The 144,179-nt window shown below is 38.1% G+C and overlaps 2 pseudogenes across 1 annotated transcript; one reads left to right on the top strand and one right to left on the bottom strand.

The window, feature by feature from the left end:
• Window positions 1–40,131: 40,131 nt before the first annotated feature.
• LOC149214592 (conserved oligomeric Golgi complex subunit 5-like) lies at window positions 40,132–110,022 on the top strand (annotated as a pseudogene). Its single transcript, XR_016250064.1, has 6 exons — window positions 40,132–41,833; window positions 97,309–97,781; window positions 104,960–105,130; window positions 105,525–105,695; window positions 109,742–109,857; window positions 109,965–110,022. The product of XR_016250064.1 is annotated as a conserved oligomeric Golgi complex subunit 5-like (transcript).
• Window positions 110,023–132,765: 22,743 nt separating this feature from the next.
• LOC149214591 (uncharacterized) lies at window positions 132,766–133,403 on the bottom strand (annotated as a pseudogene).
• Window positions 133,404–144,179: the final 10,776 nt, after the last annotated feature.

Here is a 144,179-nt window from a genome sequence, read left to right as displayed (position 1 = left end):
CAAGGAAAACTTGGATAATTGGTCTCAGGAATGCATACAAGACATGTTCTTGGGCCTGCTAAAAGTTCTTTGATCTCAGGTTCAGTTGGATGCTCCCCATCGGATTTGGTACATAATTTCTCGATCTCCTTGGTAGATAGGCAAGAGGAATCAAGGGAAACTTCCAAATCCTTTTCTGGTTATGGAGAGATAGATAATTTCCTGAATGTGGTCAGGATGAACTCTTCCTGAGAGGAAAATATCCCAGCTACTGCTAGGATTTGAGAAAGTACTTCGAGGGACATTCTTCAAGCTCTCAATCGTTCTTTGAATTTCTCCTGCTGGTTGATGATCCTTGTCTCGCAACATGGATTAGTACCTGGGGGTTCTTACAACACCCCAAAAAATGTTTTATCTTTAAAGAGCTTGAATTTTTAATCTAAATGAACTAAAACTAATTACAATAAAACTCACCAAACTTGCTTACTTGGACAACCAAACTTTGGAGCAACCCCACCATAGTGGATGCATGGCTCTTCACTCACATATTACCATACACTCTCTACCCTCTAGTTGCCCTGCAACTAAGATCACACTAAAAGCTTGTGAAATAAAATATTCTCTAATCCCTTTAGCACTGTTGTGGGGAAAAATGCCTATGCAGGACGATCCTATCCACCTAACGTGTGATAGCGCCTTAGCAACAAACGAATACAGCTATTATGATTTCTTCCTTTATGAAATGTGAAAGAGGGGAGATTGGCAGACTTACCGTTGTCTTCCGGTTGTCCCTTGATCTAGATCCTCTTCTCTTTGTGTGTCCACAGCTACTTGTCTCCTCGTTTGCTCAAGAGAACAGCTACTTGAATCCCACGAGATCACAAGAGAACAGCTACCTGTGACAAGAGAACAACTACTTGCGACAAGAGAAGGACACAATGCAAAGGCAAATATACATATTCATAAATGATTCAGGATTAGAAGTAAATCAAATACACTAATGCAATCATACAAAAATACACCAGCATATAGGAAAGAATCAAGATAGCTTTATTGATAAGTAACAGGGTTCAGGAAGAGATACAACCCATAGGGCTCCAATCCAGCATCTCCTTCCCAGCAGAATGGAATTCCTTCTTCAGCTCCCTTCAAAGCATTAAGCACCCAATGTTTCCAGCCAAAAACCAACAGCAATTCTTTGCAATCACCAAATTCCAGCCTCCAGATCCCATGGAGGAGAGATCTATATATAGATATTTGGAGAGAGGATGAGTCAGCTTGAGATCTGACTAGTGTCCTCTCCCTCTGTCAGTTCTTGAGTCCACTTGGAGGTTCTTGCTTCCACTTGGAGATTTGGAACCTCTTACTCATTACCAGTCGAATTCCTTGATGCAAGTGTCATTTTGGAAGCTTCCTGGGCATTGACACCTTGAGGAATGACTCTGCCACATGTCCAAACTCGCTTAACGCAGGTAGCTAGTGTTGGAGTTGACATTCAACGCAGGTAGCTAGTGTAGCAGTTGACATTCAGCGCAGATGCTTAGTGGATCAGTTGACATGATCCAGAATTGGCTTGTTTTTGAGTGTTTTCAGGTGGAGAACTTCTCTGAATTGCTGTGGTTAGTTGGCCTCGTTCCTCTAGGGGTAGGAACAACATGTTTAGGGACTTTGGATCCCTTAGATTATGGACATTTCATGCTCAATGCAGTAAGGCACAAAAATGTCTATAACAGTTGCCCCCTAAAGTATGAGGCCGTTTATCGGGTGAAATGCTTTATCCAGGAGGGTCCGAAGTTCATCCATCTGCTGGGAGGAGACCTGTAATAAAATACAATAAAATACATTATGATTCATTCTGCTTTCATGATCTAGCTGAGGCGGGCATTCCCATGCTCAGCTTTATAAATTCATTTTCGTACATAGAACAGACGATCGTCTGATGGTAGACTGATAATTTTGGCGAAATTATCATCCTTTGAGTAGGATGATCATCTGATGCAATGATGTACATGTCAAATGTCTTTATCTTTCCTGAATATATATCGAAGCTCGAATGGATGAAACTAGATCCGGGGTCTTCAAACTCGTTCGATCTTCACTCTAAGTACAAGTCGATCCATGTGAGAATTGCGCTGAAGTCGAACATGGAAAGGCATCGCTTGATTACCGGTCAATGATTTAAACCGTTAACAAGCGCGAGAGGAATCACCGATAATGATAATGACCCTCAAGGTACTGCAGTATAATTCACGTGGTGTGAATAAAGGACTTGGCGTCGAACACCACGCAAAATCTTCTGGTCGAAGGTCATTGATGTATACCTGTCGCCGGAAGTGAGAAACTTGCCATTGAGGCATGCAAGCTTCAAAGTACTGAAGGGGTTGTTCCTAGATCAACTTCTTGGATAATGAGCTGATGTCGACAAGAAGCGATCCGTCAAAGGAGGGCCTTAATGAATCCCACATCAGTGACATGGAATGGAGCTAATGATTTTAATGGAGGTGAAAACGATCTGTGACATATGATTCAGGGTGGCGGTCATGGATGGATGAAGGATAATGTATGGCAGTGGATGGGACCCGGTTGACTCTTTCTGAACGACTTCTCTTGAACATATGGCGACACTAATGTGATGGATTGGTAGCATTACCCCAAATATGGATGGTATTGCGAGACCATGGTGATGTGACCGGTGAATGAAACAACCCAACCCGAATGTGGTACGGAGGAAAAGTGTCATGTTCAAGAGCGACCTGCTACCATCAAAGTTTTCTTGATTTTTCCCAATTTTTCCCCAGTCATTGCTGACCAATACCTCTTTATTTTTGTCAAGCTTGAGGAGGATAACATATGCTTGTTCTATAACCTGCCCTTCGGCAAGCCCATCGCTATGTTTTAACGAGCTTAGCGATAGTGAAACTCGTTCTCGTCTAAAGACAAGTTTGTCGCTATTTAATAATTTTAACGAGTCTAACGACAAGGATAACTCGGTCCTTTTCATTTTTAGAGAGTCTGAAAAGGTACATAAAGTTAACTCCAAAATTCCTTTTTCGTCATCTAATCCCTTAAGTCCGAAAAAGTATAAAACAATACAGAAGGGATGAGTTTTCGATAATTTTAACGAGCCGAATAAAACAAGCGCTCGACCTTTTTGTGCAATAATCCCTCAGGTCCAAAAAGATTAAAATCTAGAGGAGGGATAGCTCTTCCGGTCACTTTAATGAGCTGGAAGGCCAAAACTCGGCAATCTTTTCATATTTTACGAGTCAATTGAAAAGAGCTTAAAGAAGACTCGTCTTTTGAGGAACGAGTGATAAACAGGGATAGCAACTGATTCCAGGTACAGGTTGGAATTTTCCAATCACGGCAGTGTCACAAGGATGGCTAGGTGAAATCACTCTTCGCAGCTGTTCCTCAAAATGGGTAAACAATCATATGGAGGTGAACGATCAGCCAAATGAAAAGTGGAGGTGGCAGGTGCAAACACGACCAAGGCTTTAACGGCTGATAAATTTACGATCACAGTGGTTATTTACCGGGATAGGTTCATTTTTTAGTTAAAAATGAGCTTAAACACTGGAGGAAACTCTGCTCACTGCTTATATTTATTTTTTAACGAGAATGAAGACCGCGTTAAAACTGCTCGGATCTTGCGTTTATTTTTTAACGAGCATGAACTTTATGCTAAAACTGCTCGATTACCCAGTCATAAGATAAGAGTGTCTCATGAAAGATCCCATTTTTTATAGAGCTTGTGCCTTACCAAAGCTATGCTCCCTCTCCTTTCTTTATGCAAGTTCGGAAACGACTAATCCTACGAGTTTAAAGGGTTAGAGGTCCTAAAAATTTAAAAAATAAATAGTTGCCCCTTGCTTGCACTCCAAAAGGTTTACATGCCCCCAGCTATAAAACAGAGTTTCAAGGTTACCTCTACTTACCCTCTTCCAAAACATTTGTTTTAATCGAGAGAGGCTTACCTCTTTCAGGTTACCCAAAGATTGTCTCGTTACTCTTTCAAACAAGACACTTCCTCGGCAATGTCTACCGAAATAGACAAGGGTGAATGACTGGTGCCAAACACGTAGCTTTGACAAAAGAATCTTATTCTAGAACAACCCCTCTTCCATCCACGGACGGGGTACAGACTAGTCATATTCTCCCGCGGAAACCTACCCTATACCCAAAGTTTCCCTGCCGAAGCAGGCCAGGATGCATGCCCCCTGGGTTCCGGTCATATCCTCCTGGATTACTCGCGCTCATCAGGAGGACGGACTGTGGGTTGAGACACTTCTTGCGTGAATAGACCATTTAGGGATGGTACATGACTATTTGCGATGTGTGATCCGGGAAACGAAAGTTGGTCCACGAGCTTGACCATTCTTCCTTCATGCGGAAAACACATTACTCTAAAGAGTGAAGAGACTACAGCTCCCATGCAATATATATAGTCCCGTCTAAGGAGTAGGTTACAATCCAAGGGTCCTTGAACGACCATCACGTTCATTTGAACGGTCTTCCCTTTCAATGTTACAGGCACATTGGGGAGGATCCCTAAAGGTCGACTGGTTCCTTTATCAAAACCTGATAGATTTCTCATCTCAGGTAAGAGTGCTAGCGAACCAAGCGCTCTCCAAGCAATAGAGGAAAGGATACTCACAGATGCCCCCTCATCAATGATAGTGCCAGCCATTACCATTCTGTATATTTGACAAATAATTCTGAATGGTATACTGGCTGGCAACCGGGGTCTGCCTAGTTGGTTCCAATCAAAGGACACAACTAGGTTGCTTGGTGGTGGGACCGAATATACGGCCGGATAGCGCTCTGATGAACTTCCTTCCTGCGATAAAGGGATGGTGGCATTGCCCCCTTGATCATCAGAGTTAGTGATGATGAAGATAATCTGGACGGTGTCGTCTTGATTCTCCTCTGTGATGGTGTCATTCGAAGATGGAGCCTCTGAAGGAAAAACCAGGCCAACTGCCGTATCAACCTTTTGACTTTCGTCAGGCATGGATCCAGACGGTTCATCTTCAATGACAGGTGCTTCGGCTGACCACCTAAGTGGCTCAGCCGGATTCTCAACTAGTGAGGGACTTGGCAGGAGTCTTTGATATCCAGGAGGGAGATGCGCTCGTAAAATCGGGCGATCTTCCAGAACTCTTTTTGCCTCGTCTAAGAAGGGACAACGGTGGATGGCATGATCGCCTTCACACAGTCTACAGGGAATTTTAGCTCTCCCGCTCTGTCCTGGAGCTTCACTCCCACTAGTTGACGGTGAGCAGTCGACATGGCTATCAGAGGTCGACGCTACCGAATTGTGCAAACGAGGGAACCAGTCTCTTAGTATCCGCGGGATACAGGGACAATCTCTATGGAAGTGGTCTCCCCTGCATATGACGCATGGCGATTTAGGCCTTATGAGTGCGATGTGTGGATTTTTGTTAGATGACACTTGTTTGCCCCCAGTCGCCTTAGGCTCCTTCTTCTTCTTCTCTTTCTTCTTCTTCTCCTTCTTCTCCTTAGGAACCTGGTTTTTAATTCAACCAGTTCCGTCAAGCGAAGAGGAAGGAGGGGAGGAAGATGAAGTTGAAGGCTAGGAGGCAACTCTTGTCTGATCTAACTGTTGACTCGACTGTTCAGGAATGGTGGTATTCTGAACGACATTGGTTGAAAAGAGCCAAACTGGTAGGCCAATTGTCAGTCCCGGAAGCGACAATGTGGCCATGTGGGGCGCACCAACATCTCCCCAAGAGGAGAAGGGACTAGGATTTCCTCCCAAGGGAACTCCTTGGTTGGTGTGCTCCATCTTTTCAACCTAAAGATCAACGTAGGATTAAAGGGTGATTGTTCCATTTAAAATAAATTGTTAATGACGCTTTAGACACAACTTGCTTTTTCAGTTTTAAAGAGTCGAGAAAAAGCTAAAGATGACTCTAGTCTCCTTCGATGTTTTAACGAGCCCTAAGTGACAAATGCTCGAATGGACTTTTTCTGTTATAGAGTCTGAAAAATGCCAAAAGAAACTGCTCTGGAGATCTAGGCAGAGGGTGTGCCAAACTTTTCGCAAAACCACAGAATACTTTTTACGGTGCGGGTGGTCGATCTTCGTGAATGTTGTGTTCACTGCATTTCGATCAGTAGGGCGGCCGACACGGCTTCGTAAGGATAAAAGATATATGCCTATAGGGGTCTCCCAATATATACGCGACGGTACGTGGGAGCACAAATCTGTACTAGCGCTACCGTCTTCTTCGAGATCGACAGTCACTAGGCTTAACGACGCCGGAACACGTCTCTAGCCTAGACCTATATGTTGTGCGTTATGTTACAAATCGTTGTTAGGTTCATTCAGTTTATTTTAGGTTGATCTTTTTAAAGTTTGCCTTTCAAGGTTCACCACGTGATGTATGATACAAATTCCTAAATGCAGTCTAAGATGATAAGCAAGCTTTATTATCTTTCAACTTTGAAAATCCTAGCTACTAAGGGAAAAGAATAACACTATCTTTTCTCAAAGAGCAATCAGCACACTCTAATGCACTTTCCCTAAATCCAACATGCAAACTATCAAATGCAAAATGCACAATGCAGGTGTTTGTTTTCCTCTTTCTTAGTATAAATGCCTACAAAGAAAGTTTTTTGCACAACTTTGAATTTTCTTTTAAAATGATCAATACAAACAAGTTCACTTTCTTCGAAATCAACAAGGGTAGAAGAGATTACAATCACTTTGCGATTTTCGAAATAAAGACTTGTTTTGACACTTTGAAAGAGACAAATTCAAACCAATAAGCAAAAGTAAATCTATAATCAATCTGAAAACAACCAATGAACTCTCTTCTAAGATTATAATCAAATCTGAATCAAAGGCTACAGGATGACTACTTTACTCATGCAAAGGAAGACTGTAAATGACGCCACAAACACATAAAAACATTCACAATCTTTTTGTACAAAAAAGAGGCGGAATCTAAGCAAAGAAAAGGCTTATCAGACTGGTACCTATGCTGGTTAAAGGCTGCAAAAACAGAGATCAAAACAGGGCAATAGAGGACAAAGAACCCCAGCTGCACAAGGCCAAACTGGTTCAGCGCAACCTCAACACTAAGGACTTGACATTCAGCGTAGGTAGCCCCTTCGGGACCTGCATTGAAATGCAGGCTTCCTTCACAGCAGTTGCGCTGAAAGAGAAACTCTCGTTTCCCTTGGGTTCTGGGTCGTAAAATGCTCAAAAATCAATTGTTTCAGGCCAAATCAGAAACACAAGCAAGGTATAAATAGAGGGATGCTTTGATAGGGTACTAAAGACTATCACAAGGATCATCAAATCATTTGTGGATCTAGTTTAGATCATAGACAAGTCCAACAGCTGGATCAAAGCAGCAACTTTTTACTTTGCATCCGGGAAAGATGCAGTTCAATAGTTGCTGTCAAGTCTGTTAGCGCTTGAAATTTCACCTCAGGCTGAGAAAGGTAAACCTCAAGGCTACATCAAACCATTCAGCCTCGTAGCTAGCCCTACGGGGCAGGAGAAGGCTCTCTCCGGTCAATCTCGGTAGATATTCAATGGGATGAGATGACCAACAAGGTAACACTGATATTAGGCTAGTAAACTGATTAAAAAGGTTGATTTGGGGTTTTTTGGGTTTTTGGTGGCAATTTGAGGAATTGCAATTTTGGGTGCGGGGATTGGACACAGTTTTTGCAGGGGGTTCCTTGGGGCGAGGTAGGAAACATTATTGATGCCTTATCTTGAGATGGATGATCAGGAATGAAAGATGAGGAGCTAAAGAGAGCAAACAATGACTTTGAATTCCCTTTAGACAGTAGAAAACATGGAAATTAAACAAATTTAAAAGCAGAGCATGGCTAGCATGAATTCATACTTTAACACTTCATTTGTTTAATGTGCAGCAATAAAGAAAGGAAATGAATCACATAACAAAGCTTACAAGAACATGAAGAAACACACCATCAACACATGAGTCCACAAGAATCCCAAAGATGACTGCAAAACCCTGGTCTTCCTTAGCCAAAAATTGCAGAGATACAAGTGAAATAATACAATGATAGCTTCTCCCTCAAGAGTCCAACCATGAAAATGAGCAAGAAAGTACATAATATAGATGATCTAACCTCTTTCCCTGCCTCCATGGGTCGAGCTCACTATCCTAGGAGCTGTTTCAACCACCTCTAAACTAAGCACTACAAAATAGGCAGTCAAAACAACTTGCCTCTATAAACTTGGAAACCAGTTCATACATCACATATTTACCCATTACATAAATGAATCTTCTAGAAGTGTTAAACAAGAGTAAAAGTATCTAAAAAGTGTCACAATTACATCCAAGAGGACCATCATTAACCTTAAAAAGTCAAAAAGAGTCAAATCTGCGTTTTCTGGGCTGAACAAGTCAATTCTGGCAAAATCTGCTCAACGGGTCGCGCCCCCCTGCTCAACGGGTCGCGCACCTTTGGAGCTCTGTTTGAGGCACTTGCAGGTGTCAGAATTGGGTGTAGGATAGCTCGTTGGAAAGGTCTATGAGTCTACTTTCTAACCCAACTAGAATTTTTGGATTTAGAGATCATTTTCCCTATCAAAACGTAATTCGCCCAAGACTAGTTTCTGCAACTCAAAAAAGGGGCAGAAAGTCAAATTTTGCATGTATTTTGACCTTTTGGAGGCCCAAAACTCCATAAAAACTCAAGTCCATCCATAGACATATGTAACTTTGCATGAAAAATCTAGAAATGCTGAGTTTTTGCAAAAAGGAGCTGCCATGACAAAGGGTCTCACCGGGGGTGAGACCCGTTGAGGAGCCAAAACCTGTAAATTTCCAAAAATTGCCAAAATTACCCAAAATTTTCAGAATTTTTTGGGATTTGAGCTGTGGCTAGGCTAATGAGTGCCATGATCTTTGAGTGAAGCCTCAGCCAAGATATGGAGGGGATTTGGCTTCTTTCTCCGTTTTTGGGCCTCGGTCAACCTCCTTGGATCCAGCGATTGTAATTTTGGTATTTCTCTAAAACCATGACACCTGTGCAAAAAGTGAAGGAGGTTTTTCTTCTTTGGGATGTTATGGACAAAAACCTCTCTCAGTTTTCCAAAATTCATCTTTTATTTCTCTGAAACATCATTTGAGTGAAACTTGTCCCGATGTGTGAAACAAGGGATTTTGTCGAAATGGAGTGAAATGAAGGGGATAGGGGGCTTCTAAATTCTTGGGGAAATTTTTGGGAGTGGGGAGGGATGTTAGGGAGTAGAGGAAAGTGGAATATCAGAGATTGAGCAAGGGGAAGGGGTCCAAAAGGGCAAAACACAGGCCAAACCTAGAAAATTGCCAGGTTGTAGCTAGAAACTAGGGTTTGCGCAAAAATGAGGAATTTGGCGGATCTAAGGGATGGGAAGTGTTTAATAAGGTATTTTAAGGATAGGGGAAGGTGTATGAACATCAGGAAACAAGTTTTTTCAGTGATTTAACGATCCAAGAGAAATTGCCTTCAAAACCCTAGGAGAGGGAAATGAGCTTGCCTAGGCACAACTGAAGCATGAATAAGGTGTAAAATGACTCATTAGACACTGACATGATAATGAAAACCCTCTGAATGATGATAGGCTCAGCTGAATGATGACATGGACTAACATTTGGGCAAGCCCTAGACCTAATGCCTAGTGACCAAATTTTGCTTGAAGACTCACTGAAATGACAAAATTTGACCTTGACACTCTGAGACCACTTTGTAAGAGCATATTTGATCACTGTAGGAAGGCTGGAAAGACTGACACTAACAAAGTCTATGAAGTAAAAAAATGACCGAAACACAAATGAAATGAATAAACAAGTTCTCCCCAGCGGAGTCGCCAATTTGTTGTGGGGAAAAATGCCTATGCAGGACGATCCTATCCACCTAAGGTGTGATAGCACCTTAGCAACAAACGAATACAGCTATTATGATTTCTTCCTTTATGAAATGTGAAAGAGGGGAGATTGGCATACTTACCGTTGTCTTCCGGTTGTCCCTCGATCTAGATCCTCTTCTCTTTGTGTGTCCACAGCTACTTGTCTCCTCGTTTGCTCAAGAGAACAGCTACTTGAATCCCACGAGATCACAAGAGAACAGCTACCTGTGACAAGAGAACAACTACTTGCGACAAGAGAAGGACACAATGCAAAGGCAAATATACATATTCATAAATGATTCAGGATTAGAAGTAAATCAAATACACTAATGCAATCATACAAAAATACACCAGCATATAGGAAAGAATCAAGATAGCTTTATTGATAAGTAACAGGGTTCAGGAAGAGATACAACCCATAGGGCTCCAATCCAGCATCTCCTTCCCAGCAGAATGGAATTCCTTCTTCAGCTCCCTTCAAAGCATTAAGCACCCAATGTTTCCAGCCAAAAACCAACAACAATTCTTTGCAATCACCAAATTCCAGCCTCTAGATCTCATGGAGGAGAGATCTATATATAGATATTTGGAGAGAGGATGAGTCAGCTTGAGATCTGACTAGTGTCCTCTCCCTCTGTCAGTTCTTGAGTCCACTTGGAGGTTCTTGCTTCCACTTGGAGATTTGGAACCTCTTACTCATCACCAGTCGAATTCCTTGATGCAAGTGTCATTTTGGAAGCTTCCTGGGCATTGACACCTTGAGGAATGACTCTGCCACATGTCCAAACTCGCTCAGCGCAGGTAGCTAGTGTTGGAGTTGACATTCAACGCAGGTAGCCAGTGTAGCAGTTGACATTCAGCGCAGATGCTCAGTGGAGCAATTGACATGATCCAGAATTGGCTTGTTTTTGAGTGTTTTCAGGTTGAGAACTTCTGTGAATTGCTGTGGTTAGTTGGCCTCGTTCCTCTAGGGGTAGGAACAACATGTTTAGGGACTTTGGATCCCTTAGATTATGGACATTTCATGCTCAATGCTGTAAGGCACAAAAATGTCTATAACAAGCACCTCCTCGAAAATGACGTCAAAATTGTTGGGGAAATTATATGTGATATAATTCCAGCATAAAATTATCAATCTAGGACTCGTAAGCTTCGAGGCACAAGCTAGAGGTAACATAAGATCATAGTGTCTAACCTAAAATAACATCATGAAATATTAAATCTATTCCTAAATTAACTATCGAATTTCTATTCCTAGTTTGAAACTAATTTATTGATAAAAACATGCTCAAACAAAGGAATAACTCTAATCAAATGATGAACTAATTAAAAATTATTGAGAACTAATGAGCAATCTATTTAAATGAGTTCTATTTTATTCAAAACAACTCAACATGTAAAAGCCTAAAGCTAATTTCTCACACAACGCAATTTATTAACAAACTGTCTTTAATTCCATAAACTGCAAAATTAACAAATGATTAACTATGATAATTACTCTATTCAACTTAAGAAATCATGACAAGCTTAATTGAAATCACACAACTCAAGCTTCCAAACTAAATTCTACCAATCAACTAAAACAAAGAAATTTTGAGTAACAAACGCAACTACAGGAATCCTGAGTACAGAATGCAGCTACAAGAATCCTGAGTATAGAATGCAGTTTGAGTGCAGAATGCGGCATGAGTACAGAATGTGGCTTGAGTATAGAATGTGGCCTGAGCACAAAATGTGCCTGAGTACAGAATATGACTATGTGTGTACTCCATTACCTGCAAAGAGAAACCAACAACAATGCACTCACTGCCCTTTACTCAGATTGTTGCCCTCTACTCAAATCTAAAAAACACAAATAAATCTAGAATACGAAATGAAGTGTTGGAATTTTGAAAACTATTTAGAAAACAACTTGGAAATGAAATGTAAATCTATTGACTAAAGCAAAAAACACTTCCTACATAAAATTATTCCCGGGATCACACCATAAATTAGAAAGCAATTACATAATCTAGAATGTAGAGATAAATTGATAGAGAAATTAAATCTACTTCAAACCATTAGCAAAAAAAAAAATATAAAAAGAAAATAAACACACTTACATAATCTATATTAACCCTGCAAACATGGTGGGTTCATATGACCTTTCATGTCCATGTGTTGCAGGTCTAAGCTCAATTCATAAAATGGGAACCAAGGCTACATCAATTTCAACACCTTTTATTAATTCATCAAAAAACAGAGTTCAATGTACAGCAGTTGTGCTTCCTCTCCTACATAACTCCTCTATATGTAACCTGTAACTCCCTCTCTAGTACTAAGTGACTAAAATATATACTATGCTTTTATAGTTTGAGATCCCAAACTCAAGGATTTGATCTTAGCCATATGCTAACAAAATTACAAAATACATTTCAATTGATTTTTATGGAATTTGGTTATGTCAAATTTGTAGGTTTTAACCCCATATAGAAATTACCTGCATACGAATTCTAAAAACAAAAATAAACAATGGCGAGAGCATAACACATAAAACAAAATTACACAAATATTTTCCCCTGGATCCCAAAACTGGGACTACTAGATTGGTTTTTCATTATGTTCCTTTCAATGTTACAATACATATATATACATGTTGAAGCATCCATAAAACCCAATCCATTAACCCTAGATTAGAACATAATCATAGTTCCCTTGACCGTATCTACAAAATACCATGGACCAAAAACCATCACGCCCAAAACCATGTGCGAAATCCATGCACAAAACCATAGGTAAGTCCACCCACCTAATATAGGGTCCAAAAAAAATTCCCGAGGGCGTCTCCCTAGACCCCATAGAGGGGGGCTATCGCCCTCCTCAAAGCTCTCGACAGGCCCCCCCCCTGCTGCACCCGACACAACGAAGGGAGGAATCTAACCCCCCAGTTTCACTTCTGGGGCTAGTTGTGGGAAGAATATAACACGACCCAACATTCTCCCACTTGTTGTTTTCTCTCCACAGGGGGCCACATGAGAGCTTAGTCATTGATCCAGCCCTACAACACCCATTTTTCTATACACCAAGAGAACTTCTCAATGCTCACAGACTTTTTCAATGCATCTGTAGTATTCTTCAAAGTGTGCACCTTTACTAGCAACACCTTTTTGTCTTCTACCATATCCCTCACAAAGTGATACTAAACATCAATGTGCTTTGTCTTTGAATGATAGGCAGGGTTATTTTCAAAGAAAATTGCAGTTTGGCTATCACAGTCTATTCTTATAGCTCATTGTACTAACCCCATACTTGAACACAATATTTGTAAGAAAACTACTTCCTTGCTTGCATGAGTGGCTGCCATGTATTCTGCCTTTGTAGTTGACAATGTCACTATAGATTGTCTCTTACTCATCCAACTGACTGCACCTCCAAATAGGTTAAACACATACCCACTTGTAGATCTTCTTTGATCCAGATCTCCAACCCAGTATACATCAACAAAGCCACTAATGTCCAAAACTCTATCCAATCATGGTCTTCCTTGGTAGCACAAGCCATAATCACTAGTGCCATGCAAATACCTGAAAATCCGCTTCACTATTGTCCAATGCTCCTTCCCTGGTTTTGACATAAACCTGCTCAATACTCCCACTGCATGTGCAATGTCTAGTCTAGTACAGACCATTGCATACACCAGGATACCGACTACACTTGCATATGGAACACATGACATGTCCTCTTCCTCTTCTTTTGTCTTGGGACACTGTTCAACAGATAAATTTACACCTACAGGAATAGGAACCTTCGTCGGTTTACTATCTTGCATATTAAACCTTTGTAGTATTGCCTCAACATAATTCCTCTAGTTTAACTAGAGCTTCCTCTTTGCCCGATCTCGTTTAATTTCCATGCCCAAAATATCATTTGGAGCACCAACATCTTTCATGTTGAATTTGGCGGACAATTGGGTCTTTAAATCCTGGATAATTTCTTTGTCATTTCCAATGAGCAATATATCATCCACATACAAGACCAAATAAATAACATGGTCACCAATTAATTTAAAATACACACAATGATCTTCTTTGCTTCTGGTGAAGCCAAGTCCCCGTATAAATGTATCAAATTTCTAATACCACATCCTTGGTGACTGTTTTAACCCATACAAAGACTTTTTTAACTTGCATACCAGTTCTTTCTTACCCTTCATCGCAAAGCTTTTAGGTTGATTCATGTAGATCTCTTCTTCCAGATCCCCGTGAAGAAATGTTGTCTTCACATCCATCTATACCTCAAAATCAAAAGCAATAGCAACATATAAGAGTAATCTAATAGAAGCTACCTTGGCAATAGGAGAACAAATATCACCAAAATCAATTCTTGACACCTGGGAATAACCTTTTGCTACCAATGGAGCTTTGTATTTCTCCACCTTTTCCTCTGCATTCATATTCTTCTTGAACACCCATTTTCTACTAATGGGTTCCCTTATAGCCAACAACTACACCAGATCCCAAGCCTCATTTTTGTGAAAAGATGCCATTTCACCAACCATGGCCTCTTTCCAGAGTTTTCCATCCTCTGAATCTACTGCTTCCTTCATAGTTCTAGGATCATCATCAGTAATAGATAAAGAAAAAATTGAACATAAAGCAGATGGAATATACCATTCCGGTTGCCTTCTTTCTCGAAATGATCTTCTCACAACCAAAGTTTGTGGCTCTTCATCTTCTAATTCCTCTTATGTTGTAGAGTCTGATTCTTCCTCCTTTAGCTTAAAATCTATCTTCTTAGGTTCCTTTGGTAGGACTTCATGTTTAATAACATCTTTCACCTCTCTAAACACCACATCTAGGTTGTACACAATCTTCCTTGTTACTGGGTTCCAAAGCTTATAGCCTCTTAAACCATCCTTATACCCAATAAAGATGCACTTTTCAGATTTACTATCCAACTTTGTTCTTTTCTCCTTTGGAACATGTACATATGCATCACATCCAAATACCCTTAGATGTGAAAGAGAAGGTTTCTTACCAGTCCATACCTCTTATGGAGTCTTATCCTCCAACGCTGATGAAGGTGATCTGTTGACCAGGTAACATGCAGTCTCCATCGCCTCTACCCAGAATTCCTATCCTAACTCGGCACCACTGAGCATACTTCTTGCCCTTTCCATCAATGTCTTGTTCATTCTTTCTACAACTCCATTTTTCTCAGGTGTGTATGGAGTAGTCTTCTGCCATGCTATACCACACTTCTTATAGAACTCTTCAAATTCCTTCTTGCAAAAATCTCCACCGTTATCTGTCCTCAGCACCTTTATCTTCTTCTCTGTCTGGTTTTCCACCAGAGCCTTAAATTCTTTAAACCTGTCAAATAATTCAGATTTCTTATTGAGGAAATATATCCATGTATTCCTTGAGAAGTCATCTATAAATGATACATAGTACACAGACTTACCCAATGATGGAACCGACACAGGTCTAAACACATCACTGTGCACAAACTCTAATATTTGTTTCACCATCTTACCACCAGAGGGGAAACTCACCCGATTTTGCTTCCCATATACATAATTTTCACAGAAATCAAAATCCAGAGAGATATTAGACATAATTTTACCATGAAGTATTCAAAGGCCCTTCTCTCCAATATATCCAAACCTTTGATTCCATAGCATGGTATTTGCTCCAGAGACCACTAGATTTTCTGCTGCACTTTCAAGAACCACGGAACGGTTGCACCCATCAATAACAGTGCTACCTTGCTGCTTGTACAGAGTTCCAATCTGAACTCCCCACATCAATACCAATGCTCCCTCAACCATCTTATAGGTATCTTTCTCGAACACTATTTTTACACCTGCATCATCCATCTTACTTGCAAAAATCAAATTTCTGGCTAATGTAGGAATATGCAAAACACCCGGAAGTGTTCTAATCCTTCCACCTTGCAACTTCAATTTGAATTTTCAGTGACCAATGATTCTAGCCTTCTTTTCATCCCCTAAGAAGACATCACCACCATCATATTTTTCATACTCACAGAACCACTCTCAATGGGAAGTGAAGTGAAAGGATGCACCTGAGTCAATAAACCATGCCTCATGATCTACATGTGTACTTGAAGAAGAAGCCAAGTACACATCCCCACCTTCATCTAAAGTGGTTTTCACCTGTGTAGAAGGAGCATCATCAAATCCCTTTCCTTTCTCAGGAGCTTTAGATTTACAGTCCCTTTTGTAGGGCCCTTCCTTTCCGCATTTCCAGCACACCTTTACAGGTTTTCCTAGAGATTTATATCTCCCTCTAGATTTAGATCTCCCACTCGAGGACTTATTTTTGTTTCTATTTTGGGACCGTCCTCGTACAGACAAGGCATCGCCATTCTGGCTCTCCATATTTTTCGTGTCATCTCCTCCGTTAGCAAGGATGAGACTATTTCATCAAACTGCAAGGCAATTGCATTGCTACCTATTACAACAACCAAACTATCCCACAAATCTAGTAGAGAACACAACAAACGGGTGCACTTATCTTCATCTAAAATTTTAATATCAACAGATAATAACTAGCTTACCATAGTATTAAATGCGTTCAGATGCTCTATCACCGAGTCTCCATCTTTCATCCTCAAGTTATACAACTTTTTCATTAGGAACAGTTTATTCACAAGAGAATTATATTGGTACAAAGTCCCTAACTTGTCCCACAAAGCCTTCGTCGTAGATTCCCCTAATACATTCAACAATACTGAATCTAAGACGCATAATCATATTGTTCTTTCTTCCTTCCGATCCAACTTCTTCCAGTCTTCATCGGACATTTTCGTTAGTTTAGTACCCAGATCTACTACGATCCATTGATATTTATCCACCAAAAAATCCTCCATCTTGAGTTTCCACAACTCAAAACTCTAACCATTAAATTTCTCGATCTCTATCTTTCCACTGCTCGCCATATTCTTTCACCACAAGAATCGATCCCGCAGATCTCCCACTGAACTAGGTCTACCACAGGCCCAAGAAAAACCACTCAGCAACAAAGGCATCCCCTTGAAGCCAAAACAAATATGATACCAAATGTATGTTTTAACCCCGTACATAAATAACATGCATACAAATCCTAAAAACAAAAAATAAACAATGGCGAGAGCATAACACATAAATAAAATATATACAGAGGTTTTCCCCTGGATCCCAAAACCAAGACTACCAGATTCATTATGTTGCTTTCAATGTTACAATGCATATATATACATGTTGAAGCATCCATAAACCCAAATCCATTAACCCTAGAATAGAACATAACCGTACTTCCCTTGACCAGATCTATAAAATGCCATGTATTGAAAACCATTGTGCCCAAAACCACTGTTCCCAAAACCATGTGCAAAAACCATTGGGAAATCTCATGATCCATGCATAGCTTGATTGAGATCTAGAATATCTTATTGCAGATCATATAGCTTGAAAAATAAATGAATAAGTCTTCAACCCGAAATATCTAAAACCGTGTCTGATCCGAAACCATCAAGCCCAGAATTTGTGTACTTAACCTGAAAATTTTGTACTTAACCCAGAATTCTGTTGACCATAACTTCTTCATGATGACAAATTTTGGCAAATGGTTTGTGGGTTACCTGAATGAGGGTACTTTGAACAAATTCCATGTCTCATAATCCAAATGTTCCTCTTCATTTGATCACAAAATGAGATTTTAATATACAGGAATTTAGCCATTACGTACTTAACCTACAACAACTAGTTTAATTGACTTATGAAGAATTTCTACAATGGATCCCTGCAATAAATAAAATTGGAAAAAACATCATTAGAAAAGTCACAACAAAGTCATCTCTAATCATTAAAAAGTTAATAAAACTAATGATAATCAACCATGAAGTGTAAGATATGAATTGGCAGCAAGTTGTGGAATTATGGTATGAAATGAGTTAAAAATATAGGAATTTAGGTTATGAATAGTGGTATTGTACAGTGGAAAAAATTGACATATTTGAGTCCCAACATGCCTAAAAGTATATAATGATAACCATTTGAAGAAAAATTATAATATATAAGTTACACACTAGGGCTGGTGGAAATAATACTGAGAGGGGGGGGGGGGGGGAATCAGTATTATCACATCAATAAAACTTTTTCATTTCCATATTCAGATTCATATATGCTACTTCCACAACTTCTTATGATTCAGTTAGTTGATCCTTGATGAGTGCATTAGAACATTATCGACCATATTAACAGCAAACAGGTGCAGTAAAATAGAAAAAATCATCACACATAAGCCACGCACATGAACACCATGATATAAGGTGGAAACCCAATGTGGGAGAAAACCACCTGCTGCAAGTCATCTCAATCTTCTTCTTAATAAGAAAATCCTTTTACAATATTTTTGTACTGGTGCAGTCTTATACCAGTACGCAGGCTTCTACCTGCAGAGAGCTACAACCCCCATAGTTCTTGTACTAGCCGATCCATTTACTAGTACACAGGCTGCTACTTGCTACAATGCTCCAAAGTTTTCAACTGCTACTGGAAGGGAGCTGCCACCCCCGTAGCTCTTGTACTAGCTAAGATACTAGTACGTAGGCGCCGGCCTACAATCTTCTCTCCTTCGGGTACCACGTTTCATACATTTTCAGACTGGATACACCTGAAGCACAACACATAATCTGAAAGGCCACATTTCATCCAATTTTTATACTGGAACCATAAATATCATTGAAGCACATAATCAATCAATCTTCTAAATCACCCAATCACCAGATCAATACATATACAAGGATAATATGAGTGTTAGCAACCTGATCTAGTCCATTAGATCCATTACTAGATCTCATCCATCAACACAATCAATCAAACTGAATATGTAGAATACTGACACCATTAAACAGTCATCAGAACACATCAACAACCTGAACCACCTGTAACTTTAAACATCATATCTCAAATGGTATATGCTACTACAATGAACCAAACCTGCGTACATACGTGCTTTCACCAAAGCCAACCCGCGTACAGATCTATAAATATTCAATCATGACTTGCAGCGATTTCAAACTTAAGTTATACCCAGTTCAGATCATTACAAGCGTCAGTATACAGATCTAGAATAAGAATAATCAACTATATAGAGATAGTTCATTTCAAACCATTTGATCCCGATCTATCCTTAGATCTTGTTCTCCATCAACCGGTGAGATCCCTCTTTAGCTCAGATCCAGATCTGCACTATAACCCAATCACAATATTCCAGATCTAGATATTCAATAATTCAGATGATGCTTTGCCAAATGATCTCCTTCCTCTTTTATAGCCTTAGTCCTTTCACAATACCACGGTTCAAAACCATAATAACACAATACCACGGACCCAATACTTGGGATCAACAATTTTGGATGCAATACCACGGACCAAAACCATAGGATCAAAAACTGTCGGAATAATACCATGAACCAACCTCGAAAGTGTGTGAGATCAACACTTTTGGATGCAATACCACGGACCAAAACCATAGGATCAAAAACTGTCGAACTAATACCATGAACCAACCATGAAAGTGCATGAACTTTTCTCTTGCATGAAGGGAACTTTTCTCTGCATGAAAGTGCGTGAACATTTCTCTACATGAAATAAACTCTTCTCTGCATAAAAGTGCATGAACTTTTCTCTACATGGAATAAACTTTTCTCTGCATAAAAGTGTGTGAACATTTCTCTACATGAAATAAACTCTTCTCTGCATAAAAGTGCGTGAACGTTTCTCTACATGAAATAAACTTTTCTCTGCATAAAAGTGCGTGAACTTTTCTCTACATGGAATAAACTTTGTTGCACTATAATTTATCAAATAAATTTGCTGCACTATAATTTATCATTTGTGTGATTTGCCATCAAGGACAACACTTGTCTCATAATGCCAAAAATCTCCCCCTTTGGACTTGATGGCAAAGCTAACTTGTCATACTGAGAACTGTCATCTGATTCCTTTGAGTTTTCCAGCATCCCATGCATTCTGTCACATCTAATATCTCTTCCGTAGATTCATCTAGATATATATAAGTGAGTTGATCTTCTACAAGTTGGTGCCATCAAGTACAACACATGCATCATAATGCCAACAAGGGCCTTAACATGGTGGTTGCATATGTATATGTCTCATTTTGCAAATGTTAAAAAAGGTGGAAATATATACTGTTGAGTCACTTTTTTGCCTCGTTTTCATTATATAGAGTACCCTATCCTACTTTAATAGGGAAATAATATTATCTCTTTTTGTATGAAAGACCTATCCACTATTGCTCTTAAATATCATGTTATTTGTTGGGTAATTTAATTGTTACCTAAATTACTTATAATTAAATTATCAATCCAAGTTCCTATACTTGTGAAGCACACTTGCATGATATAGGCTAGGAAATTAAATTTCAATTTCAAAATGAAAATCTAATATATTGGAATAAATTGCAAGAATAAAATCCTAATCATGAAGATATCTAACATGAACATACACATTCCTAGGAAAAAAAGACACATACTTCAATAAGGTTTAATTTATAGAAAGCATTTGAAATTAATCTAGGAAAGCAGGTAAATCTAATCTATAAAATCATGTAAACTTAATCTATGAAAGCATGAAAACTTGGTCTATGAAAGCATGGAATCTTAGTGTAGAAAAGTGAGTAAATTTAATCAATGAAAGCTTGTAAATTTAATTTAGAAAGCATTTTAAATCTATTTCTATGAAAACTCAATTGACAATTCTATTCTAGAAAACAATAAAAACTATGTTTCTAAGGAAGCAAATGAATGCTAAGGAAAGTAAAGGCAACTTATTTTATGACAATAAGAAAATGATATTATGAGAAATTGAATTGAAATTGCATCTATCTATGAGATCAAAGAAAATTAAGATTACTAGTGTGCATGTTCAAAGTTTAGAATCATTCATGTCTGAGACTACTTAAATGCAGAGATAAAAGACTTAAATCAAGAAACAAAAAATAAATATTTTTGTTGTTTTCAAAGGTTTATTCAAGTACTTGATATCTTAAAGAACAAGATTGAAATGAGAATAAATAGTATCTAAATATAATCCATACAACATATATCATTTAAAAAATATATTTGAAAGAAATCTTGCAGAAATTGAGCATAAAATAAACTAATCTATTTTATAGAATTGAAACATAAAATACACTCGTACTCATTATGGGGGCCTCCCGAAGTGCACGAGAGGTGGAAAGTTCAGGAAAATGTTTATAAAATACTAGATATCATCATGAAGGCATAACCATATCAAAGGATTGTATTAACTGAACAATGTGTGAACTTCAATAATATTCATAATTAACATCAAGCATAAGCATAGGCAGTCTTCATCATTCAGAACTTAACACCCCTTTGAATGGAGAAGGCACTCCTATTTATACAAAAACTAAGATAACTAATTAATAAATGTAGATCCATAAATCTCTCCTAGATCCATAAATATCTCATGTGGTTACAACCATGTGTTAACATCTAGCAAGTAACATCTCTTCATATGCTCCCACAAATATCTAAAATATTTGATAGGAGACACTTATGAAAACTTCCATGATCCTTCTCCATGTAATGTGCTTGATCAATGGTCGCAAATTTTCCTCAAATATTCAAGAATTTGAATATGAAATTCGAATTTGAGACTTAGAGGCCAAATATGACTTCGCTGGTTTCTTCAAATATGCCTACAAACATCACAAAACTCATCCAACTTTTAGATATAAGTGAATACATGTTAATTTTCTAATATTTAACCATATATGATCGCGAAAATGGTCTTAGTGTAAGGTGATGGGGCTGTGGAATAAGGTAAATACCAAAGGAAAGTGAAAGAAAATATAGTGAAAAAGGATGACATTTGGAGACCAACACTATTCCCTTTGATTTCTTTTATGGTTAAAAGGTAGGTATGTATTGAATAGAGCTCCATGTTATTTACTATTGTGTTTTATATGTCTTGATACTGCTACCTCTAATGTTGGATGATGAATAGCCTTGCATGACCTTAGTTTTGATGATAAAGAATACTATGGACGTCGTGCAATCATGAAGGCGTTGACATAACAAGACAACTATGCCAACATAGTGCTAGACAAGGTTCTTAGCCCTGACCATTCCACTGGCTAAGTTATCTGAGATTCCTGAAACAAGTTGTCCATGAGGAATTTCTCTGAACTAGTATCAATGCATAGGGGGTATAATTTGAACTAAATTGGCACTCACTCAATAAGGGATAACAAGCTCCCTGCAAGTTAAATGAATATTAATAGGTCAGTTTTCCTCATGCGTGTCTATAGAGCACATGCTAAAAGAGGAGAGGGGTCTCTAATTGTGTGATTTTCCTTATGAATAGATAAGAAATGGAAGCCACCAATAGAGTTTGGCTCAACCAATTTCATTATAGGACTATCAAACTATCACATCAACCTAGATCTTAACTAGGTGTAATTTATTCAAGCAATCATTTTGTGGGATGTTTATTGTTATGTAAATATTTAAATCACTAATTTCTTTTCATGTAACTATTTCTAAATTTCATATGAATTGATCTAGGGATTGTGGGATCCTAACATTTCCTCTATGAGGTTTGTATGCCTCTCCTATCACATGTATATATGTAATTTCTCCTTCTGAGAGGCATTAAGTGTTAGAGTACTAGTTTGAAGTGTAACCGACTTATTTTAATACATAATTTGCTATAAGTGTTCCTATTTTTAATTGATGAGTGGTCTGTAACAACTGCTTTTGTGTTGGTGAACTCATAAGCACTTTACATAGATTGGGCCTTAGTTATGGGCCCACTTAAGGCAAGGTAATGGGATATATATATATATATATATATATATATATATATATATATATATAGATATAAATATATATATATATATATATAGATAGTTTAGTTTCATAATTATGAAGTGAATATTTATAGTTACTTTACCTTTTGAAGCATTATGTGTACTTCTTACTTTTGGATTTGCATAGAATTTGTGTGCTACCAAATTGTTTTGAGTTTTTTGGGGAATATGTGTGCTATTAAACCACCTCACTCTTCCATTCTACTTGAGAACAACATTGAGTGATGAAGATCCATGAGCTAATTTTAAGGGTTCCATCATGTGGGGTGCCAATAACCAAGTATCAAATCTAAGACTTCATTGATTCGTTTTATTTACACTCAAGTGTGTGATTTGAAGTTGTTATATTATTTCCCCTATTTACCATAATGTAGATTTCATGGAGCGTGTCTTGAGTAGGTTCTCCTTTTGTGTGTACTGTACCAAGTGCCTCAAAATTTCTCTAAATAATCCAGGTTGAAAATTAAATGATGAAAGGACTGTGAATAGGCCTAACCTTTATTAGTAACCATATATTCACAGTCATTTTTGGTGTCATTGTCGAGGATGCACTTAAAGAATTAAAATCCTAATCTAGAATAATTAAAAGGTACTAGGATTAAGGAATCCCTAGGGCAATGTTGATTACCCATTTGATTGACCTTGTCTAGAGTATCTTGTATTAGTTCATGAGTAGATGCATGAGACAAAATTAGACCAAAAATCATCCTGTGAGGCCACAGGAGTCACCCATAATAATGATACCCTAGTAGGTAAGCAAGCTAATCCTCCAGGTGGTCCCAAAACTTTACATAGGAATCCAAAATAATAAGAATATTTTTTGTCATCTAACAAAGAAGGCCTAAAGACACAACCTAAAATCCAAAGGAGCAAGTAGCATTTAACATCCTCCTCCAAAATTAGATTCAACAAATAACACAACTATTAGTACCCCGACTGGAATATCTCCTAGGACCAAAATAAAAAATCCTATAAGAAAACTATAATTCTTAGATAACTCTATTGAATCAAACTTATGGGAAAAATTACACACTAAAATGATACAAGAAGTCAAGGGACAAAGACAAAGGGAACATGTTACCTTTGAATTTACTATTCAAGATCCTAATGGTTTGGTCCAAATGAAAAACATTCTATGTTTTCCCTTCCTAACTTTCACGGATTGGATAGTGAGGATAAAGACACTTTTCTTTTATAATTTGATGTACATGAGAAAGACCTAACATTCCTCAACACTCCTAGCACACCTTGACATGATTTGGCACACACTAACATTCCTTGACACCTCGCATGTCTTGGAACATCTTTGTAACTAGAACATCTTGCCATGATTAGGACACCCAAGCACATGTTGGCATGCCCTAGCACAACATAGCACTCTCGTAGCATGTGTTGGCATGCCCTGTAGTCCCTAGCATGCCCCGGAACACCTTTGCATGCACAAGCATACAATAGTACTTGGCATGCATTGAAAATTGGCATGTATTGGAACTTATTGTTAGTGTGCCTAACATGCCCCTTTTGAGAAAGGTAAAGTCCTGACTTATTAACCCTCTTATGTGTTCATTTCCTTTCATTTTAGCTTGGTTATCCATTTTGTTTCCTTGACACTCCTTAACGCATGTTGGCACACACTGGCACCCTGCACATCATGGCATGTCTTGGCACTATTTAGCACATGTTAACACACCCGAGAACTCCCTAGCACACTCTAGCACTTCTTGACATGCCCTTGTATTCTCTAACATGCCTTACCACTACCTAGCATACCTTGTCACTCCCTCCTTGCCACGCTTATCACTCATTGGCACACCCTCATATTTATTCAATTCCATGCATTTTGACCTAGTGCTCCCTTGTGTTGCCCTAATACTCCCTAACATTCCTTGGTATGCATTGGCACTCACTGGCACACCCTAACAGTCTTGAACATTCCCTGGCACTCATAGCATCCGTAACAATACCTAACACACATTGGCACTTGGCACTTGGAAATTATTAGCGTGTGTTGAGATGCCTTGATTGCTTTGGCATGTGTTGGAATGGTTTAGCATGGTTTAAATTTAAAGTTATTTGAGATCAAATATTGGAAAGTGGAAGAGAAGTAACAAAGGAAGATTTGGCACTTAGAATGCATTAACACGTGGCTCTTGACATGTATTGGCACCTACACTACTACAAAAAAGGCCTTTAGGGGCAGCTTGGCTTGCGGCGGTCTTGCCAAAACTGCCTCTAAAAGTGTTTTTAGGGATTTAGGGGCATTTTTTGAAAACCCCTCTAAAGTCATGAAAAATTGAGCTTTTTTTGGGAGGCTTTCTAACAATCGCCTCTAAAAGTGTTTTATCATGACTTTTGGAGGAGGTTTTTAAATTATCACCCCTAAATATATTTTTCATGGCGACTTTTTGAAAACCCCCCAAAAAGTCATGAAAATTGAACTTTGTTGGCAGTGGCGGGGGGTGGGGGGGTTCTAAACCGCCTCTAAAAGTGTTTTCTCATGACATTTTTTTTTTTTTTGGGGGGGTGGGGGTGTGGAAGGGGTTTTAAATGACTTCCCCTAAATATATTTTCATGGCATTTTTTAACCCTCGCCGCCTCAAAAGTAATGAATTTATTTATTTATTTTTAATTTTCTTTTGCGGGGGGTTTCTAACAACCACCTCTAAAATTGTTTTCTCATGACTTTTGTGAGGGGGGTAGGGGTCAAATGAGTACCACAAAATACATTTTTCATGGCAGCTTTATGAAAACCCATCTAAAATTCATGAGAATTTAACTTTTGGAGGTGGTTTTTGAAACTCCTCCTCCCCCCCCTCCCGGCCACCAAAAAAAAGTCATGAGAATTGAACATTTGGAGGAGGTCATTTAACAACCACCTCTAAAAGTTCAATTCTCATGACTTTTTTTTGGGGGGAGGGTGTCCAAAACAACCTCCAAAAGTTCAATTATTGTGACTTTTAAGGGGGGGTGTTTGACAAACAACCCCCCTTAAAAGTCATGACAACGTAACTTTTTGAGGCAGTTTTTGACAACCCCCTCACCCCCCACCCAAAAAAAAAAAGAAGTCATTAGAATTAAACTTTTAAAGGTGGTTGTTAAATGAATGCCTCCAAATGTTCAATTTTCATGAATTTTGGGGGAGGGGGATCTTTTGGTGTATTGAACGGGGTAAGGGGACATAAAGGTAAGATGGATTGGTAGAAGTGAGAGGTTTGAGCATGGTTTATTGAGATCTATAATCCTAACATTAGAGAATGAGAAGGGACCTTGGGACTCATGGCATAGGGGCTAGGGGGCCTAGAGGAAAGGAAACGAGAGCAATTGATAGGGAAACCCCAAAAGTTGTGATAAGGGGATCATGGGCCTCATTATCACAACCCATAAGCCCTTAACCCATAACCACTAAATTCCCTGTTTCCTTAACCCCCAAGCCATAATCCCTTAACCCCTTCACTCATAACTCATAACTCATTAACCCCTTGATCCATTAAACCCTAAGAGAATAATCCCTTAACCTCTAACTAAGAATCCCTAAACCACCCTTAAAAGTCATGAAAATGTAACTTTTGGAGGCAGTTTTGGACCACCCCCCACCCGCCACAAAAAAAAGAAGAGGTCATTAGAATTAAACTTTTAGAGGCAGTTGTTAAATGACTGCCTCCAAATGTTCAATTCTCATGAATTTTGGGGGAGGGGGGTCTTTTGGTGTATTGAACAAGGCAAGGAGACATAAGGGTAGCATGAATGGGTAGAAGTGAAAGGTTTGAGCATGGTTTACTAAGATATATAATCCTAGAATTAGAGAATGAGAAGGGGCCTTAAGACCTCATGGAATAGGGGCTAGGGGGCCTTGAGGGAAGACAATGAGAGAAATTGATAGGGTTACCCTCAATAGTTGTGATAAGGGGATTAGGGGCCCCATTATCACAACCCATAAGCCTTCAACTTATAACCACTAATTCCCTATCCCCTTAACTCCAAAGCCATAATCCCTTAACCCATACACTCATAACTCATGACCCACTAACCCCTTAATCCCTTAAACCCTAAGCCACTAACCCCTTAACCCCCAACCCCTAACCTAGAACCCTTGAACCCCCTAAGCTCTAACCCCCTATCCTCTTAAACCCTTACCCTTAACCCCTAAACCCCTAACCCCTTAACCTGCTAACACCTAAATCCCATGACCCTTAACCACTTAACCCTTAAATCCCCTAAACCCTAAGCCTTTGGTGCTTAACCCTTAACCCTTGAAGCCCTTAACCACTAAGCCATTAACATCTAACCCCTAAGGGTGCCTAGACCTCAACCCCCTAACCCTTAAACCCTAACCCTTTATCCTTTACCCTTAACCCTTGACTTCTAAACCCCTACACCCCTTAACTCCTAGAACCCCTAATCCTTTCTCCCAAACCATAGGTGCTCCAACACTAATCTTCTTGGTCATATTATGTTTTTGTTTACTAATCCCTCCAAATATAACCTCGAAGCACTACTAGGGTCCATAGAAAAAAGCCACAAGGTCCCCAAATCTGATCTACATTTTATGGATAGTCACATTCCCCTAAATATCCTCCACATATTTTATTTCAAAGGGAAACAATATGGTCTTCTAATGTCCACAAACACTTCTAAGTTCATAGGAATAAAGTAAGGTTCATCTCCATGCACGACCCAAATGTAATTCATGTCCACTCAAAAGAAAAACGAGGATATAAGGATGTCCCTTTAGTTGTCATCATCCTTTAACACTGGTCCATTCTCTTACCAAATGTATGGGTAACAACCCCATACAAGTCTAAAATCTTTCTCAAAGGTTTTATCCACAACATTCTAAAAAAAACATTGAAATTCCCTTATTTTCCTCCAAGTCTATTCGAAACTGACACAAGCAATCCTCAACTACATGAATGGTGCAATATTCAAGCTATCCATATCTAGGTTCATCCAATTTTGACCCCCTTTTTTTGCCTTAAATACAAAGTGGACCAAGGTCATCTTACAATTATATCTCCCTTTTTCATTTGGTGAGAATATTGCCTTGTTCTTTAGGAATGGTTTACTTCTAAACATAATTACACCAATACTCTCAACATATGTGGGGCTAGAAGATATATTAGGAGGAGAAAACATCAGTCAAACTCAACCTTATTGTCAAACATAAGTCAAACATACATAAAAAATTAAATACTCTACACATGTAATTCTTACATTGTTGGATGGTTTTGGATTATCTCCAACATTTTATTTCGACACCTCCATGGTAGTTTTTCATTCCATTAATTCTTCAACAATTTCTTTCAATTTTCTAAGTTCCTTGTCTTTTTCTCTCAATTTCTCTTTTGTATCATGCAATCAATGTGTATTGGGGAATCCCCAATAGTTGTGATAAGGGGGTTAGGAACTTCCTTGTCACAACACATAAACCCTAATGCATTTAATCCCTTAGCCAAGGGTTCCCAAGGGTGTAGTTGTAGGGGCATTGGGACCAAATTTGGGGGTTCATAAAATTAGGACAATTTTAATGGTATGAACAAAAAGGTGGGAGGGCTATATTGTTGTGTATGGAATGGGGCAAGGGGAGGTCCAAGCATGCTTTAGTAAGATCTATAATCCTAGCATTAGAGAATAATAAGGGGACTTATGACCTAATGTCATATGGGATAAGGGGCTTAGAGGGAAGGAAACAAGAGAAATTGGTAGGGGAACCCCCAATAGTGGTGATAAGGGGCCCCATTATCACAAACCACAATCCCTTAACCCATAACCACTAAATTCCTTATCCCCTTAACCCCCAAGCCATAATTTCTTAACTTGTACACTCATAACTCATAACCCATTAACCCCTTGACCATTAAACCTTAAGCCACTAACCCCTAACCTAAAATCCAAGAACCCCTAAGCCCTAACCCCTTATCCTCTTAACCCATGACCCCTAACCCCCACTAGTACATATGGGTAGATAATCCGACGTAGTACTCCAATATTTTGGTCATACTCTCAAATTTTACTTGCAAATATTTTTTGTATTTTTTTTAAAAGCCCCAAAATTTTTCAAATGTCTAACAAACACACTTATCATCAAATATCTGATGATATGTTAGTCATATATCCAACAATAATTTTGTTTGTCAAATATGCAATGACAATTCAATGTTCGTCAGATATCTGACATTTGACTAGGTCAATTATCTATCTATCAGAATATCGATGTTTGACAAAGTCAATAATTTTCCAGTTAGACAACATCTCTATGATCAACAACCTTCGAAAGTCCAATAAAATTGTTATTTTTTTGTCATAATACAAAAATATTTTATTTTGTTAATTGCATTACAAATAGTTAAACACTATTCAAGTTTATTTTTTAAAATAATTATCACTGAAAGTTTGGTAATGAAAATTGTCACATAACATTCCTCCAAGAGGATAAGGAGATGTGATATCTTCATTGGAGGCTTTGGGTTATTTAATTCCCTTGTTTCATCCATGTTTATCATCCTTAAGCCCTCACAACATTCAAAATTACTCAAAAGAGAATTTCAATCTCTAAAGTTTGAACATGCAAAAAATTGATTTATTTCCAACCCATTTATTTACAGTTAAACATCACACATCATTGAGTGCACCCATCATGCTTCCTATGGGATGTGACCTAGGTATGAACACCTTGAAAAACATAAAGTAAAACTATGTACTAAGGCTTGGTTGTACCAACATATATCACAACAATTTTCATCTCAATTTGGCAATTACAAAACAAAAATTGAATTTTCCCACTAGTGACATGTGTCTTGGCATTCCTAGCTAACAAATAAAACGTCCTCACATGCTAGCTAGATAATAGTGAGTAAATGAGTTGCACTTATAAATTCATTAAGCATAGAAGCAACAAAAAAATCAACTAAGAGTCTTTGTAACAACCCCTGGTTCATTTTTCATGTAAATAAAATAAAAACAAGGTCACGGGACATGTATTCCAAGCTAAATGATGGGAAAACATTATTATGGGCATCACTTGTGGTTTATTAATGTCTATGGAAATTGGAAAAGGTATTGGCAAAGGAAAAGAGGCAATAAATGACAATTTAATATAAGAAATAAAGGAAAATAGGAGAAAAGGAAGATGGAGAGACACAAATATGCATGTAAGGGAAATTAGAGGAAAATTAAGAAAAAGGAGACATCAATGATAAGAAGGCATCATAGAAACAATTCACAATTTTTTGTTAGTTTTGGATTTGGATGAATTTCAAATAGAGAGAGAGAGCTCCAAGAGGAGAGAGAAATGAAAGCAAAGCAAAGCAAGGGAGCGCAAGGAGAAGGTTGGATCAACAACTACAACATGAATATTTTGTAGGTACCAAGTTGCATATGTAATTCCCTTGCTGGGATGTTAATGCATGGTACATGAATTTGATTATTTGGTTCATTTGTTGTCACTAGCATGGGTTTTTCCTAGATTGACAGTGGTTCAATCTTGCCCTGCCATTTCCTAGATAGCCATGGTGTGATGGGACTCATTCTTGTTTTAGCTTTGGATTTCCAAAAGGTTTTAGATCCAGTTGAGGTGGTCTCAGGAAAATCCCAAGGGTTGGGGTTGGAGATGGTTTTCTCTGGGAAGCCCGTGACAGGTGGGTGGAGACACGAAAATTCCTCTAGGTATGGTAAATGAATTTTGAGGCATCCAAGCATGTTTTGGTTTTGTGAAATTGGGACTCATTTAAGTGAGATCATGGTAGCTTGATGGTGGAGGTGGTTTAAGCTCTGGATTCCATGTTTGGTTATGTCTTGGTTTATCATATGAGATCCCACATTCATGCTTGTAATATGGCACGAGGATGATTGGCTAAAAGAGATATTTTGTTCAACCCAATCTATGGTAGGGTAGTACATGGAAGTCCCTGACTTGGTTGGCTTTTGTATATGTTAATATGAGTTATTTTCTGTATTGTGATTAAGAGCATAGGTACTAGTTATTATGTGATCTTATGGCTGAATTGTCATGGTTTCTATTCTAGTTATATGTTGGTAATAGGCATGGATATATGACGTGCTCTTACTATGGCTCTTGTTCATGATTTGATAAGTTATGGAATGGTTGATGAATGCATGGGATAACAAGTGTTGTTGCATCTACTTGAGAGGGCATTGGACCTTCTTGATGATTCTTTGATGAAGTTCAGAAGTTTATGATCAGATATGCATTCATGACCTGTAGCTTCTATGTTCATCATATGTTTGGCGAAATGAGTATCATGTATTAGGCATATCTAGGTCAATATCTTGCTCAAGTTATGAATGGTTGGCATTGTTATCATTGTAGTTATGTTTATGGAAATTTATAGGCAGTTCTGGGTAGTGGTCTAGAGGCTAGCTTGAAAAAGTGGCATAAATATGATAACCATTGGCACAAAACTGAGGAATTTGGGTCATAACCACATGCAAGAAGGCTTATGGATGCGGTTGGAGCCTCATAACCACATGCACAATGTGTCAAGGGTGCGGTTGGGGTTTTAGGCTTTTGAAAAAATAGTTCTAGCTCAGGATCTAATCATCAGAGGTTGTGTACTAACTTTTGGGTGATCTAGTGCTCCTAAGAGGTATAAATAAGTTTATGGATTGTAGGCCCCACTCCCATAACTGGAACCTGGAGGTTGGGTCATATCATAGTGACACTTAGCTCATGTTTACCCTAGAGATCTTGTAAACGTGGGTAAATGTAGGAGGGGTGCTTATAGGGTGGAATCAGAGCGAGGTTGCAACATTGTACCTTGGGGTAAAAGCATATCACCATGCAATTTTATATGTTTGGCATGCATGCTTGATGGTTAATGATTGATATATACATCACGGTTATATGCGTGCCTATCATTTTTATCGTTGTTGTGGTTACATGCATGATAGTTAGCTTGTTGTTATATGCATTGTGGTCATATGCATGATGATTATTGTCATTGCGGTTAAGTTCTTGATACTATCATGTATCATGGTAATTTGGACTGGCCTATGTAGATGTGATAGCCTCCCCTGAGATACACCGAGGTATGATTTTGATTATGTTTCTATTTGGTTTATCAAACATGGTATTTTTGCAGGATATAGAGGAGAAAAGATGAAGAGCAGAATGGTGGACTACAGTTCACATGACTACCCTTACATGTTTGATGTGAAATCAATGGAATGGGAAAATTTAGTTGGGTAGCAAGGAGAAGAGTATTCTCCTGATCTAGCAGATATGCTAAGGAGTCTAAGGGAAAAGATTAGAAGTTGTAGGTAGATAACAACAGGTTGATTGAGACATAGGAAAGTCTTGGAAGGGCTCAAGAAAAACAGGAAAAAGTCAATGCAATAATTCTTCAAAGCCTTTCAGATTCACAGAAGTAGGGATAGATGGGGATCATTCATGGAGATAGGAAAGAGGAAAATATTAATGTGGCATATAGTAGCAGGTCTTAGAGAAGACATAGGATGGACAAAGATGATACAGTCAGAGGTGGAAGATCTTTGGATACACCTAACAGGAGGGGTAGTACCTATGGATTTCATTCTAGTTTCAGTTATGAGAGACATCGTCACCATTATCGCCAACATCCTTATAGGAGGAGTGAGAAGCAGTATTTTCCAAAATATTTCAAGAAATCCGAACCTCCCACATTTGATGGAGAGATGAGGAAATCAAAAGATGTAGAAGCATGGCTGCTTGGGATGAATAAGTTCTTCAGATTGCATGAGTATTCAAAGAACATGAAAGCCGAGATAACTATCTTTAGTCTTAAAGGAAAATAAAATATCTGGTGGGAAGATGTGAAGCATGTTAGAGGCATTAGAAAAGAGGAGCTGATTTGGGATGAGTTTGAGAGATTCTTCAAGAAGAAGTACCTACCTGAAAGATACTATAATGAAAGGGCCAAGGAATTCTATGAGCTCAAGATCGGTTCCAAGATAGATGAAGGGTACACAACCAAATTTCTAGATTTGTTGAGATATGTGCCTTATCTCAAGGATGAGAAGGCAAAAATTCAAAAGTTTAGTAGTTGGTTGCCAATAACATTCAAGGATCATATTGATTTTGATGAGCCTCGATCATTGGAGGAAGCCATCGAAAAGTTGAAGCATGGTTATGAGCAATCAAAGTGAAAGCCTGAGTTCAAGGGTGACTGGAAAGGAAATGAGAATACTAAAGGAAAATGGCCTACGAATCGAGGAAATATCTTGGATGCAGGTGACAAGGAAAATGTAGCGCCTTACAAGAAGCTCAATGAAGTTGAGAGAGGACATGAGTCTCAGCCTATGGAGCAACAAAGTAAAGGTAATGGTAGAGAACCATTATAGTGTCGAGCCTGTGGTAGAGATCATTGTAGGAAGAATTTGTCTTTGTATCAGAGTGGTGTAGCGAAGGGTGGCAGGACTTAGATCTACAATGTGCAGGAGGTGTAGACACTTGGGTATGTAGGTTAGAGCATTCCCCATATTTATGCAGCAGTGGATAATAGGCAAGCAGATCATTAGGCATCCATTATTGAGATGGAAGGTGGAATTAGAGGGAGAGTCCAGGAAAAGCCTCAATGCATCTTGCAACGGAAGGAGCTCATGCTCTGATACCAAGAAATAGAGCAAGTTAAATTGCGTGGAAGCACTTTGGGGCCGAGGAATCTACTTGGAGGATGGTTGATCAAATGCAAGCATAATAGTTGGTTTCTAGATATAGGTGGATTTGTCAAGAGAATTGGAATCACTTGAGATATGATATGTGAAAGTGTTCAGTTGTAGGGTAGCGTGATGGGTATAACAGGGTATGGTAACCAGTTTATTGTGATATTTATTTATGCATTGACAATTATGTGTTTATGGAAGTATGATGTAGGGAATTGCATGGAAAAATAGGTTGTCATAGATCTTGAAGAAAGCTCAGGTTTAGCTTCCCTTGGAAGTATTGGGAACCATGGGGGTTGAGTCATGGTGTATGTTGAGAATTTTGTGCTTTTGATGTTTTTTGATTTGTTTGTGCTTGATTTATAGTTTTGATTGTGACTGGTGCATGGCCATGCCACTTTGTTTGTGGTGTTGTATTGTTGTTTTGTTTTCCTTGTTTTCTTTATATTTCCTTCTTGTTATTTCCTTTTATGTTTTGAGGGTCTTGGGAATTGGTTGGGGAAAGAGGAAGGTTAATGGAGCTTGGGGAGAGCTGAGTGAAACCCAACAGGTCATGTAAGACCCAAATGAATCCTGGTGCATGAATAAAGGGCAACTGAAGACAAGAATATGACAGTTAGCTGGGCTGGTTGGGTCCATTTGGGTAAATGGATAGTGTCAGGACAATCATGAGAAAGGTAACAGGAAAGGTAAATTAAATGGATTTGAGGCATCAAATGCCTTGGCTATGTTGGGAATTGTTGTTCTCAATGTTGTGCATGTTGTGCACGGATAAAGGAAGTTTTCTTAACCTTGGCCTTATGAACACTAGTAATTGTGTAGTGATCATGATTATGATAATATGTGTGTGTGTGTGTGTGTACGTGCCATTGTTTGATAGGGTTTCCAGGGATAATTATTGTAGAAGAATGATTGTTTTATGCAAGTGAATGGCATGAAAAGGTTCTTGGTTTTATAAGGAATCAAGTGGGAAGGGTAGCCCTGAAATATCTATGAGGTCGGTATCATGTGGATATGATTTTAATACTATGTGCTTATAACTATGACTATGTTTATGTTATGGACAGGAAATGCTGAAAGATATATCAATGGAATAAAAGAAGACTAATTTGTGGCATATTGGGACACTCATGGACAATGGAAAGAGACACAGACCCAGGACTTGGATTGTGGATGCACACAATAAGGCATGGGAAAAGACACTAGAGGAAATATTGCTTGGAAGAGAGCGTGCGGTCTCTCTAGGTGCAATACTTTTGTTATGTACATGTTGTACATGTTGTGTTGTGTACATGTGGTATTGTCTCATGTGTATTGTGTAGTCATTGTATTGTGACGTGTATTCACTATGTTGTATTGTATGTATATATATGTATTGTGATGTACATTGTGTATGTGTATGTGTTGTGAAAGGGATTAGTTCCTAGGATCCCTGGAGGTAGTGGATTGGGACATGAACTTTATAGCCTTGGAACAACATGGGTTCCCTGGAGGCTATGGATTGGAGCCCTGTAAAAACTTGGGTTCCATGGAGGTTGTGGGTTGGTGCCCTATAACAGCTTGGGTTCCCTGGAGGTTATGGGTTGGAGCCCTGTAACAACTTGGGTTCCCTGGAGGCTATGGGTTGGTTCTCTATAACAGCTTGGGTCCCTTGGAGGCTATGGGTTGAGTTAGTAATCCTTGGATCCTTGGATAGCTTAGGAAGAGACCAATCTTGAGTTGCTAATATTGAGGGTGGAGGCAGTATAGTCTCTGGATGCACTTGTTACTAATACTAAAGAGAGGAGAAGAGAAGGCACTAGGTGCTTCCTGGGTTGGCAACTGATCCAGTGTGTGTATGTGGTCAAAGAAAAAAGAAGGCATTTGGTGCTTTCCGAGTTTGGAAACCGATTCAGTGTGTGTATGGAAAAGACAAAGAACAAACACAAAAGTAAAGAAGGATTTGAAACATAAGTATCAATATTTTATTTCAGTTTTAATTATGCACATACTCTAGTATTTTGATTTATGATGGTTGAGTTTTGAGCTAACTGAATGTGATATGTTTATATATGATGATTTAATCAAAGTGCTAATTTGACTTGTTGTGACAAGAAGTAAACATAACTACAAGTGTACCTTATTGACGAGCTACCAATGAAGTATGATTTCAATTTATTACAATTCCTTTTGAGTCTAATGGAAATTATGTGCTTGGTATTAAAAACATGGAAAATGCCCAGTTGGGTGGTTGGAATTGGCTATAAGAATGTTAGTAGCAGTAGAAAAACGAAATGGAACATGCAACAATATGTTGGTAAAGCACTTCAGGAGCAAGGCCATTATGGGACACTGGTACCAAATAATGTGCATTGAATTCCATGAGCATGTTATCATTGGTACGGTGGATGTGAGGCATGGATATGCCTTGGTTTTTGGACCTTCCAATGCAAGGAAACCTTGCCAAGGAATGGATCGTCTGAGGGATTGGAAAGCAGAGAAGGGGATGTTGGGAACTTGGAAGGTGAGTGACTACATGGAATGGGGTGACTAGATTGCTCGTGGGACTAAGAAGTAGGTAACTAAAACTCCCAATTGTGCTACTCCTAATATTCAAACTTGCAGTATTGTTAAGACTACTTCCTCTAATTCTTATTGTTCCTCCATAAGTAAGTTGACTATTAGGTGGATTTGAACCATTATTAACAAGCGAGTGTAGTTTTACCTAATCATATTTAAGAATCATAAGGGATGGGGTTGGTATGAGGCCAACTTTGCTATTTTCTAGTGCCATGCTCACAACTAGGTTCTCATCCTCCTTAAATAGTTGGGACACATATGTTGGCCTTAGGATATGGTTTCCCATTAGTTCATTTGATTCTTTCCCATCCACAATCTCATTCTACATTGCATCCAACATGTCACTTTGTAATCACATATCTCTCATAACCCCACTCTAGTGTGTTCATCAAACCTCATTGAGGTGCCTTGATTAATACTCCTTATTGAGCTATATTTTATCATCAACCCTTTGTTTCACAACTATTTGTTGGCCAACTCACCTTTCCCATTCAAATTTTCCAACTCTCTCATCCTCACTTCACTACTCCCTTCCCCTTAATCTCCTTTTGCAACTCCTCATTACCTTCGTCATTTTCTCACATCTAGTTCAACCACCACTCGTTAGTTATCTCTACTTCCCCAAAGCTTGTTCGACTTCCTCTCTAGTTGTTGTGCCCTCCATGGTCATTTGATCCTTTGAGCTCTTATCTTTGCCAATCCCATTGTAACCCGTTCATAATGCAAGGCTTTACACTGTTATGATCTGTGGGTTAATATGAAACATTTTTTCCTTCACCAACAACATTTTTATCCTTGTATGGTTTGTGTTCACTAATATCTCTCAAAACCCCTTCTGAAATTGGTCCTTAGATTTTGAGTATGACTAGTACAATTCTACTACAAACTAGATACAATGTATCTTTTCATTGTTTGCTCCCCTTGAAAGTTTATTGCTCAATTAACTAAGTGATTGCAACGCTCCAAATTTCCTAGATTTAAGATTTGACTTGTCTTCTTGTCTCCTTAATGGTGATGTGCGGCTTCATCAAGCATATGAAAGCATTCACACAAACTCACTAGAAAAATCTATCCATAAAATTTCAAATATGTCTTTATACATTAGTGTCTCCTTGAATTTTTCCATTCTCTCACAAAGTAGTGGGGCTTCCTTGCGAGCAAATATTTCGTTCTGTCATCAAAACAATCTTCCACTTATGGTTTAGCCAATTGTTTCTTCATTTTTCTAAGGCCCCATAATCATGTTGTAGTCCCAAAAACATAACCATTTCTTGGCTCTAATTGGTAAACTAAGGTCCACTTAAGTGTCCAACAAACATTTTACTAGTCTAGCATTGACATTATCAATTCCTAAAGGAAGGTCTCACTTGAGGAGTGTTACCAAGGCGTTGGATAGGTGGGGAGATCTCAATAGTGAAGTTATCATGTTGTGATGTGGTGCTTTCAAGTAACATTCCTATACATTCATTTAACACTATGCAATCCAACAAAAACCATAATTTGTCATCTAGCTATGCTATGAGATTAAATTAGGCTGTTGTAATTTATATTAATAATGGAGAGAGATCCAAGCATTAATCTAAATATAAAGCATAGAAACATAACACACTCACACACATACACACACATATATCATTGTGGAGATTATCAATCCAAATTTGAATAAGCTACTTAGACTATGATTTAGACTTGGCTAGTTGTTAGGCTCAACAAGAAAAGCTTAAGTGTAGGAAGTGAGTTTAGGGTTAGGATTTGATATGTGATTATGACTAGGATCATCTCTGAGCTCATGATAAAGAACATTTTTTTAAAATAAAAGTTTCAACCTATGCCTCCTATTAAAATTTCAAAATAAATTTCTACCTCATTTATAATATTTCTGTAATAAATGGTGACCATCAAATCATTTTTCAATCACATTTGTAACATCCATTTTCAACATATTTTTTTGAATCTAAAATTATGATTTTTATAAATAATTTTGACCTAGATTTTGATGGGTGTTTTGACATGTATTATATTGGCTTTTTTGGACTAAATACTTTTCAACCTTATTATCAACCTAATTTGCAACCCCTATTTAAAATATGGGTGGATATTAAAGTCACACAATAGGTTGAAAATACCTTTTTGTAAGTAATTTCAAGGTGCATTTGAGGCACAAAAAAAGGGCTTATGGAGTGCTTGCTACATTCTCTTCTACTACTAATTAACCATAAATATGAAGATGATCAAAATCAAGACCATGAAAGGGGAATTGGTTGTCTTTAGTGAAGAGATAGAGATGTTGTATATGAGCATAGAGGTTGGGCAACTAAGGAAGCTTTCACCCACTGGTTATAATTGTTCATTGGTTTTTTGAGAGACACATTTTAATCTTCCAAGTTATTCCTAGAAAACATTCAACAAATTAGACTCTTTTTGCCTACATCAAAGAGCATTGGAGGGAAGAAAACCCCTAAGGCACTCTTAAGTATAGTAGGGGAAGATCTTCCTTATGTTGTGTAGGGAAGTGGAAGAGAGTGCCATTGATATTTCCAGGTTAGATTATGTGTGCAATGCTTTGTAATGAGTGGATTAGCCATTCCATCAGAGAAATGGTTTCAACTGAGTGAGTGAGAACCTATATCTTACAATGGTTTTCCCTAGTGACATCATAATCCAACTTGGGGATGGCATCTACAGTGGATGCCTATGATTGGGAGGAAAATTGCTCATATGCAACTACTTTCCTTGGACAATTCTTAGTTGAAAAATAAGTGTCTATGAAATGTGATTGAATATTATTTATTGTAATAAATTTACATGGATTATGCATGTTATGTGTGATCAAGTTTAATTTAATCATAGATTCTTGGTTTCTATGAAATGTTAGTGAATGATTGTTTAATCCCATTGCATTTTTATTACTACACCTTATGTGTGCATTTAAATGAATTACAAACCTCCCTAAGAAAACCATATTTATGTTATAATGGCGAAATGGTCCCTCAAGGGTCAAAATTTTAATGGCCTATAAGTGGCTATCCATCCATGGCTGAAAATGCATGGGATGGAGATGCCACATCACTTTTGCTAACCCTTAAAAGTTTTGACTTCTTACTAATGTCTAACTTTCACTTTAACTAGTGCAACCAATTTCTTAAGTAGGCTTACCATTTCGTTTTTGAATTTATCTTTCATTTTTGCATTCCATTCATCCCATCATAGAGTCATCTCCAAATGCACAAACAACATAAATATGACATATCCACAATATTGAGTTTTCCTAGTCATTTAAGATCCAATATTAGATGAATTGGCATAATTTCGTTGTAGCTCCATGGATAATTGAAATTATTCCTTTGACACAAACATGTTATTAGGTTTAGCTTCAAATACTACAATTACTATTGTTCAATGCCTGATTAATTGTTCTACCATATTTGATTGTGATTACATTGGATTAAGAGGCGGAGAATGAAATTATAGCAATTAAAACCATGATTTTTTTCATCCTTCCAACATAAATAGAAGCTACTTTGTTTAATGAGAAAAGAGTGCATTGGAAGATGGTGAGATAATCTATGTGCCTGTTTAGGTGATCCCATTACCAATCCAATATATTCCATTAAAGCACACCCCCTTTTAATGCTAAGTAAATCTCCCATCTATATTGTAAAAAAAATGGAGGAGAAAAAGTTAATATAATTCAAAAAATTTAGACAAATCAACCTTCCCCTCTTTTTTGATAAAAATGAGTAAGGAGCATGCATAGAGAGAAACATATTAATTTTAAAAAATATAACTTAAATCTACAAAATGTAACAACCTTATTCACTAATATACTCTTTATTTTTTATTTTTTTTAAATATTAATAGTTTGTCAAATCATTTGAAAAATACAATGCTTCAACAAAATTTAAATTGAAATAGCCTAACAAAATATAAAAAATACAAAAAATTAACGAGTATCCATGCTAATATTAAAAATTAAACCTATATAAAAATAGGTCGACCTATATAATAATAAGCCTAGGAAATTTATTCACATGGTGATTTTCCATCAGGGCCAAGCGAGACTCCCTTCACTCTGTCGAAGCACTTAATCCTTCCTTTCTTTAGCTACTCTCCATCCCTTCCCTCAATAAGGGTAATTTATTCGTTTTTGGTTCTGACTTCAGGCCTCCTTCCTACTGTCGAAGAATTGCTCTCTACTTCAAGAGTTGGAACACACTCTTTCTACTTTAATGATTCAACAAACCTTCCTTCTCTTACCCAAAGAAATTCTCAATTCCTTCCTTCGAGGAGCGGAATTGTACTCTCAATGACTCCTTACAAATTAGGAAAGTCTGGATTGCCCACCTCGAAAACACTTTTGCCCAGATTCAAAGAGGGGAAGTACTAATTATCAACAGATTTGGAAGGTAAAATTTTATGAGTCAAAGTCAACAAGAAATCCTAAGCACTATTAAACATCAACCTGCACACATTCGCACCTCTCTGAATTTGAATCTTGTTCCCTTTCTCTTCCCACATTTCCATTTTCTAAATTCTCACAAGATCTACATTGGTGCATTCCTCAATCCATTTCAGACCTACGGGCTTCTAGATCTACACATTAGCGCCTCGAATTCATATTCCCATTGACTAGGTATTTATGCTTGCTTATCACTACAATTCTACAATGTCGATTTTCTAGAATAAAAGGACAAATAAAATGGTGAGGTCCATCAATACATTTCACAGAGGAGGCTAAATATTATCACCTGCAAAAAACACTCTATCATCCCCCTTGCACTGCATCACCTCACTTAAACCCTATTCGACCCCTGATAACCCACTATGAATGATCCATGGTGTTATTTGAATGATGAACCCCTCAAAAAAGAATTCACGAACGATCCCATCTTTGCAAAATTTCTTTCTGATGATTTCAACTCGATGAAATTTGCTAGCAAGGCCCTCAATAGTGGATCTACGGTCTCGTGCACAGATAACTAGTTCAAGGGATTATTTTTCTCGAGAAGCAGCTAAGAAATGAAGCCTATTCACACCATGATGCACTGATTCAACAGCTCTTGAGCTCAAAGGATGTCGAGGGGGTTTTGAATATAGTTAAATTTCAGGTTAGCAGTCTGTAGTGGTTGGTGCAGAGAGTTAGGTTTGAGATTGCAAAGCCCTACAAACAGATCAAGTTAAATTCCCAGCAACTTTCACACCTCCATGAGGCTATTGAGATTTTGCATAACACTATTAGGGTTATAAAATAGGTGAGAAAGCTGAGAGAATTGATGGATTCTAAAGGTGATAGTAGCAAGTTGGACCTCATTAAAGTTGCTCAAATGTATAATGAAATCGAAACCCAGAGAAAGGAAGCGGATGTGTTGGGCATCAAGGTTGTCGATGAGGAGATCCCCTGGTTAATGGAAGCGGGGAACTGGTTGTGATCAGAGGAAATGAAGGTCCTTGAGAGAGGAATTGAGGATTTGAACCAGGATAAAGTAGGAAGTGCCTTACAACTGTATTACAACATGGAGGAATTGAGGTCCGCTGTGGAGGCCATGATTAGTAAATACAGGTCCCAAGCTGGTAAGCGTGTGAGTTGGGTATTGGACATGAAGGCCATATCGGTTAGTTTTGGTTCGGGCTTTGGATTGTGTGGGATTCAAAATAGTGGCACACCACATATCAGAGGCAGTCTGAAGGCAAATGAGATATTGTGGCAGAGGACGGGATCTTGTATGGACCAGTTGCATTTGACTGTCCTTACAGTGTGGCATTTTCAAAGGGTGTCATCAAAGAAAAGGGATCCTTTCATTATTCTTTGTTTCTTGAAGAAGTAATGCAGGTATGTACTTGTAAGTAAATGCTACCATTGATTCCTTGATATGCAATTTACAATCTTTATAACTAGCACTTTCTTTGGTGAATACAAATACATTATTTTAATACATTTGCATGGGATGCCACTGGGATTTTAATACGAAATATCACTTGAGGCATATAACCTAATTACAAATTTCCTTCCAAATATTCAATTTTTTGATAAAATATACTTGATACCATTATTGGTTGTGCCTTCTATTCAAACTTTTCATAACAAATCCCTTCATATGATCAACCCTATAATTTAGAATTTCTTTGTTCAACAAACATAACAGAAACATTCTCCTAATTTTCACTACACAAACTATGATCTCTATTGCCAACATATGATAAAATGAGATCAATTTTCAACTTCTACATACTACCTGGTTGTCTTCTAGCAGATTGTATATGATATTAATAGTAGAAGGCCCCCAAAAAATACAACATAGGACTAAGCATTCTAGTTTTCTACTTGGAGATGTTTTCCACATGAGATTTCTAGCCTACAAACTACGAACATCCTTCATACTCCATGCCTATGCCTTTCAGTCAATTGATGCCCAACTTGAAGATAAGGCACTATATCATGTTCATCTGCAACTGTATGTTCCCATGCTTGTGTTGGATGTGATTGCTGGTTCCTCCTCTTGCGCAGGTTATGAGTCAAGAGTTTTTGTTCACATTGATCAATTGGATGAGCTTACTATTCAGCTTGCACATCTTGATCATGGTAGAGTTCATATTTCCATCTGTATGAAACTACATATTCCTTTTCATCTTTTCCTTTTTGAATTTCTTCTTGATGATATGAGCCATAATATCTATAAGGAAAAATTCATTGCACAAGTATGAAATTGTTCAGACTACATAAATCTATTAATACATGGAAAACAGATCAGTGTGAATGTAAATGAGAAAATATGTTTTGTTGATGATCCATCGATGTTCCAACCAATTTATCTCCAATGGGATGTACTTGTAATCAAGAAAGAAACTAGTGTGGGACATGAGTAGACTCCCAAATTATAATGAAATAAAGTAGTTATGGATTTTCATATTTAGAGAGATATATAAATTGTTTGAATTGATAAAACATAAATTATAAAATGGAATTGCAAAGATAACATTACTAGGTGATTTTTGGATGCCATGAGAACATCCTTTGAGAAGGTATCACCTCACTTGGTTATGCAATTGTTTTTGCCCTGTCGGTGCCTCTTATAGGATTTTATTCAAACCCATCTCTGTGTATTCAAATTGTGTTAAAATTGGAAACTAGGGCCAAACTCCATGTGGGTCATCTTATTTATGGTAGATGATATTTTTCTTAGATTCCTCTCATCAAAAGGTGTAGGATTGATCTAAAGATCATCCGATTCCGACATGTATTCATGGAGATATGACTTTATTTGTGTTATGCGACAATTCGTCAAGGTCGGCCAGCAACTAGATTACCCCCATCTATCCTCAACGTTTTACTATAAAAAGAGGTGGCTTGCAAGTCATTTGACACACACCTCTTGTGATCTCTTCCTCTCCACTTGTCTTTGGGTTTGGTGGGAGGTGAGATCTTAAGATGATACGCTGCCCTAAGAGGAGATGTCCTAGATGTTGTCATGGGAAAGAAGGATCTACGTAGTCCTAAAGAAGATTCCCTAGCTCCTAACGCTAGCATGGAGATGAAGGCATAACATAGTTATGAAGATAGGCTCTATGTTGCCCTAATGTAAAATTCCTAACGCAGTCAATGAAGTAACCTTAAGACGATCAGAAAGGAAGCCTCTATACACTGCCAAAGGATGCTCCAAAAGAGCCCTTGCTACACACACAGCTATGTCAAGGAGGATAGTGAAGTATAAGCCCTCATAAAAGAGGCTTACATTCAGCTGAAGGATAATAGTAAATTCCCTAGTCGCTAGTCACAATTTTTTGTTACAAGGGATCCTCAAAATGTAGTTAAAGAGAGCCTTAATCCGATGTCTGAACAACTCCTAATGTTTATTGTCATAATGGAGATTCTATCCACTGTATTGAGATCTATAGACTAGCCTAATGATAGGGAATACAAAGTCGCCCTAGCGCTATCCTTGAGTGCCCTAAACACTGTGGTCATAGTCAAGTAGGATGCATATACTTAGCTAAGACAGGCCTTCTATATGCTACTGATGAACTGCCCTAAGCCGCAAGAAGGAGGCCTAGAAGAGGCCCTAATCTCAAACCTGAAGAAGACTTAATTGACTGTCACAAATAAATCCTACATACTACATACTACCTGGTTGTTTTCTAGTAGATTGTATATGATATCAATAGCAGAAGGCCCAAAACAAATACAACATAGGACTAAGCATTCTGGTTTTCTACTTGGAGATGTTTTCCACCTAAGATTTTTGGCCTACAAACTGCGAAAATCCTTCATACTCGTTTCCTATGCCTTTCAGTCACTTGATGTTGAACTTGAAGATAAGGCAATATATCAAGTTCATCTACAATTGTATGTTTCCATGCTTGTGTTGGATGTGATTGTTGGTTCCTCCTCTTGCGCAGGTTATAAGTCAAGACTTTTTGTTCACATTGATCAATTGGATGAGCTTACTATTCAGCTTGCACATCTTGATCATGGTAGAGTTCCTATTTCCATGTGTATGCAAAAAAATATTCCTCTCCATGTTTTCCTTGTTGAATTTCTTCTTGATGATATGAGCCATAATATCTATAAGGAAAAATTCATTGCATAAGTATGAAATTTTTCAGACTACATAAATCTATTAATACATGGAAAAACGATCAGTGTGAATGTAAATGAGAAAATATGTTTTATTGATGATTCATCGATGTTGCAACCAATTTATCTCCAATGGGATGTACTTGTAATCAATAAAGAAATGTAATATTCCTAACCCAGAATATTCCTCAATCCCCAGCAAAAAATCCAACCAAATATGTGCAAATGATATAATAACCCAGAAGTGATAAAATAACAGTGGAACAGCATATAATAATGTAAACCGGAAATATAAGCAGATACACAAGAAATGCAGCGAGAAATGCTAAGCCATTTTATTATGTTGAGCAATAAATGAGTACAAGAAGTGATTAGACAGATGACACCTCGACTTGCACAAGGCAAGTGAAGAAATACTCTCAGAATGACAAGCATGGCCTCTCTGCGTGGATGTTGTTGTTGTGCTGCTACTGCTGCTAGAAAACAAATGATGATTTGGGGCTGCTCCCCTCCTCGGAAAAAGCTGAAACTCTGGAATTGGAATCTACTCAAGAAACCCAGAAAGCTTTTTTGAAATGGCCAACCCCCGAAAATCACCCCCTTGGGGTTCTGCGCAGTTCCTCAAAGACGTTGATGAAACTGCTGCTGAAATGTTGATGAAACTGCTGCTAAAATTTTAATGAAACTATTGTTGGAATGCCAATGGAAATACCTTTCCTGAGCTGGCACTCGAAGTCCCCCAAGGCTAAGGGTGAGATCTCCGAATGGAGACACTCAATGCACTAAACAGTACTGCAGACTAGCTAAACAGTCAGCGTGCTCTAAGTCGAAATGACTATCACAAATGCTCATAACCAGAATGCTCAAAATGAGGGGGCTCTTCTCTCCTTTATAGCCTTTGCGTCTCTCAATCCTAAGGCTCACCTCCTCCTGTGTGATTCCTCTCTTGCCACACGTTTCTTCCCTCCTACATAGTCCCTCCATGTGTCTATGTGGGCTCCATTTCTGCTTCCCCTTTTCGCCCCCTTGGCTCCCCTCTAAGTCACAACGTTGTGCTACTAGGAAGTGACTTTTTATTCTAAAAGTGAATTATGTCCCTCATCCTCAACCTTTTTTATTTACAAATAACTATAGAAGGCAAAAATTGAACAAAATCTAGTATTCCAATTAGCCATGGCTAATTAGGAATATTACAGTCTCCCCTGGAAAAATGTTTCTTGTCCTCAAGAAACTGAAGTGATGGATGTTGTAAGATCTGCTCACTCTCCCAAGTGGCATCCTCATCCGGAAAATTCTTCCACCTCACCAAGAATTTCCGGACTGTCCTGCTCCATAGCTGCCTCTCCCTGGTATCAATGGTAGCCTCTGGCTGTAATACCAAATGCCCCTCATCATCCATGGGTGGTAGCTCATCTGTCACTGTCACCTGCTGCCCCAATGCCTTCTTCAGGCATGATACATGAAAAATGTTATGAATCTTGCTGCCTTGGGGCAGCTCCAACTCATATGCAACCTGTCTAATCCTGCGTATCACCCTGTATGGCCCATAAAAGCAGGGCTTAAGCTTCTCAGCCCCCTTCTGCTTTAGTGATGACTGTTGGTATGGCTGTAACCGTAGGTAGAACATGTCCCCTACCTCGAACTGTCTCTCCACCCGACCCCTGTCGGCATACAGCTTCTGCTGCTTCTGTGTTGTAGCCATGTTAGCCTTGAGAGCTCGGAGAATATCCTGACTCTCTTGGATCCATATCTTGGCTCTAGGAGCCCTACTATCACCAAACATCATGTCAACAAAAGATAAAGGATGATACCCATATAAGGCATAGAATGGTGACATACCAATGGACATGTGATGTGAAGTATTGTAGCAGTACTCCCCCAGATGCAGCCATTCCATTCATGCTCTCTACTGCCCACTGACATAGTTACGCAAGTAGCCCTCCAGCCACTTGTTAACTACCTCTGTCTACCCATCTGTTTGTGGGTGATAACTGGTACTTGATGTCAACTCCGTCCCCACCAACCAAAAAAGCTTCTGCCAAAACCCACCCATGAAACGGCTGTCCCTGTCACTAACAATGGTCTTAGGAAGACCGTGTAGCCTGAAGATCTCTCTGAAGAATAGCTCGGCCACCTGTGTTGTTGTATAGTGTGCAGATATGGCAAAAAAATGTGTGTACTTTTTCATTCAATCAACGGTGACAAAGATACAATCCTTGCCCTGTACCATGGGCAACCTTGGGATGAAGTCCATTGAAATACTCTCCCATTTCCCCTCCGGAATGGGAAGAGGCTGGAATAAACCCGCGGGATGGCTCATCTCTCCCTTGTTCCTCTGGAAAACATCACACTCCCGGATGTGCTGGAGTACGTCCTCCTTGAGGCCCTTCCATGAGAACTGTCGCACGGAATGAGTCGATCTTGCGGACAAGATAGACCTTCCTAGAATCTAACGATATCTAGTGACAAGCAAGCCAATCAAAAACTATCTTTCTCTAAATATGCATTTATAAACAAAGGAAAACAAGTGTTTAGGCCTACCTTAGTTTTAATGCAAGTTTGTGGAAGCCTCGCTCCTTTGATCCAAATGAGCTCCCTTGTTTCGAATCTGCAAACACAAACAAGCACACAAATTAAATAGCACCTGAAAATCCAATATCATAAAGCATACTTAACATGATGATCAAGGAATTCATGAAACAAATGACATAAGACAATTTGTTGAGAAAAATGAATCTGATTGTATTAATTCAAATCAAAGAAGAACTTTACAACATGTGCCTTGATGTTGTACAAGCTCCTCCCAGGGTCCAACAAGAAGTCTCCTCTACTTTGACAAGTTCCACTCTCTTCCCTATGAAGCCAAAAAGGTATGTGATCTCTCCTCTCAAGCTTAACTAGGAAGTCTCAATTCCACCAGCATTTACCCTAAAAAATGTTCAGCTTCTAACCTCCTTAGCAACCAGCCCAATGCCTTAATTTATAGTGCAATGGAGGGAAGTTACTAGGTCATCCTTCAAAGGGATAGCTCCTCTCATCAAGGGATTAGCTCCTTCTCTTTTGGGATGCATGAACCACCTAAGAGCGACCAATCCACGTCAAAATTCCTTCTAGAATCATCTAGAATTAACCCAAAGTGAGTTTTTTAGAATAAACTTACACCTTTTTGGCTTTCATAGGGGTCCGCACCCACTCCTTTAGGGACAGAGGGGGCAGGTCCGCAGTTTTTATGAACATGGGGTGCGGGACCGCATGCAATGTGAGAGAAAGTGCGGAACCAGAACTTTGTTGATTTTCAATGTCTTTCTCTCATTTTCAAAGCTTGACTTGAAGAGATGAGGTCTGAGACTTGCTTAGGAGGACAGTACAAGTGATGATAGACCCATACTGAATGCAAATAATCATGGTGACGATATTTTTGTGTAACAGATTGCCCTCTAAAGTGCGAAGTCTGTAGTAGATGAGGATTTCATTTATCATTTAGGAAGAGTGAAGTACTTTATCATTTCGAGGATCATCTTGTGGAGAGCCCAGTCGGAACCTATAAAAAACATTCAATGCAAAATATATATATGAGATCATATCATCGCTGAGGTAGGCATTCCCATTCTCAGATCAAAAATGACTTAGAAAACTAACTACTGCTCTGATATAGGGATGATCTTGTAATACATCACAAGTATAGACTCATGTAGACACAGTATGGATGCAACCACCTATTTATGTATAGTCCACCATATAATGAATACAAAATCCTCGCAGCCTGGATTGCGGAAACTAGATCCAGGGTCTTCATTTCTACTTCCCGAAACAGGACGATTCTATCCATGCGAATGATTGTGCTGAAGTCGAACATGGTAGAAACCACTTGATTGCCAGTCAATGATGTAAACTGTTAACAAGTGTGAGAGAAACCACCAGTGATGTCAATGGCTCTCAAAGTACCCAGTACAATCCATGAGATGTGAATAGATGTGTTGATGTCGAACATGTCATGGAATCCTTTGATCAAAGGTCAATGATGTAACCTATCTTCAAAGGCAAGAAACCTGCGATTGAGGCATGCAGATCCCAAGGTACTGACGATTTCTAGATCATCTTTCTAGGTAATGAGCTGAAGTCAATAGAAAGCGATCAGTCGCAGGCGAGCCCACAACACGAAATCATAGATCTAATTGAAGAAATTTAGTTGCAAGGACTGACTCAGGGATGGTCAACATGGATGACAGATATTTTGTAGATGAATGGCTTATTGGTAGTGACCTCTTGAACACATAACGACACAACAGATGGTTTGGTGACAATTGACCCAAAGTTAATACCCAAAAACCGGTTGAAGACTTTCATATGTGGTTTGATCAACTGTTAGGCAAAGGATTTCCCAACCCAGGTGAATAAAAGTGTCGTGTTCAAGAGTGGTTACAAAGCATGACAAACAGGCTCACTTTTCTCTTTTTTCCCCCACCATTTATGGCAAGTACCTCTTTATTTTTGACAAGCTTAAGGAGGATAACATTTGCTTGATTATAAGCTCATCCTTCGAATGAGTCCAACATAGTTTAAATTCGAACCCTAAGAAGGAGTAGTTCGTTCCTGTTTGTAATTGAACAGGTCCTTTACTGTGGAATTTTAACGAGTCCAGTATAGGAAAAACTCAGCGTTTTTCAATTTTAGAGAGTCTGAAAAAACTTAAGAAGACTACAGGGTTAACCTTTTTCGTAAATTTGTGTCTCCCAAGCTCGAAAAAGTATAAAATAATACTTGAGAGAACCGCTTGATCTTTATGACCAAGGAGTACTTTTTGTAAATAGTGCCCCTGATCCAAAAAAGTAAAAAAGCGATCAACGACACGTTGTTTTATAACCAATATCGAATTTGAAATGAAAAAAATCTGGCAATCTTTTCATGTTTTCACGATCAGAAAAGAGTTGTAAGTGGACCGTCTTTTTAGTTATTTTTTAACGAGTTAAAAAGAAAAACTCGGCGATATTTTCATGTTTTAGGAGTTAGAAAAGAGCTTAAAGGTGACTCTAAATGTTTTTGCGTCGAAAATGATCGATTTCGCCTGAACAATCTGTTATCCTGAACAAAAATTGCAAACATTACTCATACCTATTTGAGATGGATAAAAATGCTGCCAAAATTACCTTTCTAAAGTGAAACATAAACAAATTTACAATTCATTTATTCAAAAAACTTATAAAAAGGGCTTTCGTCAATTCATTTTTACCGTTGAAGATTTGGGTGAGAAAATAGTGCTTTTTTTCAGAAACTTCCCGTGAAGATTGCTGAAAATCCATCTGTCGGAATCGAACGTCGTCTCCTCCTGGTAATCCACATCATCCTACTCTTCAATTTCAACCGTTTCAATTTGTGTTTTAGGGTTTTATTTCATTTTTTAGAGGGTTTTTAGGCTAGAAACCCGCGCGCGAGGGCCCGCAAGCATAACACTGGCAGCTCGCAGACCCCGATTTTTTCTCAATGGGGAAAAAGTCAGGGGTCCACACCTTACATGAAGGCAAGGTGCGGACCCACGCACTATCTCTAATAGAGAGGGTGTGGTCCCCGCGGCAAGGCTTTTTAACCCAAAAATTCTCAAAATTGACCCAAACAATTTAATTTCTTGCATTCTAAATTGCCTTTTTGTTGGATGTAGAGTGTACATCATGCTAGATTGGTGAGAACGGGAGCATGAGGACGTGGATCTTGCCACTTTAAATCACCAACCTTTGATCGATGCATTGAAGGCATGCGGCTTGTACAAATTCTGGGCCATACCTGGCATGAGGGCCTAGGTGGACTTCTTGCAGTGGCTGGTAGACAGGTGGAGCATACAAGACGAGTGCTTCTTCATTAGTGGCCACCAGCTCGAAATTGAGCCGACAGATATATACTTTTTGACTGGTTTGCCTAAGAGAGGCGAATACTTAACTCTATTGGGGACTAGGCCAGGTGGCCAGTCTGTTGATAGCCTCTGGCTAGAGTTCTGCAACAACCAGGCTAGAGACAAAGGGATAGACATTAAAACCATATCTTGTCCTGAACTCATGGTGATCGCGTTTACCGTTACCAGACTTTGCGAGAGTTTCACACTACATATTGCCACCGGATCCCAGATGCAAATGGCAGTTGACTGATTTTGAGGCACCATCTTCAACTGGTGTGATGCTGTGTTGGCTAATGTAAAAGGCCAACTGACCAGAGCCAAGAACGGACAATTGAAGACCTTTGGTTATGGGGCTTTGGTTGTAAGCTTTGGTCTGGAGAGGGTCCCAATGTTGGTCCCACAGCACCTTACTGTCGGAGCTGGGCTTCCTTGAGAGCCCAAACTGATGCGATGGGTTGCAGTTATGGCCCGTCATCCGGACGAGGGGACAGAGGTCGTTCGATTCAAACCTGAGTATTTCCATTGGTTGGAAAACCAGGTTTTTTCTATTCAGGACTTCCCTTACGCTGGGGTAGATTTTCGCTGTGACCCAGACATGGCTCTTCCACCAAGAGAGCAATGGGATGATTCAGGTAAAATCATTTTCAACATTTTCCTATTTTAATTTTTTTTTGTTTTTAAGTCGTCCCAAAACTGATAATAAAATTTTCAATGCAGATGTGGGTCCACAGTGACCAGCCGATCTCCGGCCTTACGAGAGGAAACAACCAGCTGCAGTGGCACCAGCCCCACAGGACGAATCAGTAGAGACCTTGGCCGAGTTGGAGAGTCATCTAGAGCGCTTGACAGGGGACATTCTAGAGACCAGAATAGATGACATTCCTCGTCGACTATAGCGCTATGTGATTGGGGTCCCAGGACCGTTTAGGAGGTTCCTTTGTAATGTGGCCCATACAGTGGTTTTTTATCGAGATCATCACCAGTGATAGGATGATCGCCTATTGTAGACACATATGACATTTTTGCTTTTTGTACTTATCATTTTTGCCGATCATAAGGTGTTTTTCAACCTATGATTGAGGACGATGTATATTTTGACACACTCCTATATATATCACTATTACCAGCTTATCTTGTAAATCATGTTATGGAATGCTTTTAAATTTACATGTATGATTATTGCAAATGTCTACTTAACATTCGAGAAGCAATTGCATCTGCTAATGTATTTAAAGATCTTGGAATATGCTAATATTCAATATAATCAAATTCACGTTCCAAGAGACACACTCTCAAAAATAATCTCAATAACACTGGATTTCTAATGGCATACACTCTATTAAGCTGTAATACAACGAGTTCAGAATCTAACCTCACTATCAAACTCTGAATCCCAAATGAAATAGATTTAGATAATAACTCGATCACTGCACTATACTTGGCAATGTTGTTCGCTGTTTGATCGAGGCTTACCCCATGCATAGATACCAACTTGTCAGAGGGCGAATAGATAACCCAAGCTACAGAAGAAATGTTTCGTGTATTACGACAAGCACCATCAGCGAAACCAATGTATGTTTGGAGAGGCATCGACATCAGCAATATCAAGAGTAAAACCAAGATAAGCAGGAATAATGACAAAAAACACTCTCTAAGCTAAGCACACTTTTTTAAACTAAAACACACCAGCTAGAAAGAAAACTATCCTAACTAAAAATCTCCATACCCATTCCTTAAGCATAATACCTCTTCAGGTAAAAACCATTTATGGGTTTACCCAAAGAGTCCCCGTCAAAGTCTACCAATTCATAGGCCCCTTTTGCTAGCTTTCGCTTGAAAACTTAGGGACCATGCCACATAGGAACGAATTTTCCAGCGCCTAATTTATCATTAGCTTGATCGTACAATAAGACTAGGTCTCCTTCCGAAAAATTTCGAGGGGTCACATTTAGATCATACTGAGCTTTAATACATTTTGCGTGAGTTTCGATCACCAATGCAGCATCACGTCGATTCTCATCTAATTGAGCCAAGTATAACAAACGTTTTTCCTCTTCGGAAGTGGCTGGAAGTAACTCGATGGCCATTTGCAATGACGGGATTTCACATTCAATGGGTAACACAGCTTCCAGACCATAAACTAGTTGGAAAGGAGTGAACCCTGTTGACGTTTTTACTGAGGTTCAATATGCCCAAAGCGTTGAAAATAGCATGTTATGCCAATTTGATCGATGAATCCCAATGATTCGTCGGATCATGATGACTAAAACTTTGTTGATGGATTCAACCAGACCATTAGCTTGTGGATAATAAGGGGTTGAACTATCGTGACACAAGCCAAGCTGTCCTGTAAGTTCGGTCATCATAACGTTTCAAAAATGACGCCCATGATCAGTGATAATTTCTTGTGGAACACCAAACCTAGCAATTATATGATTGAACATGAAAATTCCAGCTGTTTTGCCGTCTGCCTCAAATGTAGGCATCGCCTCGGCCCACTTGGTAAAATAATCTACCGCAATGATGATATACGCATGCCCCCCGGCCGAGTGAGGGTTAAATGTAATAAAATTGATACCCCATTTGGCAAAAGGACCAATGGCAATTATAGGGTGGAGAGGAGCAGGTGTAGCGCGCATCTTTCGATCAAAAATTTGGTAGTTGTGGCATTTTCGGACCGCGTTAATACAATCTTTAAACAAAGACGGCCAGAAGTAGCCAGCGCGCAATATCTTTTGGGCTGTGGCATACCCAGACATATGACCGCCACACGCTCCAAAGTGACAGTCATTTAGAACCCTTTCAGCTTCCTCGTGAGTTAAACAACGTCGAAAAACAGAGTCCGCCCCACGGCGATAAAGAGTATCTCCAATAATTCAGAATTGTTGGGACTGGAATCGTATTTTTCGATGTTCTGACCTTCAAATTTCTGGCCAAAAGGATTAGGTCTGGAGATAAATGATGATATCCCCATACCACGGATCTAAAATGCTGATTAGAAACAAGGATTCGTCCACAATGGACTCCTCCGCCACAGTTTCCATGTCAGCACGCAAGAATTCACACATTAACTCCGCAAAAGCTAAAGATTTCTTAGACTTAGATTTTTCAAATTCCAAGTCGAACTCCTGCAGGATGACAATCCATTTGGAGTACTTGCTCCCTAGCAATTGCTTGGTCAAAATGTAGATCATAGGGTTGCAATCAGAAATTACTGTAGTTTTACGTAGTAAAATGTAGTGACGAAAACATTGTACAGCTTGAACAGCTGCCAATGCCAATTTCTCCACATGTGAGTATTTTAGCTCAGTTGGATTTAAAGTTCGACTAAGGTAATATATCACATGTTCAGTACCGAATTCATCTTCCTGAACTAAGACCATTCCAATGGTGTAATGAGAGGCGGCGAGATACAAGAAGTAGTCCTAGTTGTAGTTGGGCAGATGCAATAACGGTGCATGGGTCAACGCGTGTTTTAGTGCATCAAAAGATTTCTGAGCTATCTCATCCCAATAGAATGGAGTATTCTGTTTCAACAACCGGGTAAAACCCTTTGTAACCTCGGCGTACTTAGGAATGAATCGTCGTAAAAAGTTTGCTTTCCCTTGCAAACTTTGGAGTTGGTGAAGACTCGAAGGAGGAGGCAATTTGACAATAGCTTCAACCTTCGAGGGATCGACGCGAATGCCGGCTTTCGAAACAACAAACCCTAGAAATCAACCCGTTTCTATATAGAAAACACACTTGTGTGGATCAACCTAATCCGATAATGCTTACACCTCATAAAGATTGCTCGTAAATGGATGAGATGATCAGCTCGATGTAATGAATGAGCAGCCAAATCATCAAGATAGGGTTGCACAATGTGCTTGATGTCATGAAACACATAAGACATGGCCCTTTGAAAAGTTGCTCCGGCGTTCTTAAGCCCAAAGGGTAATTTTCAATAAGAAAATGTCCCCCATGGACAAATGAAAGCCATTTTTGGTTGATCGGCAGGTAGAATATTGATTTGATTGTATCTGGAAAAACCATCCATGAAGAAGAATATTTCATTGTCCGCACAATCATCGATGATTTGATCGATATAGGGAGTTGGGTAATTGTCCTTTGGACGGGCTCGATTAATGTCCCTATAATCGATACATATTCTTATTGTCCCTTGCCTTTTGTTAACCAGAACAATATTCAATACCCAATCCGTTAACGGAATCGGATAAATGAAACCTGCTTTGAGTAATTTTTCAACTTCTGCTTTAATAGCAGCAACTTTTCTTGGGTGGATTTGACGCAAACGTTGCCGGACGGGTTTAGTGTCCGGGTAAGTATTGATTTCATGAAAAACAATTGCGGGGTCAATTCCTGGCATTTCCTCATATGATCAGGCAAACACGTCGCAAAATTCTTGAAATAGGGCCTTATATATTTGAATTTCATCTTCTGTACACGAGGCACCTATATGAATGTTTTCAACAATTCCAGGCTTAACCGAAATGTCAATAGGAATAGTTCAAGAGATTTTTCCCAAATTAAACTCTGAGTCAGGATTTTTCATTGGATTCTGAGGTTCCTTGACATATTCAGTCGTAAAAATTGATGAAAATCATTTTCAAAACGATCATTCTCGGGTAAGAGTGAAGATCTGTGATGGAGACCTTCCCATGGTAAATCATCTACACATAGGATTTCATGAATTTTCTCATCAGAGTGAACAAGTTCGGAAAACGTTGTTGAATCCGAGTTTGATGTGAAAAGTGATTCCTCATGGAACACATTCATTAAGTCAATTTTGGTTGAAGATGGGTCGGTAAACGATTGCACGGCCTCATACACAATTTCATATGGACTCAAAGGCATAACATCACCAAATGAGTCTATCTCAGATTCAGTAGGTACGATCCAAGGATCATCATAAACAATGGTGTCTGACGAAATCATATGAATGGTTGCAAAAGAAGATGATTCGTTGATTGGAGGAAAAGGAAAAAGTTCCCAGTAAATCGACATCTTTAACTAGTCCTACTCCATCATCCTTATACGGGATAGTCGTTTTACCGACATGCTGAATGCTTTCAGAAGAGGTTGGTTCGGATGGAAAGTAAGCCAGCTGGTCTATTGTTATGATCTTTCCATTATGAGGAAACCTTATAACCCAAAAGACTGATGAAACGACAGCTGTCATAGCGTAAGACCAACTACGACCTAAGAGAAGGTTGTAATCTAGAGGGGCATCAACCACCTCCACATCTAGATTAACAGTTTTTCCTTCAACCCCTGTAGGTAAATCCTGTAGAATGCCAAAAGGATGAAACCCACAGCCATCAAAGGCTTTTAGAATCATTGGGGATTGATTTAGTGAAGGAGAACCAAGCGATCTCCAACACTGTATCGACATAATACACGTTGAGGCTCCCTCATCAATCACAGTCCTATGAATAGGCCTATTTTTGACTATCACTGGGATCTGGAAAGCCATTTGATGAGGTAAGCATGGTGTATTATTTTCTAGATTGAAAATTATTAGGTTCGAGTCCTGAACGTCAACAACTCCTATAGCCGACAAAAGTAATTTACGTTGTGTTGGACATCATTGCAACACTTCCAAAGCCGACATTGCTAAAGGTGAAATAGCTAAATCCTCAACAATGTTATAGTTCTGAGCCACTCTCGCATGTGGATTGAAAGCTAACTTTCGAAGTATACCCTTGGCGGGCAGTTGGATTACTAAGTTCGGATTAGGTTTCTCAATCTGTAGTGGATCGGAACTGGGAGTTGAGGTTGATGGGTTAGAATGAGAAGATTCTGCTTCTTTACCATCAACAGGACTTTTACTACCATAATCATGCGATCGAGTCGCAATCCTAACATGGGAAATCATCAGTATGGGTTCTTCATTGGCACTCAAGGAAGAACCTATCATCTTACTGTCTTGACTTGGAAAAGGATCCTTCAAAACAGCAGGCGTTTGGGAACCTTTGACAATCTTCACAACCTTTGCACGATGAGGGCAGTCTCTTGTAAAATTCTCTTCGTCACAAATGAGACAAGGATAACGAGGTTTGCGTTTCTCATCTTTTTCTGGTTTCTCTTTTGAATTTTTGTCTATTTTATTTTTCTTCTTACCACCGGATTTTGATTTGGATGTATATGACTCTACAACATGAATATCGGCGGAAATCTCTGCGGAAGAGTCTCCTGTCGGGGAATCTGGCAAGGTTATGATAGGAGAAGAATCCTTGGAAGACTTATTCTTACTTTTGTTGTTAACCGTACCAATCATACCATCTACGGCATGAGATCTTGAAGGAGTTGCAGCGATTTGATTTTGCTTAGGAAGATCAGGGATTTTCTCGTGTAACGTACCTGACTTAGTATAAACTAAGTCAAGGTACTGTGCTTGCGCAATTACTTGCTCCTCAGTAACGACTCTGGCCTTAGCTACATCCTCAGTGATCTTTGGCAATAAAGATTTTACAAACCATTCAGCTAAGATCTGATCCGGAATAAAAACCTTCACTAAACGTCGTCAACGTCTCCATTCATGAATGTGATCTGAAATGTAAGTGGACGTCGACTGCTTTAATGAAGTTAGTAATTCCGTGCTATTGTCATATCTGACTGGCAATTAAAAATGAGTTAAAAACGAGGTAGCTAACTGACTAAAGTTATAAAAAGTGGCTCGCGGTAACTCAATGTACCACTTGGCCGCAAGACCAATTAGAGTGCACTGGAAAAGCCTTAGACAGATTGAATCATCTGAAATGGAGTTAGATGCACACCAGAGGTGATAAGTCATCACATGGTTCGATGGGTCCTCTAATGATTTTCCTTCAAACATAGGAATATCACTAGGAAACTTATTCGGCATTGGCGGCCAAAACGGAAGATAGTTAATGGGATTGTTCATTAGGCGCGACAAGTCAGGAAAGTCCAAAGTTGCAATAAACAGTAACTGACAATTAGGGTCCCTAAAACTCTGGGTCATGAGACCAGCCCCAGGAGGAGGATATCCAGGATAACTAGGAATAGGAATTGCATTTGGGATATTGTATCCTCCCGGAAAACCAGCATTAACCGGACCGTATTGGGGTTGTTGAGGTTGTTGATATGTATACCTAGGGTATGGTTGATACTGATAGACTGGCTGTTGCACAGCAGGCCCGAATTGGTATTGTCCCTGGTACGGTTGATAAGTAAATTGTGGTTGACTTGTGACAACCGTACTTGAACCAGGTTGTCCTACAGGCATCTGAACTGAAGTTTGAATTGTGGATCCAGACTGAGGTAAAGATGTCTGAGGAGTAGATACAGGAACAGTAGAAACCAGAGCTGTTGATACTCAAAAAGTAGGTTGGGGAGATTGAACAGATGTTGCAGTAGTTGCAGCAGCCGTTTGAGGTGGAGTACGAGGCGTACTAGGCCCAGGTTGAGAAACTATCGAAGGTACAGAAGTTTGAATAGTAGACTAGACAGGTTGCTGGGGTGAACCAGAAACTAAGGGTTGTCCAGTTTGAGATGACAACCATACATTTGGTTGCAAGACCTGTTTAGTTTGTGATGGATCCCACACTAAATTCATTCTGGGGTACGGACCCATAATAGGTTGAGAATATTGAGGACCATAACCGGGTTGAGGGTAGGGTTGATAATTCAAAGGTACATTTCTCGTTCCTTGAACATATGATTGACCAGAGGGTGGTTGGAAACCTGGGTTCGAGTACTGACCTTGGGGTTGATACCCTTGAGGCACGTATTGATACTGGGGTTGACCTTGAGGTACATATTGATACTGGGGTTGACCTTGAGGTACATATTGAGTCTGGGGTTAACCTTGAGGAACGTACTGTCCCGTAGGTATGTACTGTCCTTGAGGTTGCCCCCCAGGCGCAGATTGGGTACCTTGAGGTTGCCCCCCAGGCATTAATTGAGAATTTTGAGGCTGCCCCCCAGGTGGTAACTGGCCACCTTGAGGTTGAGGATTAGGAATAGTACCTGACATCATGAGAATATCTTCTACACTAAACGGCTTAGTACCATCGTTTCCAGTTAATAACCCTTGTTCAATGGGTTGAGGAGATGCTCCCGCAAAAGTACCAGAAAGTGACTGATACCCAGAGGGAACAGAAGGACCGTCGTACAAAAATGATTCTGGCGATTGAGTAAACATGGACGACTGTCTTGACATATTTAACAAAGGATAGTAACCTCTAGGTGTTGGGTGATAAGGAACACGCGATGGTGAAAAACTTAGCCCTGGTTTTTCCAAAAAATTAGTCAATGAAAGATACCAAGCACTGCTCCTAGGTGGACTGTAAAAAATTGATTCACGCTCCCTTAGTTCAATAACAAGTTGATTTTCAGGGATAGGGATGCCTACTTCTTCTTCCGGAGTAGCAAGTTCTTCGATAGCTATAAGTCCATAAGGAAGATTTTGGGTAATTATTCTTTCTACCCTGGGTGAACCAGGACCACTAGAAGTTGGGGAGGTAAACCCCGATGTTGGAGTAGCAGCAAATTCACTTTCAGGTTCAGATATTTCAGGTTCCTCACCTATATCACTAGTAGATGAAAAGCTACCAGTAACTTCGGAAACAGACACTTATTGTGGATTATAATATGCTACTAAAGCTTGAAAAGCAGGATGTACCACCAAAGAAGACTCTCCTTCTTCAGGTGACCCAACTCTACTGTCTCTAGGAGTTACGAGGGCTCTTAACCCTTTAGGCTAGCTCGGTGAAAACTCAGGAGGTTGGCCTCGAAGTCTACGGGACTTCCTCGGTAATTCAGCCACGATTAAAAAATTTAACTACTTCACACGCAAACAAAGTAAAATCTCAATGAAAACCCCCTAAAGCCTCTAAAGAACCAAACAAATTTGAATCACACGCCTAAAGAATCTAAGAGATCAAACACACACAAACAGTAACTTTTCGTACTGAAAACACTAGTTGGTGATGAAGCCCAACGTCGCAGAGGTCAATACAGAAATGGCGGTTGGAATAGTTACCCCGGAAACCTGCTTAATGAATAGACTGGCACAAGTTTCTCCACTAACCGTCTCAAGTGAAGAGAACCCCCCAGAAAATCCAAGTGAGTCTAGCTAACGTCTGCTCTAGGTACAGTGGGATCTTCCCACTACTGTCACCTAAGGAAGAATCCTATAGAATATGGTCACTAAGGTTACCAGCAGAAACAAATATACCTGGGGGAACAGTCTACGATCCGATATGCACGCAAGGGCAGAGTAACAAGCTCAATCCCCTTGAAGGCTCCTTGACATAATCCAAGGTTTACCAACAAGTGACCCCAGGCTCCTCGACAATGGTTAATCCGAGGTTTACCGTTTTTAATACGTGAATATCTGGCATCATTCCCAATGAGGAAGGATTGATTCCTACACTAGTTCGGACACGATCTCGTGCTTCTCCTTTGAGAGGATCTTTCCCAGAGCATAAATGCAACAATTGGATTTCTCTCCTACTACAAGATACAGCTACTTGTTTGTTTTACTGTCTTGGACAGTTAATTACTCCCTACTCCAAGACACTAACCTACGCTATGTTGGTGTATCAGAGCCCTAGAAATAAAAATATTACTAGATAGATTTTACTTTAAGCGTTATTTTTATTGGTTTTTGTTTAAGTCAAGAGGTGCAGAGATGAAACTCATGATGTGAAGACTCGACTCAAAATCACTTAAAAATGCACTTAAGATGATTAAGCAATCTTTTCCCTTCAATGAACTTCTAGCTAGGAAAGAGTTTGAGAATGCAAATACTTGTAAACACAAATCTTTCTTAACAAACAAATTAAAAGAAGAGCTTTTTTCTTTTCCAATGCACTCAAAACGAGACAACTAGTTATTTTCACAAAAATTTTCCTTTTCTTTCAAAATACTCAAACACTACAAAAACAAACTTTTTTCCAAAAGAGATTTTTTTCTTTTTTATAAAACACTCAAAACTATGGAAATGACTAATCTTGAGTTCTATAAACTATAAAAACCTATTTGAAGTCAAAGATTACAAGATGTCTTTTTCAAGGATGTTTTACTTAGCTACAAGCAAACTAAGGACTAATTTGTCCAGAATCACAAATCAGTCAAAAAACAACCAATTTTTGTTTTCTTTTCTAAAAATGAAATCCAAACTTTTAACACAAGATTTTTCGATGTTTTGTAAAGAGAAAACACAAGGTGGATTCCTCAACAAAGGTAGATTTTGCAAATGGTCAGACTCATAAGAAGGCTAGTAAAAACCAAGGTGATTAGAGGTTTCTACAGCTTCTAAGCTCAGAGCTACTACAAGACCAAAATGAAAACCAAACCCAACAATCAAAACTTCTAGGAATTTCACCTAAAACCCTAACACTAATGGAATTAACCTAAGAAAAGCTTCTGACAAGTTATATGCAGGTCTTGGCAGGGGATAATAACATCTAAACAAAAACTAAGCTGACTAACAAAGAAAATCTTAGGTTTTCCAAAATTTTGACAGGGTCCGCAGGTCCACAGTTAACACAGGTGCGGTACCGCTCTGTGCTAAAAGAAAAAGTGCGGATAGGTCCACACTGTGTCCCAAGCCGAGGGTGCGGTCCTCTCCCAAAATTATGAAAAACAAAAACTAATCCTAGATCTACTAAATCTACCCAATTCCACACACAACAAGCCAAAAACAGAAGAAAAAAAACACAGATTCTCAGGTCAAAGTAAAAACAAGGAAAAAATCAAGTCCCCAGTATGGTCGCCATTTTGTCACACGGAATGAGTCGATCTTGCGGACAAGATAGACCTTCCTAGAATCTAATGATATCTAGTGACACGCAGGCCAATCAAAAACTATCTTTCTCTAAATATGCATTTATAAACAAAGGCAAACAAGTGTTTAGGCCTACCTTAGGTCCAATGCAAGTTTGTGGAAGCCTTGCTCCTTTGATCCAAATGAGCTCCCTTGTTGCGAATCTGCAAACAAAAACAAGCAAACAAATTAAATAGCACCTGAAAAGCCAATATCATAAAGCATACTTAACATGATGATCAAGGAATTCATGAAACAAATAACATAAGACAATTTGTTGAAAAAAATGAATCTGATTGTATTAATTCAAATCAAAGGAGAACTTTACAACATGTGCCTTGATGTTGTACAAGCTCCTCCCAGGGTCCAAAAAGAAGTCTCCTCTACTTTGACAAGTTTCACTCTCTTCCCAATGAAGCCAAAAAGGTATGTGATCTCTCCTCTCAAGCTTAACTAGGAAGTCTCAATTCCACCAGCATTTACCCTAAAAAATGTTTAGCTTCTAACCTCCTTAGCAACCAGCCCAATGCCTTAATTTATAGTGCAATGGAGGGAAGTTACTAGGTCCTCCTTCAAAGGGATATCTCCTCTCATCAAGGGATCAGCTCCTTCTCTTTTGGGATGCATGAACCACCTAAGAGCGACCAATCCACGTCAAAATTCCTTCTAGAATCATCTAGAATTAACCCAAAGTGAGTTTTTTAGAATAAACTTGCGCCTTTTTGACTTTCACAGGGGTCCGCACCCACTCCTTTAGGGATAGAGCGGGCAGGTCCGCAGTTTTTATGAAGAGGGGGTGCGGGACCGCAGGCAACAGTGAGAGAAAGTGTGGAACCAGAGCTTTGTTGATTTTCAATGTCTTTCTCTCATTTTCAAAGCTTGACTTGAATAGCTGAGGTCTGAGACTTGCTTAGGAGGACATAAGTGATGATTGACCCATACTGACTGTAAATAATCATGGTGATGATATTTTTGCGTAACAAGAACCTCTCTCTAATGGCCCTGTATGTTTTGGTAAACCCCTGATGTCCTGCCAAAGGTGAATCATGTGATGCTTGGAGTATCTTCTTCTTGAGCTGAGACCCCTCAGTCAAAAAGATATGATCCCTTTAATAGATGATCTAATCGACCACCCTATACCTGTCATCTGCCACTTGCCCATCCAGAACCTCACATGCAAACCTATCCTTGGAGTACTCTACTAAGAGTCGAGCCCTCCAATCTGTATCCAAGCTCATAAGAGACAACGTGGCTGGTCTACGTGAAAGGGAATCTGCTACCACATTGTTCTTACCCTTGACATACTCAATGTCAAAGTCATATGCTTGGATCTTACTGATCCACTTCCACTGCCTCTCCTGTAGCTGCTTCTTCTCCAAAATGAACTCAAGGTTGTTATGATTAGTCCTCACCCTATAGTCGATGCACATCCTCAATGTACCATCCTTCTTCTTAACCAACACCACAGAAGAAGCAAAAGGACTCGTGCTCGGTCGAATATGCCCAAGAGCCAACAACTCCTGGATAGCCTGCTCAATATCATCTCGATAGGCCTTGGGGTGCCTATAGGGGGTGGTGATCACTGCCTGGATGCCCTGCTCAAGCTCGATAATGTGCTCAAACCCCCAGTCCAATGGCTTTTCTGGCGGAATGTCCCCAAACACTATGGCATACCAGTCAAGGATGGACTGTATCTTCGGATGTACCATTCGCCCTGTAGTCCCTACCTCTGATGCACGCAGCTCTACTACCCACTCTATGTCTCCCTTTCGGAAGACTGCCTCCATCCAATGAGCTGAAACATTCTGAGGCGGATATGTGTGATGTCCCCGTATCTTCTCATGCCTCCATATCTTCTCATCATCCCACTCCACCTCTAGGGTTTTCCAATCTGTCGTGACCTTCCCCAGAGTGATAAGCCACTGAACACCCAGTATCATGTTGGTGTACAAAATATCTACCACGAAAAAGTGGTTAGTCAATGTGTAGGTGCCCATCATCACTGAAAGCTCTGGAACATAACGAACACACGTCATGGTCTGATCTCCTGGGACCAAGACTGAAAACCCATCGAAGCTCTCTGTCTGTATATGTTAAGATATGGTATGTTCTATGCTTATAACAGTTTACTTCTTTTTCTTATTATATTCCACCGATTAGCAATCACATGTACATAAAGTAAAGTGCAGATAGAACATTAAATGATCAACAGAAAACAAGCCAAGACAAAAGACACAAGATGTGGCGGCTAGCCAGGGACAAACCCCACAATGTGTGGGGAAACCCTTTGATAAAATCGTCTTTTATCTTCAATAATTCAGCAAAGAGAAATAGTACAATAAATCTGATTCATATCAGCAGTAGCAAACCCTAGATCAGTAGCATCTGCATTAGCGGCTTCATTATCAAACTAGGGCAGACCATATCTCACAAACCGACAATCGGATTGACTTCATTCCACCACCAAAAGTTTCGGCTTCCAGAGGAGGTTCAGATGAACCTACATCACAGTTCAGATGAGGAGATCTTCTAGGCCACGCAAGTCAATTGTTACTTCTGCAGTTGCAGCTTCAGTTTCAGCAGTTTCCGGCTTCAAACTAGGGCAGTCGATATCTTGCAAACTGTTCGTCGGATTGACTTCATTCCACCACCAAAATTTGTGGCTTTCAAAGGAGGTTCAGATGAACCTACAGCGCAGTTCCAAAGAGGAGATCTTCTAGGCCACACAAGTCAATCTTTACTTCTACATTTGCAGCTTCAAATTCAACAGCTTCCGGCTTCACATGTGTGAGAGAGAGAGACCCATTTCAGCGCAATAGAGAAGAGACTCATATCTGCGCAGTAGAGAGAGATATGTGATGAGATGAGTGAGTCCAAATGAGGAGAAGTCCTCTTATATTTATACACAACGTTGGTGAGTGAATAGATGCGACTGTTGGGCTTCTGAGCCTACATGAGTTGTAGGTTGGCTTGATAATAATTCCATAATCAAAATAAATTCATATCTCCTTGAATACTTATCGGAATTGGATGATATTTATATCAATCCTACACCTCTTGATGAGAGGAATCTAATAAAAATATTATTAGCCATGAATAAGATGACCCACATGAAGTTTTTCCCTGGTTGCCAATTTTAACACTCCCTCTCAATCATGGAGAACTTCATCTGCAATCTGTCTATCGGTCATTACTATTCATCCATCAAATGCACTGCCTTGTATAGCCTGACCCTTGCCCTGCTCTGCTCTATTTTGCCTGTTCTGCCCTGCACTGATCTGTACTGTTTTGTTCTATTCTGCTCTGCTCTTGCATTGTTCTGTTCTACTCTGCTTTTGCCTGAATTATGAAGAAGAAGAAATGATCGAGGATGTATCATACTGACTCAAAGTCAGTCTCAGAGTATGTACCACTGGTCCCAGACCAATCTCAACCAACCCAAAGTCAGCGTCATAGTGAGTACAACTCCAATGGTCCCAGACCAATATCATCCTCCACTGACTCAAAGTCAGTCTCAGAGTATGTACCAGTGATCCCAGACCAGTCTCAATCGACCCGAAGTCAGCGTCATAGTATGGTACAACTCCTACCACTGGTCCTAGACCAGTATCATTGATCCTAGATCAATGGAGGTCATCCTAGCGTAGGGAGTATGGTAGTTACAACGATGCGTCCATCAGTACTACTATGGTCCCTAACTTCATTTCCCTGCTCATTGATCAGATGAGAGGTACTTCCCATGAGTCCCAGACTGCATGGGTAGGATGCCTCGACAGGAGAACTAATCAATCCTGTCCTCACAGGAGAACACATCAATCCTACTACAATTTCCATGGAGAACACATCAATCCAGGCCTCACAGGAGAACACATCAATCCTGCTACAATTTCCATGGAGAACACATCAATCCAGGCTGCGATGGAGAACACATCAATCCAGGCCTCACAGGAGAACACATCAATCCTGCTACAATGTCGCCACGGGGTGTACATGTATACCACCAGGGGATAGTGAATAATCCTGTGGTCATATGCTGCTCCAAGAAGCACCCCGCACCCCCTCGGAGCTCTCAGAGCTCAATGCATCATACATGACCCTCATTAGAGGGTATTTGAACAACTCCAAGTTGTTCACAGAAAGTCAGAAATTTTACTTTCCCAAGGGGTTTTGTCAGAATGTCGGCGACCTGTTCATCTGTACCGATATGATGGAGCCTTATAACTCCCCATTGCACCATATCTCGAATATAATGGTATCTGATATCAATATTCTTGGAGCGATCATGGAATATGGGATTCTCTGACAAACGAATCCCACTTTGGTTGTCACAAAGGATCACAGTGGTATCCAATGTGAATCCAAACAACTCACTGAAGAGCTTTCGCAACCAAACTGCCTCACAAGAAGCCATGCTAGCAGCAATATACTCTGCTTCGGTGGTGCTCAAAGCCACCAACTTTTGTTTCCTGCTTATCCAGGATATCGAAGCAGATCCCAAGGAGAAACAACACCCGGAAGTGCTCTTACGGTCCTCCACATTGCCTGCCCAGTTAGCATCTGTGTATCCAAATAGTCTCACATCTCTGGCAATGTATCTTAACCCATAAGTGATAGTGCCACGAAGATATCTCAATAGATTCTTGGCACCAATCCAGTGTATGTGGTGGGGTTCAACGATATGCTAGCTCAACGTGTTGACTGCAAAGCATATATCTGGACGGGAGTTCACTAAGAACATTAATGCTCCGACGAGTTGCCGATACTCGGTAGCATTTCGTAAAACAGGTCCAGCAGCACTACCGCTTAACTTCTTGAAGTCAAGCTCCATCGGAGTAGTTACAGGCTTGTAGTCCACCATTCCGAATCTTTCCAATACCTTCACCACATATCTTCCTTGAGATAGGAAAATTTCTCCTGGCTTTTGCCACACTTCAAGTCCTAGGAAGTAGTGCATCAGTCCTAGGTCTTTCATTTCAAATTCAGAGGCCAGATCCCTCTTACATTTGTGAATGAGAGGGTCTGCACCTGTTAGAAAGAGGTCATCCACATACAACACCAGTATGAGAGGCTTGTCATCTTCAACCTTAAAGTAAAGGTTAGGATCGGCTTCACTCCTAGTGAATCCCAGCTTCATCAAGTAGCTATCGATCCTCTCATACCATGCTCGGGGTGCTTGCTTCAGCCCATAGAGAGCTTTCTTCAACCTGCATACATGAGATTTTTGATCATAAATCTCAAATCCTTCGGGTTGCTCCATGTAGACCTCTTCTTTGATCGAGCCATGCAAGAATGCAGTCTTGACATCCATCTAATGTAGGTTCCATTCTTGTGAAGCGGCAAGGGCTATGATCGAGCGGATGGTCGTATATCTGACAACATGTGAAAATATCTCATCATAGTCTATACCTTCCTTTTGGGAGAAACCTCGAGCAACAAAACGAGCCTTATACTTTTCCGTGCTTCCATCTGCTGCATGCTTTATCTTGTAAAGCCATTTGGAAGTAACAACAGTCTTGTCCTGGGGTTTGAGAACTACTTCCCAAACATCATTCTTTATGATAGACTCATATTCTTCGGTCATAGCATCCTTCCATACTTGATGCTTGATGGCATCTGAGAATGACAAAGGCTCATTTTGTATGATCGTGCTCATGATGGTCAGGTATCCTTGATACCTATTAGGTTTCTTACTTTCACGAAAGGTTCCTCGGGGTGTAGCATGTCCTTCATCATCATCAAGTAACCCCTTAAGCCATGAAGGCCTCTTCCTAGAAGAGGAAGGTTCATATGGAGGAGGATCAATCGGATCCATGGGTTCTTCTAAATCAGGCATTGATTCATCATCCTTTTCTTTCGGTTCCCTTGTGTCGGCTTCTTGAGAGCTCCTCAAAGTCGGAAGATTGATCACCTTGCTGAGAGCCATATCTTCGTCAAAGGTGACATCATGACTAATTATGACTTCCCATTGACCGGCTACATAGATTCTATAGCCTTTAGTATTTTCACCATAGCCCACGAAAATTCCCTTCTTTCCAGATGCTCCCAATTTATTTCTTTTCTCTTTCGGCACATGAAAGTATACAGGGCTTCCAAAAATTTTTAAATGAGAAACATCAGGTTTCTTACCGGTGAATTTTTCTTCAGGAGTCTTGGAACCCAATGCTTGATGAGGGCATCGATTTTGTACATATACGGCAGTGTTTGCAGCTTCAGCCCATAGAAACTTAGGAAGACTTTGATCATGTAGCATGGCCCGGACAGCTTCCATAATTGTGCGGTTCTTCCTTTCTACCACATCATTTTGTTCAGGAGTATATGGTGTAGTAGTCTCCCTCTTGATGCCAGCTTCTTTACAAAAAAATCATGGAACTCATTAGATTCATATTCAGTCCCATTGTCAGTTCGTAAGATCTTGATCTTCTTTTCGGTTTGATTCTCGATTAGGGCTTTGAAGTGTCGGAACCAAGGGAACACTTCATCCTTCTTTTTCAAGAAGTATATCCAGGTCTTTCGAGAATGGTCATATCTGATATGTCTGAGTGAACTAGTTGTAATATATCGAAGGTCTTGCTTTGACTTGAAGGGAATGGTCCCCTTTTGAGCTTTCCTTCGGCACATCCCAGACATACACCTTCTTTCTCTACCTGGAATTCAGGCATCCCTGTTACCATCTGTCTTACATCAGGTAGAGCTTTGTAATGAAGGTGGGCAAACCTCTGATGCCAAAGTTCGGACTGAAACGTTGTGTCACAAGACATGACACCTAGCGGACTTCCACCGACTTGATATAAAGAATCAACTCGAAACCCAAGAGTGAAAGCATCTTTAACATTATTTTTCCATATGCGTACCTTACCATCGCTGAAGGTTACCTTATAGCCTTTTTCTTCCATTGCCGAGATGGATACCAGGTTCTTTTTGAGATCAGGTACATATAATACATCTTGTAAGTGAATCGTATTACCTTGATTCAGTTTAAGAGAAACATTTCCTACACCTTTCACTGGGTATTTCATGTCATCTCCAAGGACAATTTCCAGGTTGGATTCTTTCTCTACCAGATTATAGAGTACTTCTTTGTAACCAATGAAGTGTCTTGAGGCACCACTATCAATGAGCCAAATTCTCATTGAGTCCGAAGGAGCAGAGATCGATAGAGCAGCTGGTAGATAATATTCAGCCTGTTTATCATCAACAGTGTTAGATTCATACCTGGAATTTCTAGCCTTCTTGAATGGTTGCCCTCTTCCTTGATTTCCCGCATTCCTTTTTCCTTTGATATTGAATTTTCCATTCCTTCGATTACGATGAGAGGGATTTTGATCATTGTCACGGTGAGAGTCCTTTCTATCAGGGCATTCCCTTGCATAGTGACCTGCTTTATTGCAAATGAAACATCGTCCTTTTCTTCCACCCTTAAATCCAGCCTTTCTTTTCGATTTAGACCCAGAATTATTTATTTTCTTAGCATGAGAAGAAAAAGCAGTAGGAGGACCTTTAGGCAAGGGCATTTCCTGCTCTTCTACCCTTGTTTGTTCTTGAATGCATCTAGCCATTAATTCCTCGAAACTAGGAATTACATTATTGTTCAGAAGAGTAGTCCTGAACACATACCATTCAGATGGTAATCCTCTGAGAGTTGTGAGTGCCATTTCTCTGTCAGTAATGGTTTCCCCAATAGATAGGAGATCGTTCTTGATCTCGGTGATTCTTACGAAGTATGCTTGCATACTTTCATCTTTACCCTTCTTGATTTCCCTCAACTTATTTCTAAGAAACAAAACTTGATTTTCATCATTAACTTTAAATAAACTCACCAGTCTGTCGTAGATTTCTTTGGAGGTGTCTAGATCAGAGATGTAGGCCACCAAGCGCTTGTCGATAGAGTCCCGGATGATCTTCTTTGTTTTGACTTCTCCTTTTTTCCATTTGTTCCAGGCAGCAGCAGATGCATTTGATGAAGGCTCAACAATATTGCCTCTTACATGGTCCAACACTCCTTGATCTTCAAGGGTTAGATCGATAGACATCTTCCATCCGTGATAGTCAGCTTTCTCACGGAGCTTGTCTTCGGCAGGAAAGAGTGTTGAGGACCCCATAGTTCTTTTAGAATAGCCTTGGCAATCTTCTCTTCAATGATTGCTATTGCTCTTGCTCGGGCTTTGTCTTCACCTCAGCTCTGATACCATGTTAAGATATGGTATGTTCTATGCTTATAACAGTTTACTTCTTTTTCTTATTATATTCCACCGATTAGCAATCACATGTACATAAAGTAAAGTGCAGATAGAACATTAAACGATCGACAGAAAACAAGCCAAGACAAAAGACACAAGATGTGGCGGCTAGCCAGGGACAAACCCCACAATGTGTGGGGAAACCCTTTGATCAAATCTTCTTTTATCTTCAATAATTCAGCAGAGAGAAATAGTACAATAAATCCGATTCATATCAGCAGTAGCAAACCCTAGATCAGTAGCATCATCATTAGCGGCTTCATTATCAAACTAGGGCAGACCATATCTCACAAACCGACAATCGGATTGACTTCATTCCACCACCAAAAGTTTCAGCTTCCAGAGGAGGTTCAGATGAACCTACAGCACAGTTCAGATGAGGAGATCTTCTAGGCCACGCAAGTCAATCTTTACTTCTGCGGTTGCAGCTTCAGTTTCAGCAGTTTCCGGCTTCAAACTAGGGCAGTCGATATCTTGCAAACTGTTCGTCGGATTGACTTCATTCAACCACCAAAAGTTGCGGCTTTCAAAGGAGGTTCAGATGAACCTACAGCACAGTTCCAAAGAGGAGATCTTCTAGGCCACACAAGTCAATCTTTACTTCTGCAGTTGCAGCTTCAAATTCAATAGCTTTCGGCTTCACATGTGTGAGAGAGAGAGACCCATTTCAACGCAGTAGAGAAGAGACTCATATCTGCGCAGTAGAGAGAGAGGGAGATGTGATGAGATGAGTGAGTCCAAATGAGGAAAAGTCCTCTTATATTTATACACAACGTTGGTGGGTGAATAGATGCGACTGTTGGGCTTCTGAGCCTACATGAGTTGTAGGTCGGCTTGATAATAATTCCATAATCAAAATAAATTCATATCTCCATGAATACTTATCGGAATTGGATGATCTTTATATCAATCCTACACCTCTCGACGAGAGGAATCTAATAAAAATATTATTAGCCATGAATAATATGACCCACATGAAGTTTTGCCCTGGTTGCCAATTTTAACAGTATACCTCTCCACTCAACCATTTGTGCATCGATGAAGTTGTGGGTGGCCCCACTGTCAACCAAAACTGATACGCGTTGGCCACGTACTATCCCTCGTACATGTAGCATCAGATACTTGGGAACTCCTCGCAACGCTGCAAGGGCCCCTCCAGTGGGTGCAAAAGATGCACCACCTGTTGCTGGTGGTGGAGGTGGCAAAGGTCCTTGTATGGCATGGCTATCTCCTGCCTCCACATCCTCCTCGTCATCTTCTTCTCCACTGCTCTCGGAGAAGACCTCAATAAAATGTGCTTTGCTAGCAGCACATCTATGTCCTGGTGCCCATGGCTCCTAACAGGTGAAGCACAACCGCTTCTTCTTCACCTCCCTCCTGGCATCATCTTCAAGCTGTACTCATCCTAGATTCCCCTTTGGAGGAGGAATCCTCACATCCTTCCCCTTAGACTGAAAAGTCTATCTCTGGGGGTAAGGTGTCCGGGTCCTAGGTACATCCTGTAAGTCCCAAGTCCTGCTGATAGCATCCTGGAGTGTGGCTAGTTTAGTGGATCGGACTAAACCCCGAAGTGGCTTTGCTAACCCCTCAACATACATATAGGCCCTCCATACCGTGGATAGGTCTAGCACCATCACAGAGATCCTCAAGAAATCAGCAATGTAGGTCTCTGGGCTCCCTGTCTGCTTGAGCCTCGTCAGCTCAACAAAATGCTACTCTTGATCCCTCCGATCAAAATGCTCCATCAGTCTCCTGGTAAACTCGGCATAGGTCATCACTGTGGAGTGCCCTAGTGTGACCATCCTATGAAACCACCAATCCTGGGCCTCGTCATCCAAATGCAATGTTGCCACCTTGGTGGCCTCTGCCTCCGGCATCTGGTTAAGCTGGAAATAAATGTCCAGCTTCTCTACACAAGACTTTGCTAAACTGTTTGATGAGCCATCAAACGTAGGCAAGTGGAATCTACTCACAGCTTGGTGAGTATCGCCATCATGGTAATGTCGGTACCCTCTGTGATGGTCGTGGGGTCTGCTATCCTGTTGGAGCTGAACAAAGTCTCTGAATGAGAGGGCTTCCCTGAAATCCTGCCCATAGGCCTGGTACTATGCGAAATAATCACCCATATGTCCGGGCTCTGCCTCCTGCTGGGCTACGGCCCCAGTGTCTGCTCCTAAGAAAGTGGGCATGGTAGAGCATGTAGGGGCATGTGAGGCCACCTGCTGCGCAGTATCATGTTGCTCTGGCAAGTGATTGGATGCACCTGATCCCTCACCAATCTGAAAAACTCGTGGGCTCTCACGTTGTTTGGCCTCTACTGCTGTGAATCTCTGCCCCATCACCTCAATCTGTATCGACATATCCTGCACTGATTTGAGGAGCATATCTACAAATCTCTTCCCGTCCTCATCTACCATTTGCTCTGCATCCACTACTGGCTCTCTTTGCTCTGATTCTACCATAGGTTCCTCTCGCTCTGTGTCTTCCACAGGAACACAATCTCCCTCTCCGTAGGTATTCTCCAACCTACGTCCAGTATCTCTGTACCTCCTACCTCTGTAACAAATGTATGGTTTTCCCCCGGTGTCATAGATTGCCAGCTCCACAGGCTGAGCCAGATCTATGCTCTAATACCACTGTAATAATCCTAACCCAGAATATTAGTTAAACCCCAGCAAAAACTCCAACCAAATATGTGTAAATGATATAATAACCCAGAAGTGATAAAATAACAGTGGAACAACATATAATAATGTAAACCAGAAATATAAGCAGATACACAAGAAATGCAGCGAGAAATGCTAAGCCATTTTATACTAAGAAATAAATGAGTACAAGAGGTGATTAGACAGATGGCACCTCGACTTGCATAAAGCAAGTGAAGAAATATTCTCAGAATGACAAGAATGGCCTCTCTGCATGGATGTTGCTGCTACTGCTAGAAAACAAATGATGATTTGGGGCTGCTCCCCTCCTCAAAAAAAGCTAAAACTCTGGAATCAGACTCTACTCAAGAAACCCAGAAAAAACCCAGAAAGCTTTTCTGAAATGGCCGACCCCCGAAAATCACCCCCTTGGGGTTCTGCGTAGTTCCTCAAAGACGTTGATGAAACTGCTATTGAAATGTTGATAAAGCTGCTGCTGAAATGCTAATGAAACTACTATTGAAATGCCAATGGAAATACCTTGCCCGAGCAGGCACTCGAAGTCCCCCAGGGCTAAGGGTGAGATCTCCAAACGGAGACACTCAATGCACTAAACAGTGCTGCAGACTAGCTAAACAACCAGCGTGCTCTAAGTTGAAATGACTATCACAAATTCTCATAACCAGAATGCTCAAAATGAGGGGGCTCCTCTCTCCTTTATAGCCTTTGCCTATCTCAATCCCAAGGCTCACCTCCTCCTATGTGATTCCTCTTTTGCCACATGTTTCTTCCCTCCTTCGCAGTCCCTCCATGTGTCTGCGTGGGCTCCATTTCTATTTCCCCCTTTGGCCCCCTTGGCTCCCCTCTAAGTCACAACATTGTGCTACTAGGAAGTGACCTTTTATTGTAAAAGTGAGTTATGTCCCCCTTCCTCACTTTTTTTTTATTTACAAATAACTATAGAAGGCAAAAATTGAACAAAATCTAATATTCCAATTAGCCATGGCTAATTGGGAATATTACAAGAAACTAGTGTGGGACATCAGTAGACTCCCAAATTATAATGAGATAAAGTAGTTATGGATTTTCATATTTACAGAAAAATATAAACTATTTGAATTGATAAAAAATAAATTATAAAATTGAATTTCAAAGATAACATTACTAGGTGATTTTTGGATGCCATGAGAACATCCTTTGAGAAGCTATCACCTCACTTGATTATGCAATTGTTTTTGGCCTGTCAGTGCCTCTTATAGGATTTTATTCAAACCCGTCTCTGTGTATTCAAATTGTGTTAAAATTTGAAACTAGGGACAAAATCCATGTGGGTCATATTATTTATGGCAGCTGATATTTTTCTTGGGTTCCTCTCATCGAGAGGTGTAGGATTGATCTAAAGATCATCCGATTCGGACATGTATTCATGGAGATGTGACTTTATTTGTGTTATGCGACAATTCATGAAGGTCGTCTAGCAACCAGATTGCCCCCATCTATCCTAAATGTTTTACTATAAAAAGAGGTGGCTTGCAAGTCATTTGACACACACCTCTTCTGATATCTTCCTCTCCACTTGTCTTTGGATTTTGGTGGGAGGTGATATCTTAAGATGATACACTGCCCTAAGAGGAGATGCCCTAGATGATTACATGGGAAAGAAGTATCTACACAACCCTAAAGAAGATGCTATAGCTCCTAACGCTGGCATGGAGATGAAGGCATAACATAGTTATGAAGATAGGCCCTACGCTGCCCTAATGTAAAAGTCCTAATGCAGTCAATGAAGTAACCTTAACACGGTTAGAAAGCAAGCCTCTATATACTGCCAAAGGATGCTCCAAAAGAGCCCTAGCTGCACACACAGCTATGTCAAGGAGGGAAGTGAAGTGTAATCCCTCATAAAAGAGGCTTACACTCAGCTGAAGGATAAGCCTAAATGCCCTAGTCACTAGTTTGTTGTTACAAGATACCCTCAAAACGTAGTTAAAGAGAGCCTTAATCCGATGTCTGAATAGCTCCGGATGCCCGCTGTCATAATGGACATTCTATCCACTATATTGAGATCTATACGTTGGCCTAATGATAGCGAATACACAGTCACCCTAGCGCTATCCTTGAGTGCCCTAAACATTATGGCCGTAGTCAAGGAGGATGCATATACTTATCTAGGACAGGGCTTCTATATGCTACTCATGCACTGCCCTAAGCTGCAAGAAGGAGGCCTAGAAGAGGCCTTCATCTCAGGCCTGAAGAAGCCTTAATTGGTTATCACAAATACATCCTACATACTACATACTACTTGGTTGTTTTCTAGCAAATTGTAATGATATCAATAGCAGAAGGCCCAAAAAAATACAAGATAGGACTAAGCATCTGGTTTTCTACTTGGAGATGTTTTCCATCTGAGAATTATGGCCTACAAACTGTGAAAATTCTTCATACTCCTTGCCTATGCCTTTCAGTCACTTGATGCCCAACTTGAAGATATGGCAATATATCATGTTCATCTGCAACTGAATGTTCCCATGCTTGTGTTGGATGTGATTGTTGGTTCCTCCTCTTAGATCAGGTTATGAGTCAAGAGTTTTTGTTCACATTGATCAATTGGATGAGCTTACTATTCAGCTTGCACATCTTGATCATAGTAGAGTTCATATTTCCATCCGTATGCAACAAAATTTTCCTCTTCATGTTCTCCTTGTTGAATTTCTTCTTGATGATATGAGCCATAATATCTATAAGGAAAAATTCATTACACAAGTATGAAATTGTTTAGACTACATAAATCTATTAATAATTGGAGAACAGATCAGAGTGAATGTAAATGAGAAAATATGTTCTGTTGATGATCCATCTATGTTCCAACCAATTTATCTCCAATGGGATGTACTTGTAATCAATAAAGAAACTAGTGTGGGACATGAGTAGACTCCCAAATTATAATGAAATAAAGTAGTTATGGATTTTCATATTTACATAAATATATAAACTATTTGAATTGATAAAACATAAATTATAAAACGAAATTGCAAAGATAACATTACTAGGTGATTTTTGGATGTCGTGAGAACATCCTTTGAGAAGCTATCACCTCACTTGATTATGCAATTATTTTTGGTCTACTAGTGCCTCTAATAGGATTTTATTCAAACCCGTCTATGTGTATTCAAATTGTGTTAAAATTGGCAACTAGGGCCAAAATCCATGTGGGTTATCTTATTTATGGCAGCTGATATGTTTCTTGGATTCCTCTCATTGAAAGGTGTAGGATTGATCTAAAGATCATCTGATTCCAACATGTATTCATGGAGATATGACTTTATTTGTGTTATGCGACAATTCGTCAAGGTCAACTAGCAACTAGATTGCCCCCATCTATTCTCAACGTTTTACTATAAAAAGAGGTGTCTTGCAAGTCATTTGACACGCATCCCTTGTGATCTCTTCCTTTACACTTGACTTTGGGTTTTGGTGGGAGGTGAGATCTTAAGATGATACGCTGCCCTAAGAGGAGATGCCCTAGATGTTGTCATGGGAAAGTAGGATCTATGCAGCCCTAAAGAAGATGCCCTAGCTCCTAAAGTTGGCATGGAGATGAAGGAATAACATAGTTATGAAGATAGGCTCTACTCTGCCCTAATGTAAAAGTCCTAATGCAGTCAATGGAGTAACTTTAACACAGTTAGAAAGGAAGCCTCTATACGCTGCCAAAGGATGCTCCAAAAGAGCCCTAGCTGCAAACACAGTTGTGTCAAGGAGGGCAGTGAAGTGTAAGCCCTAATAAAAGAGGCTTACACTCAGCTGAATAATAAGCCTAAATTCCCTAATCGTCAGTCACAATTTTTTGTTACAATAGACCCTCAAACCATAGTTAAAGAGAGCCTTAATATGATGTTTTAACAACTCCTAATGTTTGTTGTCATAATGGAGATTCTATCCACTGTATTGAGATCTATATGCTGGCCTAATAATAGGGAATACACAGTCACCCTCGTGCTATCCTTGAGTGCCCTGAACATTGTGGCCACAGTGAAGGAGGATGCATATACTTAACTAGGACAGGACTTCTATATTCTAATCATGCGCTGCCCTAAGCCGCAAGAAGGAGGCCTAGAAGAGGCCCTAATCTTGGGCCTAAAGAAGCCTTAATTGGTTGTCACAAATACATCCTACATATTACATACTACTTGGTTGTTTTCTAGCAGATTGTATATGATATCAATAGCAGAAGGCCCAAAAAAAATATAAGATAAGACTAAGCATTCTGGTTTTCTACTTGGAGATGTTTTCCACCTGAGATTTTTGGCCTACAAACTGCGGAAATCCTTCATACTCCTTGCCTATGCCTTTCAATCACTTAATGCCCAACTTGAAGATAAGGCAATATATCATGTTCATCTGCAACTATATGCTCCCATGCTTGTGTTGGATGTGATTGCTGGTTCCTCCTCTTGAGCATGTTATGAGTCAAGAGTTTTTGTTCACATTGATCAATTGGATGAGCTTACTATTCAGCTTGCACATCTTGATCATGGTAGAGTTCATATTTCCATCCGTATGCAAAAACATATTCCTCTTCATGTTCTCCTTGTTGAATTTCTTCTAGATGATATGAGCCATAATATCTATAAGGAAAAATTCATTGCACAAGTATGAAATTGTTTAGACTACATAAATCTATTAGTACATGGATAACAGATCAGAGTGAATGTAAATGAGAAAATATGTTTTGTTGATGATCCATCGATGTTCCAACCAATTTATCTCGAATGGGATGTACTTGTAATCAATAAAGAAACTAATGTGGGACATGAGTAGACTCCCAAATTATAATGAAATAAAATAGTTATGTATTTTCATATTTACAAAAATATATAAACTATTTGAATTGATAAAACATAAATTATAAAACAGAATTGCAAATATAGCATTACTAGGTGATTTTTGGATGCCATGAGAACATCCTTTGAGAAGCTATCACCTCACTTGATTATGTAATTATTTTTGGTCTGTCAGTGCCTCTTATAGGATTTTATTCAAACCCATCTATGTGTATTCAAATTGTGTTAAAATTGGCAACTATGGCCAAAATCCATGTGGGTCATCTTATTTATGGTAGCTAATATTTTTCTTGGATTCATGTCATTGAAAGCTGTGGGATTGATCGAAAGATCATCCGATTCTGACATGTATTCATGGAGATATGACTTTATTTGTGTTATGCGACAATTGGTCAAGGTCGGCTAGCAACCAAATTCCCCCCATCTATGCTCAACATTTTACTATAAAAAGAGGTGTCTTGTAAGCCATTTTACACACACCCCTTGTGATCTCTTCCTTTCCACTTATCTTTGGGTTTTGGTGGGAGGTGAGATCTTAAGATGATACGCTACCCTAAGAGGAGATGCCCTAGATGTTGTCATGGGAAAGAAGGATCTACGCAGCCCTAAAGAAGATGCCCTAGCTCCTAAAGCTAGAATGGAGATGAAGGCATAACACAGTTATGAAGATAGGCTCTACGCTTCCCTAATGTAAAAGTCCTAACGCAGTCAATGAAGTAACCTTAACACAGTCAGAAAGGAAGCCTCTATACGCTGCCAAAGGATGCTCCAAAAGAGCCCTAGCTGCAGACACAGCTATGTCAAGGAGGGTAGTGAAGTGTAAGCCCTCATAAAAGAGGCTTACACTCAGTTGAAGAATAAGCCTAAATGCCCTAGCTGTTGGTCACAATTTGTTGTTACAATAGACCCTCAAAACGTAGTTAAAGAGAGCCTTAATCTGATGTCTGAACAACTCCTAATGTCCACTATCATAATGCAGATTCTATCCATTGTATTGAGATCTATACGCTGGCCTAATGATAGGGAATACAAAGTCACCCTAGCGTTGTCCTTGAGTACCCTGAACACTGTGGCCGCAGTCAAGGGGGATGCATATACTTAGCTAGGACAGTCCTTCTATATTCTAATCATGTGCTACCCTAAGCCACAAGAAGAAGGCCTAGAAGAGGCCCTAATCTCAGGCTTGAAGGAGCCTTAATTGGTTGTCACAAATACATCCTACATACTACATACTACCTGGTTATTTTCTAGCATATTATATATGATATCAATAGCAGAAGGCTAGAGAGAAATACAAGATAGGACTAAGAATTCTGGTTTTCTACTTTGAGACGTTTTCCACTTGAGATTTCTGGCCTACAAACTGTGAAAATCCTTCATACTCCTTGCCTATGCCTTTCAGTCACTTGATGCCCAACTTGAATATAAGGCAATATATCATGTTCATCTGCAACTGTATGTTCCCATGCTTGTGTTGGATGTGATTGCTGGTTCCTCTTCTTGAGCAAGTTATGAGTCAAGAGTTTTTGTTCACATTGATCAATTGGATGAGCTTACTATTCAGCTTGCACATCTTGATCATGGTAGAGTTCATATTTCCATCCGTATGCAACAACATATTCCTCTTCATGTTCTCCTTGTTGAATTTCTTCTTGATGATATGAGCCATAATATCTATAAGGAAAAATTCATTGCACAAGTATGAAATTGTTCAGACTACATAAATCTATTAGTACATTGAAAACAGATTAGAGTGAATGAAAATGAGAAAATATGTTTTGTTGATGATCCCTTGATGTTCCAACCAATTTACCTCCAATGGGATGTACTTGTAATCAATAAAGAAACTAGTGTGGGACATGAGTAGACTCCCAAATTATAATGAAATAAAGTAGTTATGGATTTTCATATTTACATAAATATATAAATTGTTTGAATTGATAAAACATAAATTATAAAACAGAATTGCAAAGATAGCATTACTAGGTGATTTTTGGATGCCATGAGAACATCCTTGGAGAAGCTATCACCTCACTTGATTATGCAATTATTTTTGGCCTGTTAGTGCCTCTTATAGAATTTTATTCAAACCCATCTCTGTGTATTCAAATTGTGTTAAAATTGGCAACTAGTGCCAAAATCCATGTGGGTCATCTTATTTATGGCATCTGATATTTTTCTTGGATTCCTCTCATCGAAAGGTGTAGGATTGATCTAAAGATGATCTGATTCCGACATGTATTCATGGATATATGACTTTATTTGTGTTATGAAACAATTCTTCAAGGTCGGCCAGCAACCAGATTGCCCCCATCTATCCTCAACGTTTTACTATAAAAGGAGGTGTCTTGCAAGTCATTTGACACACACCCCTTGTGATCTCTTCCTTTCCACTTGTCTTTGGGTTTTTGTGGGAGGTGAGATCTTAAGATGATATGCTGCCCTAAGAGGAGATGCCCTAGATGTTGTCATGGGAAAGAAGGATCTACGCAGCCCTAAAGAAGATGCCCTAGCTCCTAAAGATGGCATGAATATGAAGGCATAACAAAGTTATGAAGATAGGCTCTACACTGCCCTAATGTAAAAGTCCTAACGCATTTAGTGAAGTAACCTTAACACAGTCAGAAAGGAATTCTCTATACGCTACCAAAGGATGCTCCAAAAGAGCCCTAGCTGCAGACATAGCTATGTCAAGGAGTGTAGTGAAGTGTAAGCCTTGATAAAAGAGGCTTACACTTAGCTGAAGAATAAGCCTAAATGCCCTAGCCATTGGTCAAAATTTGTTGTTACAATAGACCCTCAAAACGTAGTTAAAGAGAGCTTTAATATGATGTCTAAACAACTCCTAATGTCCGCTGTCATAATGGAGATTCTATCCACCGTATTGAGATCTATACGCTGGCCTAATAATAGGGAATACACAGGCACCCTAGTGCTATCCTTGAGTGCCCTGAACACTGTGGCCGCAGTTAAGGAGGATGCATATACTTAGCTAGGATAGGCCTTCTATATTCTAATCATGTGCTACCCTAAGCCGCAAGGAGACCTAGAAGAGGCCCTAATCTCAAGCCTGAAGAAGCCTTAATTCATTGTCCCAAATACAACTAACGTTGAAAAGGAAGCCTAGTAGCAGAAATGTTAATTACAATTGTTCTAAGGCATAAGTACGTTGCGGGCAGTTGTCTCTATATTAGAATTCTGAGGGTATCACTGCCATTTAAGAACTTGGTATCTAGTTGCTTTGCTAGGCTGCAAGACATAGCAAGAAGGTAAGGCTTTTCCATGACAATATTGATGTATGCAGCATAGTGATGATGAATGGTGCAGCATAGTGCAGCATGACAGTGGTGCAACATAGTGATGATGAATGGTGCACCATTGTGCAACATGACAGTGGCATAGCATATTGATGATGAATGGTGCAACATAGTGCAACATGAATGGTGCAGCATAGTGATGATGAAGTGCAGCATGATGGGTGCAACACAGTGATGATTGGATGCAGTATGATAAGTGCAGCATAGTGTAATGAAGTGCAACACAGTGATGGGTTCAACACAGTGATGGGTCCAACATGGTGATGGAATCCTCTGTGTTCAGATCTGGTACCTCATGTGTCATCTTGCTAGAGAAGATCTCTGCTCTTATTTTGACAAGTCAAAATGTTAACTTCTAATGTATATGTACTATCTATATCTATGTTGAACTATTGAAGAACATAAGAAGAATTGATCAAGGGTTTCCCCACATTGGGGTTTGTCCCTGGCTGGCACCACATCTTGTGTCCTCTTGTCTTGGCTTACCTTTTGTGATTTATGTTTATGTTCTATCTACATTTTACTATCATGCAAAATGTGATTACTAATTTGGAATTGATATTAAGCTAATATGAAAATTGAAGTAAATTTGCTCTCAACATAGAACATACCTAAAATTAACATGGTATTAGAGGTGAGGTGAACACAAAGCCTAACCAAGGGTGAAAGAGCAATCACCTAAGACAGTTGGACAAGGTCAAAAGACTCAATGGGTTCCTCATCCCACTTCAAATTCACCAAGGGTGAAGTCGAATCAAAGAATATTATCAGAGCGCCGCAACAAAAGCATCTGTGTTGAAATTTCTAAGTATTACCCATTAGAAATTTCACCTGTATTCGTTTGGTTTATTTCTCCTACTTGTTAATTGCGAAGAAGTTATTTAACCATATAAACATCGAAATAAACACAATACAGTCTCAACCATCTACAGATCAACAGCTGAAAGAAATAGCAAACACACAAGTGACACCGTTATTTTTGGAGAACTCATCACCGTAAAAAACCAATTTGGGAAAACCAGTGAAAAAATTATGAGGGTTATTTATTATGTAGTATATCCTTGAGTACAATTGGGTGACAAAACTGGCTCACCCGATAGAGAAAATAATCTAGCAGTAATACCTCTCTATTCGTAAGTATATATTTATAAAATCTACCCCACGAAACCCTCTTCAACAACCTTTGAAGCTCATCGTTAACCCAACTAGCCTCAACATCAACCTAGAACACTTTGTGTCAGCCCTATCAGGCACTGCATAGCCTCTACGTCCCTCTACATCACTCCTGCAACCTCTGCATGGATGACACAGACCCTTTTGGCCTCTGCGTTGTCTCTGTTGGGCTCTGTGTGTTCCCTCTGGCTCAACATCTGCCTCTCTCTGCTTTTGCGCTGGTCTCTCAGTACTATCTCTACCTCTTTGTCTCATACTCAATACCCGTCACTGCAACTGATCATTGATTCGACTTTTCTTAGCAAACCCTGCTCTAGAAAATCGAATGAATGATCACTCTGGTGTGTTCTCCAACTGACTCTCAAGCCTCCTCTTATACTTTTCCTATTGGTCCTTCAATAATCGAGATTACATCTTTAATCAATGACTAAGATTATATTTGGCTTGATCCATGTCATTTGGAACCTTCTAACCCATTTTTATATTAATATCCATTAATATTTTATTTTTGCTAAGTTTAGACTTAGGAACTCCATTAAAAATAATAATTATTTTAATATCTCCTTAACTCGGTAGAATCTACCCAAACCATTTCTGGGTCTTGGAGATTCATGTACTTTAGTCTCTCCACCAATTTTCATGGTTAGAGCACATCCGATGCAATCCAAAATCAACACTTCCTCTTAGCGAGGACTATGCTCTAGTAATACCCCACACTCAACATCACTCTGATTATATGGCATCGGTACCTGTGATAATGCTAGGCCTCCCCACCCAACATAATTTATATTGTTGCATCCTGTACTATTTTCCATGGCCCTACCACTGCCACTGTTGCATCCGTACGAAAGCTCCCCCTGCATCCATGTTGTTTTTGGTCCTTCCTCCCAACACTGCAACCCCCTTCTCATCATGTTGCATCGTGCTACTACTACTGCTACTGCACTGCAACTCAGTTATTGAGAAGTAAGTAACTAATCCACCCAACTACAGACATCCTATCAGGCTTAGAAACACTCCCGATGTTGAAGCTCTCTCCGCCGCTATCACATGCTCCCTCTATAGCCTCTGCATTGTTGCAACAACTCCCTGCCTCTTACACCACTGCAAACCTCTCTGTGCCATCCTGCACTGTTGCAACCTCCTATGTTCCTCTCTCACTGCTGCATCCTGCTAGCTCTGCGCTGCCTGGGACGACTGCACTGTGGCACTCTCTACCGCTTCATCTGCATCTGTTTCTACTGACATCCGCTAGGCCTGCTACTCTCTCTTCGGGGCTCCCGTAACAAGGATCTGATCCAAGAGTTTGGGTACCTCAAGGATCCTTCCCCTTATCGTCTGTAGTCTTCCTGACTACAGCTCAATGTCTCCTCACCTCTTCTCTAGAGGTACATGAGCACTCATGGCATAATCGTCATCCTCCTCTACCTCCTTTTCTACCTTCACTGGCACTGCCTTGGAGTCAGACGCATCTCTCTTGTTCTTTTTCCTCGAACACTGGTTCGCATAATGCCCCAGTTCCCAATAGTTGAAGCACTTTGCCTTGGAGAGGTCGATTTTCTTCCTCTTCTCCTGCTTCCCCGCATATGCCAAAGGTGCATCCTCTTCCTCTTCCTTCTTGATCCAAGCTCCTTTGCTGCTACTTCCCATCTTGGACAACCATCTGATCTCTTCTTGGCGAGGAGCTGCCCACAATTCTTCCCAATATGGAAGATTCACCCTACCCAAAATGCTCTGGAAAAATGTCTCCCACTCCTCGGAGACTGCGTTTAGGGTGGTCCTCACTATCATTTCCTGATTCAGCATGGCCCCTATGGAAGTCAGTTGGTCCCGGATCTCTTTCAATCTACCAGGAAGTGATCTATATGCTCCCCTTTCTGCATCTGGTATGACCGCAACTGATTCTCAAGTAACATATTCCTCTACACGGAAATATGTTGGTACAATGTGTTCAAGGTGTCCCACATTTCCTTTGTCGTCTCCTTCTCGGCAATATTTTGGACCACATGATCCTTGACCTCATAAAGGATGATGCATTTCTCGTGGGCCATTCCCTCCTCGTACATTTCATTATCAGTTGGGTCAACTGAGATAGCAACATTTTTCAAGGCGAAGGCCTTGATGTGATGTCTACCTAGAATGGATAGGATCCTGGTCTTCCAGACCACAAAGTTGGATGCCCCATCCAGCCTATCCTGATCCCTCAATCAATTCATGGTCATCTCTCTCCTCTTCCTTCCGACTCCTCCAAGTCTCTACTTCCCTCTGGAAGTTCTCTATTCATCTCCCTATGAGTCGCTACTTCCCTTTTGGAATTTCTCTGCTAGACTCCCTCTGAATCTCGATTTCCCTCCTAGAAATTTTCTTGCCAACCATCGAGTCGCAACTCTCCGATCTCCTATGCACCTATAACATTGATCTAGATTCCTTGGCTATAAATCTGCCTCAGTAGCGACTCCATCTACCTTAGTTTTTCCCCATTAGGTACTATTCTGTCTCGACAGCAACAACACCCCACCAACTTCACTTCTCGCAAACTACCCATAGCTTCCTAAGCCCAAAAAACTGAAGGACTGAACCTCTAAGCTCTGCGCAATCCCAACACTGGATGAAATGCTCCCCAAGCCAACTTTTCCAACCCTCCTGGTCTCTGCGTGGCTCTTTGTGAGCCTTTTTCTGCCATCCTCAGCCTCTGCGCTGACCTCTCTCTGTCCTGGACTGATGACGTAGTCCCTCTGTGTCAACCCTTCTTTTGTCACTTTCTACAAGGATCACCTTCTGTCACTCCGGGCAGCTGCTTCTGCTGCAAATTCTGTGCTTCAACTTATGCCTTCAGCTCTCATGTGATCTGCAACCACGCTCTTATACCATGTTGAAATTTCTAAGTATTACCCGTTAGAAATTTTATTTGTATTCTTCTGGTTTATTTCTCCTACTTGTTAATTACGAACAAGTTATTTAACCATATAAACATTGAAATAAACACAATACAGTCTCAACCATCTATAGATCAACAACTGAAAGAAATAGCAAACACACAAGTGATACCGTTATTTTTGGACAACTCGTCCCCATAAAAAACCCAATTTGGGAAAACCGGTGCAACAATTAAGAGGGTTATTTATTATGCAATATATCCTTGAGTATAACTAGGTGCCAAACTGGCTCACCCTATAGAGAAAATAATCTGACATTAATACCTCTTTATTCGGAAGCAGATATTTAGAAAATTTGCCCCACGAAACCCTCTCTAGCAACCTTTGAAGCTCAGCGTCAACCCATAACCCTTCTTGTCAACCCTCTGAGGCACTGCGCAATCTCTATGGCCCTTAGTGTCACTCATACAGCCTCTGTGTGGATGACGCAAGCCATTCTAGCCTCTATGTTGTCTCTGTTGGGATCTATGTGTTCCCTCTGGCTCAGCGTCTACCTCTCTATGCTTATGTGTTTTTCTCTCGGCACTATCTCTGCCTCTTTGTCTCGTACCCACTGCTCCTCATTACAACTGATCACTGATTCGACTTTTCTTAGCAAACCCCTCTCTAGAAAATCGAATGACTGATCACTCTGGTGTGTCCTCCAACTGACCCTCAAGCCTCCTCTTATACTTTTCATGTTGGTCCTTCGACAGCCAAGATTACGTCTCTAATCAATGGCTAAGATTAGATTTGGCTTGATCCATGTCATTTGGAACCTTCTAACCCAATATTATATTAATACCCATTAATATTTTATTTTTCCTAAGTTTAGACTTAGGAAGTCCACTAAAAATATTAATTATTTTAATATCTCCTTAACCGGGTAGAATCTACCCAAACCATTTCTGGGTCTTGGAAATCTCATGTGCTTTAGCATCTCCACCAATTTTCATGGCTAGAGCATGTCCGATGCTACCCAAAATCAACTTATCATGCTAAATGTGATTGCTAATTTGGAATTGATATGAAGTTAATATGGAAAATTGAAGTAAATTTTCTCTTAGCATAGAACATACCTAAAATTAACATGGTATCAGAGGTGAGGTGAAGACAAAGCCCAATCAAGAGTGAAAGAACAATCACCGAAGACAGTTGGACAGGGTCAAAAGACTCAATGGGTTCCTCATCCCACTTCAAATTCACCAAGGGTGAAGTTGAATCAAAGAAGATTATCAGAGTTGCGCAGCGGAAGCATCTGGTGACCTACCTACATGTCACTTCAATGGAAAGTTCGGATCTAAGAATGGAAGGAAAGGAAGATGCCTTTCTTGCAATAAGTTTGGCCATTATACGAGGAAGTGTCCAAATAGAAGGGACACATCACTTGATGATGATAACAATCATTCCATGGGCATCTTCAATGATCAGAGGAATGACAAGTATAATGGAAAAGGAAAAAGGAATGCAGGTCATCAAGGAAATGGTCGTCTCTTCAAGAAAGCAAGGATATCCAGGTATGAAGAATCTAATGTTGTTTTATTTAAGCAAAAGGAGATCAGCCCTCTTCACTACCTCTCCTCCGGACACTTTGAAAAAGTGGTATATTGATAGTGGTGCTTCAAGGAACTTCATCGGATACAAGGAAGCTCCCTCTAATTTGATTAAGAATGATACAATCATGGAGTTTATTCTTGGAGATGATGCCACCTATCCCGAAAAGGGTGTAGGGAATGCTGCCCTTCAATTGAATGAGAGTAGCACTGTTAATTTACCTTATCTCAAGAAGAACCTGGTGTCCATTTAAGCAATGGAAGTCAAAGGTTTCAAGGTGGCATTCATCGATGGAAAGGTATGTGTTTGAAAAATGATTTTTTCAAGATGATTTTACTCTTGGGTTCAGGGTTGGCAATTTGTATCAAATCGCTAGAAGTCCATTGGGGACCATGTCGTGTGACACGTCTCTTCTATGGCACTGGAGGTATGCCCATATTCATTATGGGGCCCTACCCGATGTGAGACAGATGGTGATAATGATGCCTGAATTCAAGAAGAGCATTAAGGTACATGCCTGAGATGTACCAAAGGAAAACTTACAAGGGGACCATTCCCCTCATGTAATATCAAGACCATGGATGTGGAATAACGTAAGGGGTTTGAGATTCATGATCAAGAAATCTCATGTATGCAGGTAGAAGAAATCCCTCTATGGCTTGAAGCAAGCACCCTTAGCTTGGTATGAAAGGATAGACAACTATATGATGAAGCTTAGATTCACTAGGAGTGAAGCCGATCCAAACCGTTGCTTGAAGGTTATGGATGATAGACCTCTCATAGTGACACCTTAATAGGATGACCTCTTTCTAGAAGGTACAAACCCTTTCATTTACAAAAGTAAGAGGGAGTTGTATTCCAGATTTGGAATGGTGAACTGCAAGCTCATGACTACCTCGATGGAGCTTAACTTTAAGAATTTATGAGGTAGTGCTTCCAAACTTGATTTGGGAAATGCCTCTAAGTTTCATAAACTCATACTAACATTGATGTTCTTGGTGAACTCCTGTCTAGATATATGTTTTGCAGTTAGCATGTTGAGGTCATATATGGTTGAGCCTCACTGGATTGGTGCTAAGAATCATTTGAGATATCTTCTGGGCACAATCTCTGATGGACTGAGATACACTGCTAGAAATGTGAAGCTGCATGATTATTCTGATGCTGATTAGGCAGGCAGTGTGGAGGATCGCAAGACCACTTCTGGGTGTTGGTTCTCTTTAGGTTCTACTTTGATATCCTAGATGAGCAGGAAGCAGAATTCGGTTTCTTTGAGCACCATTGAGGCCGAATACATAGCTACAAGTATGACATTGTGTGAAGCTGTCTGGTTGAGGAAGCTCTTCAGTGATTTGTTTGGACACGTGTTGGATACCACTGTGATCTTCTATGACAACCAGTGTTGGATTCGATTGTTGAGGAATCCCATGTTCTATGTTTGCTCCAAGCATATAGACATCAAGTACCACTTTATCTGGGATATGGTACAACGGGGAACAAGAAGGCTCCAACACTCTAGGACTGATGTGCAAGTCGTCGATATTCAAATGAAGCCCCTGGGAAAGATCAAATTCTTGACTTTCCAAGAACAACTAGGAGTCGTGGAGAGAATCTATTATGAAGGTCCAGTATAATATGGACATTGAGCTTTGGGAGCTCCGGGGGGCTTGGGAGTACTTATTGGAGCAATAAGAAATCATAGGGTGAGTGGTTCAGCCTTCCCCTAGTGGTATTCTATGTAGGCAGGATGAGTGGTTCATCCTTCTCCTGCTAAGATGTAATCATATGGTGAGTGGTTCAGCCTTCCCCTCATGATTTGTTGTGTAAAGGGTGAGTGGTTCAACATTCCCCAGGGACACCCCATGGAGACATGTAGGCATGATGAGTGGATCATCCTTCTCCTACTGAGATATCCTACCCATGCAGTTTGGGACTCATGGGAAGTACCTCTCATCTGGCCAATGAGTAGGGAAATGAGGATAGGGACAATAGTAGTATCAATGGATGCATCGTCTATCTACTGTACTCCCAATAATATGATGATATTGATCTGGGATCAATTGGAACTGACTTTGGGTCAGTAAGAGTGATATAACTCACTCTCTTTTGGAACTGATTTCAGATCAGTAAGAGTGGTATGATATACTCTCTTTATTTGGAACTGATTTCGGATCAGTAAGAGTGGTATGAGACACTCTCTTTTATATTGGAATGACTTCGAGTTAGTAGAGGATGGTATGATACATTATCAATCACTTCTTCTTCTTCATAGTTCAACAGAGCAGAGCAGTGCAGGGCGATAATAGCTGAGATAGTACGAACTGGCAGGTGGATTAGCCGATGGAGTTCTCCCTAGTTGAGAGGGAGTGTTAAAATTGGCAACTAGGGCCAAAATCCATGTGGGTCATCTTATTTATGGCGGCTGGTATTTTTCTTGGATTCCACTAGTCGAGAGGTGTAGGATTGATCTAAAGATCATCCAATTCCAACATGTATTCATGGAGATAAGACTTTATTTGCATTATGCGACAATTCGTCAAGGTTGGCTAAAAACTGAATTGCCCCCATCTATCCTCAACGTTTTACTCTAAAAATAGGTGGCTTGCAAGTCATTTGACACACACCTCTTGTGATCTCTTCCTCTCCACTTGTCTTTGGGTTTTGGTGGGAGGTGAGATCTTAAACACTGCCCTAAGAGGAGATGCCCTAGATGCTGTCATGGGAAAGAAGGATCTACGTAGCCCTAAAGAAGATGCCCTAGCTCCTAACGCTGGCATGGAGATGAAGGCTTAACACAACTATGAATATAGGTTCTATGCTACCCTAATGTAAAATTCCTAACACAATCAATAAAGTAACCTTAACACGGTCAGAAAGGAAGCCTCTATACGCTGCCAAAGGATGCTCCAAAAGAGCCTTAGCTACACACACAGCTATGTCAAGGAGGGCAGTGAAGTGTAAGCCCTCATAAAAGAGTCTTACACTCAGCTAAATGATAAGCCTAAATTACCTAGCTTCTGGTCACAATTTGCTCTTACAAGAGACCCTCAAAATGCGGTTAAAAAGCGCCTTAATCTGATGTCTGAACAACTCCTAATGTATGTTGTCATAATAGAGATTCTATCCACTGTATTGAGATCCGTGCGCTGGCCTAATGATAGGGAATACACAGTCAACCTAACACTGTCCTTGAGTGCCATAAATACTCTAGCCTAGAGTTGCGGGGGAGTGCTCCCCCCCCCCCTCGAACCCGCTCCCAATCCGCGCTCCAGGCAGGAGCGGCTCGAGAGCGGGTCGGCAGCGCACTCCTGATAAAAAAAATTGCACTCCCTACCAAAATCGGGAGCTTTGCTCCCATCACTCCCAGAGCGAAAATTATAGCTCGCGAGAAATCAGGGAATGATCGCTTCCGAGCATTAAAATTTTGCTCCGGGAACAATTCGAGCGATGTCGGAGCGTTCCGTGCGGAAAAAAATTTGCGGACACGAAAAAAAATTTAATTTAAAAAAAAATATATGTTTTAAAATCACGTTGGGGCAAAAAAAATTTCATTATCACTTGAATGAGTTGAGTTTAGCTGGAGAGCAAGAGCAAAGAAGCGAGGAGCAAGCGCTGAGGAGCAAGGAGCAAGCTTGCAAAGAGGTTAGTAACTTTGTAATTTAGTATTTTAAACCTTAGTTAGGTAGTAATTTAGTTTAGTTAGTTTAGTTTAGTTTAGTTTAGTTTATTAACTTTATTTAGTAAAAAGATCATGAATCTAAATTAAATTAAATTAATTTTCTCATTCATATTCCCATTCCCATTCCCATTAAATTTTGCAGATTCAGAAGCCTACAAATATCAAACATCATGGACCTGGCTATATTTCTTGGAATTTTCTTCTTCTTGGTACCTTTTATGGTTATTATGGTGCTGGAGAGTAGGAAACGGAGGGGCCAAAATGAAGAAGGGGATGAAGAAGCTAGAGAAAGTGGATTTGATGAAAACCCCGATTAGGAGGAGCTGGAGGAGGGTGAACATGACTCTCAAAAAACTAAACAAGACCAAACCCCATAGTGGAAATATGTTAACAACCCTGAAGCAGGGAGAGGGGGTGGAACCACTAAATTTCATTGCTCCCATTGCAACAATAATTATACAGGTTCATACACCCGTGTCAGAAAACACCTCTGTGGGAAAAGGCCATGGGATGGAGATAAACAAATAGGAATCAAAACTTGTCCAGCGGTGTCAGAAGCGGATAGAGCCAAATACATAAGGGAAGAGGAGGAAGCCCAATAGAAATCTAAAAAATCAAGGGGTTTCTTTGAACCAAGCTCACAATCACAAGCACAAAGAACTCCTTCAGCATCCTCCCAACGCAGTGGATATGGAGGCACAGGGTCATCAACTTTAAGGCATAGAACCATATCAGATTTCCTTGATGAGGGGTGTAGGAATGATGTGGATTCAAAGGTTTATAGGTTTCTCTATGCACGTGGGATACCATTCAATTTCCTTCGCTCACCTTATTGGCACGTAATGGTTTCTGCCATAAATGATGCCCCTAAAGGATACAAGAGCCCTGGGTATGACAAGGCAAGAACCGTTGGACTTGATTATGAAAAAGCAAAAATATCACATTCTTTGAATAGAATGACAAGTTCTTGGACTGACCATGGGTTGTCCATTGTATCTGATGGATGGACAAATGTAAAAGGCAAGCCATTGATAAGTGTTCTTGCTGTGTCTGTTAGTGGTGCCATCTTTCTAACTACACATGATTACTCAGACAAGTTCAAGATTGCCATCAACATTGTAGAAGCATTACTTGAAACAATTGACCGTATTGGGCCATACAATGTCATCCAAGTCATCACTGATAATGCTCCTAATTGTAAGGCAGCGGGAGCAATTATTGAGGATAAATACCCCAACATATTTTGGTCTAGACGTTTGGTTCACACATTGAACCTTCTGATGCATGATGTTGTCAAGAACAAAAATGCACAATACAAATGGATTGGTGATTTTTATAAGAAAGGCAAACAAATGATAAAATTTATTACAAATCATAGCAATACCCATGGCCTTTTTCGATGTCACTCGAGATTGGAGTTGTTGAAGATTGCCAAGACCAGATTTGGTAGCTATTACCTCACCTTCAGGCGCCTTTTGAAGGTAAGAGAGTCATTGGCTAGCATGGTATCAAGTCCACATTGGCAGGTATTAAAGGAAAGGGCTACAAATGCAGCTGACAGGCGAGGTTTTCAACTGGTGGAGGAGGCTGCTCTTGATGGTTAGTTTTGGACAAGTGTGAGGCAAGTATTGGATTGCACCAAGCCCATTTATCACATGATTCGGTTTGCAGATACAGACAAACTAATGATTGGTGAGGTGTACGAGTAGATGGATACCATGTTGGGGCAAATAAAAGATATTGTTCACAACAGAGATCCCGACTTGTACAAATTGATTCACGATTGTGTGTGTGAACGGTGGAATAGACTTAATCTTCCACTACATTGCTTGGTGTATATCCTTACACCAAAATACTACTCTACATCTTGGTTGGGCCAACCTGAACCAAGGGGTGGGATTAGGACCAAACCCCATTTAGATGCAGAGGTAACTAGTGGATATTTGCAAGCATTAGAAAAGTTGATACCTGAAAGGGAGGAATGTGCAACTGTGCACCTTGAAATAGGCAAATACTTCAGTGGCACTGGTTTGTTTGGTAACTTCCATGCAATGGAAGATAGAGATAGATTTGATTCTCTCACATGGTGGGAAATATATGGTGGCCAAGGAATTTTGCCAAAATTGGCAAAAAAAGTTCTTTCACAGGTTGTAAATACTTCTTCTGCAGAGAGGTGTTGGAGCACCTACAGCTTCATACATAATGTGAAAAGAAACAGACTTAATGAAAACCGATCAGAAAGCTTGGTTTATGTGCACTACAACTTGAGGTTGTTGAGTCATTACTGTGATTGGGCTTATGAGGATCCCACATATAAAATTTGGGACAATCACCCAAAGGATGAAAATTTGGAGGATGGCACTATACATCTTGAAGAACTAGAAGAGGAAATTATAAGGGATGAATATGAAGCAGCTACAGAAGCCATGCCACCTCCACCATCCAGTAGCAGTGCTCGAGTTCTGAGTCTTGTTCCTTTGTTGTCGCCACCTCCATCTACACCTTCATGTGGAGGGCATGTGCCTTCTAGTTCTGGTTGTCGGTCTGTGCAGGGGACTCCTAGAAGACCACCACGACCTGCTTATACTCCTGGAGACTCTCGTGGCAAGGGCCACATGTAAATTTATAGTTTACTTGTCTTTTCTAGTTTCTATTAGTTTTCATAACTGCTGAGTCTTGAGTCCTTGACTCTTGACTCTTGACTCTTTCATATCATAATGATATTTTTTGTAAACAATATATGACTGCGACAATGAAAATTTGAAGTTTGAAGTTGGAAATTATAACTCATTGGTAATGATTGTGAATTATGAATATGATGCTTCGTGAAAGACTAAAGTTTTTTCATTTCATTTCATTACTCATGTTTCATTTTATAACATTTCATTTCATGTTAACAGTTAGAAGTTAGGACTTACAAGAAATAATATTTCTTGTAATGGTTAAACTTAGCTTACAAGTACAACTTTGGTGATCAATGTTGATAAATGCTATATATTGAATTTTCAATTTTGAAAGCTTGAAGTTGAAACTTTAAGATTGAATTTGATGAATCATGATTCACGAGACTCAATATGTTGCAGTTGTAATATGTATTTTACTAACTTGTGGACATGGTTGATGAAGATTATAACTTCTAGATGATTGATGTGATATGGTTCAATGATCAATCTATGTTTTTTATGTTTTTTATATCTAATTCATCATTCTACATGTTTTTGTTGACATATATGTATCAAAAATTAAAAAATATATATTTTTAAAAAATCGCTTCGAGATTCGCTCCAAAACTGGGAGTTTCTGAAAATGTCACTCTCGCTCCCGTTTTCACTTCCACTCCCCGCTTTCGCTCCCGCTCCCATTTTCACTTCCACTCCCCGCTTTCGCTCCCGCTCCCAAGTAACATTGCTCTAACCGTAGTCAAGGATGATGCATATACTTAGCTAGGACAAGCCTTCTATATGCTACTCATGCGCTGCCCTAAGCTATAAGAAGGAGGCCTAGAGGAGGCCCTAATCTCAGGCCTGAAGAAGCCTTAATTCGTTGTCACAAATACAGCTAACGTTGCAAAGGAAGCCTAGCAACAACAGTGTTAATTACAACTGTTCTAAGGCATAGGTACGTTGGGGGCAGCTGTCTCTATATTAGAAGTCTGAGGGTATCGTTGCCATTTAGGAACTTAGTAGCTAGCTTCTTTGCTAAGCTGCAAGCCATAGAAAGCAGCTAAGGTTGTTCCATGATAGTATTGATGTATGCAACATAGTGATGATGAATGGTGCAACATAGTGCAGCATGATAGTGGTGCAACATAGTGATGATGAATGGTGCAACATAGTGCAGCATGACAGTGGTGCAACATAGTGATGATAAAGTGCAGCAGGATGGGTGCAGCACAATGATGATTGGATGCAGTATGATGAGTGCATCATAGTGTAAAGTGTAGCATAGTGATGGATGCAGCACAGTGATGGGTACAAATTGGTGATGGAATCATCTGTGTTCAGATCTACTACCTCATGTGCCATCTTACTAGAGAAAATATCTGCTCTTATTTTGAAAAGTCAAAATGTTGACTTCTGATGTATATGTACTATCTCTCTCTACTAAACTATTGAAGAAAACAAGAAGAATTGATCAAGGGTTTCCCCACGTTAGGGTTTGTCCTTGGCTGGCACCACATCTTGTGTCCTCTTGTCTTGGCTTGTCTTCTACGATTTATGTTTATGTTCTATATGCATTTTACTATCATGCTAAATTTGATTGCTAATCTGGAATTGATATTAAGCTAATATGGAAAATTGAAGTAAATTTTCTCTCAGCATAGAACATACCTAATATTAACAAATTGGTTGGCCTCTCCTATATGTATTCAAAAAGAAAAGATGTTTCAAGTTTCCTTCAATACAGAGAACAACCAACAATATTACAGATGTAGCAAATGTCTTTGCAGCAAAACCATGAATGCCCATGAAATGCACAATTATAGTTTTAAGCACAAGAATAAGGTCTCATAGTTATTCACCATCTCACCATGTGCCTGTGCCATGTAGCAGAATGAAATGAGTCAACAACATACTAAAATTGCAATTCCACTGATTACAAGGAACAAATAAAACCTCATATTAAAGAAAGGAAAAGTTGCTACATTCTGTTTTAACTTTGAAAACAATGGAGAGAAAGACTCAATGAATGTTTACAACACAAAGTCATATACATCAATCCATATGTACCACGTTAAGGATGCTTATATTATGAAAATAAAATTCTAAACGATTGCAAGAGGGAGAAAAGGAGAGCCCCATCTAAAGACGAAGGCCAAAAAAGGCACTGAGTTCGTTCCATTGCAGTTTTTTCTTAATTCAACATGCTTTCCTGATCCAAGAAAGTTGAAATGCAAATCCATTATTGTAACATATTTGTCAGCATTAACTTGAGACTGCAGCTATCATGTGAGGTAAAAATAGTTATTCCAAGCAATTTGTTTACTGATTGAGCTTGGATTATCAATTTATCACCAAGTTTGTTTTACCACTAAACAGTGTTAATATTTTATAATCCATGGGATTAAGAGACATCTTTGACATTTCATCTCATTCAAACATTGAATTAGCCTTTTTCCTTTCTTGGTTCTCAAGAAGTCTGTAAAAGGGTTCAATCTAAGCCTACATTAGACACACATCATGCTTTGCCAACAGTGTCTTGTGAGCAAAGAGTGGTATTCAAGGATTGTACATAGTAAATTGGTACTTCCTACAGAATTTCTTGGCCAGTTGCAAGTCTAGGAGGGCAGAATTCAGTTGAAAAGTCCCTAGATGCAATGGGATGCTTGAGTATGGCCACCTCTGAACATAATCTTAATCTTGAATGTACTATACATCTATGGAAAACTTTAAAACCACCACTCTCAGTTCTATCCGCTAGGCATACAGGTATGTGTAATTAATCTAGCTTCTAAATATTTTGAGGAAATCCATATTTTCCCTCTCTTCTCGATGTTATTTCTCAATTTTAAATATGGTCCTTCTAAATTTGGCTGCTGCCAAAATAGGCCATGATATTTGTTGCCTTCTAAACTAGATAAAATGGAATATTTCCTCTTGTGTTAATTTCAAGCAATTGATTGTTCTTGTAGAGATAAAAAATTAATACAATAGCAATACAGTCTCAGAAATGATGCAAACTCAAAAGGAGGTTTGAATTATTTTCATATTGAAACCTGGATTCTTCAGATTTGTATCTAAGTGCTTGACCAATTAGCTTGCCAAACAAAAATTGATGTGTCATAATCAACCATAAGAACTTATGTTGAATAAATGTATCTCTGAAGAAGGATTCTCCTCGCCAAAATACAAAGATTAAAAACATCGAATATCATTACAAGTTGAAGGTAACCAAATACATAGCATATCTATTTAGCAAAGTGTGACTCCCAAGAGGCAATGTGATCTAGAGTAGGAGCAAAGAAGCACATAAAATTCACTGTTCAAGAGGCATTCGAAGGAAAAATCAACAGCAGGACAAGGGAGCCTAGATGCTGAAGGAGAAATTTACACCTTGAAGGATACATTCAAAAAGGCTCTCCACCAAGCACAATGCCAGCTTGTAAATGGATGATAATTTTCACTACTGACTGGTCATCTGTAAAAGGCTATATAATTTTTTGAATAATGCTTCCTTATTACCATAGTGGTGGTGAGCATGCACCACCTATTAAGAGGAGAGGTGCTACTTACACTGAACAACCATGTAGCCTGACTTAGCAGCCCCTGGGTGGCTCAGTGGCTTCCTTGCAGGTAGCACGTTGGCCACTTCTTGTGAGGAATCAAATGTAGGTAAGGGCTATACTAATAAGAGAAACACTCTGTTTGAATTATACCAACTTCAAAATGTTTCTCCTGAGTATGTCTGATGTCATAAGAAGGATGCATGCTCAAAATGAAATTTATTAGATAACTGCTACAACATTGAAATTTAATGGATTATTTTATGTTCAATTATGGGAAGGCTAACATGAAAAATAAAAGAACAATATTTCATGTTAAATCTAATTGGAAACTTATAACACTAGATTGGTTGATTCTAACCTTTAGGCTTCAGGGCATGGCAGTTTTGTCACTACATTGTAATAAACAATACAAGGAATCATTCTGTATATATATAGGCTGTCGAGAGTTTGATATAATGAACACATCCTTGCTACATATAGTGAATGCATCCTATTATGACTATTTATGAAATATTGTCAAAGGTGCATTATAATTTCTTTGAGTAGTGTTCTATCTTTTCTGTAGTCTAGCAGAAGTTTGCAAATATATTTGTGCTCTTGAAATTGTTTAAACTTTAAATTGATTTGTTGTTGGCATTCTAGAACCTTGTAGTTGATCAAAACACTCATTCTCAAGTTGACCTAGGTAAATTTGTTCCTCCTTTTCTAGGAAGGGCCGGTTTGATATTATTATTTTATTTTATTGATTATGTTTATATGAATAAAATAAAAGACACATGTCAATTGGGTATATCTCAAGCAATTGGGGGAATGATTGTTATCATCCCCACTCAGGTTCAATTCCCGCAAGTTACTTGATGAGCTTTCTTGAGTCTGAGTATTCTCTTGAGGACTGAAAAATGAATATTACTCATACAGAATATAAAGATATTTCTCACGAAAGAAAATAACATACCCATATTTTTGTTGCTTAGCTGTCATTTATTTATACTTATTATCTTCTAGTTCTTAAATACTTATTTCTGAACTGCATTATCCCTTTTAATTCCTCTCTATAAATTTTTCCTTTAAATATCTAATTTATACAATTCCATAAGTTTGTGGATTTATTAAGAAATCCTACATCTAATGTTGTAACTTGTCATTAACACGTTGCATAACTTATCAACTAATTTAGCATTGAAGTAAGCAATGCCCCCTGATTCTGTTTGCAATTTTTTTCCCTCTAAAGCATTGAATGCTACATGACCTTTTCCTTTATGTGTTGTAGTATATAGTCATGTGATTATTATTCTCACAATTTTAGCTTGGACAATCTATTTATATAAATATTTTCATGGCTATACAGGAAGGTGATCCAATGTTGACAGATCGAGTTTGGGATGCACAGTCATGTGATGATTATTCTCACAATTTTAGCTTGGTCAATATATTTACATAAAGCTTGTCATGACTATACAGGAAGGTGATCCAATGTTGACAGATCGAGTTTGGGATGCGCTTGTCAAGGCTTTCACAAGTCAAATGAAACCTACATTCACAACATCAAGTTTTGTAAAAGAGATACTTGTCTTGGGTTATCAAAAAAATTTGTCCATGGTAGAGAATCTGATTGAGAGAATTTTGCGAGACATCAATGTTAAGGGTGTCCTTCCAGCTGTCAAGACAGAAGGGAAAAATCAAATGCTAGCTACTATAGAATCTTTCCAAATAGCTTATTCGGCACATTGTTTGAGCAACCTTTCAGATCTTGTCAATAATTTGTTCCAATGTCCAGTCGAGGGAGTATCCCATCACAAGAGAAAATATCAAGGTTTATTTCTTGCATTCAAGAAGAAATTGAAGCAGTTAAATTGGACAAACATCTAACACTCCTTGTTTTATGTGAGATCGGTAAAGTCTTGCAGTTGCTAGTAGAAAAAGTTGAGTATCAGGTACCACATTTTTTCCCATGTTTAGTTTGTTGTTTGTTACATTAACCTTAAGTTGATTTTCAGATATGCATAACATTTTCCTTTGTAATGTTTCTTGGATGCACATTTATCATTTCACCCTTTTGGATTCACTTCTTTATATTGATATGTTTTTTTTTGGGGGTCTGTTCTTGTATTCCAAATTTCTATGTAATGCTATAATTTGCAATTGTTAATATCATGTAACAAACAAATAGACATGGTTACTGGACTCCACCCTCAAGCCCACAAACTAGAACTATTTTCATCTAGGATTGAGTTGATGTTTACATGGGACCAACCCACTAAATGAATTTTGGTTCAGTATCTTGGGACTACTCTGTTTCATTTATTCTGCATAAAAATTCATTATAACTTTAGCTCTATAAGAAAGGACACAAAATAACTACCATAATGTAATTCCTAAAAAGTTAAAACAAGAATCCCCCTTGTACTGTAACAAACCCCCCTTGTTGACCAGAGGTGGTTATTATGTCATCCGGCTCTCGTGGTGTGGTTACAAGAATGGGGTACGTACAATACATTTTTTTTTGTCGTTTTAAAGTTTCCTTATGTCATGCCACATGGAACCCACGTGGCCTACCATCACAATATGTATATTCCCATAACCAGAACTCTGAGACTGGCAGGCACTCCTCTCAACATATTGGAACACAATGATTACAGTCTTCTAGATGGCCCACACCAAGTATGTAATGTGTTTTTCTACATGCTCACAGCCCGATATCAATACTAATATTCAAGCATAAGAGCATACATGAGGAAAACTTCCAATATGGTCACTATCCCTCCAATCACCTATCCCCACTTTTCTTAACTCTGTCTGGCTTCCCATAGCTAGCTTGCTTGAACTGTAGTTGTGGAAAATCTCCAACAAACTTCTCTAGTCTTAACACCTAAAGGGATGACCTTCTTGGACCCTACAAAGCATAGCTATTTCCAAGTTGAACCTTGGAGTACAAGGTATGTATTTGGCCCATTACAAGATATAACTCAAGAAGGGTTTCAGGACATCTCAACTCCCTTGGCTTTCAAACCATGCCAAGTACACCTCAAGCTCTTCAATAATTGATCACAAGATTCCAGAAGAAGGAAAACCAGTCACTATCTACATGAGATCTTATTATCACATTTCTCTCCTTTTAGGATCTAATATGCTTGTCCATAGACTTCATATTATCTAGGAAGGAAGCTTCAGTGAGACTCTATTCACTTCTAATTGCACACATCTCGTCTACTTTGTGACCTATCAGCTAAGAATACAAAGTTGCACATGTACCCGTACACACATGCTTATATCCATCTCTATAAAACGTTAAGACTTAAGAGAAGAAATATCATTAAATAAGTGGTTGGGTAAGTCGGGTAAGTCCTCATCTAGCCTATCAATTCTTCTTACATACTTCATAGTTCATGTCATGATCACATAATCATCACATACTAGAAACAATGTATGAAGAATAAATTCTTAGCAGTCGTTAGTATACACTTGGACTTAGAGGTCTCACTTGGGTTCATACTCCATATCATGTCTACCCCTGGCTGACATTTTGTTTATGAATTACCAAAATAAGAAGCATGGATTTATTCTTCCCTCGTACTCCTTGGGGAATTGAGGTTACTTAAGGATCCATGCATGTATCTCATGGTATATATCAGCCCTACACACCCCTTAGCAAGCTTGAATATGCAAGCTGGAAGTGCTTTTCAAGCTCACTCAAAAGGGAGGTTTAATACTACCATGATCAAGATCATAAAATTTTGTTTATATTACATAGGGATTTAATCACAATTTCATAGTTTTTTGTGTTTCATGTAAATCTTCCTTATGCCCACAGTTTAAGCAAGTGCCACATGTATACATGCCACTTCCACGCATCTGTAAGCTCTTTACATAGCTGCCATTTTTTTTTCATTTGCATGTGGTTACGCTAGGTCAAAAGACTATACATAACTTGTGAAAACAATTAGAAACTAAGTTGCCATACATGATGTACATATTGATTTATTGAATGCATCCAACACTTAAAACTCTAGAAGATGTATGAAGGTCAAAATGCTATACATAACTTCTACAAACAATTAGAAACTGAATTTCCATACATGATGTACATATTGATTTATTGAACGCATCCAAGAATTAAAACTCTACAAACAATTAGAAACTGAATTTCCATACATGATGTACATATTGATTTATTGAACGCATCCAAGAATTAAAACTCTAGAAGACATCTGAAATCCAAGGTTGGGTGTCGTAAATTCTACAATCCTTTCTCAGTTATCATAGTGAGATGACCTTGGCTGGCTAAAATAGGAAGGCTTCTATGTGACAAGTTTTCTGTTTGATAATATAGAGAAGGGTCAGTTGATAATATTTTTAAATACTAGAAGCTAACTGATTGATAGATTTGTTGAACATATAGCACGACAAAACTCTACTGCAAAACTATGTTTTCTGCTATTATGAAGGACTTGTTCCTATATATATATATATATGAAAATCATGAAGCATAAATGTTTTTATGGCCATGTCTTCTTTAATTAACAAACTGGGGTCTAAAGTTAAATTCAGATCCATTGTTTTCATGATATACATGTAATCCTTGTATTTCTTCAGCTAATGCCTGTGCATTAACCCTAGTACTGGCACAGTCTAGATTGATACTTGCACTTCTTAGGAATATATATATATATATAGGTACATATTTGAGAGCATAATGGTTGGTTGGTATGGTCATCCCCTGCCCAATCTAGTATTACAAGTTGGAACCCAAATCTCCAGGGTCAGTCTAATACAGGTCTCATATTATGGTCAGTTATGTGACATCACCAGAACAAGAGGGTTACAATTTTACATGTTATGGTTCCCACAACACTTTCCTCCACTTCTTAAAGGTAGTGTCACTTTGATGTACCCATTAAGCTTCATAAACAATTATGTGATCCTATACTAAATAGAGTATTGTCCTACCTTATGCAGAGTGTTGTAGATTTCAGCAAGGAAATTCATCTGGTCTTACATAAGAAATGTAGAGCTACTACAACATATTATATATATATATATATATATATATATATATATATTCTACACAACATACTAATAATTACACACAGTACTTAGAGAGAATTTCATGTGACCCTTACACACTCGGTTCACTATATGTTGCAGCTAACCTAGTGCATTAAGAATAGTCCAAGCATAGGGTTCATTGTGTGTTGTGGCTAACACTTAACATGTTAAGAACAGGTCAAGCCTTCCATACAAAGTTCATCATAACCTTTCATAACCTTAAGCAATGATTCCATTTCAAACTTAGATGGACCAGGTACTCAACATGTTAACAATAGCAGTAAAATTGTTGTGTGATTAACATAAGTGAGTCATAACTTTCAAGAGGATAGGTACCAGGACAAGGACAATAACTCACCTCCCAACCACTGATAGGCTACAATTAGTCCCCTCATGCAGCTATCACCCCTGAGCCTAATTCCAGGGCCTGAGAAGACTGTTCTAGGACCAAGCTGCTAGATACACCAGGGGTTCTAGGGGTGGCTAGTCCAGGGACTCCAGAGGTATGCAACCTCCACCCACCGGCCAATGAGGGAATCTAGAGGTATAATCATCCACCCTCAATCCATACCAGGCACTCTAGAGATTTAACCTCCAAGCCTACTTTGAATTGATATACGAGCAAGGAAGGCTAGTCCAAATGTTTTTATACTAGAACTAAGCACAGTCACAACGACTTACCAAAAGGACGTGACTAGCCTGTTAGAAAATTATATATTATAGAGCAATGGAACACTTAAAATATTGTAGAAATATAAACACAAAAAGGCATAAAAAAAGAGAGACAAAACAAGAGAGACACAGATATACATGATTCACCCAATTTTGGATACGTCCACGGAGAAACAGCCAATCCTTCCTTTTATATTATCTAGCTAAATGAAGAGATACAACCTACAGTGGATCCGTTGTAATTCCCTCTTCGCTCTCACACAATATCCTCTCTTTTTCTCTTTCAGACTACACATCTACATAGACGCAATACAATTCCATCATATATAGCGAGGGGTTTCTTTTTAGGGCAAAAAACCCTAAATTAAACATAACTTCTACCTTCAAATTTCTTCTGAATGAACGCCCCCCCTGGCAGCGCGCATAAACAGGCGGTGTTGCCGCCACATTACGAAATGGGGTCTAATGCGAGTATACCACTGAATAAAGAAGATAATCAGGATCCACACCCAACATGACCTCAATGACCTTAGTTCTCTAAATTGGACTTTCACCATTAGTCACAACTCACAAGTTGGAACGCTAATCTTCTAGACCATCGATTGTTGTTCCGCCAACCTAGCAAGTGCCAATGGGTAAAACATCCACCTCAGTGCTGGTGTCTCAGATCTAATCTGCGCTCATCCTTTTTACAACACAAGGGTTCTCTTGTAGTTTCCTAAGTCTATGCTAATGTTACTGCTAGCCTTCTGTGTTTCCTGTCCTATGTAGGTCTTCCCTGCTTTCTCCAATGTACAGGTCACCTATTTAGATTCAGAAGTACCTCCCTCTATTCTCTGATTTTAAATCCCTAGTCACCTCCATAGATATAAGATTTATAGGTGGTTGCCCTGAAATGTACCAGAGTCCCACTATCCAATGCCATGCTCCAAAACGAGGCATACCTTACCTTAGCAACATTCCCATGGTTATAGACCAAATTTGTTGCTTCATAGTAGGTACTAGGAGGTTGGAACAGATTGAGGATATGCACATTTTCTTCTTCTTCTTAATACCCCCCAGAGATCTCAGTGTTTTTTAGTAATCAAACTACAACTGCTTGAATTGACGACTTCAGGTTGTTTTGGGCCTGTCTAGACAGAATCTCCTAGGCCAACAGGGTAATGCCACATACCTCCCTGTTTCATATATTTTTTATTGTCTGTTATTTGTTGTTACAGTGGGTGGCCTATTCACCTCAACGTGCTTCCAACCATCGATGGATTTCTCATTGAATGGCCATATCACTATATATTCTTTTGTTGTGTCTGTTTTCTTGCATGGTGTTGCAAAGAGTGTTTTCTTGTCCTACATCCTTGTTGGCAATTAAATACACCAATCCCTTGCTTGCTCACCTATCAGCCTCCATGGCTTGTGACAAAACATAAAAATATGTCCATGAAGAGCAATCTTCTTAGCCTTGGAACAAATTGTCCCTTTTTCCCTCATTACATGTGTCTCTCTCTCTCTCTCTCTCTCTCTCTCTCTCTCTCTAGATATAGATATATATATATATATATATATATATATATATTTCCAAAATATTCCCAATATCTAAAAAGTAACAGGGGCTATCACATGTACCTCCTCTCAATTGATTCGGTTCAACTCCTAACAAACAAGGAACTCTATTGTACAGAACACCAGCAGCTGGATACTGAGACCCAATTCAGTGAATGGGTGGAGGTGAACCAAGTCCACTGTGTATTCCTTTGGTTAGTTTCTCTAGACTAAGAATAGAAGGCATGAACTAGAGGCCCAATCGAGGGTCGAGGCTCTTTGGGTTTCCATTGGCGGTCTCAAAATTTAGAAAGAGGTGAAAAAATGTTGTAGTGTATATTGCTTCTCACTGCAATGGTTGTGTTTTAATGATAGACTTTCCCACGGGAAGATGAGGAAGGAATAGGGAAGAGCTAGTGGCAAGCTAGTTTCGGGTATGAATTGCTTTCTTAACTGAGTCATATATGCTAGCATGATGCAACATTTAAGTGGCATGGTTAGGACTTGCATGCTATGTTATAGAGACAGAGGGAGTGGTGAGGCACGTGGCCCTCATGTGAGGGCCCACATGGTCCACTGAGGAAATTTTTTTTTTTATTCCACACATTATGTTTAAAAATCACTAGCCTTTCTTCTCACGATCATGTAAATTGGTTGACAAATATCATACCAACCTTTGTTAGGAGGTGCAGAGGAACCTTGAGGAACAAAATAAGGGCAAGCACAACTATGGCTCACCCCCTTCTTTAACAAGGTATTTTGGGGCTGTTAAAAGTGCAAGACTCTATTTCAAGCCCTCTGCTATGGAATTTACATGAATGATCTCTGGTCCCGGATCCGTGTAACCTACAACTCAGTAATGGCCCTCTCTAACTCTATTTAAATCTACTGTAAACACCCATATCAACATCAAATCTATTGAAAACACCCATATCACCACCATCATTATCATCTTCAAACATTGATAAATGCAGAGACAGTATGTGTCTATCCTGAAGTCAGAACAACTATTATTCCTACTATGCATGTGCATGTTGTAATAGACCAAATGCAGTTGGTCTCTTCTTCAACCCATCTGGGAAGAACTCATGGTTCTTCATCAAGCAATGCTTAATCACCACAACAACAACAAATTGTGTAGACTCCTACTATTATTCATCCCGTTGCTCAACATGTTTATCCTCCACCTCTTGCTAGCCATGAAGAAGTTTTGGCCAAAAGGACTTGTTTATGAACACACTCACAAAGCTTCACGTGACACTTGGAACCAGGTTCATGTAAGTTTCTATCTTCTCCTTTCTTCAACACCATGCAATCTTCATTTTAGGTTCCTTAAGGCTCCAAGATTACAAATTTTTCGGGTTGATAAATGGCTAATATTACATTTTTAGGCCAATAGGCCTTTCCTATGCATCAACTTTTCGTCAACACTTCTACCCTGCTCCGTTGGATCAGGTGAGACACTTTCAACCGTTGATTTTAAGTGTGACTGCTTTTTCCAAATATCGGTTGAGTTGCCTTATTTTCACCAAGATATTTTTACTGCTTTTTCCATTCTTTTATGTCACTCTTAAAGATATTTTTCTGCTTTTTCCCATCCTTTCTATTGCTTTTCCTCCTCTTCATCGTACCTCAACCTTTCGTTTTGTTTGTCATAATTCGGACGTTACTCGCCATTTTCTTCAAGTCGCCCTGACGCCTTTTAGCTATTATGTTCATTCTTCCTGAGAAGCAAAACTTTGACTGCACGTACCAACGAAAGGTAAGTTACATTATTTAGTAATAGTAATTCTTTCAGATGGTAAGAACTCGTAACACAACACATTTCGTGTCTGGATTTATTTTTTTTTTGCAGATCATGAGCCAAGTTTGCAAGGCAGAAACTGCTTGCGCTGCCTGCAAATTCGAGAAAAAGAAATGCTCGGAGAAATGCGTTCTCGCACCATATTTCCTGCAGAACGATCCAGACAAGTTCATGTTGGTGCACAGATTATTCAGAACTGGCCATGTCATCAAACTACTACAGGTTCGTTGGAAAAATTATTTAGTACCACTCAAAACATTATTTTGTTGAAATGAAAGAATTATTAGCTTGGTTTATTTAATCAGCTTTTTACCGCTTTTTCCCATTTTTTCTATTACTTTTCTTTACTGCTTTTTCCCATTCTTTCTATTACTTTTCCTCCTCTTCATCGTACCTCAACCTTTCGTTTCGTTTGTCATAATTCGGACGTTACTCGCCATTTGCTTCAAGTCACCCTGACGCCTTTTAGCGATTATGTTCATTCTTCTTGAGAAGCAAAACTTTGACTGCACGTACCAACGAAAGGTAAGTTACATTATTTAGTAATAGTAATTCTTTCAGATGGTAAGAACTCGTAACACAACACATTTCGTGTCTGGAATTTTTGTTTTTGCAGATCATGAGCCAAGTTTGCAAGGCAGAAACTGCTTGCGCTGCCTGCAAATTCGAGAAAAAGAAATGCTCGGAGAAATGCGTTCTCGCGCCATATTTCCCACAGAACGATCCAGACAAGTTCATGTTGGTGCACAGATTATTCGGAAATGGACATGTCGTCAAATTACTACAGGTTCGTTGGAAAAATTATTTAGTACCACGCAAAACATTATTTTGTTGAAATGAAAGAATTATTAGATTGGTTTATTTAATCAGCTTTCATAATAATAATATAGATTACTTAATTAGTTTAGACAATTACTCTTATTAATGTAGGGTATTTAGGTGCTTTTAATTTTTTGTAGAGTAGAGTATTTGGTTAATTGAGTTAGCGTCCCTGATGTCTATGGGACACTAATTTCACATGTTTGTAAAAGTTTTCTGATAAATTGTTGATGGCTAATGTTTAGAATTTACTATTGAGGTTTATTTTCAAGATTAAGATGAATTTTATTAGTAAGTTCATCTTAATCATGAAAATGATTAGTAGGTTCTAAATTTTAATTATTTTTAAGATTAAGATGAATTTCATTAGTAGGTTCATCTTAATCTTGAAAATAATTAGTAAGTTCTAAATTTTAATCATTAATTTTTGTTTATGTAATTTAGCTAAATTATTTTTTTAAAATAATTATATATCACAAAAATCTTAAATCAAATAATTTCAAATTTATCATTTATCAAACATGCCATCCATAAATGAATTTGTTGCAATTCCATAGAAATTTTATTTTAAAACTATTATATCCGATGGCCTTTATGGTGATCTGTGATAATTACAGGATCTACCAGCCGAGCAGAGAGGTGATGCAGTAAGCACCCTGGTGTACGAAGCAAAATGCTCTAGCATTACAGGGCTGGGTTTTGTTTTTTGTGGTTCTGTTATGGCTCATGAATGGATGTGTTTATGGATTGAAATTTAAGGAAAGTATGGGTTTACTGTAGCATATGAATGGGATGCATCCAAGCATTGAAATTTCAAAAGTTGGGTTTATTGTGCATATGAAATGGCATGTGTTCATGCTTTTGAAATTTTACTCAGAGAAAAGAAAAGATGGATTTGGTACTGCATATGAATGAGATGTATTCTTTGTATATGCTTGGCCATCTATAGAGGTTTCTTGATTTTGGGTAATTAACTTAACCTCTTGATTTTGGGTAATTAACTTACTTTAAAATGAAATAAGACATTCAATGTGTTCCTTGTAATATAGATATAAACAAAACATCTAAAGGAAAGTAATTGCACAATGATCCAGTCCAAGAAAACAAGGTTTTCCAAAAACCAATTAACTCTTCTAGAAAAATTCAACAATTCCAATTTAATAATCCTATCGACCTCTCTTTGTACCTTTTGGGACAATTGCTAGTTTATATGCTTCACATCTTTTTGTGGGTTCCTTGTAGCGTTATAAACACATGCATTTCTATATGGGTTCTTAGGTATCTACACTTGCATGAGTTGGTCCTCACAAAGTTTCACGTGACACTACACTAACCCATGCACTTAGTTCACGAGAGCGTGTTGAGGACATGCTCTCTGAACACTGCAATGAAATAGTTTCTCTACTTTCAAGGTAATTCTCGCTACTCTTTCCTGATGAGTGATATATCAGAATGCCTCTAGCCATGAGATTGTATAACTTATAATTGTTTAGTACCTGCATTTTCTTGCATTAATGCAAATGTGTAGTCTGAGTGGTATTAAGAGTTCAAGGGTGTATACAGTATTGGGTATTTTATGTGCATTGTAGGTTTTTGAGAATATGATTTGGGTTGTCTATTGAGTTTGTAAGTGATTGGTATTCCTTGTGGGTTTTGTGACTTCTGTTGGGCATTGAAGATTCAAGGCTTTGTGAGAGAGTGTTGCAGAGAGAAGTTCAGGGTTGTATGGTGTATCTTTAGTGGGTATAATATGTTGGATTTGGTTTAAGAATTTTTGTTTGACATGCCCCCCATACAGGAAAAAGGTATGATCAGTCACCTTGCTAACCTTGGTTGCAGCTAGTTAACATGGCTATACCCAAACTGCTCAATAATGGTTATCATCAATTTTAGGCTGGCTGCAATTGCTAGGTGTAACTGGTGGTCAAGTTACAAGGGTTGTCTTGTTGTACTTACGAAACCTTTCAAAGTATTACCTCTTGGGTGGTAATTATTTTAGCTTATTTCTCTTCTTACAATAGGTATTCAAGCCTCAAACATTCCAATATTTTTTATTTTGGAGAGATCTCTTTGTAGATACTACTAAACCAAACCGATGTAAACTTAGGCCTGATACTCATCGAATAGGGATTGTTGTCGCACAGAATGACCAGGCACCATGACAACATTTCAGATCGGGGGCTATCACCCTGATCCCAAATCTCTTCATTTAAGTTGTCTCCCTACAACAGGCTAAGTGGGGTAGACCCTATGGAAAAATGGAATGAAGAAGAACTAGTTGAGAACCAACCAGTTCGGTAGACACAGTGAAGCGATCAAGTACTTGATTAATATTTAACAAGAATTAGAGGATTTGATTAGATTTTAAACGATTGATACTAGTGCCTTATGGATTCAACGATCTTCTAGGGAAATTAAGACCAAGTAATCGATTAAAAATAGTTGCTTAGATGAATGACTATGAAATGTAGATCCTAAAGGTAATGTAAAATGCAAGAATATTGATTAATTTTAGTTAAATTCCTGCTTAAACGTGAATTCTTCAATCCTTTCCGTGTTGAACCTGATTTCGTAGTAATTGGAAGAGAGAAGATAACGTGAAGCACACTAAGATGTGATTAACGATACCTCTCTTGAAAATCTAACATACCCAGTGCCTTCGACACTGGAGAGAGTTGTGGCTCTGATGACTGCAGGGTCACCATTTTATGTACTATTAAAAGTGGGCTTCTCAAGCAAAGATGGATAGATATCTATGTCTCTATCGACCAAGCTTATGCTTGGAAGTAAATTTTATTGTGCAAAGCTAACTTATATGCAAATGCACCAGAAGATGAGATGAAGTTAGACTCGAGGATGAGAAAACACTTGTGTCGCAGAAGCCCTCAATCACCAAAATTAAATGTTCGCTTTATGGATGAAGACTTAAAAGTAAACTCCTAAAAATATTACATTTAAACCACAAGATTATTTCAAATCTTTCTGATACAATTATAGCTTGAAGAGAACAAAAACTTCTTTGCAATTAATATCAATGTCAGCAGATGTTCAAAAGTGTACTCAGCTTTGGAAACAAAGATATTCAATCTATTATAATTCCACGACAAAGCACTTTAACAATTACTTGAAAACATTCACAATATATCTAACATGTAACACACATCAAATAATTCATATAATGATGATCAATTTCAAAGATGCAAGATATTCTAGGAGTTAAATTTCTAGAGATCCAAATACTTTAAAACACCATGAAATTTAAATGTTAATCAATTCCAACCCTAGAATTAAAATGATTTATGCTTAGTGACCCAAATCTAGGAAAATTTACCACTTTCTTATAGTTAATCTTTAGATATAAAAAAATTTAAGCACGTTTAACTATGTCAATGCCGCAAAAGTTTTCTTTAGATTTTGCCCTTAGTAAAAAAAGACACCAAAAGGAAATTTAAATTGACAACTTAATTAGTCCTTAGGAAGATTTTTTCAATATGCTAAACAAGACTTAATGTGGTGAATGATTAATCAAGATCGTTTTTAAATGTGACCAAAATAAATCAAAAAAGATTTAAATTTTTTCAAATGGGCCAAAGCCCACATAAAAATTTTAAAATCTTCTAACGCGAAAAATCACCTTTGATTTAAGTTTTTTTTTTAGATGGTCTCAAAGTCACAATAAAAATGAAGCCATTTCTTTTGTTTTTTTTTAGTTTTTTTAGAATTTTTAAATTTTTTGAATTTTAAATAAAAATCAAAGTCAAAAGAAAAACTGTAAAATAATAAATAATAAATAATGAAAATAAAAATAAAAATAAAACTGAAATCGAATTTAAAATCTTTTATTTGTTTATTTATGTTCTACACCTAAAAAGGAAATAGAAAAATAAATCAAAACTAAAAAATCTGTAAATCGAACATACGTAAAACCTAGGCTATCTTATCTAACACCACCAACATAAACAAAAGACAATAAAAAAATATCGAAGTGTATGATTTGTAAGTCCGATAGGTTAGCCGGACAGCGGCAGCGAGAGGATGACGGAGGACGAGGAAACTCGACGGCGGAAGGGAGGTCTGATGCGGGTTAAGATGGATGGGAAGCACACTGAGGCTGGTAGCTTGGTGGAGCTGTGGGAAGGGACACGTAGGGTTTGCAGCTGCGAAGACAACAAAAACATGTAGGAGAAGAATGGAGCTATGATGCAGATAGAGTGAAGTTTTAGTGTGTGGTTTGCAGGTATCAGAAAACGAAGCTATGGCAGCAAGAAAGAGAGCTAGATAAAGACGTGTTGTAGGAGCTGTAGGCAGAAAGAACGAGGAGCAAGGAGGGAGCTTGCAGATTTGGACATATAGATTAAATGAAGACTTACGCGGATAGAGAGGAGGATGAGCTGAGGGCTCAGGCAGCGTGATGGTTGTGGATTGAATGAGAACAATGAGAAATAGACAACAACGAGGAAGGGTTGGCCAGTACGCAGAGTATGGAGGGTCGTGGATTTAGGAAGAAAGCAGCAAATGGGAAGATGCAGAGCTGTCGCTGCCGGTCTCTAAAAGAAATTGAAATTTTTTTCAACAAAATTGCAAAACGAAAACCCCAAGCAACAGGCAAAATGGAAGGTCATGGCCCAATAAAACCTAGAAATTTCCAGATTAAGTTGATATGTTTTGATTCAGATTTATAATCTGTAAAATTGTCTCCAAATTTAAAAAATTTAAGAAACCCTTGTACTGCAAAAATATCTAGATATTCTCCCTACAAAAATAATTTTAAGGCCAGATCTTACCTTCCAGGGCCTAGATCTGGCTTTCAAATCAAACTTCACCTTCAGATCTGCAGCTTGTACCTGAAAACAAAAACACCCAGAACCCGAATATACAAAAATAAATAAAACCCCAGGAACCCAAGTCAGAAAACCCAAAAACTTTATATATCTATGCACAGGAATAACAGATCTATCAGATCTGGCGAGTGTGAGTCCAACTCTGCTCCAAGATCTGATAATCTAAGTCTCTTAAAAGCCAGATTTATCAATTTAGCACAGAGAAAATTAAAAGGAGGTGCTTAGCCCAAAACCCTTCATGCATCACCAATAAAAAAAATCTTATGATAAGTCCAGGATCAAATCAATTTTGGCTCTTCGGAAAATACGAATCGGGAGTTGGCTAGTACAACTAAAAACTTTCCCCAATGCCCGATGATCCAAAAAATCAATAATTTCTTGCAAAACTCAATCCAACCATTAAAATAGAGCAAGAAAATAATAATAAAATTCCAAATAAATAGAGATACCTGCTATTACATTCAAAATTTAGATTATCACTTAAACCGTAGCGAATGATCAAGATACATGTACTCAAATCACTCTTCAGAAAACTATCGTCAAGAGATAAAAATAAATCTATGCACGAAAATGACACATCTTATAGTATTTCCATGAAGAGTAACACCAGCGAAAATTAACCCCAATGTCTTTCTTTATTGCTCATAAAAATATTACAAGAGATCTTTTCACTTAGCACACGACTCAAAGATTGGATGGATCAACTGACAAATGACCTCTTATTTAAAGATAAATATTCCAACGACTAGTTCGAGTGATCCTTGTCAAAGCAATCTCGACCATCAATGAGGATTAAAATTTCTTTTAATCTCATCCGTCAAAATATTAAATTCTTGAGGAAAATCGAATTTATCAATTAAATGCATTTTAATTAACTCAAAAAAAAAATTGAGTTAATTTCCTCAAAAATTTGACTTTGACTTAACCCCAGGGACCAAAGGCTTAAAATTTAGCAAAATAATTAATTTACCTTAGTCCCGGGGCCTTTTAAAATTTGAATTTTAAGGACCAACGAATTTTGCTTTTAAAAAATTTAAATTTACCTAGGACTTAGAATTAATTAAATTTTTGCCTTAATATTTTAATTAATTTTTGGCGAGAAAATTTAATTAATTAACCTATGAGGGGATAAATTATTTTTCCAACCCTTAAGACACTTTACATGATAATTTTCATATATTTTACATCATAAGGGGGAAAACCCATCTGAAATAGACCCTCACAGACTACCCATTTCTACAACACAAATATAATCCAGTAGACCAAACAATTTGTAATAAAATAACCTAACCACATGGTTAGGATTATTCTCAAATTACTTTTACATAGTATCGATCTATAAAACTAGGACTTGCCTAAGATCTCAGTGACAAAATACATTCCGGCTCTGGGGTAAGACTTAAGGAAAACTCTGCCGACTATCCAAGAATGGATCGGTGAGACAAAAAACCTCCGAGAATGTAGGTCGTCACCAGAAAAGTAGGTTTCCCTAGGCAATTACATACATGACATGGATCTGCTGAGATTATTTACATCATATACATGCAAAATGAGTTTACATTATAACATGATTATCAGGCTGATGATGATAGCTGAATGAGATGGATACATCGATGAGGCGCTATCCCTTTTGCGAAAAAATGGGGTGTACTGCTATGGGTCGTTGACACGTAGTGGTCAATAGGGATCAATCCCATTGTTTATGTCTACAACACCAGCATTTTATGAACTTTGTTTTTTGGCTCAACGTTTTTTAACTACAATTGACCACTTACCTCATCTTTAACTGTAAGATCTGCTTATTGGAGAAATAAGTTTCCAATTTGTAAGATTGGGTGGAATGAGTCATGAAATCAACAGGATGGGCTTTCACTTTATGGTCCTTGTTTCAACTCTTTTTCTTTTTGTGGGTTCTCTACTATCACATTGTCTCATTGGGGAAAAATATTGTTCCTTTCCAGCCATCAGTATGTTCATTATAGATTCTCTATGTGTTGTCGTAGGATTGTTTGAAATTTGAACTTCCTTTTTGTTTTTTGCATTCATCTAACATTACAAGATTATTTGAAATATGAACATTCATTATGTTTCATGTATTTGTCTGATTTTATAGCTCTACAAAATAGCTTTGGGCAATGTATTCAATGGGGACCAATTGAATTTTCTATTGTTTTAAATTATTTCCAGCACCAGCACAAGCCTCCTTATGTATATCATACTAGTAGCCATGGAGGGTAGTCGTGAAAGCAATGAAAAAATAAGTTAGTCGAAGTACAAAATATTCTCCACAGGGTTATTTTTCTCAATGTTGAGATAGTCACTTTCCAATAGCTTTCCTGAAGCTTATTCTTACAAGAAATAGATTCCATATTTAATATTAAAAAATTCCATCTTTATGATAATAAAAAAATAGGATTGAATTTTAGCTAAAATTTGAGTAGTTTTGAATTTGACATTAATTCTAACATAGTTGGATGGTCTTGCAAGGATGAGGAAAGGAGCACAATTACAACAAAATTATGAACAGATAATAAGAAACAATTTTGGACAAAGGTAGTTAATTCTAACATGCATGGTTGGTCTTGCAAGATGAATAAAGAAGCAAAAAATCCTTTACAAATCAAATTTCTATGCTAAATCTTTCAAATTAGACAATTAGATTTCTACAAAAAAAAACATATAGTGATTGTTGACACCTAATCCTCATGATTGGGTGAATTTATGTAAATAATTAAATTAGGAATGTGAACAGTCATCAGGAGATGAACTGAACAGTCACACCCTATTGTATATAACAAAGACATACCTGATGGAATAAGATGAATCAGTTTTTCTGCCTAATGGAGTTACTGCCTGGCCTGACATGGTATCAGAGCCAGCTCCTTTTTTAGCTATTGTGCCTTGTAACTCCCTTGTCTGCTCCTCTGCTCTCCATATAATTCAGTGACTGAGTGTTGTCTGATACTACCTGCGTTCTGCCATATTCTATTTATATTACCTGCGCTCTGCTCCATACAGGCCTGAACGTTGTCTGACCACTGACCATCCATTTGAACGCTGCCTGACATTGAACGTTGTGTATACCCTTCAACGTTGTTCATTCCATTGAACGCTGTCTATTGAAATCTAGCCGCCCCCGCCTGTCTGTCAGTGTGCATTATTTTCCAACCTGCATTGGTTAGTCTTTTCGCTGGTGTGTTTCAGTGGTTTCCATCCGGACATGCGTTTCATATTTTTCTAATGTGTGTTTCTTCATATTTCTTTATCAAGGCTCTCAATCTGCTATGATGGTTTTCCTATGCCCATTTCATCTAAGTGACATTTTGAGAGGAGCTTTGCATGTTTTTCATGTGCCACTCTGCTCATATGCTCATTTCTTCACTTTGGGACGAGAAATCAGTCAGAATTGTCTCCATAAAATGCACCATCATTGCTAGCGCACCATTAAGTTGCAAATCACGCCATCATCGCACCATTAGTCTCTAGTTTGCACAGTCATTTTTGGCGTTGGATTTCCCTTTACGTTGATTTTTTATGGATTGTCAATTGAAGGTTGTAAACATGAGTGATTGAATCTGGAGGAGGACCGCAGAGAGTTCTGTTCCAGTCAGAGGAGACTACCACCATAACTGGAGACCATCACTAGAGGAAGGCAGTTTGAGGAGCCTCGCCCTTCCCTTACCGCATGCAGACATCCCTTGGCCGCTACCATACACATGGATGCATGGGTTACATGAACAGCAAGCGGACTTATTTCTGACTGTTGTAATATTTAAACGTTGGTCTGACTGTTGTAATATTTAAACGCTGCTGTTGTAATATTTAAACACTGGTCTGACTGTTGTAATATTTGAACGCTGGTCATAGTATATCCTTTCAAATAATTAAATGCTGGTCATAGTAATATCCTTTCAAATAGTTGAAAGCATACATTTGAACGATGAAACAAATTTGTAGCAGAATATTTGGTGGAGGCAGAACGTCCATGATGCATTGAGCCCTTTTAAAAGAGGCCGTATACTGCGTATGCATTGAATGTTTTTATTGGTAGCCGTGTACATTTTGAAAGTCATTTTCTCTCTATGTATTGAAGTTGCGATGGTAGTGATTCAATGGGTACATGAAAACCTTATGTTAGAAGTTTTAATGGACGATAATACCCTTTGAGAATGCCCTTTTGAGTACATTTTTATTGTATATTGGCAGAAGTATTCTTTTCTATCAGCAAAAGTTTTTTTTACAGAATGAATTCAATCATATCCATGGTAGGAATAGTTCTCACTGGAAAGGAGAACTATCCTTAATGGTCCCGGATGATGAAACACACCCTCATCTTCAATGAATTGTGGAAAGGAGTGTGTGTCGAAGAAGGAGACAATGACCCAATACAGCCTACCTCAGACAAAGAGCTCATCATTTGGGAAAACAAGAACAACAAAGCCTATGCATTAATCGCAGCATCTGTAAATGAAGAGGTGAGTCACCATATTTCGTCATATTCCACTGCCTTTGAAGCCTTACAAAAGCTGAAAGAACTCTATGACTCACATTCTGCACTTGAAGTTGTTCAACTCATGATTAAACTCTTCACTCTTGAACTGCAAAATAATGATCCTCTTGCTCTTGCATCTGAAGTGAAGTCTATAATGCATGATATCAATTCCACTAAGGTTGAGCTGGATATTCCTCTTATTGCTTTTCTCAAGGCACTTTATCCTGCTTACTCCAATTATCTTGAGTCATTGCAAGCCAATGGAAATCTCAAAGATATAACCTTTGACTCTCTTGTGAAAAAGTTTGCTGAAAGAGAGAAAGATTTTGGAAAGAAGACAGCCCCTAAATCTTCTGAAGAGACTGTGTGCCTTGCTCATAAAGAAAAGCACCCTGCTCAAGATTCTACAAGAGGAAGAGGTGGACGAAGAGGAAGAGGAAGATATTTCAGAGGCAGGGGGGAAGACATTCTCAAGGAGAAAAGGCAGATTTTCACTGCATTCGCTGCAAAAGAAATGGATCACATGATTCCTCTACATGCAAGCTACCATGGGAAAAAATTGAGCAGAAAAGAAATCAACAAAAAGGTAAAACTGATGATACAGACAAAGGTAAAGCACCTGAATCCGCTCACTATGTTGAGGCACAATGTAACATTGGAGTAAATGAAGATTTGTTTAATGTTTCACTTGCTTCCTAGAAAAATGATTGGTTGCTTGATTCAGGAGCAACCTGTCACATGACTCATAGAAAAGATTTTTTTGAAGATTTTACTGACAATGTTGATGGAGCAGTATACTTTGCCGATCAATCAAAAATCAAGCCATCAGGGCTTGGCACAATCAAGCTTAAACTGCCTGGTCTTCCAGACTTTCTTCTGGATCATGTTCTATATCTCCCACAGCTCAAGAGAAACTTGATGTCCTTGGTCCACATCTGCCAACAAGGTCACTCCATTCATATGTTTGATAGCAAGCTTGAAGTAAGAAAAGCATCTAACCACTCACTTGTCATGAGGGGAATAGAAGAAGAAAGGCTTCTCAAATTGCAAGGAACATCTGCTCATGCACAACATTTCTCATACAATTCTCATCATGAAGAAGGTACACTTCCATCAAGTTTATTATGGCATGCTAGATTTGTACATTTGAACTATGACGGTCTCTGCTTATTGAAGAAAAATGGTGTTGCTGGTTTTGCCTACAATTCCTAGAAAGCTTAAGCAATGTGATGCTTGCATTCTAGGAAAGCATAGCAAACAGTTTTTTCATGATTCACATTCAAGAGCACATAGGAAACTTGAACTCATTCATTCAGATTTATGTGGTCCAATCCCTGTTCCTTCTGCAAATGGAGATAAATATATCATGACGTTTATTGATGACTACACCAGAATGTGCTGGGTTTATTTATTGAAGAACAAATCTCATGCTTTTCAAACATTCAAAAATTTTCATAAATGGATTGAAAATGATGCACAATCTCATATTGGGTCTACTCGCATTGATAATGGAAAAGAATACACATCAAATGAATTTGAAAACTATCTTTGCCAACATGGGATCAAACATCAAACCACTGTGCCTTATAATCCCCAACAGAATGGTGTAGCTGAAAGAATGAATAGAACAATCTTGAATATGGTACGATCCATGCTTTTCTTCAAAAATGTAAAGATAATGTTTTGGGCTGATGTTGCTCTATGTGCTGCATATATAAAGAATAAATATCCATCTAATGCTATAAGAAACAAGACTCCTTATGAATTGTGGTATGCACATGTTCCTTCGGTAAAACATCTCACGGTCTTTGGTTCCACATATTATGCTTTGATACCAAAGGTACATAGAAACAAACTTGGTGCTATAAGTCATAAGTGTATCTTCCTGGGGTATTCAAACACATCCAAAGCATACTGCCTCTATGATGAAGTAAATAAAAAGTTTGTTGTATCTAGAGATGTAATTTTTCTTGAATCATCCAAAACTGACAATGTTGTTGAGCGGCAACTTGATCGCTTAGATAGATTCGAAAAAACAAAATCATTTCAAGAATTTGATAATCAGATTCCACATCTTGAAGGGGGGATTCCTATACTAGATCAACATGTGGAATTTTCTTCTGAAGAACACTCTCCCCCACATGAAACTCCAACAACGGATGATGCTTTAAGTGATGTAATTAATAGAATTGGGAGACTCAATATTGATTCAGTCCCAACTCAATCAACAGAGAAGCCTGGACCATCTTAGAAAGGTCCCCCAAAGTGGCTCACGGAGACACTTGAAAGTGTTCATCCTGATGAAATTGGAAAAACAGGAACCAGAAATTCAAACCGACAAAATGGAGGTGATGTAGATGACTCTAATTCACCTGTTGATATGGATGTTTCTTATGATTGTGAATTGAACTTGTCTACATATTTTGAACCAAATTCCTTCAAAGAAGCTACTTCTCATGATGAATGGCAAGAAGTGATGTAAAAGGAGTATGATGCCCTCATAAAGAACGGCACTTGGAAGCTAGTTGATCCTCCATTTGGAACCAAACCAATTGGCTGCAAGTGGGTCTAAAAGAACAAGTATAAAGCTGATGGCTCACTTGACAAGCACAAAGCTAGGCTTGTGGCAAAAAGTTTTGCACAGAAGGAAGGGGTCGATTATGAGGACACTTTTCCCCCACAGCAAAATGGGCCACCATCCGGACACTCTTTGCACTAGCAGCTCAGAACGGTTGGAAAGTCCATCAAATGGATGTAAAAACTGCTTTCTTGAATGGAGATCTAAAAGAGAATGTTTTTATGTCCTAGCCTAAAGGATTTGTTGTGAAAGGACATGAAAATAAAGTATGCAAACTTGTGAAGTCCTTGTATGGCCTCAAACAAGCACCGCGAGCCTGGTATGAAAAACTAACTGAGCATCTTATGAAACTCAATTTCAATCATTTTGATCTTGATGATGCAACTTTATTTGTCAAGAAAGTTGGAAAAATAGTTGTATATCTTGTGGTATATGTAGATGATCTTTTAATGACAGGGAACAATGAAAGCTACATTGCATCCATAAAGAAGGAATTGGGGAAAAGTTTTGAAATGACTGATTTGGGCTATGTTCATTACTATCTTGGCATTGAAGTAACCCAACATCCAAAGTCCATATTTCTTTCTCGAAAGAAATACTTTGGAGACTTGTTGAACAGGTTTGGCATGATAGAGTGCAATCCTCTTACTACTCCAATGGAACAAAACTTAAAGCTCACATATATTGAAGGAAAGAAATTTGAGGATGCAACAAAGTATAGACAGCTTGTAGGAAGTCTCAACTACCTAACTATTACCAGACGAGACATTTCATTTACTGTTGGAATCCTCTCCAGATTTATGCAAAAGCCTTGTGAGGGACATTGGTCTACTACAAAAAGAGTTCTAAAGTACTTGAAGGGAACTCAAGACTTTGGAATCAAGTACACACACGTGGATGACTTCAGCTTGATCAGATACTCTGATTCAGACTTCGAGGGAGACAAAGAAACTGGGGTATCTACTTCAAGATATGTTATGAGTCTTGGATAAGGAGCTGTCTCTTGGAGATCACACAAACAATCAGTTCCACCAGATTCCACAACAGAAGCAGAATATGTGGCAGCAGCTGAAGTAACAAAAGAAATTGTGTGGCTCAGGAAAATTATTGAAGATTTGCAGGTAAAACAAGTAAAATCAACTCCACTCATGATTGACAACACCTCTACAATAAAGTTGGCCAAGAACCCAAAGTTCCATGATCGAACAAAACACATCAATACTAAATATCATCTGATCCGACATCATGTTGAGGCCAAAACAATCCATCTCCATCATTGTTCCACAAATGAGCAAATTGAAGACATCTTCACCAAAGCGCTTGGAAGAGAAAAGCTTGAAAGATTGAGAACGATGCTTGGACTCACCAACATCCCTTCAGATTAAGGAGGGGAATGTTGACACCTAATCCTCATGATTGAGTGAATTTATGTAAATAATTAAATTAGGAATGTGAACAGTCATCAGGAGATGAACTAAAGAGTCACACCCTATTGTATATAACAAAGACATACCTGATGGAATAAGATGAATCAGTTTTTCTGTCTAAAGGAGTTACTGCGTGGCCTGACAGTGATGTATGCAAAAATTAGATTTCTATGAAAAAAGCATATAGTGATGTATGTAAAAAAAAATATATTGATGTATGTAAAAAGCATAAAGCAAATTGCTTCATAATACTTATATGTCGTTTATTATAGGATTTTCCTGAATTACTACCATACTTAATATAGAGCAGTTATATTTTTTTTGGCCCTGAGCAGGCCCTTGTTCCTTCCTTTATTGGGGGCAAGAATGCGGCATTTCTCTCAAAGCTTTCTATTTGGGCATGATTTATGGGATAACGAATTGTGCCTTCTGATCGAATCTCAATATCTGAAACTTCAAGAAGTAATATTAGTTCAAGGTCTGAAATTTCACAAAATGGAACAGGCAAAGAACAAGGACATGATATTGCTATAAGCATGCTAGAAAGGAGGGAATGGAACAGAGAGACAAGCAATCAGATAGTAGATCAATACCTTCACAACTTCTGTTAGGTACATGAATAATATTACCGTGTGCTTGGAATGTCCTCTGAATATTGATTCATTTTTTATGATACTTTTGCAACAATAATTCACAACAACATTTGTCATTTGAAATGTTGTAAAAAAATATATCTTAATGACATCATGTCGTCATAGATTGTACCAGATATATGTATTTTGGAGACTTACAAGTTAGTAGTAATCACTAAATTTTAATCAACAAGTACCTAACCACATTTCATTGTGGAATTAACAACAAACAACACATTACAGTTAACCAAATCATGTCATATTAGATGGAGCCAATTGAATAAACTATAGTGGGTTCTTTGTTTTCCTGTGCTAAGTAGGTTTTCACGTTGAATTGTTTTGGTGTTGTAAGTATTCCATGAGTTTTTTAAGTTCCTTTCAGTTATATCCTTGATTAGAATTTGAACAACTGGATAGTATTTTAGAAAACTGAAATTCTAATCTAACAACTTGCCGACCTCCAAACATAGTTTGAATAGTTTACAAGCAATCCATGCTAATTTTTGTGTGTTATCTCTACTATGACTAAACAACACTCTAATTTTTGTGTGTTATCTCTACTATGACTAAACAACACTCAATCCATTTTTATGTTTCCAAGTTTCATTTCCACCACCCATAGTTACTGTATCATTCATCACTTGTTGATCCTTGCTCTTGTGATCCCCTGCAACATTGTGGGGATTCTCATCTCTATTATAGCCAGTGCACATGTTCATTTCTAAACACTTACCCTTCAACTAATGAAGAATTTTGTTGCAAGAACTTAGAATCACCAATTTATGCAACCTTGTTTGAGCGGAGAGTCTGGATATTACCTTGATGGTGACAACTGGAATATTCTTGAAATTTTAACCTAGGTTAGGTGCTTACATTCTTTCCTCTAGAATTTATTCTTATGGGGTGGCCCAACATATTGATGTTTGTGTTTTTCAAAAATTTTGAGATGCATCTTATTTATGGCCTATGAATTTTCAATCAAATACTAGTCCTCATCCTCTGTTGCCCTAAGCATGTGCTAGAATTCTTTTGTGTTGAACCCTGGTTCTAGCTCCTATTGATTCATCTACGAAGTTCATTTCTTGGTACTTGTAGAGTAACCTATAACGAGAACACTTCAAACAATGCAGTAGGGTCATTTCTCATGGTGATAATTTGGATGACGTTGAAATGAAGTCATTTGTGGTCCTTAAGTAGTTAAAACATAGTCAACTTTGGTTTTTGCTGGAGACAACTATGATTTTGAGCATGCCACTTGATCTAGTTGGAAGGGCACAAATGCCAAGAATTGACCAAGCCTTGTGACTTTGCAATCCACTTTTGTGAGAGGTAAATTTCTTGCAACCTTAGGTTGCTGGAAGTGAATCCCTTAGAATTGATTGCCACAGGGGAGCAACAACCATGCAATCCAAATTGACTGTTGTAGGAAAGGTAGAACCCATGAACTATTGTTGTGGATAACTTGAACTTTTCTAGATAAGGTCATAAATATTGTTCATTTTTTGCATAAATTGGAAGGTGCACTTATTAAGTCATGGATCATGACTAGGAACTATTAACCACTTCTCCAAAAAAACGAGAAAAGCTATTGTAAAAAAAACAAGATCACTGAATTTGGACTTAGATATATTTTCTTGAGGATAATAGTACTAAGAAGACATATTTGGGTAGTTTTGTTTGGTTCTGCCTTAGAACGCATGATTTTTCATGGCATTCAAGAGTCAAAGGTATTGATTTGAGTTAAGAGTGCATATCTGTTTTTGGGTGGTAACACTGGAGATTACCAAGAAATAAGGAATTACACCTGTTCATTTTAGTATTTATTCTGATTGCAAATTAGATAATAATGAATAGATAACCAAGTTAGAATTAGATATATTTTCTTGAGGATAATAGCACTAAGAAGACATATTTTGGCCAATATTTGTTTGGTTCTACCTCAGAACACATGATTTTTCATGGCACTGAAGAGTCAAAGGTACTGATTTGAGTTAAGAGTGCATCTTTTTTTAGCTGGTAAAACTATATATTAACAAGAAATAAGGAATTGGATCTGTCATTTTAGTGTTTATTTTGATTGTAAATTAGATAATAATGAATAAATAGCTTGAAAATGTATTAGTAGTCACTGTTCTAAGGTTTGTTTCATAACTTTCTGATATTGATTGTTTACAAAGATGGAATTAGATATATTTTCTTGAGGATAATAGCACTAAGAAGACATATTTTGGGCAATATTTGTTTGGTTCTGCCTCAGAACACATGATTTTTCATGGCATTGAAGAGTCAAAGGTACTAATTTGAGTTAAGAGTGCATCTCTGTTTTTAGCTGTTAAAACTAGATATTAACAAGAAATAAGGAATTGCACCTGTTCATTTTAGTGTTTATTTTGATTGCAAATTAGATAATAATGAATAAATAGCTTGAAAATATATTAGTAGTCACTGTTCTAAGGTTTGTTTCATAATTTTCTGATATTGATTGTTTACAATAGGATTACTATGACTAGCAATTTGTTTTTGCCTCACTTATTTCAAAAAGTGGACTTGCATTACCCTGCTCAACATCTACACTCTCTAACCATGAGAATATAAAGGAAAAGAACAACATTAATGTTTAGTTATTACATCATTTTGTGAGCTTCTTATTGTAAATCTTAAAATCTTTAAGATATATACGAAAACTGATTTTCTTCCTTGAGTTTATTCACAATCAAAGCTATTTGGGAATGATCTATTGAATATAGTGGTAGGGTCTGCCCTCTGCTTCCATGCATAGGGGAACTAATGCGATTTTCTCAAAGAGAGATGATCTCATAATTAAGAGAGTGTTTAGGAGCATGCCCATGCAAATGTTACACGACATGGGTGGTGCAAACCACCAAACCACATGGACAACATGGACACCAAATAAGAGTGGAATTATGTTCATGTTTTGGGTGTCACCAACTCAAAATCAGAATTAGAACAATCATTGTGCCAAGAGAAATGTTGATCTCACCAGTAGTGTTAAACTTTTTAATATATCTTTCTCAAACATGTAAGGGAAGGCTTCCTCCTCTAATCATACTAGAGGAATTCAATTCTTGCAGAGTTGCAGACTCCATGTTCATAGAAAGCTTATAGGATTGAAATATAATATATGTTGCAGGAGGCAATTGTTCTTCCAATAGATATTATCTCATGATCTAGTTAACTTCCTTGCCAATTATATTTTGGGGTTGTTCTTAAAACATTCTAAAATATTTTAGGTTTGCTTGCAGGAATTTGCAGAGTAATATGTTAAGTGGAACTATTGATAATCTAGCAGATTTGCATTTGATAGACTTGTGATTTTCTTTCCAACTACCATATTTGCCTGTTTCTAGAAAATGAGTATGGTGGTAGCAAGGTTGGTCTTCACTTTGACTGCATTAAGTAGTTGATTTCCTTTCTTGACAATCTTGGGATGCAACCAAAATTCTTGACAATCTGGGGATGCAACCAAAATTCCTTTCTCAGTAGCATGAAATTCTCTTGTGACAATTTTAAGATTGCAAATTGCTTCATAGTACTAAAATTGCTACTACTACTAGATTGAACTCCAATTGCTAACAAAGAAATCTCTACAATTTTAAGATTGAATGTTGTTTCACAATATTAAAATTGCATATCGACCGGACTACCGCTATGCTAGGTGCTCTTGTTTTAATATTGGAGAGTAAGCATAGAGTGTAGCACAAAACCCCAATGCCATACATAGAGGATTTATTCTAGAGGACAATAGAATAAAGGTTGAGATTTTCTTCCTTTTTACTAAAGAAGTAAATGTATTATTATCAAGTGCATAACCTATCATGATGGGTTCTTTTGTTAACCTCTAATCTTTGAGTACATGTGGACACATGTTCAAACTAGTAGATTTCGTTGCTGATTATATTTTTTCTTATCATCTTTATTTTTCCCACTCTAATCCTATTCTTTGTGGATCTTTTTGTTATTCCCCTAGATCTATTCTATAAAGGTGGGGGAGATAAAGTGTATTTTTTTATTGTGTAGTTCTTTTTGCTTTGAAGTTCTTGTCTTCACACCCCTTTTCTAGTTGAAGTACTTTGGGAGGACATAGTTATCATTGAGAGATAGAGAGTGCTTTCCTTGTATCCATGCAATTGCATCTTTGGATACTCATGCTTGGTGTGGATTTGAAAGTGTTTAAATGCCCCTTGGATATTTTGTTGTGTAATTGATATTAGCCAAACTTTGTGCTTACAATTTTAACATCTGTTTAGTGGTTACATTTCAGGATCATTGTATTTTGACATCTTGAATTAATTAATAATGAGAAGCACTCCCAATTAGTTTTCTACACCCCATGGCTAGTAGGATTCAAGCATGTAGCTCATTATTCATAATTTAATCATATATATTCACTGTTTTTTTAGAAACATATTTTTAAGTTGTGACAATAGATTTACATGATTCACAAGGTGAGAAATCAATCATTGGTGTAATTGTAGATTCTAGGTTTGATAATTATAGGTCATTTATAGGTTATAAACGTCTTCAAAGTTTCACTTCTTATTGAGTATTCAATTGAACATATTGAGTATCTTTTACGTAACTATTTTTTCCTCTACCCACTTTTCATAATGTCCATAACCATTAGGCAGAGACCTGCAACTTCGATTCAATTTTTCTTGTTTAGTAAAAGATTAACCAAGACTTTACAAATTTTTATAATTGATTGAAAGTTGTAGAATTTATAGTTTATAAAGTTTCAAGGTCTAACTTTTTAAAGTCTAATTCTTTAAAGGGTGTTATCTCAATGGAAAATCACTTGCTTTACAAGCAAGGGGTTGGTGGTCAGATTTCATCGTGCCTTGATATTCATATGGAATGATGACGATCAATTTTTGGTGACAACTACTCTTTTGACCATAACCAATGAACATATGGTGACATTTTTTGACCCTCATCAAAATATGAAATGGTGACTGTCAACGAATGCCACCAATATATGCATAAAAAATGATGGCCATGAAAGGTCCATGACCATAAATCACTATTTTTCATATGAAATGGTGATAATCATTATCTCTCATTATCATAATTATTCATGAAGAACCTTGAATGTCACCACAACACCTGTATTTTTGGAAATGAGGATATTGGTGACGTTCATTTTTTTTGTGATAGCGGTGACATTTTTTTGACCCTCACCAAAATATGAAATGGTGACGGTCAACCAACATTGCCATATATATGCATTAATACTAACCACCATGAAATGTCCATCACAATAAATCGTTGTTGTTAATTTAAAATGGTGGCGGTAACTATCCGTCATTATAATCATTATTCGTGACAGACCTTGAATGACACCACAACATCAATACTTTTGGTGACACAACCTTTGGTGACGATCATTTTTTTTGGTGAAAGAGGCTAACGTTCATCACCATTTCTCATATGAAATGTTGATGGTCACTACCTGTCATTATAAATCTTTATTGGTGATAGACCTTAAATGTCACCACAAAATCCATACTTTTTGGGACGCCACCTTTGGTTGTGTTAAATGTTTGGTGACAAAGGCTCTTTCAAAAGTCACCAATGACTTTATGGTGACATTTTTCGACCCTTACCAATGTCCTTTTTTGTTGTAGTGAATGGGGGTTGGTTTTGAATGTTCTACAAACATTCAGGATCCATATTAGGGGTCATCAACACTACCATATTGTATCACTTAGATACATGTAATACCAAGTACCAGGCTGAGGGTGGACAAAAATATAGGTCTGTAGCGCTCCAGTGCATATTTGCCTTAGAATTAAACTGGGTTGTTTCTTTTTTTTGGAATGGGTTTTGCTGAATTCAGTATCTGACACGTTTCAATTTGGATAATTAGATCCTTGGGTTAGTTTGTTTAAATTTGGTGGGGTTGATCCTCCTATGAGGGTGCACTGAATCTAGATGGTTTGTTGGGTGCATTGAAGATGGACACTAAAACTGACCCATATAAGCCCTGCATATCTTGAATTCAAACAAATTGTCCAAATTCAAATAGTAGAGATAGGTGAAACCCCAAGGTGCATTTATGACCTCGGTTTAGATGGCTTTGTGCACATATGACCTTGGTTTAGATGGTTCTATGCCAATAATCATTCATTTTGCTTTGAAGATTAAAGCTTAACTAAGATTGAAATGCATGCAACCTATATATTTTGTTAAATATCTCAATGGATGGTTCCTGATCTAGGATTTATTGTCCCAATCTGGAATTTGTTTGTTTACTTTGATTTTGAGTTTGAAAAAGAATGGTCTACTCGTTCTGTTTTGGCACAAAATTAATAGGTCCATGGATTCACCACATTTTGTTTTTGAGATGTCAAATTGCAAGATTAAAAATAACTCCATTCTAATTAGGAATTTATATTCTCACCAATGCTTAATGGATTGCATTGTTTTCTTAAATGTTTTTCACCATCATAACCTATCTGCTTAGCATTTTATCCATAATAGTCACAGTAACCTTTTTGAGAGGGATAATATTTTTTTTTGTTAAAGAAGCTCCCATTCTATTCTAACATATTATGCCATACCAATAACACTTGAGACTTCACCATATCCATGATGTCACCACTCTATACCAACCAACCTTTCTAAAGGCCAAGTAAATTCATTGGTAATTCAAGCTCCCTTAGTAACCTATGGTACTTTCCAAATCACCCTCTCCAAAAGCATCCAATAAACATTTTCACTATGGAAGAGGATGCATGTATTTTAGGAATTAGGTCCTTGAACACGGACTACTATATTTTACTCTAATTTGGCAAAGGTTAGGGCTTAAAGATAACTCCATGCTTATCAGTCACCCAAATGGTTAGTGTGTCTTAAGAAGCTTGTGCTGGCCACTTATCAAGTGTTGATCATCATGTTTTATCTGCCTTGGATTTTGCTCTAAATGGTTATCATGATTCTGGGAATTCATTGAATTATCCTCCCCAAAGAGATCCAACAGATAGTATTATCATGGAAAATTATGCATCCTTTTCAGGAACTTGGTCCTTGAACCCCTTGATTTAAATCCATAATCTCACTCAAATTGAGTGTCTTAGATCCAAACGTATGCCTTCCAGGTGAATTCATTGCCCAGAGTAGTTGTGATGGACAAACTGTATATAGTATTTTACTATTTTGGATAAAATAACAGATGTTATAATTTTTTAATTTTCAGGAGTACGAGGTTTTCTTCAAATTTAGTGGGTTATAAAACAATAATTTAGTTATTTATCTATTTTGGAAAAAACCCAATACTTATATATCACTGAAAGGGATATAATTGTCATCTCTTAAAATATTACATGTTAAACCATCATTACATCAAAATAGCCTTGTCTCTACGTACCCTTATGCAAGTGTGGCCTGCGTGAAATTTAACTCACCTGTCTAGCTTGTTGTGGTATTTTCTCAAGGCAATCAGTTGAGTGGAACATTGAATAACTGCAGAATCCAAAATAAAGAACTTATTAATTCTAGCTCCCCTTTCTTTACGAAAATCATGAAAATTCTTGTCACAAATATTTTTCCGCAGGAAATAGAGGGAAACCGTCTTGATTACCTGCCAAAAAATCCAGACAGATTTGTGTTAGTACTAAGAGTTCTCGTGAAGAACTAAGAAATGACTTATTAACATTGTTTTTTTTGTCTTTACCTACAGTTATTATCGTTTTCATGTTTTATTTAGTTATGCTTTAGTGTGTTTAGTCATATGAATCGATTAGTAGTAATTTTCAGCATGAGAGACATAAGTCTTCATTTCCTATGTTTGGGGACAAATCTTAAGATAATGCTCCACCATTTGATCGAAAGTTGCAAAATATTTTATAATAAAACTATACAGGTAGTCTGATAATGTTCTTTTCTATTACCTATAATATGTATCAATAGATAAATATGATAAAGATTGGTTTAGCCTTAGTAACCTGAGGGTTTTCTTTTTTCTAGTTACAATTGCATCTTGATGTTGTGGAGGTTTGTTTTTTTGGAATATTTATTATTTGCATTGCATATTATGATTGCTCAATGTTGTCTGTTGCTTTTCTTTTTTCTAGTTACAATTGCATCTTGATGTTGTGGAGGTTTGTTTTTTTGGAATATTTATTATTTGCATTGCATATTATGATTGCTCAATGTTGTCTGTTGCTGTTGAAATTTTTGCATACACTATGTGATTGAATTGCTTGATAAGTAGGATGAATGGAGCACTTTATATAGCCATCATGAAATCAGAATGGGTGCTTTTCTAGGCAAACTGACTTAACCATCTAAAAGAGTTGATCTAACCTGAATGAGTGAGTTTCTAAGCAATCTGACTTGACCATCTAGAAGGGCCAATTTAGTACATGTGGAGCCACTTGTAATTACAAATAAAAATAATATTTTTTTTCAAAAATACATTTTTGACCTAATCAAAAGCATGGAGAACATGCTAGGAACAATAATAATTTTGTCTTTCCCAAGTACAAAGATAATAAATAATTTTTATGAAGATCCACCATAGCTACATTTTCAACACTTCATCTTAGCTAGGGAGGTATTCATAATCATAGTCAAGATGTAATACAAGTTGAAAGGTTCTCTAAGAAAGGACAATGATTAGATCAACATCATCAATGGATTACCAACATCACCACCCAGTACCAAATCACCATGGTACTCTTCATGCATACTCTCCCCAAGAGATCAATTAATTAGTGTCTCTTAACCATGGTACCATCATATAGATCATTCAACTAGTACTGTAGAACTAGAGTATTGCCTTATTGATGCATGGTAATAATAATCTCTCTTTGTGAATAAAGCTAGATGTTGGGTGGCTCCTATCCAATCAAGTAGCCTCTAACCCCATTCTCCTATATAGGTCACTATGCTTGACTCAGGGACTACAACCCTATCCAAGTCACAGTACACTACACATACACAGGAGAATGGCTAATTTCCTATTTAGGTTACTTGCTACATACAAGTTACAGGAAAATGTCCATCTTCCTATCCAAGTCAATATACTTGACATAAGGATGTTAATCCCTATAAAGGTCAAAGTACAAGGCTCAAGAAGATGCTCATATTTCTAATCAAGTCAATGTACTTGACACATGGATGTTAATCTCCATATAGGTCAAAGTACAAGACACAAAAAGATGCTCATAGGACCATTGCCTATACAGGTCAGTGTACAAGAGTTAAGATAATAACCCTATACAAGTCATAGTATAAGACACAGGGAAAATGAATGTCCATGACATTGATAAATCTAACAAGCCATTCTTCCTTTACATGTCACATTGACACAGGGACTACAACCCTATACATGGCAGTGTGTGTTTATTTGGGGTAGCATCGGATGTGCTCTAGGGCTCAAATTTTGTAGGGAGGCTTGAACACATGTATTCCAAAGAACCCAGAAAACGTTTTGAGAAATTCCACCCATAAGTGATTTTACTAAAATAATTAATATTTTTAATGGGGTTACTAATTCTAAACTTATGAAAATTAAAATATTAATGCTTATTAATTTAATCATGGTGAAACTTCTAGGAAAAGACACAAATCAATCCAAAATGATCTCATCCTTTGATTAGTATTTAATCTAGGTCGTTGGTTGTCCAATAGAAAGATATAAGGGGCTTAAGGGTCATTTGGAAAACACACTTGGAGATCAAAGAAATAGATTTTGTCAAGTGAGAAGTTCTCAGGAGGAAAATCAATTAAGGAAAATCAATTAAGGAGATTTCTTGCAACAGAGGGACAATGAGAATCCAGAAGAAGGAATTTCCATAGAGTACGAGGTAGAGGGAGAATAAAAAGACATCTAGAGGAAGGCTAACATTGGCCCATGCAGTCATGATGCAGAGGCAACACAGTCCTTGAGGGAAGTCGACTTCCCTGCTATGTGAGTTCGGGAGGAAAAAGGTCGATTTCTCAACTAACAGAGGATCCAAAGGCAGCGTAATACTCAGGAGGGGTAATTGTAGAAACTGCCCAGAGTGATGAAGTTCTGTGTAGAGCCCACATAGAGGGTGACGCAAAGCCTCCAGAGCAGTAGGATCAATCACTAATTCTCTAATGACAGGGTGAGATCATTTCATCAGTCTTTTGTTTAGTATTCTCTTTGTATCAGATTGCTAGCTGAGCATCCTAGAGTTGTACTCACATTTTCTCCTGCATAATAATAAAACACTCAGTTTTCGCTATTGTCCAAAAATAACAGTTTCCTATGTGTTTCTATTTTCCTTGCTCACTTTCTATGTTTCAGAATCATATTTAAATTGGTGTAGGCTGCATCAGTAATTTACTTCAATGTTTCATGAAGAAATCTGAAATAAGTTTGTAACATAATTTACATTGAATCTAGGTGAAGTAGATTCAACTGGTTGTAGTAGGATTCCTGAGATTGTTAGATCTAGGAATTTTCACTGTGTGACATGGGAAGAATAACATGATCTAAGAATATCACTACTCCCTCTCAGCCAAAGAGGCAATTTCCACAAGTCTCAGCTTATCTCTACAAATTTCGTTTGGGGAAAGGTTTTGCCAGAATATCATTTGTTTTCTCATCAGTGGAGATATACTAGAGCTTCACTGCTTCCTTTCTGCACCATGTCACAAATGTAGTGATACTTGATGCCAATATATTTTGACTTTCCATGAAACACTTGATATACAAAATATCATTATGGTATCCAACAACCAACTAAACAAATCGGCAAGCAATATCAAAACCAAATTTCTTCTTGATTCACTACACATGCTACCATATATTCTGCCTTAGCATAATTACATGTCACTTGTTCATCCAAGAAGCCATAACAAAGCCCAAATCTATTGGTAGTACTCTTTCCATCATCGACCCAATCAGAGTCAAAGAATCACTGAAACCTTATTTCAACACCAACAACATACTTCGGGTAGTAGTCAACAGTACCATAATGATCATGTTAGAGATTTTATCTGAAATTGACTCAAATAAAGTGCTTGTTCTCATCTTCCAACATCTCAATTTTCTATAGGATCTTGATAACTTTCTTCCCTCATGCAAGGGAAACCTCATGAGGGTTTCTCCCAGATTTTTAGTCTTAATTAGTAATGTCAAGATCCTTCATTTAGCAGTCAACTCCCTCTTTATATTGAAGAATCAGATCTTCAAAACCTGTTAAAAAAAGGTCAAGAAAATAACATCCTTCACAATCTTAATATGGAGGTTGGGATCAACTTCACTTTATGCCATTGTTAGGTAAAATACGATCAAAGAGTTTCTCCATATCAATAGCAGAGCTTCTAAATATTTCTCATCATACAGATGTCTATGGACATATAGTCCATAAAGAAATATTTCAGCAAGGAGTTCATCAGGATGCATATTCTCAATCTTGGGTAGAAGCAAAATTCTTTGGTTAGCTCCCTCTTTCATTGAGCACAAATATTCCCAACACATAAAATACTCATCTTCAATAGATCGACTTCAGTCCACAATGGACTTTTAAACTGATCTTGTCAGCTCCCTCTAAATCTAATGTCCATGAATCTTGTCCTTCCATCGATTGCCACAACCTTGACAATATTCAGAATGTACCTTCAATCCTTACTAGGAGGCCATGGAATAACAACTAAGCAAGGAATACAACCAAGAAAAATATATAGATACAAGAGACTAGTAATGAAATAAAAACAATAAAAATGTACTTTCTATTGATAATGTGTCAGATCCCTCTTGATATTAGCCTTCTTGGATTTAGTCAATATTGTCCATATCATCAAGGAGTACATATCATCATCAAGGAGCTAGGATTTCTTCTTACAATTCAACAAACTATCCATGAATCCTAGGCTTCCTTATCTAAGCCCTACTTAGGGTTTACAAATCCTAAACACTCACAACCCTAGGAATAGTCCATGAATTGCTTCCAAATCCTAGTTACAAATACCATAGGATATCAATGAGGTTCATATTTCAAGAAGGGTTAGTAGTCTCATTGAGATACCCTAATGATATTGTAACAGTTGTTTTTTTCATGCCAAGTACTTCAAACAAGGAATCTTGTCCTTTTAGCATTTTTAAAGCTTATCCCAACAAATGTTATAACCCGTCATTCAACCTATGATGTCTAATAACAATATCCTTGTTTCAAAGAATGACTTAGCACCCATCAAGAGGGTTTGACTCTTCCATTTTAGACAAGCTGACAATTTCTCCTTTGTTATCCAGGCATGAGATTTCCTGACTTGCAATTGATTCACCAAATTCCAAGCCTTTAGACTTCATTCATAGACCATATGCAAACAAGAACAAACTTATGTCTTCTCTTCATAAAATACCACAGACTTGAAGCTTGAACCATTTCCTTCTTGAGTCCAATCTTGAAGCCAAGCTGCTAGTTTAACCACAACTTGGATGTCTCCTTCAGAGATTTTAACTTGGGTTCAGACATTTTATATATTCCATATCTTTGGATTATTCATAGAACTCGTTATAGCTTGGATAAGGACAATCTTACAATCGTACCACATAATGGAATACCTTTGCCATAATCTGAACATTGGTTCAGGCTTTGCTTTATTATAGATGTACATACCATCTTAATAACTCCATGTGGGGTCTAAATCATTCTCTGTGATGATCTTTATTCCAAGGAGCTTGGATCACAAGACTTTTACAAAGATACCAAGAAATGAATAATAACATTTGAGGCCTCGCCTATCTGGCTCTCAACCTCTGTCAATGATGAAAAATCAACAAAACTTCACACCTACAGTTGAAATTCTACAAATATGCGGGCTAATGGAGTATAGCTTCAAGCACAGTCTGCAATGGTCTTCATAATATACCATGCCTCTTACTGACACAATCTCGCTTGGAACAAAATGAATAAATAATTCAGCGTGTTGAATGTGTGGATTGCGCATGCTCCATTAACTAAATATCATTAATACTATGACATATCAAAATTTTAGGTGGCTGGATAATGCCTCTGAATAATGAGACAACAACAATAGACAGATGCGGTCGGTTAGGGTGCAAAATACCCACTAGATCTTGCCCTCCACTTTTAGATTGTCATTCAGGATTCTGGTAATCAGTTGCATGAGGAGACAAAAGAGTCTACAACCTGTTTGCAACAAGTTGTTGTTCGTATTACCATCCATAACCCAGACAGTAATACAATACCCTAAATTAAAATATGCAAACACCATAGTCAATAGAGGTAGTAGAAAGTGGTGCTCTTGTTCACCATTAGCTTCATCATCTCCTCTGCCACCTCTTCCATTGCCATTGTCATCACCATCACTACCCTTACCACCTTCTACTGGCCTTCTTGTGCTCTCTAATCCTCTCCGCAAGGTCATTTAACATACTATTGGCCCAGGGACTATACAAAGCTTGGTTTCAAACTTTAACTTCCTGCTTATCTTTCTAAAGGACCGCCTAGGAAGGGGAAATTGTCATCCCAAAAGAAAACAATACAAGATGAATGTGCTAATAATTTCCCAAGGCCTAATCGTAGCCTTGCAATATCGACATTAGGACTCAATCTATGCTTAATCTCATCCCAAGTGGATTGCTATAGAAAAGATTGTAGTTCCGTACTAAAGAAACCAGGGTTTGCACAATGGGTATGGACATTTCTGCGCCACCAGTAAATGCTTCCACTGTTATACTGAGCCATTGTTGTCACTAGCTTATCCTTAAGTCGATTCAGACGTTCTATCTCATGGTGTGATATTTAGATTGTGGAGAATTTGACCGCACCAAACATGTATGTATGTATTCTATTTTGTTGACATATATATGTACATCTTCCAATGCATGTCTGGAAATTATGTGACAACTCTTCAATTATAGAGTAATATTATTGCAATGCCCCCTTACCTTTTCCTTCATTTTTTTATATATGTGGTGCTCAAAGCAAATCCTAGTAGAGAAGACTGCATAAAACCATGCCCTTGGGATTGAAAATTGTCATGAATTAATATTTATTGTTCCACACAGTTAGTGCTACTACTCCCTTCAACTTGACTATGGAAAATGATCATTCTCACCTCCTTACACTTGTTCCATAATAAGATAAAACAAAAATTCAAAAGAAGTTGTGTATAATACTGGTGTTAAAGCTAATGGATCTTTACGTAATGCACACTTGAATTCTCATATCTGCAGATAAACTAGTTCCAGGGAAAATACACTGATTTTTTTGGTGCAAGATCATTCCACCAAGACACACTCCACTTCCCAATCTCACTTCTATGATACCATATTGAAAAACATTTTCTGTTCTACAGATAATTACTTGTCATATTATTTACCATTAGTTTAGCTTATTCAATTTATCAGAAATTTAACCTTTGCTTGAAACATAGGAACAAGTATATGGAAAGAATGGCAAATTTCGCTGTAGCTACTACAACACAGGTACAACTCCTTTTCTTCCTGCTTTGTCCTAGTGATTTGGATTTTCTAGCCAAATTTTGGTATTTTGACTTGTACATTTCTTGGTCAAATTTATACATTAACACTATGTTATGTGGTGGTTTATTTTGTTTTGGGATTTGGAAAACTCTTACCGTGAGTTCTTGGAAAGAGGAATTCGATGGAATTGGTGTGTCTTTACTCCTAACATCAAATCCTGTTATATAGGTACTATTAACACCATAGTGTCTATTCAGCTTTTGAGTTAAAACTTTCCATTCTGCATTTTTACATGTTTAGCTCTGATTGATATGTTCTTTGTCTGCTAATGGTTTATTTTATTTCTTACTTGGTATGGAAAAATGCATAATTGAAACTAAACTGTGAAAAATATATAAATCCAGAGAAAAAAAAACAAACAAACAAACAAACAAAAACAAAAACAAAAACAAAAACAAAACAAAACAAAAACAAAAACCCTTTAACTACATTCCATCATCATCAAAGCCTATGGCTTTGCTAAAATAGGCATGCAACTTTAACAACAGAAAAGTTAGAGACTCATTGTAGGTTGAACATGGCTTTAAGAATTATTAAGAATTATATAGCAGATGTAGCTTAAATAAATACCAACATTTTGTTGTACATTAAGTCAATTTCCTTTCAATCTTGGGGTTTGAAACAATTTATTTTCCCATTGAGATGAATTTTCTTAAAACCATGCAATAAATTTTGTGTTATCTATGGCAAAGATTTATGAAAATAAAGTTAAATAATGCATGGTATTGAATCACTATTCGATCTATACTTTGTTTGACTTAACTCCGTGTCTTCCCATGCTATCCACTCTTTTAATGATTCAATTTATCACTATGGTATTAATTTTTTGATCAATGGGTTCATATCCTTTGTTAGATTTTCTACCTTGTTTAACTCTAACAATATTTTGCACAGTATGAGGGTGCACTTAGTTAGCAGGAACAACAATAGTAAGGGTGTACTTTTTGTAGGTCCATACAACAATAATAATGGCAGCATTTTGTCATGGTTCCTTTGCACATTATAGTATGAGGGAAGTGTTGTTACTTAGGAGAGTAGACAGTATATATCTAGTTTTTCTACCCTCAATTAATTTCAGTTTGCATGTTGTTTAAGATTAAGAAATTCCTTTTTCTTCTTCAATTCTATTCAGTTTCTAGTTAAGATTCAGTTCAGTTCAGTTCTGCATGCATGATCTAATATTTGGAGTGCACAGAACCCTAGTTAATTAGAGCACTTTTGCATGATAAGGTTCCTGTCTAGGTAGGGGCACAATTATCAAGGAAGGGGATGCATGCTTTTGTTTTTCTTCCAATTGAGTTGCACTTACGTGGCACACTTATCCATGTAGCAATGGTACACTAGATGATTAGACTAGGGCTAGCATTTGACTGAGTCACATTGAGATTGATGCATGTGACTAGATACTTTATATCTTTTCTCATGTAGTGAACACTTCCGTGTTGGTTAGCAAGTTTTTGGTTTTCAAGTGTTGCATTGTATTTTCTTTGCTCTGCATTCAATAGAAGAGATGTGATTGAGAGTTCAGATATGTGTACATGCTCTTATTATTTTTCTGCAACGTGTTTTTGTAGATTCTAGTATACTCATCAAGGGCTTTAAATTACCTAGGATCTTAGGAATATTTTTTTAGTGAAAAAATTACTTACTATTGTCTGGATTAAATGGTCTCAGAGCACTTTAACTGAAACTAATAGGAATTTGTGCATGGATAGGATTTCAACTTGTTAGAGGGAGTTGTTGAAGGGTTTCAAGGGTGGGATGCCTGAGCTTCAACAAGTGAAGCAGATTTCGACTGGTTAAAGGTTGTGGCCCATGGGGTGTGATGTCCTAGTTTCTCTAGGGATTGGAGTGTTATTTTGCATGTTTGCGAAAGGTGGACTCCACCTATAAGAGGTTGCAGGTTTGATTCTTAGTTCTTGATATGTTTTCATGTTTGTTTAGAGAGTTGTAATCATAAGTAGGTAGGGTCTTTAGGATTGTCACATGTTGGAGGGAACTTCCAACTCTATTATAGTTAAGGATGCAACATATCTTGGAAGAGGTTGAATTGTGGTACCACTTGGAGAAGGATATTTTACTTTCAATAGATACCAAGGAGTTGGCTGAGCATGATTAGAAATTGGCTAAACTAGAATGAATAGTCTTGGATTTGGTGAAGAATCATCTAACCCATTTCATTGTAGCAAAGAAGATTGATAGGGAAATGCATATTACCTTGATTACATTGTATTGGAGTGAGAACATGTATAGGAGAATTCTCTTAATGAATAAATCGTCCATTACTTGCATGAGAAACACTACTAAATTAGTTATCTATATGATAAATATCAAGAGTTGAGAGATCAACGAGCTGCACTTGATGAAAAGGTAGAAGAGAATGGACTAATTTGGATCAGTTTGAATGGATTTGGTCCATCTTGGCACCATTTTGTACAGTTTTTATGTGCTTGTGAGAATCTACCCTCAATCGTGGGATGCATTTATCGAGGAGGAAATGAGCTTGAAAATGGTTTCAGCCAATGATGAGGATGTACCATAGCTTTCCCTCATTGGGAGGGTGAGGAAAGGGGGAAATAAAATAGGATTTGTGAAGGGTTAGAAGAAGAACGAAGATTCAAGCTTTTCTAACCAGTAGAAGAATAATTTGAGCCATATCAAGTGCAAGAAGAATGGACAATATGCGTCTCAGTATCTTGAGAAGTAGGGGAAGGGTAAGCAACAATAACAATAAAATAGTTTGCAAGAATTGTAGAAGTTTCTAGTATGGATGGCCACTATGCTTCTTAGTGTTCTAAGAAGAAAGGGAAGGGTAAGCAACAACATCAATAAAAACAGTTTCCAGGAATTCCAAAAGCTTGATGTTCATACAAGTTCATTGACAGGTGTGGTACAACATTTTCCATTCTGTCATGCTTTTCCACCAACACTGTTTCAAGAGTTTGTGGTATGTTGAGAAGTGGAGCCTCGAGACATGACAGTAAACAAAATAGCTTTTTTCAATTGCCCAAATGAGTATACCTCACCAATTCTAGTCAATGTTATCTTCCTTTAGGATAAATTAAAAAGATCACTCCACATGAGGCACATGATGCTATCTACCTTTAGGAAAATGTAAATAGAGCGTTGAACACCAGAGCCAAGTATATTTAAATTTTACGACACTTGCACACACAATTAGCCTGCATGATTTGGACATTACCTCTTAAATGATCCTTAATAACCTGTAAGCTATTTCTTAGAAGCATATATTTGGATGTGAGTAGAATTCATATTACATATAAATTTAGTGAAGGCAACATGATTCTCTTTCCAGATATTGCACAACATATTAAATTAATATCGTGTAAACAAGAAATTTGTAAAGGTGGCCAAGGTGCCACCTGAACTCGTAACATAAGATTACCTATTTTGCAGGTGAAATTCAAGACGCATCATAAGATCAACATCAACAAAATCATGATAAAAAATATGTCATGTTTAGCTTTCCCCTAAAGCTTGTGAGAAAACAAACAACTACAATTACCTAACAGTCGCTATATTCAAACATGGCTAAAAGATGATCTATATAGGATGGTCACATGAACATGCAAGAGCCTCATGTATTCCAAATCTGCATAGTCATGCCATCACAACTGATAAGTAATGCTATGTCAATCTTTACACCATCTCGTGCTAAATCCTTCCAAAGAGAGCTCCTTTGACATATGATTTCTGTCACTATTTCCTATTATAGTCAGCCATCCCTTAAAATCATGCTGCAATTCCTAATCTAGATTCTATATACATCCAACTTACACCTCTACCATCCACTGTAATCATTGAAACCTTGAAATTATTCTCTATCATACATACTTGTACTACACACCATATCTAACTTGTTTATGACAATGCACACTCAACTACTTAAGGAGTATAAGAGTGTGTATATATATATATATATATATATATATATATATATATATGTGTGTGTGTGTGTGTGTGTACGTATATATGTATGTATATATGTATATATATGTAATATGTATATATATATATGTATATATATATATATATATATATATATATATATACACACATACATATATCTATATATATATATATATATATATATATATATATATATATATATACATACATATATACATATATATATATATATATATATGTATTTCTTAATCCTGGAAATATTTTATAAATATTCTGTTATAAACAACAATGGTATCTAACCACAAGAATTCAAATTGATATCCCATAGAGCAATGATGATGCCTTAGCTTTGTTCATCTTCAAAGAAATTTCTTTCAATTGAATATTAAGTTGAAAAACAAGTCTATTGAAATTTGAGAAAATTGTCTATTCCCACTACTGACATTTGTCTTGGCATTCCCCAGCTAACCAAAAAAACACCCTCACTTTCTAGCTAGATAGTAGTGAGAAAAGGCATTGCACTCATAAATGCATTGAATATAGAAGCAAAGGAGAAATCAGCTAAGAGTTTTCATATGAATTCAGGGAACTTTGATGCATGCGAGAACATTGCTACCCTCTACTAAGGCTTACTACTAAAGGTCTTAAGGAAGCATCTAAGGTCACTTGATGATGGACATACTAAACAAAGGTACAAGGAGGTAAAATAACATTCTGATATTTATGAAGCAAGGATAATAATATTGTGGTGCTTTCATTCTATTTTGAATTATGTGATTTTCCTTAACATAGTAGAGATTAATTACAAGTGTGTCCTATCATCTAAGCAATCATATTGGTGGGGAAACTAGCTTTGGATTAGTATACTCCCAAATAGATAGCACTTGGAGCAGAAAGGGGACTTTTATTATTTATATGTGCATGACCAATGTGACGCCAAGATAATTCATTGTGATGTCAAAGAAGCAAAGATTTTATTGCATGAAGATTTTGAAACCATAGTGGGAGACTTTGGATTGGACATGTCACTACAGTTGTTTTTGGTATTGTGGAGCAGATAGCCCCAAAATACCTTTCAATAAGACAAACACTATGGAAAACTAATGTATTTGGTACAGAGAATATATTACTATTGTTAGACAAAATTATTCAATTATTCAAAAAAATTGTTCCATGCAAAGAAAACTTAGAGATTGACCTTGGCCACAATTGTTGCCAATTACTTTAGGATTTTTTTTACCATGTCACATGTGGTTTTAGGGTTTCATTGCAACCTTAGGGATAATCATGAAACAAATTTATTGTTTTGGGGAAATTATGAAATATATCTCCCATTCCCAATAGATTCAAGCATAGTATATCTATTCTAGGCACATTTTCTAGTGGTATTTTCAACTACAACATTATAGGCCTATTTCTTCCATAATATAGACACTTGTAGCAAAAAATACTTGTGCCAAAGCATATTATGTTATAGCATCTCATCACTATTAAACAAGTATGTCTTCACTATGTATATGGTTGAAGATATATTTGTTGGCATTGATGACTCCTAGTGATATTTATTTTGTATTGGAGTTTCTAAAATACATAAGAATTATATATGGTGTATTGGTGTTTAAAAAATACATAGGATGGCACAAGTAATCCTAATAATAAACTTCCCTAATGACTAGGAGGCCTTAAAACTCCTCTAGTGGTTTTTGCACTAAATGTGGGTATCATTTATTGATAAAAATGGGATCTCAGGGAGAATTGTGTAGAAGTTCTCTATAAAGAGCAACCAAATTTAGAGTTACAACTTTGGCACAAGTGCAATCTAAAAAAACTAAACAAGTTTCTCTTTATGCTTTCAGGTAGCCCAGGACACCTCTACACATAGGTAATTACTCATTGTACATTCTAGTCTCATTGGCATATTTTTTGGTCATTTGTTGGACATCAATAAAATTACCTTTCAATGCTTACTGCAAATTCAAAATGTTAAACAATTGTAGTTTGATATGAATGCTCTGAAGGAAGGTCTCCATGTTGTGGAACCCATTATGATTTTCTCTTAAATAAGATAAATGACCACTAAGGAATTCCTTCTGCAGAACTTAGTCCCCCTACAACTGAAGTCCTTCCTTTGAGAGAGTATATTTGTCCTATTAAGTTCTCTGAACACATGAGAGGTTATGATCATCTCGAACTTCCTAGAGAGATCTTTCATCTGAGTAGCTAAGGGATATAAGGAATTATTCTGAATTTGACCTTGTGCATTCATCCAATTAACATCCAGTGTTGAGTGCCCAAAGACCTATAGATGACCAATATCCTTGTCAAAGGAAGATGTTAATAAGGAAAATAGAGCCCTCAACTTTGCCAAGTTATTTTTATGTTTGTCCATGTTTTCCTTAGTTTGGAAATAGTGAGTGTCACAACAATAAAGCAAAAACACATGACTACAAATTTGACGCGAGTCTTGGCAGTTATTCTACATGTAGTAAAATTTTGTTTGTGTTTGAGCTGCACTGCTTTTAAGTTATCAAACTATAGTGTTATCAAAGTACAATAGATACATGTGTTGATGATAATTATCACAATTGTAAGATATTCAACAATAAAAGTTTAAAACCGTTTTTTTGTGGACTATGTTCATTTAGTCTCATTTGTGTTATTGTTTTCCATCAGATAGAGTCATCTTGGTCTTGCTGCCATAGTCTACCTCTGTTAGAATCTTGACAAAGATGACTTATTTAAACTTTCATGCTCACATATATCTAAAGTTAATAGCCAATCAACTTGTGAGTTGTAGGATGGTATAATGAATCAGTTCTCTCTCAAGGAGGCCACAGAGTTATGTTAATGACAAGGTTATCATGCTTCAGTCAGTGAGAAAGTTCAATATGCCACAGGGTTCAGATATGAGCCTTACAAATAACAATAACCAAGTCTGCATAGTTACTGCAACTTTCACCAACAAGAATATACTATAATTTCACTGCAACAATGACCTTCAAGGAGGTCGAGAGATTGTGTAAAATGATCATCAAGTGCCCAGTGTTGACTAATCAAACCTTCCCGTGCTCAGATTATCAATAACCTTGTTTTAGGGATACCTCCAATGTAACCATAATCTGTCTCATGAGATCAATATGATCCTTCTTTAACTTTTCCCTTACGCAATCCATTGACCTTATTCCTATAGAAAGTTAGATTATTTGATCCTTCAAGCAAGGCATCATAGTGACTTGACCCTATCACAAAAAAAAATCTATCTTCAAAGCGAAATATGCTTCCAAAATTGGAGGCACTGATAGAGAGAATAGGTGCTGAATAGTTGATACTAATCAATGATCATGGTGATCATGCTCAGCATTTGATGGAGGAATTTTAGATTCTGGGACCCTTATGAAATATGTTTTGGTCTAGGATTTGGCACTCTTGGTTGATGTCCAGGACTGTAACTTCTTAGGAAATAATCTCAGCTTCAAAAGTAATGATAGAATGAATGAAGGCTTATGCTTGTTATCTGAAGTATTCCAAATATCTTAGATAGATATCTCCTGCACTTGATCAATCCTCTAGAGATGAGAAAAGTACTTCAAACAAAGATCTGTAGAGGATTGACCTTACCTCTAGGGATCATAGAAAATATCTTTCCATATGTTTACGATGAGGATACAATCTTAAGCTTGCTGAGTAGGACTGTTATAAATTACAAGAACATACCTTGATGTATTTCAACTTTTGCCATGATAGTTGAATATCTTTAATATTGGTGCCCATTTTTACTGATTAGGGCTTGAACAAGGCCTTAAGAAATAACCCAAATTTAAAATCTGACTTGATTTACCACAGAGAGCTAGAGGTATCAATGAAATTCTTTAGTGATTGCAATCTCTTTAAGCTTGGGCCTGTCCTCACTTGAGCTCTGATACCATGTTAATTTTCAGTTAACATGTTCTTTGCATAGGTTAGATACTTCATTCAACCATATGCCCATTAATCCATTTACCAATTGTATTAGACATTATATAATAGTAACTGACGAAATAACATAAATGATAGATGCAGAAGACAAACCAAGATAGAAAGACACGAGAATATGGCTCAAGCTAGGGAAAAACCCCAAGATGGGAAAACCCTCGATCAAATCTTCTTATTATTATTATAAAATGTTCAACAGAGAAAGAGAGAGGGTACAATGATATAAAATAACTTGCCAACAATGCTCTTAGATCCATAGAGCACAAATCATATTGTTTTAGAAGATCAGTTTGGTTAAGGCAAAAAAAGTCCACTACTCTCTAAGTTAAATGATCCAAAAATACTCCCTTCTATCGTGGCCTTCCTTATTTCACATGATGCTCCCTTTCGCTGGTTGAAGGAGTTGGTTTATGACCACATTAAGGTCACCGTTGATATTATCTTTGTGGTTCTGGATTAGGGATTTTGAAGCATGCTGCTCCATCCATTGAATATCTGTAAACAGTGCAACCTTTTTCTTCTTACAAGGGCTCTATTATTTGTAGTAGTCCTAGCCTATTTTTAGGTTTCCTCATCCAATCACCTAAATACTATCATATAAGGTTAGCAACTTTCTGTTGTATTTCAGTTTCCTGGGCAAGTGATTCAAGGCCTATGTCAAGCTATGAGAATATCTTCTAGTTGCGGCCAAACTATAGGAAGAAGTCCCATAAGAAGCAAGTCACAACCCATATACAATATTGTCCTTAACCATAGTGAAGCATTGCTTCCAAACCCAGACCTATGACAAAGCCCTAACCAAAACAACCCCAACCATAACCAGAATTTATCCTCCTTAATCTTCACTGCCACAGAGATATATTTTTCTTTTGATTGATGTGTCCCAAACGAGAGATAATACTCCTCTATATATAAAATTCAGTGGATTTGATGGGACATGACTTTTGATCTTCTTAAGCCGACATATAGTTGAGGCCAACCTAAATAATTTACATGAGAGAAACATAAATTCAAAATTCCACTTCTACTTATCCAAATTTGACGATCTTTAGATCGATTTTGGTCTTTTCGAAAAGAGGAATTCAATGCGACAATTATCTTCCCCAAAGGATTTGTTCAAAGTGTATTTTGGCCCTAGTTTCCATTTTTAACAAATTTAACCATCAATATTTGTTTCTAGCATTTTGGGCTGAATTCACAATAGTATGCTAAAAGAGTCATTTGAATGTATGGAAATTAGGATATATAAATGTGAGATACATACTCTACATCTTTGGTTTATTTCCTTTTCAAATCTGAGTTTTTTTAGGCTACATGTTAATTGTTTGAACTTGGAACTTTGAATAAATTCCTGAATGGACTTCGTAAGGAAGTGGTACCATAAATTGTGTTATTTCAAATATTTGACTTCCATATTTTCACAAAATACAATGTCCTCAATAAATACTTATATGTATAAATACTTATGTCTAGGATTATATGTGTTGGAGAAGTTCCTTTATGTTTTACTATAATCTTGATGGTTACAAGATTTAGCTGACTTTTTTCATTAATTTCTCATAGAATATGCAAAAGGAAATGATTGTCAAAATGTGCCAAAAATTACATTTCTCCTAATTTCTTTTTTTGTTGTTCATGACAAGATAATCATGTTGTAGGAATGAGTTATCCTACAATTTGTTTCAATTTGTGAATTTTGTTTCCTCCCATTTCTTTACAAGGATGTAAATTTCATTTCCATGTGGATGGTTTTTTCATGTATCTTATCTAGCCTCAAATGATGGTAATGGAGCAGATCTTGAGAAGTAGTCTCGGACATAGAATCTATTAGAGTTTAATGTTACAATACCACTTCCACCTGGTATCAGAAAAAATTTAATGGTCTATGACATAAAGAAGAGTTATTTAACAACAGGGTTGAATGGGCAACCTTACCTGTTAGTTGTAAGTCATTTATTTCCATTTCTTAGTCGTGATTCATCAGTGTGATTTTGAGATTTATCACATCACTTACTTTGCTAATCCAATATTCATGGCCTGTATTTCTCACCCGATGTTAGTTACTTGACATGGT

This window comes from Pinus tabuliformis, chromosome 1_1 (assembly GCF_031772625.1).
Source record: "Pinus tabuliformis cultivar Carrire ecotype Pingquan chromosome 1_1, CPIR1, whole genome shotgun sequence".
NCBI lineage: Eukaryota > Viridiplantae > Streptophyta > Pinopsida > Pinales > Pinaceae > Pinus > Pinus tabuliformis.
This window is presented reverse-complemented; position numbering and strand designations above follow the sequence as displayed.